Source organism: Cupressus sempervirens, chromosome 3, assembly GCF_028749045.1.
Source record: "Cupressus sempervirens isolate cs-2001-9-10 chromosome 3, ASM2874904v1, whole genome shotgun sequence".
In the NCBI taxonomy this organism is placed as follows: domain Eukaryota; kingdom Viridiplantae; phylum Streptophyta; class Pinopsida; order Cupressales; family Cupressaceae; genus Cupressus; species Cupressus sempervirens.
Genome location: NC_143120.1, coordinates 489,583,968 through 489,728,146, shown reverse-complemented (window position 1 = coordinate 489,728,146; position 144,179 = coordinate 489,583,968). Strand labels below are relative to the sequence as shown.

General features: G+C 35.5%; 1 protein-coding gene across 1 annotated transcript; it reads left to right on the top strand.

Annotated features, from left to right (window-relative positions):
• Window positions 1-28,381: 28,381 nt before the first annotated feature.
• Window positions 28,382-103,448, top strand: LOC149567304 (uncharacterized). The gene is made up of 7 exons (XM_089820485.1): window positions 28,382-28,919; window positions 50,013-50,153; window positions 50,245-50,610; window positions 64,269-64,511; window positions 71,826-71,918; window positions 102,636-102,836; window positions 102,953-103,448. Exons 1-7 carry the CDS (start codon window positions 28,581-28,583, stop codon window positions 103,166-103,168), a joined length of 1,599 nt encoding a protein of 532 aa, XP_089676611.1. The 5' UTR covers window positions 28,382-28,580; the 3' UTR covers window positions 103,169-103,448.
• The last annotated feature ends 40,731 nt before the right edge of the window (window positions 103,449-144,179 follow it).

The following is a 144,179-nucleotide window of genomic DNA, read 5'->3' as shown; positions in this document are numbered from 1 at the left end:
AAAATTACTGAAAAGTAAAATGTCCCCAATGCTCCAAGAATCAACATCATTACAAAGTGTTCACAATTTTGACTCCAACATAACTCGAATGAGCAAAATTGGTGTTAAAGTGTAAAAAGTATGACTGGTCAAAGTTTGGTCAAACTGGGACTAGAGGCCATAAAAGGGTGAAAAAATAATCATCTCAAAAGTATTTGACAATGGATTCCAAATGAAAGAGCTCATCAAAAGCTTTCCAATGGCATTCATTTCATCAAGAACGAAGATCGGATATAAAAGTTATGATGGTTTCAAATTCAAGCAAAAGTATGGATTTTGATGATGTCAGCATGACATCACAAAATCATAAAGAGAGGGAAAACATTCAAATCCAAATTAAAATAGCTATTTAATTTGAATTAAAGGAATGAGATAATGGGAGTTGAACTCCTAGCCATTGGCCTCCTAAAATTAAGGCCAACCAATGGGCTATTTATGGCATATATAACATTAAGGGAAGAGTTGTTATCTATTCATAACAAATCCGCCCAAGCTTATTTAATTAAGGGTATTTGTTGAAAACAAACCCTTAATTTTGGTGTCAAATCATAACAAAATAATGGTAAAAGGGGTAAATTCGAAATATGTAACCAAAATGGGGGATTATGTTGGTTAATTGTTTTAGCCCATTTTTGGCTAAATTCGATGTATAAAATGGGGGTAGTAGGCTTTGGAAAGGCATCCAGGTGGTGAGAAGGAGATTATGATCTTGGAGACTTGATGATTATTCCTGCACATTGGAGAGTAATGCTGCAATTGTGTTTGAAGGGAAGATCTTGAACACTTGTAATTGATTTTGGAGCAAATCGGATTGGTCCCCCTATTGGAGCTGGACCCGAAGACGTAGTCCTTCCCGGACGAACTCCGTTATCAATCGTGTTTTGTCTTATGTCTCTCTACTCTCTTTCTTTCAGTCATTACCTTTTTTATGCTTTGTTCATTTAAGCATTTAAGTTGTGTTAATTTTCTAATTAACGCTTTGAAATTTTACTTTATGAAATAATGTTAAGCATTCCTCTACAATAGTCCTAGATCCTAATCAGATCAAATTTGGTATCAGAGCTTTTGTTGGACTAGTATTGCAGATTTGAATGTTAACAAGATCCAGGTTTAATCAAGGCAAAGGTGATCTTGAAGAATATAATCTTGAGATTGGAAAATGGAGAGCTAATCCACTGTCACAGATGGAAGATAAAGGTGGTGGACACGGTTCGAAAGACTGAGCTATCCAGAAGACTCTTCAAAATTTGCAAACAATGGTAGAAGTTTTGGTACAAGAAAGAGAAGAGAAGATGCAAAGACATGCAACTCGAAAGGACAAAGGGAAAAAGAAAGGAGTTGATCGTGATCCACCAAAGACACCTCCATCTTCTCCTTCTTCTCCCTCTTCTCCTTCTTCCCCCTCTTCTCCTTCTTCTACCCATTCTGAGTCTTCTAATATTTTTAAGGGTGGACATAAGTCTTGAATCAAGTTGGATGTAAAGTTTGACTTGCCAAAATATTGTGGGGAGTTAAATATTGAGAAACTAGATGACTGGATTCAGCAAGTAGAAGTCTACTGTAGAGTTCAAAACCTTGTAGATGATGTTAACAGAATTCAGTTAGCCACTCTTCGTTTAGGTGGTGTAGCTCTAACTTGGTGGAAAAGTAGGTCTCGGGATGAAAATTCACAGCATGGTAAGTTTAATTTGTCTTGGTCAAAATTTGTTACTGCTTTAAAAAAGCAATTCTATCCCCTAGGACATATGCAGCAGTTAATGATGAACTAGCAACATTTTAGGCAAGGGAAAGGTCTGTCTGTCCAGGATTACACCCACGAATTTCGTAAAAAGGCTATTTCATTAAATGTCCCATTATATACCCAGGAAGTTGTTAAAAAGCTTAATTTGACTACAACGCCTCATCCAAAACCATACCCTCTTGGATGGGTTTGCGATGATGCACAGTTACAAGTAACTAAACAATGCAAGTTAAGATTCACTATCACTGTAAACTTTGTGGATGAGGTAGAAGCTGATGTAGTCCCTTTAGATATTTGTGGCCTTGTACTTGGGAGTCCCTATTTGTATGATCGACAGGCTATCTTCTATAGGGGGGAAAATAAGTATCATTTGTTTAAAGACAAGATTGAATACATTGTACGAGCACATAAGGTTAAGACTAATCTGGCATTAGTCAATGCTGGTCAAATGAAAAGGTTAGTCAACTCTAGTAAGAATTTTGTGTTAATGCTTGTAAAAGCCAAAGAAGATGAAACATCTGAGCCATTTAAGGGATGTGATCCAAAACATAAGGTTGAAATGGTCAAATTTGTTTTCGCTTATGATGACTTGTTTCAAGAACCGAAAGGATTGCCTCCTAGGAGAGAGATACAACATGAGATTCAGTTGCAACAAGATGCACCACTTCCTAATATCGACATGTACCGTTTATCAGTCTTGCAGAATGAAGAAATCAAAAAGCAAGTTCAGGAGCTCGTTGAGAAAGGAGTTATTCATCCTAGCACTTCTCCTTGTTGTTCTCCTATTGTGTTGGTTCCAAAGAAAGATGGGACTTGGAGCATGTGTATTAACTACAGGGCTCTAAACAAGATAATGGTAAAGAACATGTACCCTCTTCCTAGAATTGATGATTTACTTGATCAGATGCAATTTATTTCACTAAGCTAGACTTACGTAGTGGATATCATCAAATAAGAATTGCAGAAAGTGATATTTGGAAAACTGCTTTTAAGATAAAATAGGGACTTTATGAGTGGTTGGTTATGCCATTTGGGCTTTGTAATGCACCAGCTACATTTATGAGAGTCATGAATGATGTCTTCCATCCCTTTATTGATGATTTTGGCATAGTCTATTTAGATGATATTCTTGTATTCAGTAAGTCTTGGGATGATCATGCAATTCATGTAAAGAAAGTATTTGATATAATGAGAAAAGAAAAACTCTATGTAAAGATGTCAAAATGTGAATTTGCAAAGACATCCTTAATGTACTTAGGCTATGTCGTAGGGAATGGTCAATTGAAAGTAGACCCTACGAAGGTTGAATGTATTGTAAAATGGCCTAAGCCAAGTACAGTTACAGAAGTTAGGAGTTTCTTAGGTGCAGTTCAGTACTGGAGAAAGTTCATTGCAAACTTCTCTTATATTGCATCATCGTTGCATGCATTAACCAGTGGCAAGGCAACTTTTCAGTGGGGAGGTCTACAACAGAAGGCTTTCAACACTTTAAAGGAAAAGTTGAGCACTGCACTAGTTCTAGCTCTACCTGATTTACATCAACCATTTGAGATTGAGACAGATGCGAGTGGGTTTTCCATGGGAGCTGTACTCATGCAAGGAGGTAAACCAGTCTGCTACAACTCTAAAACTTTTTCAGGAGCAGTAAGTAACTATCCTACGTATGATAAAGAACTTTATGCTTTAGTTCAGAGTGTTAAAAAATGGAAACATTACTTAATGGGAAAAGAAACTGTAATCCACACCGATCACCAGCCACTGCAATATTTGCACTCACAATCTAAGTTGCAACAAAGTAGGCACTTTAGGTGGATGGGTTTTCTACAACAATTTCATTTGGTAATTAAGTATAAGAAGGGTTCCCATAACAAAGTAGCAGATATGTTGTCTAGACCTCCTGTTCAGAATGCTTTGATAATCCTTCAAAATAGTTCTATGGCTCATGAAAGTTTTTAGGAATAATATGCTAATGATGCGAACTTTAAGGATATCTATGCAGCTTTAATCTAGGGTAAACATGTAGAAGAGAAAGATTACTATGTGTAGGATAATTTGTTGTACTACTTGGGAAAACTATGCATTCCTAAAGATGAGTAGGCACATGTAATCCGTGAAGCACACACCTCTTTGATTGCAGGACATTTCGGGGTAAGTAAGACATTAGCTCAATTGCAGAAATATTGTTATTGGCCTCGTATGCAGGAAACTGTCACTAAGTATATAAAAGGATGTGTAATGTGTGCAACCAACAAACCAAGTAATAGGAAATTAGGTTTGTACACACCATTACCTGTACCATCCCATCCCTGGGAAAGTGTGTCTATGGACTTTGTGGGAGGTTTACCTATGTCTAGGAAGGGTCATGATTATTTGTATGTAGTAGTTGATCGATTCAGCAAAATGTGTATTTTAATGCCTTGTAAAAAGAAAGTTACTGCTGAACTAACTACTCATTTGTACTTTCAAAATGTATGGGTTCATTTTGGGTTACCCACTTCTATTGTATCGGATCGAGATTCTCGATTCTTAGGGGAATTTTGGTCATCTTTATGGGGACTCATGGACACCAAGCTGAAGAAGAGTACAACCTTCCATCCACAGATCGATGGACAAATAGAGGTAGTGAACAGAATAGTTGTGCATCTACTTAGAGGTTACTGCAGCAAGCATCCTAAGTTATGGGATGAAAGTATTCACTATGTGCAACATGCTTACAACCATGCAACACACTCTTCTACAAAGAGGTCTCCTTTTGAGACTTGCTTCGGTTACTTGCCTAAGACACCAATGGATTTTGCTTTTGGGAAGGATGACATTTTAGATGGACGCCATGATGCTGAAAAGGCTTTAAAGTTTATCCAAAAGGTCCAAGCAATCCATCAGGCAGTAGAAGCACAGTTGGAGCAGAGCCAAGCAAAATACAAGGCTCGCCATGATAAGCATCGCATTGATCACCAATTCCAAGTTGGTGAGAGAGTTTGGTTACACATCAGCAAGGAAAGAATGCAAGGTGAAGGAAGGAAGCTCAAGCCTATCAGGTATGGTCCTTTTGAGATCTTGGAAAAGATCGGTACCAATGCTTTCCACCTTAATCTTCCTCCATACATGCAAATTTACTCAGTTGTCAATGTTGAGAATCTGACGTTGTATGAGCCTCCAATGATCTTGGATGAAGACATTAGTGTTCAGGTTCCATCAGTTGATGATCTGTCACCAGAGTATATGTCAGAATTGCCAGAAGATGTTATCCTAGACAGGGATGTCAGAACTTCAAGAAGAGGACAAGTTGAATACCTCTGAGTGGGATTGAAGGGGATGCATCCAAGCAAGGCAAGATGGATGGAGATTGGTAAAGTGAGGGAAAAATATCCTCACCTTCTTTTCGAATAATCCAAACTTTCGGAGGTCTGAAAGCTCTTTAGTGGGGAGGCTTGATCCATGGGATAAAAATTACTGAAAAGTAAAATGTCCCCAATGCTCCAAGAATCAACACCATTACAAAGTGTTCACAATTTTGACTCCAACATAACTCGAACGAGCAAAATTGGAGTTCAAGTGTAAAAAGTATGACTGGTCAAAGTTTGGTCAAACTGGGACTAGAGGCCATAAAAGGGTGAAAAATAATCATCTCAAAAGTATTTGACAATGGATTCCAAATGAAAGAGCTCGTCAAAAGCTTTCCAATGGCATTCGTTTCATCAAGAACAGAGATTGGATATAAAAGTTATGATGGTTTCAAATTCAAGCAAAAGTATGGATTTTGATGATGTCAGCATGACATCATGAAATCATAAAGAGAGGGAAAACATTCAAATTCGAATTAAAATAGCTATTTAATTTGAATTAAAGGAATAAGATAATGGGAGTTGAACTCCTAACCATTGGCCTCCTAAAATTAAGGCCAACCAATGGGCTATTTATGGCATATATAACATTAAGGGAAGAGTTGTTATCTATTCATAACAAATCCGCCCAAGCTTATTTAATTAAGGGTATTTGTTGAAAACAAACCCTTAATTTTGGTGTCAAATCATAACAAAATAATGGTAAAAGGGGTAAATTCGAAATATGTAACCAAAATGGGGGATTATGTTGGTTAATTGTTTTAGCCCATTTTTGGCTAAATTCAATGTATAAAATGGGGGTAGTAGGCTTTGGAAAGGCATCCAGGTGGTGAGAAGGAGATTATGATCTTGGAGACTTGATGATTATTCCTGCACATTGGAGAGTAATGCTGCAATTGTGCTTGAAGGGAAGATCTTGAACACTTGTAATTGATTTTGGAGCAAATCGAATCGGTCCCCCTATTGGAGCTGGACCTGGAGACGTAGTCCTTCCCGGACGAACTCCGTTATCAATCGTGTTTTGTCTTATGTCTCTCTACTCTCTTTCTTTCAGTCATTACCTTTTTTATGCTTTGTTCATTTAAGCATTTAAGTTGTGTTAATTTGCTAATTAACGCTTTGAAATTTTACTTTATGAAATAATGTTAAACATTCCTCTGTAATAGTCCTAGATCCTAATCAGATCATCGAGTATAAAAGATTACATCTTAATCCTTACAATTTAACCCATTTTTAATTTTTGAATAAAATGTACAACTACCCCAATTTGATTTCAAGTCAATTATTCAAAAATAATTTAAAGATAATTATTTATTAAATTATTCCAATAATAATTATTGATTATTTAATAAAATAATTACAATCTTATTAACAATCAAAGTTATTAATAGTAATAAATTCAATACTTCATTAAATAATATTTTTTAATAATCAAACTTAATTAAACTAAATTTAATTAAATTAATTAATAATTATAAATTAAATAACTTATATTGATATTCATTAATTACTTATTAAATAAATTAAATATTAATAAATAATAATTTAAATAAAATATTTTTAATTTTAAAAATGGTGAAAAAAGAGAACTGCAGTTCGAAAAGAAAAAAAACAAAATATGCGAACATTTGCTCCACATCGAGATACCAATTTCATCAATCTAAGGCAAATTTAAAACTTTAGAGGCCTGCAAACTTGAGGTCAAGCCCAGGCAATAACTCCAGGGAAACCATTCCTAGAGGCAAGCAGGTATTGGTAGCCAGGGCAAACTTCTATCCAGAATACTCATCCGTTGCGATAAAGATTTCAAATTCATTCGATCTTCTAGAAAACTCCCAAGAAGCAAAGGCAAGAATTAACCGTGATCTTGGCTCGAAATGGGAAGCTTTTGATGGTAATCATCTGTGTTACCCTCCTTTGATACATTCAGCTGACAATCTAGACAAGCTGATCTTTCATTTTAACCTTACCAAATATGCCAAATCCAATCTTAACCCTAACTTCATTAAGCAGACAAATTTCTCTGTTTATCCCCCATTGCATCTTCATCCCATGTTTAGGGAGCCCACCATTCCAGACTCTCAATAGCCTATGTCCCACCTCATCGTAGGCAGGCTTTTACTCCCCCACCTATTTAACCTTCATTTTCATCCCTTCCACCTCTGAGATGTCCCCCTTCATATATGGAAGAGAAGATTATCATCATCAGCAACCAAGATAATGAAGAATGCTGGCAAGAGTGCCAAGAAGTCAAATTATTTGCTTTCTGGAATGGCCCCAAATCTGAGATGTATAATTTAATCAGTTGGCTAGAGGATTTCTGCAGATACCAGGTAGGTATTCTCACTACTTGGATAGACTAATTTACATACATTGTTGTGAGGAAGAGGTCAAAAAAGAATTTCTTAATAATTTAGTGTGTTTTTTTAAGGGGCATGCAGTTAAATTATTTGACTAGTTACCCAATTGTAATGAAGAACATTTATAATTTTCAATTCCTACCTGGTTCTTTATAAACCCTATCCCTATGAAATTTAACCAAATAGGTATCATCTAAAAGATCAGAAATTCAGTGGGAAATTTGATCAGTTTAGATGCCTCTTTTGAATTTTGTAACAAAACAAAACTTCTGATTAGATGTAAAGTTAATAATATGACCCTCAAACCAATCAAAATTATTACCAATAGATCTATATATAAATTAAACTTCCAAAGATTTGAAGGCAGAATAACAGAGATTATCAAATTGGATGAAGAGTGAAATACTTCCTTTAGAATTCAACAAGCTACCTCAGACCTCAATATCTCCTTCCCCAAAATCAGAGCAAGGTATGAAGAATTATTGCAGGAAGAGCTCAAAGACAAGGAAGAGGAACTCAAAGGACACCACTCAGGCAGAGAACCAATAGATAGGCCTCACAAGGCTTCAGAGGAAACTAACCTCAGTCAGATCTAGCATACTAATGAAAATCAAAAGGAAGAATTTGTGAAGTATCAAGAGATTAACAAAGACAAACAACAAGTATGCACAGTCAAAAGTACAGACAAAGTGCTTTTAACAAAAAGGAAGCAACAAGAAGACTACACTAAGGTGGGGGAAAATCCTCCAAAATAGACAAGTAGGCCAGATTTAAGAGTATAATAGTGAGCAACAAAGAAGATAAAAGGAAAGAAAAGAAATTGAAGAAAAGGAAAGGACTCTCAAAACCCATAAATGAACAGAGGAAATCAAAATTTGGAAATGATAAGGTGGGTGTAGAGAACTCAAAAACTTCATCTAGAGCTATTGATGGAAAAGAACTTTCTTCCCTATATGCAAAAGACTTAGTAGTTACTGAGAACAAACACAGTGCAGATGATTTAAAGAAGTTTGAACAAGAAATCAAAGATCAATCATTGGAGGACCCTCACACTGAGAATAAGTCCCCAAAGAGGTTGACCAAATTTTGGCAGACTCCAACCCCAAAGAGAGTGTTCACTAAAGCCTCTCCCAAGGAAAAGAGTATAGAGAGGAAGAGATCCAAGGATATCCTAGTATCAGATTTTCAGGATTTTTTAAACAAAGATGTGGAGGAGAAAGAAAACATCTTAGAAATAGAATTAAAAGATGATGTTAAAGAGAAATTAGAAAAACTATCAGAGGATCTAATCTGGGTATTTGACATGGAAAATGGAGATAAACATAATATCACAGAAAAATAATAATTGCTATAGCAGGTTCTACAACTGGGAGGAGAAAACTACACCTTTGAAGATCTAAGAAGGGACATCCTATCCTTTGATGAGGAATATCAGTCAAACAAAGATAATGAAAATAGAGTAGTCAAGGGGCTAAGCAAGATTGGAGATAGTTCATTTTCTAAGCATCAAATATTAACAGAATAGATCCTACAATAATTAGTTAATGAAGAAGAAGAAAGTTTGGAAAACTTTCAAACAGAAACAGTCAAAGGCGCATATGAGAATTTGGAATAGCTGGGAATAAAAATGTATTAGGAAGGGGTTAAATATCCCAATTTTGGAAGAGAAAAACCAAAAAGAGGAAGAAGATCCCTTAAGGAATTCAGAGAAGCAGATGGATAGGCATGCGAACAACAGAAAATTAGTTAGTTATATAATGCAAGGAAGGGGGAGATCCTTCCCAAAAAACCATGAAGATCACTACATGGAATGCTAGGGGACTAAATGCCCCTAGCAAAAAAAAAAACTATTAAAACAAAATCTTAAACTATTCGAATAAGAAATTATACTATTACAAGAAACAAAGCTAAACCGAAGAAAAGGTTTTAAACTAGACAAACAATTAGGTAACTGGAAAATTGCTTTACAAGAATCTATAGATGCTTCTGGGGGGTTAGGTTTTATTTTGAATCATAGGAGAGTCTCCTTACAAATCTTAAACATGAAGAGTAATTGGATTTGTGGAGCAGTTGCAAGTCTGAAATCTAATCTTCAGTTTATCTTAATTAAAATATATGGCCCAATCAACAATTTAGAGAAAAAAGTAGTATGGGAAAAGATCAGTAATTTTTTGTTGTCCAAGGAAAATAAATTATTACTATTAGGTGGAGATTTCAACACCATTCTAAACTTCAATGAAAAAGCAGGAGGTTCGCTACAAATTTCCCAATCTTCTAAAGACTTTAAAAAGTGGTGTGAGTTTCATAAGTTGATAGACATTTCATGCAAGAACGAGAATTATACCTGGAATAATAAGAGGTTGGATTTTAATTATATTGCAGAAAAATTAGATAGGATTTTTATCAAAGGAGACCTCGATGTAAATAATTTAAATATTCATCCATGATTCTCCCGATTGCCAGCTCAAATGATTTCCCAGTTAGAATAGAATTTTCTAAGCCTCATAAACCTACTAGAAGCTCATTTAAATGTGAAAAAATGTAGTTTTCAGATCCAGGTTTCTTAGATAATATCAATATGTGGTAGGCACAAGGCAATTTTGAAGGATCTAGGATGTTCATCTTCGTATAAAAAATGAAGATGCTTAAAGAAAAGATTCTTAGATGGAATAAAGAACATTTTAACAATATCTTCAAAGAAAAATTGGAAATAGAAGAGAAGCTCAAAGAACTAAACACAGAGATCATCAAAAAACATATGAACAATGATAGTTATCTCTTCGAAAAAGAATTGCTCACAAAACAAGAGGATATCCTCACCAAAGAGGAATTTTTTTGGAGACAAAAGTCGCGAGAAAGGTGGTTAAGCGAGGGAGATCGAAACACTAAATTTTTCCATAGCTCCACTCTCCATAATAGAGCCATGAGTAAAATATTAAGCATTAAAAATAATGAGGGTATATCAACTAACAAACCAAATGAAATATCAAAAATTATGGTGGAACATTTTTAGAAAATCTTAAATAATTTCGAAGGGTCAAATAGAGAGGCTCAATCCCAAATGCTTAAAGTGATCCCGAAATTGGTTTCAGTTGAGGAAAACAAAGCATTAAACAATCCTATTATGCTAGAAGAAGTTAAAGCAGTTGTATTTAACATGAATCTCGATAATTCACCAAGCCCAGACGGTTTTCAGGCCTTTTTTTTATCAAAAATGTTGGGACATTATAGGGATTGAGCTCTAGAAGGCTATAGAAGCCTCTAGAAAGGGATGATCTCTTTTATCTTAGATTAACTACACCTTTCTAACCTTGATTCCCAAGAAATCAGAACCATAATATCCAGGTGACTTTAGGCCTGTAGCACTTTGTAACAGTATTTATAAAATATTTTCAAAGATTCTTGCAAACACATTAAAATTAATTCTTCCAAAGATCATCTCCGAGGAACAAACACATTTCATTCCAAGCAAATCTATTTTGGACGGCATTCTTACAATCCAAGAAACTATTCTTGCAACCCAAAATAGCAAAGAGGCATGTATGATTATGAAACTAAACATCCAAAAAGCCTATGATATGGTAGATTGGCATTTCCTTTGTAAAACCCTAGAAGCATTCAGTTTCTCCCATTAATGGATTAACCTCATCTTCAAATGTATCTCCTCTACAACGATATCAGTTATGGTAAATGGGTCTCTTTAAGGTTTCTTTGACATCTCGAGAGGAATTAGACAAGGAGATCCATTATCCCCATTCCTATTCATAATTATGGCAGAAGTATTCAGGAGATCAATAACAAGGGCCTCCAACGAACAAACAATTAAAGGTATAACAGTGACTAGGAACATCCCTAACATAACGCACCAGCAGTATGCGGATGACACTATTCTACTAGGCAAAAGTTCAATAGAGGAAGCAAAAGCTTTAAAGTCCATCATAGAAATGTATATGAGGGCATTGTGTCAAATAGTGGACAACTTGAAATCAAAAATATATTTTATCAACATGGATTCTGAGATGGAAAAATAAATTTGTCTCATTATGGTTTACAAAAAAGGCTCTTTCCCTTGCAAATATCTAGGCATAGATATATAAAAGGGAGCTAAGTCCAACAAGGTATGGAATAACATAGTGGAGAAATTGGGAGCCAGGATTAGTGGTTGGAAAGACAAGTGGCTCATGAAAGTAGGCAGAAGCACCAAGATAAGAGCGGTGCTAATAGCCATCCCCGCGTATCCATTATCGTGCCTCCCACTTCCCAAACATCTCAATCACAAGTTAGAAGCTAAACTCAGAAATTTCCTATGGAATGATTGTGAGGAATCCAAAAAATTGGCCCTCATTGAATGGGATACTATATGCAAACCTAAAGAATATGGAGGACTAGGAATTAAGAATTTACAATGGCAAAATGAAGCATTAGGAGCAAAATTAGTGTGGCATTTATACTCTGAAAGAGAATACAAATGGGCTAAGATCATGTATAATAAATATTTGAAAGTAGAAGATCCCTCCTCGATATTTCAGATGAAGAATCTACCTAAAGGATTGGAAAGTTGGAACTTCATGGTCAAATGTTGTTATCTTGTGGGCAAATACCTAACTTGGGATACCAGAAAAGGGGATGAAGCCCTTTTTTGAGAAGATTCTTGGGACAGACACCCCCCCTTAGACGGTAATCCAACCTTAGAAAATCTTAGAGAGAAGTTAACTAATCTTTGGGGTAGTAAAGTGAGTGACTAAAAAACCAAGACTATTGTAGATGGATAGCCAAGATGAATTTGGAAACCTCCAAGAGATTTAGGGATTAATTCAGCCACCATAAAGGAATACGAAAATTTGATTGAAAAAAGGAAGGCTAAGCAACTCGATAGGAATGACAAGCTCGTTTGGGCAGCATCAAATAATGGCAAGTATAGCGTAAAAAATGGATACAAAGCACTGATCAATTCCAAGAGATGGGAGGAGGTGGAAATCCCACTCAATCTTTGTTGGGATCTTGCATGTCTGCCAAAGGTAGGATTTTTTCTTTGGACGACATTTCAAAACATGATTCTAACAATTGATAGATTACGTAAATTAGGTATTGAAGGTCCTTCGCTATGTGTCCTATGTAAGGATGAGAATGAAGATATTGATCATCTACTACATAGATGCCTGTATGCTCAAGCATGTTGGGAGTGGCTTAATAAAAGGTTAGGTTGGTCTTCTCCATTTCCTAACTCGTTATCCGACCTACTCAAAGGATGGCCCACTAATATATGCAAGGGCATCTATAGTAAATTATGGAATATCAGTCCATCCATCCTCATGTGGGAAGTATGGAAGGAAAGGAATAGACAATTTTTTTGTGAGGCAAAGATGAAAGTAGAAGACTTACTTTTAAAAATAGAAGTAAGTATAGTCGAAACATCTAATGCTCATCTCAAGAAAGCAAGAATCGAAGAAGGTTCCTTCTCAAACTAGGATGGTGATATTAAGAAAGTTTGGACCAAACTGATCAATCCTCCTTGCATCTACTTGAAGAAAAGCAATGAGGCTAGGGAAAAGTGTAAGTGGTTTCCACCCCCAAAGGATTGGGTTAAGCTAAATTTTGATAGGGAGGTAACCCTGGGGTAGTAGGCATCGGTTGCATTATCAATGACCACACAGGCCGGTGGATTGCTAAAAGAGCCCAATCTATTAGACCTACATCTAACAACTTAGTAGAGTTTGAAGCACTAGAAGAAGGCCTGCAACTCCGTCTTTTGTTAGGTTCATCCAAAGTCTTTATTGAAGGCAACTTATAGATTATATTAAACGCAATCAAGCATAAAGTCACTCCAAATTGGATCCTCAACTTGAAGGTAGAAGAATATTTTAAACCTATTGGACAAGTTTGAAGACATTGGTATTGGACACATCTATTGAGAAGGGAACCAAAAAGAAGACTTCCTGGCTAACAAAGGAGAGATGGTGAAAATATATTGATGTTTAGAAATTTGGTCTAATCCTCAGTTTGGATAAGTGATTCAAATAGGTTGTAAGTCGCAATCATGTCTTCTAGCTATTTTTTTTCATTCAATTAGTATATTTTTTAAGTTCTAACAAAGATTAGGTATATGGCTAGGGGACCCCCTTAGTCATTTGGTCATTGGGTTCAATAATCCCCTAAGGACTTAATAAGAGGAGTATCAAAGGGGATTTATCCCTCTTTAATATTCTAAGGTTTGTTAGGTCTTTAGGTTGATAGTGATACCTTTTAGTATTGTGCAGAACCCAAGGTTAGATGTCCTGTTCATTATTAGTTACAGCCTGTCTTTGACATCATTAGGTGATGAAGATTAGAGCCTTAGATGATAAGGATCATTCAAGGAACTTCTAGAGGTTTCGGCTCTCAAATATTTCAATTTAATTAGGCACTATCAAGCGATTCAGCCAAATTTGATGATGGAAACAAACATCTGTATCTACCATACGTCAAAAGCTCAAACTATGGCCTTTCGGGGCAATGTTAAACCTGAACGATGGAATAGGATACTTAGGGTTGTCGATGATATGACCCGAATTGCAGTAAGTAGAGCAATTAGAGAAGGAATCTTCAAGTATGAGTATACTTGGCGGACTAATGATGATGTTATTGGAACCTTCATCAATTGCATGGCTAAAGCAGGAATCAATAAATGGGCTATGGTAAGGTTATGCCTAAACATTTTTTATTCCACCTGGTGTCTAGGTATCATGTAAGCAATAATGGGCCTAGATGAAAATTTGTGTATGCCTCTCTTCGAAATGTATATGGACCACCCTCTAGGGAGTCCAATTGTGGCAAACATCCCCAGGAGACCGGCCCCAATCATCAGAGATAGGTATGCCTTTAACATGGCCTAGCCTAAAATGGAAGCTCGCTTCCATCGCCTTCTAGGTTGGAGAAAAATCTCAGCCGAGGTTGGTATTGCATGGCTAAGTAACTATCTCAATCTTCACAAGGCCTACATTCATCCTAGTGTAAGGTTCAACAACTTAGACAAGCTAGACTTTGTCACCCCCAATTTAGAAAAGACTGGCAAAGAGAAATCCTCTTTTGAATTTCCACCAAATTTTCAGGCAGATAATCCAAGCGATGTAGTGGAAGTGATTATGATATACTGGAAGAAGTAAAAGGACATGAGGAGGTGCTGGGTTCAATAATTTTGGTGGCTTGGTATGTATGTGACAATTGGGGACATGTAGCTTTGTTTTCTTTAGAAAAATATGGTGTCAAAGGTTGTTTTGTCACAAGTTATTGCCCTAGGTATAGGTTTCTTTTTCAGTATAATAGACTTTGCTAAGGCTCTCTAGGGTTTTAGCATCAATTATAGTTACTATAACTATCAATGTCGAGTCTTTAGTGATGGGCAGTTTTGATTACTAGTAAAGGCAAATGGTATGTATATTGGGATGCAAGTTATATAGATTAAAAAACTCATATATATATATATATATATATATATATATATATATATATATATATATAATAAAATTTGAGTTTCCCAAAAGTACTTTGAAACATTTATTTTCCAGGGCATTTTAGGGTTTTCAGGGAAATTAATAGTTTGTATTTTAGGGTTTGCAGGGAAATTGATAGTTTGTATTTTTCATAGGCTTTATATAGCATCAAGGGTTTTATGTCACAGGGTCTTGAGCAGGAACATTGATATCTCTGGAGTGAATCACGATTTGTAATCTGTAGTAATATTTTATTGGCCTAGTGAATCACTATATGTCATCTCCTTCAATTGGTTTGGAAATGGGTACAACGGCCCAATGGATCAAGATTCAGAAGGTAACTATGGCCAAGGATGTGAATAAACTTATATTGGTTTGTGTGCATAATATGATGGATAATCTACTTCTATATAAATGGAGCTTCGAAACTTTGATTGTTTGTGTGGCACTTTTTGGAGAGCTGAAGATTCAAATTTGATCTCTTTTAGGTAAGAGAGTGCTCAAGAGTGGATATCGGTTTAGTGTCACGTGTAGAAACAAATCATTAAATTTTGACAACAAGATGAGACTATATATTTACTTTATTTGTATTGAGCCATTAAATTTCGACAGCAGGATGAGACTATATATTTCCTTTATTTGTATTGATAGTTATACATTTTGTGGGAAAGGAAGGTTAAGGTTTTTTGGGTTAATAATATAGCGCACATCATAATGGGCATGGATTTGGTGTTCCAGCTATAAAGTAATAATTAGTTGATGTATTTGTCTCAATTTACCAATTTCTCTTTGTTCTCATTAGTGGCCATCTATAGTTTGCAGGCGTATACGAAATTCTTAATGGTGAATTCAATGTCCCTATAACTTTAGAGGAACTAATTTAGTTTTAGTTATTTATTAAACTTGTACGCTATATTTTTTGCAGACTATTTTGTTGTTCTATTGGAGTGTTTGATTGACCAGGTTTGAAATAGAAAGGAATCTGTTTTGCCATCTATGGGTTAGTAGGCAAGTCACTGTGAAGACTCGGTCTACAATGGACATGAATTAGGTGTTTCTAGCTATTAAACACTTCAGGAGGATAAGTAATTCTGAACTTTGTGATTTGATATGTACTGTCTATACATATTTTCTATGTAAATAAGAAATCTATATAGAGAATTAATATTTGGGATAGAGGATAAGATATCTTAATTCTCTAATTTGAATCTGACGTTCTCTCTACAATTGGTTTGAAACAACTGATTTGGTCCTAGATCTATGTTATAATAATGCCTTTGTTTATGATAAATAGTGCACTCTCTATACAAATGGTGAGTAGGCAACATAAGACATTGGTGTGGAAGTTCATTATTAAGTGGTACAATTTTTATTCCCATGCTAGAAGTAATAATTAGGTATGATTTCCATCGTTTAGATTTCCTTTGTACTTACTATAGTTGTCTAAAGTAAACAATACAGAAGTACTTTTGGATATGAATCAAACATTTTGGTATTTTTGTCCTTGGTTTAAGGTTGCTAGAGGAAGGAGGTTGAGTTTTTTTGGATAGGCGTGCTTTTAGAGTTTCCTGCTATTAAACAATCAAGCTTTGTATTGTAGTGGAAGGGTATGAACTTCTTAATTATTTGAATTTTATAATGTCTCCATACAAATGCTGGTAAAAGAAGGTTTGAGGTTCTATCATTGGAGGATAAGAACTTCTCAATTATTTGGAATTTTATAATGTCTCCATACAGATGCTGGTAAAAGAAGGTTTGAGGTTCTGGGTTAATAGATGATATTAACCCAGTTGACATGGATCCAACTATTAATTGATTCAATCTCTATTTTGGGTAGGAGGATAAAAGCTCTTTAACTTCCTAATTTGATTAGACTAGGCTTCAAAAGGACGACTATTTCTGGCTTAATAGGTAGATTTACAAGGAGGAGAGAGTGCCACAGGGGTCATGGATTTGGTGTTTCCAGCTATAAAACAATACTATAAGAAATTCTCTCAACTCCCTGATTTGATTTCAATGCTCTTGTTATGTTAGCTTGAAAGGACAGATTTGACGCCAATTTTCTTTATAGAATTGTTTTTTATAACACAAAACAATGTATATCTATCCATAGAGAGGCTGGTAAGGGACAACTGAGGTTGTGGGTTAATAAATATATTGTGGACATCACAGTTAACGTGGATATGTTGCTCCAGCTATTAAATAATTCAATCTCTACTTTGGGTAGGAGGATAAGAACTCTTATCTCCCTGAATTGATTTTGACGCTGCCTGTATGGTTGACTTTATATCAACTGATTTGGTCCTAGATTTTTGTTGGATTTTTATTCCCTTGCTAAAAGTAATACTTAGGTGCAATTTCTATCTCTTACAACTCCTATTTTGTTTCCTTTGTACTCGATTGGTCTAGGTTCCTAAAGGAGGGTTCAGGTTGTGGCATAATAGGAGATAGCATGCCACAATGGTCATGGATTTGGTGTTCCCAGCTATGAGACAGTACAACTAATTGTGTTAAAGGTTGTTTTGTCACAACAAGTTATTGCCCTAGGTATAAGTTTCTTTTTCAGTATAATAGACTCTGCTAAGGCTCTCTAGGGTTTTAGCATCAATTATAGTCACTGTAACTATCAATGTCGGGTCTTTAGCGACGAGCAATTTTGATTACTAGTAAAGACAAATGGTATGTATATTGGGATGCAAGTTATATAGATTAGAAAACTCATATATATATATATATATATATATATATATATATATATATATATATATATATGTATGTATGTATGTATGTATGTATGTATTTATGTATGTATGGGTATCTTTGTGCACTCTCTCCATTTTAAACAACCAATGTTGGAACTTAATATTGTCATGTGGTATGATTACTATGGATATGTTTAATCAGTTGTTTGAAACCAATGTTAATTTAATCGCTAATAAGATATCCTCTTTTAAAGCTTGAAGGGTTTCATGTATGTTTATGCCTTTAAGAGATTTGTTAGGCTTAAAATTAGAAACTTTGCCTGCCAAATGCCAAATTTTGAGCACTTAGGTTTCTGATGCAGAGCTCAAAAGGGTTGTATATTGATGAGTAGGATTTCATTCAGGTTATGATGCTTGCAATGCTAATTTTTCATCGAATTTGTTTTAAAGTAATGCCTGCATATGGTAGAGCGTAACTAATTTGATATAAATATTATGCATAAGAAGTGTAGGAGAACTTCTATGATAAAGCAATCTGACAGTATGGTTTTGGATGACCAATTGTTAGATTATATTTTGAGAATTTTGATTGGTTCCTTTGATTTCTTTTCTATTAATTCCTGGCTAATAATATTGTTTGAGATTATCAACAAGGTTTGCAATATAAGTTTAACTAGTTTATTAGATATAAACTTTTATCACTTATTTCATGCAAACCATATTCCAATACTGACATGGAATATGCCTCTGGTAATATTAAACGGATAGTGTGAATGTTGCTCGGTTGAGATCTTTGATTACGATATCTCTTTGGGACATCGATTGCTACTTTAAGAAAGCTCTTTGCTTTTAGGCCCCCATGCAGAAATGTTTGGGTTAGAACTTAGGCACTCTGTCAATCCAATGACAGAAGTTGAAGCTTCCTGGCCGTAGTGTTGAGCTCAAAAAAGAGGACTGATGTAAAGCAATTAATTTCAAGATGTTAATTATGCATGTTTGCTTCAGTTTGAGAACATGTAATGGAGCTCTATGTCTTTTGACAGAGTGTGACTTTCCATTCTTATTTTGATTAGCATGTCAATAGTTTAGGTTTCTATTTGAATATTTAGATATTGGAATAAGGTTTAAGAGTTAGTAAAGTAAAGTCTAGTACGTTGAAGATTATGTGATGGAGCTCTGTCTCTTGATAGAGTGTGACTTACTATTTTAATCTTGTTTAGCATGTTAGCCCCTTGGGCTCTTATTAGCATGTACTTTAAGATTAGAATCCTTTTGAAATAATATGTGGTAGCTTTAGTTAAAGTAATATCCAATCTCAATATTGCAGTTTAATCAGTGAGCAGAGGTCAGATGAGTTTCATAAAGTTGGTAGAAATATTTCATCTAATATAAAAAGAACAAAATCTTTTGGTGACCCTCCAAGGCCTTCATTAATTAGAATAGATGTTTATAATTTTCACTAACCATGATGATTGTTAAGCTAAGAAGGAGGGATGAGTGCTTTGTTCAGCTTAGGAGGAATGTCAGCGTAAAGGCAAGACTTGGATCTATTTTAATCGGGCACATCTGCTCCTAACAAGTGTATTGATCAACTTTGTAATCTTTCTGTTGTCTCAATAAATATGATGTAATTTGACTAGGGTATGCTCCTTTTATGATGTAATAATAAAGGATATTTATCCTGGGCTAGACTGGAGGTTTTCTTCTCTGTTCTTTCCTACCAGTGCCTGTTTGAACGGAGAAATGTTGATTGTAATTTATTTATTTGAATTAATAAAAATAATCAAGGCCTTGGTCGTTTACCGAAAAAAAGTAAATTAAATAGATTATAATTTTAATAAAAATTAAATTAAAAAAATTCTTTAAAAAATGGGTACTGTCCACGATAGCCTCGTTGCCGTAATAGTAGGTATTGTTGTTCACAGTAGGGCCTGTCATGACAATAGGTACCTTGTTGTACATGAGAGGGGCCTACCATGCAACAACCCACTGCCATAGTGGGAGGTGGGGGTTTAATGGCCCCGCCTCCGCACCATTATTTTATTATTAAATTTTTTTAATTTTTGTTTTAAATCAATTTCGTTAAAAACAAATCCCTATATAATACAATCACATATGTATATATATAGATGTATATATATGTGTGTGTGTATATATATATATATACATCTGTATATGTATGTATGTGCACACACACACACACACACACACACACACACACACACATATGTATACATATACATATAGATACATATATATATTCAGATGTATATATATATGTGTGTGTGTGTGTGTGTGTGTGTGTGTCTACACACACACACAAAAATATGGATGGTATATATATATATATATATATACACACACACACACACACACACACATACATATGTATGTATGTATATATGTATCTATGTATATACACATACATACATACATACATGTATGTATGTATGTATATATATGTATATAGATGTGTATATATATATGTGTATATACAATGTATAGACACATATATATATACACACACACATGTGTGTGTGTGTGTGTGTATATATATATAGCTATCATTTGATAGTAAAAATACAACCAACCATACAAATTTTCAACATAAAATTTTTCATTCAATTCAAAACCTTTCCCAGTTTAATTTTCAATTTTAAATCTTCATGTATAAAAACCTACATGCATTCCAGTAAATACAAAATGTAATATTGAAAGATTCATCACAAGGAACTTCAGACAAATAATTCACAGACATGAAGAAGACAAAATATTTAAATAACGTAATTGACTAGGTGATCAAAACACAAGAACCTACCTGGCTCTGATGCTAAATTTGCAAACACCCAAAAGATTGTGAGAGAATTTTATTCTCTCAAAACCTTCTCTCTAAAAATTTTCTTTTCCAAAATTTCCGGTCGCTCAAAAATGAACTCCCCATTGTTGATAAGGAGTTCTCTCCTAAATTTGGGGCACTAATTGTGCGATCACTAGAGAGGACTCCTTGCTCACAATTTTTTAACTCTCTATTCTCTTTTTTGAAACTTCATGCACGCTTTATGCAATTTTAAATATCTTTATTTAAATTTACTTACCTTCTCTTTTTAAATTAATTTATTATATTTTAATCTCATACATACTTTATACAATTTTAAAACTCTTTAATAAATTTATATCTTTTCCATTATTTAATTTATTTTTGAAGTGTTAATTGATAAAATGTTTATTAACTTAAGTAATAATAATAATATTTAGCATTTATTTAAAAAGATCTCCTAAATATATTATTATTAAATTAAATAAATATTATTATGCTCTAAAATTAAACTTATAATTTTATCTTTAAATTTAATTCTTTTTATTTAATTAATTTCTCAAGTAATTAAATATAATTAAATATTAAAAAATGTCATTATAATTTTCCATCAAATTAAATCATTAATTAGACTTAACTAATAGAAAAATCACCAAATACCTATAGTACGAAATACGAAAACCCATCATAGAATACCACATACAAGATCACGTTAAAGGGTTATAATCACGAATTTATGTCATACGACACATTCGAAAGGTAAACATCTTAGATACTTGTCCTAATTTTCTAAGACAAATGGGTTTAAAGGTTAGGATTTGGACTCAAGAATTTATCTTCCCTCTCTTACCATTAAGATAATGTGATAGGGTACACTCATCCAGGCAATTCAGGGAAGTCGATACCCGGTACTTGCAATCTGCATAAAATCCATGCATGTACAAACAAAATATACTAAACTAAATAGACAATAATAGGAAGTGGTGCATTGTGTAGATCCCGACTAGCAGGTGACTACGACTCCCTTCCTTAACCACATCAAAAATGTCATACATAAAGAAAATATACACGCACACCATACACATGCAGTATGGGGTATGTATCCATAAGAAAACACATATAATAATCCGTCTAGTTAATCATCATCAAATAACTAAAATCACTATAATAATCATCATCATGCATACATGAAGTAAATAGTACCAAGTAGTCTTGTCATAAAATCAACTAAACATGAAACAATATCTGATAATTTGAAGAAAATGCTACTAATCATCAAGCATAAAACTGGCCTAAAAGAGTTCGACAATAATAACAAAATGTAAACTAGCGGTAGACACTACACCAAGACCACCAAAAGACTAAAGAGAGTCTTCCTCGTCTTCCAATCCCATAGCTCTTCCTTCCTACACCTATTCTGAAGAAGGTAAGAGGCCTTCCAACCACTCTACATTCTGTTTGATTTGCAAGTCTCCCAACTTAATCTATAATGGAAGTCAATTTCTAGGTATTTGTACTCTTCTACAATTTCTAAGGAGATTTCATCAAATATGAATGTATGTTGCTGTTTTTTCTTTCTTCAAACAAAAGATCATGACTTTAGTGTTCAAGGTGTTTACCTCCATCCCTACCTCCAAGCAAAAGGTTTCTAAGTTGTTCAGATGCCCCCTCAAACCTTGGGCAGTTTTAGTAATAAGGATAAGGTCATCCACAGTAAGGAGAAGTCTTATCACATAGCTTGCTGCTTGAATGTCGTCTCCATTAGCTTTTTTCAACCACTCTTCTAACTTAACAATGCAAAACCCAAACAAAGTAGGTGACAAAGGACATCCACGCTCAACTCCAATGTCACTCCCAAAACACTCTAATATGCCTTCTTTAGTTCTAGTTTTTGCTTTTACCTATTCATACAACTTATAAACAACAACTCTGTATTCTTTTGGTACTTCCAATTCTTCCATCTTATGCCATAGCTTATTTCTAGGGACGATGTCAAAGGCTTTCTTAAAGTCCGCAAACCAACAAAAAGCCTTCTCTCTATGTTTCTCCCACACTCTTTCAATAAAATATCTTAGAATGATACAATGGTCAATGATAGAATGTTTTGGTTTGATATGATATGATATGATAGATTTTAATGATGTCCACGAGACTAAAGTAGTCTATGGGACCCATGCAATCGCCCTCTCGAGTCAGGAGCCAAACTAGTCAGTTGCAAAGTTTTGGTTAACTTGTCTCTTCTTCTCTGAATTTTGATAATCAACTCCGCTGTTCTCTTCACTTGATCTTCCTCAAATAAATAGTTGAAGTCCTTGTTCTGCATAATTTTTGTATAATCAGATCTGATGTCATTGTAAGCCAAGAATTCCATGACAAAGTGTTGCTCTGTCTCCACTGTTCCCATATTGCAGAATAAACATGTTCTGTCTGCCCACTCTTCCTTTGGAACTTGCCATCTACCAGTTTCACATCGCAGCTGATGTGAACTAGTTCTAATTTGTGCCATCAACATTTTTGCTTTCCAGTTAATAGGTGCCCTTATATAGGCCTTTTCATCATGACTAGAAGTGGGATTAAATTCTTTAATGTAATAAGATTTTTTCCTCCCTATGTGTCTTGTCCACAGAATATTGCGAAATTTTTCATTGACAAACTTTTTTATTTCTTTAATGTTATCCGGGCAAGCTTGGATGTTGATATCCCATTTTTGCATCCATTTGTCATTTTGTTTCATCCATGTGCTTTTCCGCCTCACAAGTTTTTCTTCTATTACCAACTTGGGCCAACGATGTGTTTCTAGACCTTGGGTTTTCTTTAAATAGCTTAGCATTCGGATCAATGCGACGACTTCTAATGGAAAGGAACCCACCTCCGCCAAAAGGATTTCATACAGAACTGTGGTCTTGACTTTAAGATTGCATGTGATAAAGTGTTTTTGAATTCTTTCTACTTGCCGCCATTTCTGTTTGGACATACTACCGCCCCACACTTCACATCCGTATAGAATAACCGGAGTGACCAGCAAACCAAACAGAGTTTTCATGGTCGTCCAATCCCATAATTCTACGTTCCTGCACTTGTTTTGTAAAGAGTATAACGCCTTCTAGCCCCCTTGGATCCTTTTCGATCTACAAGTATCCCAGTTGAGTTTGTTATGAAAATCAATGCCCAAGTATTTGTACTCTTCCACAATCTCAAGGGGGCTATTTTCAAACAGAAACTTGTCTTGTATGCCCATATTCTTCTTTAGTGAGAAGATCATAATTTTGGTTTTGCTAGTGTTAACTTGCATTCCTACATCATGGCAAAAAAATTCTAGTGCTTTCAAGTGCTCTTTCAAACCTTTAGCTGTTCTAGCAAGAATTATGAGATCATCTGCATATAAGAGCAATCTTATCACGAAGTGGGCCAGCTGTACCCCCTCACCATTGGTCTTGTTTATCCACTCTTCTAACTTGTCAATATAAAGCCCGAATAGTGTTGGAGAAAGCGGACACCCTTGCTTAACCCCGATGTTGCTGTCAAAATCTTCTGATATCCCTTCTGTCGTTCTGATTTTAGCTTTGACCTGCTCATATAATCTGTAAACCGCTGACCTAAGTTCTTTAGGGACATCCAGCTCTACCATTCTATCCCATAGTTTATTACGTGGCACTGTGTCGAAAGCTTTTTTAAAGTCCACGAAACAACAAAAAGCCTCGTTCCCCGGAGTGTCCCAAACTTTCTCTATCAAATGCCTGAGAGTGATGCCGTGATCTATAGTAGAGTGTTTTGGTCTAAAGCCTGCTTGCCCTTTTGCACGTTTGCCTTCTGTTTCAGCCCAGTTGCTGACTTTTTGTTCTACCAAACTACCAAATAACTTGCCAAATAGTGGATTGATCATGATGGTTCGGTAATTAGAAGGATTGTTTATATCTCCACTTTTGTGGAGTGGGATCACCACACTTGTAGTCCATTTTACAGGGAAACCCTCTCTATTGACACTGTTGAAGATCTTAGTGATGTGTGGTGTGAGGATTTCAGCACCCCATTTTAAGTATTCTGCTTGTAGCCCATCTATATCTTGCGCTTTACCAACAGCTAACCTCCTGGTGCCTTGAATAATATCATTTTCACTGAATAACTCCCCTGTAGTCTCTGTTTCCATGGTACTATGCTCTCTTAGATCACATTCGTAGAGAGTCTTGGCATATTCCAGCCATTTGGTTCCTGTTATGTTATTCACTATCTGAGTTTTTCTCTGTTGAAGCTCTTTCCAAAATTTTCTGGGGTTGTTTTTACCAAGATTAATCAACTCTATTCTTCTCTTGTTCACATACTCTTCTTTCTTCTTTTTAATCAGTTGATTATACTCTTTTCTACTTTCTTTGTTCATGTTCTTTTTCCAATTCCTTTTTGCCATTTTGCACTCCTCATCAAACCAAGGATTGGCCAGAAAAGTGTTCTTGGCTTCTTTTATGGCCATAGATCTTTTACACTCCTCCAATGCTTTAATGATAGTAAGAACAAGATTATCCTTGTCCATGAAATGTTGTTTTTCAGACTCTAGATGGTTTCCCAGAACCCTAAACAGCCGCAAAAGAGTCTTGAAAAGTATCATGGTTTTCTTGTGTCATTAAAACTTTGCCAGTCGGAATCATCTTCCTCTTCTGTAAAAGTTTTGGAACAATATGTTGATCTTTAAAGTGAGTAGTCACCCTTATCAAGATGGGGTTATGATCAGATTTTAACTCCATGGGGCAATCTTCTATCTCAAAGTTATTATCTTTGCGACATAGTCTTGCGAGCATATAACATAATCAACAACACTTTGTCCATTGTGTCTTTTGCATGTGATGCCTCCTGATTTACGCCACTTTTCCATACCATTGCATATAACCATGTTGTATAGGCAGCATAAGCCTAGTAATTCAGCACCAAAATGATTAATCTTTCCCATGCTATCCTATGAAGATCTTTCCCATTTTTGTGTCCCTTCTTCTTCGAGCCAAACTGGATCTCTGCTTTCATTGTAACTCTCCTTAAGATTGAGAGTTTGGTTGTTTGCTGTTCTAGCATTGAAATCCCCTATTAACATTATTTCCCCTAAAGAGCTAAAGGCTGTTATGTCTTTTTTTAGCGCAACGAACGGATCTTCTCGATCCAATCTATGTTTTTTATATATTTTTGAGCCTTTTGGAGCGAAGTAACATATAGCCACCCTTGTAGAAATATGATTCTCTGTTATTTTTATCCAAATATACTGCTTGTTTACATCTTCTTTCTCTAAGTTTACAAATCTGCTCCAAGTTTCTTTTATTAGAACGGTGATGCCTCCATGCCCCTTACCATTATCTATCTTTTCATTCCACAGTGATACCTTCTTATACCCTTCAAAATCTGGAACTCTACATCCATCATGTTCATGAGTCTCGGTAAGCATAATGATGTCATTATCTTTAGCTATCGGCCCTAACCCAGGTCCTCTTCTCCAAGGATAACCTCTATAGTTCCAGCTAACTATAGTTAAATGTTCCTGGGTGGGCCCGAGTTCCTATTTATTGCGTGTGATTTTGTCGCTGATTTGGGCTTTGCCATCTTGTAGCCACACCCACTTGCCTTTTCCTCTTGCTGTTTTCACTTTTTCCCATTCCTTCCTCCTTTCTTCTTGTTGAGTTACGGTGAGGTCATCATCAAGATATATGTGTGTGCCTCTAAGAAACTTCCTCTTGCTGAAAATGTTATTTTTATCTCCTATATTCTTCATTGTCACTCTAACATGTCTATCTTTGCCTCCTCTAATCCATTTTCCGATTCTTTGAGCTTGTATGGTTGTTCCATGCCAGTCTAATTGGTCTTTAAAGAAGTCTTTAACTAAATCCGTTGTTTTCTCCTGTTCTCCATAGTCTCGTAGCCCTTTGACAACGATATTTGTTGCTTTCTCATTTCTTTCTTTTTCCTCTCTAATTTGTCTCCGAACTTGTTTTTCTATGTTGTCAATAGGAGTGTTTGCTGGCCCCTTTACTATGTTGGCCCATGATCTAACTTCTTCAATCTGTTCTCTGAGTTGATTCTCTTTTATTTCCATATTGGCCATGGCATCTTGTATATTTTTCATTTGCGAGTTTTTGTCTGCTTCTGTAGCCTCTCCTTCTCCCATAGTACTTGCTGCTGTCCTCTTTTCCCCTACTTCTTTCTTTAACAATATTAATTCATACTCTCCTTTTTCCATATTAAATTGCAATTTTTGAATTTGTTCTCTAAGTGACTTGACCTCCGCTGCCAACTTCCAGTTATCTTCAGTAACTCTTTTCATTGTGATACTTTCTATTTGGTTCCTCTCCTCAAGTGCCCACACCCTTTCCTTCATAGCTACTAAATCATTCACAAAAATGTCTGGATACCACGTCATAGGTGTCCTTGTGGGGCTGTAATTATTCGGTAGCCCATCCTCCACTATGTCTATCACCTGAGAATTATCTGGCTTCCCTTTACCGTTAATATCTCTGATATTATCAAACTGCTTAATTGTTTTAGAGATTTCAGTCGGCCTCAGACTTTGTTCTCCCTCCCTTGTGTTGTCTGGGGTTTGTGGAATCGGTTTCGGAAGTAAAGCTGCTAACTTCCCTCTTTTTGCATTTTTAAACTTTCGTATCTTTCTCCGCCTAATTATTCTTTTATATTGTTTGACATTCACATAGATGTAGTTGCCTCCTGTGAGTGGTCCGCTGGCTTGTGATAAGCTCAAAGTGTTTGTGGATAAATTACCATTTGTCCCTCCAAGATTGAATGAACTCGTGTGTCCGGCTAAGGGGTCTGGAATAATGAGGAAGCTCCCTTGATTCCACTTGATGATGCTTCTGTGCATTAAACTATCTCCGTATGTCAGGACCAAGCCACTATTGCCAGAGATGTCGTGTTTCGTAGCTTCTTTCAAACTAGTTTGTTGTTCTGCTGTTACGGGTGCCCTGACTATCTGATTCTCTGCCACCCTGTTACTATCAGATCCTGTGTTATGTAAGGTGGACCCATCAAGTTCTGACTGTTCCTCTCTTATCTTAGGTTGATTAGTTAATGATACTTTTACAAGTATCATATTTGCAGATGTATCTGTGATTTCCCCGTTTGTTCCGTCCATGAGGACCATATCATTCCCACTGGTGCCTTGTTTATATGTTTTTAATGGTATTTTACTGTTGTAAACTTACCAATGCCAGGAGAAGAAACAAAGGGAGCCTGAACAGGTGCAAAATCATATGCAAGAGAAAAGGAAAAGGCGTACCTGGGATCTGCCTGTCCGCCTATTGGAGGCACATATTGTTGTCTTCAAATGGAACCGAGCTGGAGCCCACTGAAAGAGAGGGACACCATATCAAGCAAAATCATCATCTGGAAGCCCGCCAATATCAAAGCCTTTAGTACTGGATGGTCCCACCGGTTGCTAAGACTACCGACCAAACCCTTAAATCTGCCCCTGCATTGATCCCGTGTCTTGTGGACCCCTCAATCCGAATGCTGAACCCCTCAAATTTGTATGTAGACCTTGTACTACCACTGATCCGCTGTACTACCACTGATTACCTATACGACTTTTAAAAACTTTTCCAGCACAATTCTTGTCTGGACAGCCTGTAGTTACCGAAAACCGTCATGCCCTTCACTCTTTTCTTCTATTTTTCATTCCATAACACATCAAGATAACCCCCACAAAAGAGGAAAACTTTAGTTTAGTTTTCTTCCCAAGAACTAGAATATCATAAAGAAATTGCTAAAAACAGTCAAAGGGACCTCCTATTCCACATATCTCTAGCTAATCCATTTATCCACGTTTCCGGTAACCTGTTTCATGGACCCTGAGTTGTCGTTAAGTACCACGTGTCACCCTCGTACCGGCCGGTCATGTTAATATCACCAACCAGGCAAGGAATATTCAAAGCCGAACTTTTTATACCGATGTGAATAAAATGGAGTATATTTGAACCCTTCCCAAATACGAAACTCTTAAAATCCACGCTGCTACAAATCTCCGCGGGCGCCATCATTCAATCTCCTCCAAGAGCCGTGCACGCAGGACTTGAAGAATTTCAATTGAACCACAAAATAAAAATGTTGGACTTGCAATGACTAATTTATGAATGGTGCCAGAGGTTCTACACTGGGGTCTGAGAAAATGAGCGGAATTTTGCTTGTGTTTGGAATTGTGTATCTGGCGGCTCTGAGTGGATGTGCAGAAGGGCTGAAGGTGCCATTCCGGCCAAAAGATGTATTGCCAGTGCTGCCGCGGCAGGTATCATGGCCGGTGTTGAATACTTTTGATAGCGCCGTGGATTTGCTTCCCAAGTTTGTGGGAGCGGTCGAGTCAGAAGAAGAAGTCGAATGGAAGGGCGCGTGCTTCCATGGCAACGAGGCTCACCTCGAGTTTACTAAGAAAGAAGGGGACGACTTAGGCGGTGCCGTGGTTCATATAAAGGTGCGATGCCAATTAAATTTGGAGTCTTAGGGTAGAAGATTCGCTAAATATTACTTTAAATTATGATTTAGCTCAATTGGCCGATGGTAATGAAATGAACTTAATTTTTGTTACTGAATTTACCTCTGGGTGATCGCTCCTGCTGCGAGGATTTTGTTTTTTGGGCTTAGAGAATTTACTGTACGGAGTCTCTCCGAGAGGAATGCGGTATTGGGACTTGGACCGTGGTCGGAACCTATGATATGCTTGCGAAGCATTCAGGCTGTGGACTACTGACCCACATTCCGGCACGGGAGAACTTTGATCACCTGTCAAGAACCCTAAGTTTGCTGAAAGACTCTTTTGTCTTTTTTTTTTCTTCCTTTTTTTTTGCGTTTAAGGAATGTAAGAATTGCAAAGTATATGCAATTAATTGATAGTGCGCTAAAGGAACACAGATAAATCAAAGGGTTGTGAAAGAGATTTATGCTTGAATAAATGAAGGTATTTTAATAACATCCACGAGACCGAACAGCCTATGAGACCACGAAGTAAAGCTCTATTTCATTTTCATTTTTTTTTCGATATCAGCCCTTCTGTTATGGATCCCCCGATCAGCAAACTAGTAGTTTTGTGTCATCAAAAAGTTGGTATAAGGAGCTCCCCTTCTAATTGTCCTCAAACTGTGCCAGGATGTCCTGATAGGCAGCGGAAAAATAAGGTGCCATTCTGTTTCGACACACCCTCTACTGCAGAAAATGCACTTTCATTCTTCCCATACCTCCTTGGGCACCATCTATCTACCTGTCTCACATCGCAGATGATGGGATTCGGTTGTCAACTGTGCCACTAGGAGCCTAGTTTTACCTTTCATGGCCACCTGGAGGTAATCTTTATCTTTATGACACCACATAGCTTAAACTGATTGTTTTACTCTTTTCATTAGGCTGGGTTAAATATTCGTACAATAATGATGGTGCCTGCCTGCTAGATAAGGCCAATTAAATGCAAAAGCCGGAGTGCATTTTGAACTGTTTAAGAATATGAACTATTGGTGAAATCCCAAAGAGGAAAATAGTAGGAAATAAAACATTACCTGTTTTTGTGGTCGTGTTTATCTCACTTTTGATAAACTTGTAGCATTAATGCAAGTATCGTCTTTGACATGAGCTATTCTAGTGATGAAAATTGTTTTGAAGATCTGAAAAGGAGTAGGTATTCTGGGCTTCTTTCTTGCAAACTGACAGCTATTTATTGGCAACAAAGTCATGTTTTATGAGCTGTCTCAGCATTTGTCAAGTGCTAATTTGATTTTCTTTGGAGAAAACTGAGCCAATTTTTTTTCTTGGTATTGCTTCGAATACTGCAAAAACTGACCATTCCTTGTACAGTACTCATGGAATACACCACACTCCAACATGGCCTGATTTCTCTTTAATCTAAGAAAAAATATAGAAATCCAAAACCAGTGCAAATTATTGGAGCGTGTCACAATGAATAAATACTAAAGCCTCCATTGGTAAATTGAAGCAAATACTATCAGTGATAAATGGTAATTTTCTAGGGCACGGATCTGACAATGTCTGGAAACTTCAGAATAGAAGTTGTGAGATCAAAACTCTCAGCATAGAATCTAAATTATTGCAGCAGCATTTGTGAAGATGGACCTTTTGTCCTTTGATCTGCCACTGTTCGAATGCTATGATGTTTCTCTTGAATGTGGCAACAGCCTAGCTCAGGTTGTGAGACATATCCAACCCTCAGAAGGTCATACAATGTAGAAGCTCCTCCTGCTGTATTTAGAGATCACTCACACAAGAGAGATGCTTTCTTGTAATATTTTACATTTTTTATTATCAATAAAGTAATATTTTGTTGTGTGGCTGGGTTTTCCCCTTCAGGATTGGAAGGGTTTTCTCAGGGTAATTTTATGTTTCCTTGTATCCATTTTGCACTCCCTTTTTACTGTTTTATCATTAATTTCTGGGCAATTATCCAACACTTCTTAGTCTTTAAATGTAACTGCCCTAAGCATACTTAATACCCACAGCCCTTGTGCATATGTTTTGCTGGGACAGTATCTCAAGTTAAAGTCCGTCCCTGCATGGGCTAAGATCCAGCTGAACCTCATTTACTTAGAATTCTGGTGCAACACATATTTGAATAGGATTTATATCTGTTCAATTTAAAAAACAACGAATAGAAGGCAGAACTGAGACCAATCAAAATGCAGTCTTAAAAAACTGCTCTGTGAGTTTTGTCAGGGAACCTTTATTACCATTTGAGGGTATAGTAGTTTTCTTATTTGCATTGGTACAAGTTGATATGTTTAGCAAGTTGTAGTGGTTGTTGAATTTTTTTAATTCTTGCCTAAATGAATGATGAAAGCCCAAATTTGCATGGATACAGATATGGATACGGATACAAATATGAGTAGAGTATCAGATATGGATACAGCCTTTTTTAAGACCGTCAATATGTATGGATACTGTTGGATACAATATTCATAAAAAAAAACAGATACACGCATATATAACACAAATTTCTAAGTTGGTACTGGATATTTTTATTACTTCAAAAGCAATATAGACATAATTCCTATATAAATAATTATAGTTGATTTCAATATTTCCATGTTTAAAGAACGGTAGAGCTGCTTTAGAAGATAAAAAACGGCTAGCTGAATAGAAAAGAGCATTTCCATTGCCTTCCTGCTTTGGTGTAGCTTTGTTTAAAGCAATTAAAAAAAGTTGCATGATTGAAGTTTGTTTTTAATCAAGGAAGAAGATTTTTGTCAATTTCTTTAAAAAATCAAATCATGTTGTAGTCGGCATAGTAAAAAGATTAAGGATTTTGGGGCACACATGGATAGGGATTCCTATGTGTATCCATGATGTATTGTATTTGCATTGGATATAGATACGGACATGGGGATATGCAGTCCTGAGGATGGGGCAGAGGAGTTTCCGGCTACTCTGTGAAAGCCTCTTCGTCAAAGTGAGGTTGTTGCATATTTTGAAGAGGTTTACACTAGCTGAAATGGAAGTTCTAGACCAAAAATAATTTGCTTGATTGTTGGAGAATATGAATCTCCAATTCTTGAAGAATTGTAAATCTATGAAAGGGTCGGATATCCAAGGGAAAAGGGATGGAAGCCTAAGGATACAAGAGTTGTGGCAGATGATGAATTTCTCTTCACTGAAGTGAGATTGCTGCATATTTTGAAGAGATTCACACTAGATGAAATGGAATGTCTAGGCAAAAAGATAATTGGTTTGATTGTTGGAGAATGTTAACTTCCACTTTTGAAGTACTTCAAATTTTAAAATAGGGGGAGATCCAAGGGAAAAAGGACGAGAGCCTAAATATACAAGAGTTATGGCAAATGAAAGTCCAGATCATAGATCTATGAGTTAGACATCAAAAGATCAACAGTAGTGGGTATATCAAGAATAAAAACAGTAGGAATTATTTGTAAACATAAGGTTGGAGAAGGTAAACTATAAATAGGCAGAACTTCTGAAGCTTAGAAAATGTGGCATTGCCAAGGAGTTGATGCTTGACAAATATAGAGGCAACATGCCAATAGTTCCTCCTTGCACCGTGTGGTTAATGTGCTTCTTAACAGTCTTGCTAAAGACTTTCCAACTGATAATTATGGGCTTCGTTGTTGTAGACAATATCTGACATGACATTGTCACTAGGTGGAGAACTTGATCATTCATATGAACCTTAACATCCAAAATGTTTAGTGGCTTCTTGGGGTTTTTTTTGCATCTTGTGATATGCTTGGAGACTTTTGATCCAAATATCTATTTTGTTCCTATCGAAGTACCATGCAAATGTAAAATAAGCATTGTTTTGTCCAATGTGAAAGTGGTCCTAGGAATTGGGATGTAAAAAGGAATACAATTGGACTTTGGTTGCTGACCCACGAGTTTCTCTAGAATGCATGTAATTTGATTCTTGAGTTTAATTAGAAATTATTTTGCTATTGTTTGATTGTATACATCATTTAGAATATTGCTAAGTTGGAAAGTCTAGTTACTCTTGATGAATTACAAGGACATTGAAGAATATCCATGAAGTGCTATAAATAATACCACAAACATGACACCATCTTTTGCAATCACAATAGAAATATTAAAATGAGAATAAAAGCCAACAATGCAACTAAAGGAGGACTGTAGGAGAATCAATACGTATTATTACACAATTAGAAAGGATGGGCAAGAATAGGATAAAAAATCCACTAAGACCTTGTCTTGTATAGCGTTGCATCTCTAAGGGGATATGTGGTTCCTAAAGTATAGGAACAGATGATACCATTGGGAATATCCCCGAATTGCTCCCTTTAATTAGGAAGGCTCCTAACAAGTTCCTTGTTTCATTGCCCGTTGGTGCGTGCATCACATACTTCAACATCAAAAAATGATAAAAAAACACTTCAAAGAAATTAAAAAAAGTGAAAGCTTAAAAATATTAAAAAATAGAACTTGTAGAAAAATAAAAAATAAAAATGTAATTTGCCAATTTCTTGTATTTTAATATCTACTTTTGTACTGCTGTCCCCTTTGTTGCCCCTTTCTATGGATGATTATGATAGAATGTCTTGAGGTTTCTTTTTTGTGCTCCATGTTTCTTGGTCTTGTGTGCAGACTTGAACGTATTTGTATCTACTAATATATGGTTTTCAAAATGTGCAACAAAATGGACAGGAAAGGAACACAAGCAACCACCAAAGAAAGCAAAATGGCTAGAAACCAACCTTGTTTGAAGGATGTTCTTAATTAGGGTGTGTTAGCAAGATAAAACAAGTAAATGTGAAGGCGATTCAAAATGTGCAACAAAATGGACAGGAAAGGAACACAAGCAACCACCAAAGAAAGCAAAATGGCTAGAAACCAACCTTGTTTGAAGGATGTTCTTAATTAGGGTGTGTTAGCAAGATAAAACAAGTAAATGTGAAGGCGAAGAACAAAAGGATCCACTTAATAGCCAAATGTTATATGAGAAAAATATGTTCATATTTAGTCTGAAACATCATTGGAAAAGTGTTTGTTCACAGAGAGCTCTAAAAATTGTTAGAGTTATAGCTTCAGTCAGATAAAAGCACATAGTAAATTATAGTGTATATATATATATGTATGTATGTCTGTATGTATGTATATACATGCATATATATATATATATATATATTATATACATGTATGTATGTATATACATGCATATATGTGTATATAATATAATATATTCATATTTGTGCTCTCTTACATATATAATATATTGAATGATTTAATTCATTTACTATATCTGCCTGTAGCAGATTGTGCTTCATATCAGTGCACATATATATCATGCTTGATCGGGCCTTGCATTTTGTAATTGCTCAAGATCCAAGATAATGTGTATTGATCTCTTAATGCAGGTCAGGCACTTATGTTAATGCTAACAAATAATAATCAAAGGTCATGACCACATAGGGCCATGCCATGTAGGGTCATGACCCTATGTGGGCATGACTGTTTATATTGATATATATGTATTGTGTTCTTTGCAGAAAGGATATCAATAACAACAGCAATATCCTTCTCTGCAGTATCATTCACATTCTCTACAAAGCAGCGATTCCTTCATCCTTGCAAGACTAATATCTATCAGTATCACAGCAGTAACATAAAATAAGTAAATATACAGTGTTGCAACTGACTATTCATCAGTTGCAGTAACAACAGTTCAGTGTGAAGTATAATCAGAGGCCTGCATATTCAAAGTTGAATTAAGCCTAACTGATAGAGTTTAAACAAGATAGTGAAATTACCTCTGAAACTTACATTTTACACAGAATCTATTCAAAAGAGAAATCATGGTGAATGGTGTCAGACTTGAGGACAGACTCAAAGGTGCATCAAACTTTGTATCATGGAGAATATGGATAACAATCATCCTTTGAGAACTTGAATTAGAGTCATATGTAGAAGAAAATGAATTGATGCTTGATAATGAACCAGATTAAACAATATGGAAAAGACATAACAATAAAGCCATGAAAATTATTATTGATTCTGTAAAGGATCATATCCTTCCAACTATATCAAAATTAACAGCTGCTTATGATATGTTCATGACTATTCAAAATACATATGAGATCAATTATACGAGCAGACTACTAACCTTGAATAAAGGAGAAACAATTATATCTTATTTTATGAGAATTTAAGAATTGAAAGATCAACTTTTTAGCTATTGGAAATAATGTAGATGATTTGGAATTATCCTTAATAGTCCTTAAAGGGTTACCAACCACTTGGGAATCCTTTATTCAAGGTATTAGTGCAAGACCTATTCTACCAAAATTTGATAAGCTTAAGAATGATTGCACTTAGGAAGAATCAAGATTCGTTACAAGAGGGATCACTCCAAATAAAGAGAAGGAAATTCAAGCTTAACATACAAACACAAACAATAAAAAGAAAAGACATTTCAAACGAAAAAGGGGAAGAGTAATCAAACTACAAGAAAAGAGATTTGTCTAAAATACAATGCTAAAAGAGATTTGTCTAGAAAGAAAGAAAGCTAATGTCACTATAACTGAAGTCAAGGAAGCTGAAAATTCAATATTCTTCTTAGTGTTATCAAGTGAACTAAACACTAACAAGAATACATGGATAATTGATAGTGGAGCTTCTAGACACATAACTAGATTTAGAGACCAGTTTGAAACCTTTGAAGGACACTCAATTAAGGAAGTCACAATAGGGGATAACTCCGCGTATCCGGTGAAAGGAATTGGGACTTGTTCTATACAATTGAAAATTGGAGTTACCTTGCAATTAAAAGATGTACTACTTGCACCAGGCATCAAGAGGAATTTGGTCTCCATCTTTGGTCCAGCAGACCAAGGATACCGTGTCACTTTTCAAGAAGATAAAGTCCTATCTTGGCCTAAGAATTCTAATATCAAGAATGCAACCACCATAGGATTTAGAGATGAAAGCTTATATAAACTTTCTAACTCTCAAAACCTAGCATTAAATCATGAAGTTTCCAAAACTAATGAAATTTAGCACACAAGGCTAGGTCATCTTCATTTTCGTGCTCTACCCTCCATAGAAAAGATTGTGACAGGATTAACTAATCTAAAATTTGAACAGGATGGAACATGCAAGGGATGTGCAGTAGGGAAGAACTGCAAAGGATCTTTCGTTGTAGTGAACATAAATCAAAGATTGTACTTGCTTATTCACATTGATTTGTGTGGTCCAATGTCAATACCTTCCTTAGTGACATTCTTGTATTATGTCATTTTTGTTGATGATTATCCCAGAAAAAATTGGATTTATTTTCTAAAACTCAAAGAATCAAATGAACTACTATCTAGATTTAAAGAGTTTAAAGCCTTAGTCGAAAACCAAATTGGAAAGAAAATTAAGACCCTGAGATCTGCCAATGGAGGTGAATGCATTTTCAAATTTTTAAAAGAATTCTACACCTCTGTTGGGATTAAGAGGGAGTATACAATACCATATAATCCACAACAGAATGGAGTAGCAGAAAGGAAAAATAGAACCATTGTTGAAGTAGCTAAAGCTATGATGTGCGATCAAAATCTTCACATAATATTTTGGGCTGAAGCCTCAAATACAATAGTGTACTTTTAAAATAGATGCCCTAATTCAATTCTAGAGAATAGAACACCTGAAGTAGTCTTCATAGGAAACAAACTAGATCTAAGTCACTTAAGAATCTTTGGATGCCTGTATGTATTTCATGTTCCTAAAGAGAAGAGGTCTAAATTAGAGCCCTCAGGAAAGAAGGCTATATTTGTTGGTTATAGTGAATCTTCCAAAGCCTTAGGGTATATAGATAAGGACAAGGAACAATTGAAATCATTAGCGATGTTAAATTTGAAGATGTTGCATATAAAACTTCTAAAAATATAGAAGAACCAGATGATGAACCAATATTAGAATTAGATGAAGGTTCAAGTATTGAGATTGAGAGGGAGAATTGTTCAAAAGGTCATGGACCCACATCATCTAATGCTGAGAATGCTCAAAACCCACCCAATAGGAAAATACCACTATAGCTAAGGAAAATGATTGAAGAAAACAATGTAGCCTCTGATGAAATCTTTAGAGAAAGTAAGAAAACAAGAAGTCACTCATGCTTTGTTACACTTATAAATAAGCCCATTAAATCAGAATCATCAAATGTTGAAGAAGCCTTAAAATACTAACCCTGGAAATATGCTATGGTTGAGGAGTACCAATCCATATTAAAAAATGATGTTTGGGATATTGTACTTAGTCCTAAGAACAAATCAGCTGTCTCCTCTTAATGGCTATTTAAAATCAAACAGGTACCATATGGTAGTATTGAAAAACACGAAGCCAAATTTGTTGCCAGAGGGTTCTCTCAGACGGTTGGAATTGATTATGAAGAAATATTCGCCCTTGTTGCTTTGTATACATCCATCATAACTATAGTTGCCGTTGCTGCATCTAAAGGGTGAAAGATACATCAAATGGACGTAAAGACGACTTTTTTGAACAATATCATTGATGAAGAAGTATATCTAGAACAATTAGAAGGTTTTGTCATCCATGACAAGAGCACCCATGTATGTAAACTAAAGAAAACTCTCTACAGTCTTAAACAAGCCCCCAAGGAATGGTATGAAAGGATATACAATTACCATACCAAACTATGGTATTCCAAAAATGAAGCATCTTCAAATATATTCTTCAAAGTATCACACGGTAATATGCTAATATTTGTTCTCTATGTTGATCTTCTAATAACAAGGGAAAATCATCTCATTACAAAATGCAAACAAGACCTTACGTTTGAATTTGAGATGAAAGGCCTAGGTCTCCTGCACTATTTTTTGGGACTAGAAGTATGGCAAAAGGAAAACTATATTTCCTAAATCAAGGCAAATATTCTAATGACATCTTGAACAAATTTGGGATGAAAGACTGTAAACCATCATCTACACCGATGGAGATCAACAGCTACTCAAAGTTCCACTGAAGAGAATACATAGCCGCCTCTATGGGGGCTCGAGAAGTAATATGGTTAAGGAATTTATTGGTTGGACTATTTGGGAAGTTGTTGAATCCCACAGTTATACATTGTGATAATCAAAGCTGCATTAAACTATCAGTAAATCCAATTTTTCATAATAGATCCAAGCACATAGAACTTGCCTACCACTACATCAGAGATATAGTAGATAGGAATGCCATCAAGTTGGTATATATTAGCACTAAAGAGCAAATTGCTGACATATTTACCAAACCTCATGTAAAATTGAAAGTGTACTTTAGAGGTAACTTGGTATGACTAAAATGTAATTGTAATTCTTGAGATTGAGTTGCAGTCATGGTTAAATTTTTCTTATATATTCATTTATATTTTAAATGTTAAAAGAGTTACTATCTTACATATGTGAATTATGTCATGAAAGGTGACGATCTTTCATTGATGTATTTTTAAGGTCGCTATTGTAAGGTAACAATCTTAACAATGGTTGACCTGTTATCATTATAGACTACATTAAGTTGATCTCCCAAAATGTGCTGGAAATCATGATAACAAACGTATCATGATAGACTACACCAAGTTGTTGTCCCAAAATGCGCCAGAGATCATGATACTACATTGAGTGGTTGTTCTTGAGTTCTTGATCTATTATCATGATAGACTACATTAAGTTGTTGTCTAGGAATGTGCCGGAGACCATGATAATGAATGTATCATGATAGACTACATTAAATTGATGTCTCAGAGTGCATTAGAGATCATGATACTTGTCATAATGAAGACTATATTAAGTTATTGTCTCTAAGATCAAGATTGTTATCTGATAGACAACATTAAGTTATTGTCCCAGAATGTGCTAGAAATCAGATAACTCATATCCTTCTATGATACACTTGTTGATAGGCATCTTGATGTTGATACTAGTACTCATAGTACAAGAATATGAGATTGATCGTATTGGTTATATCCTCTTTCGCTAAGAGGAAGTGTAGAGTTATAGCCTCAGTCAGATTGAAGCACGTACACACACACACACATATTCATATGTGTGCTTTCTTACATATAAATATAATATCTTAGATGAATTAATTGATTTACCATATTTGCCTGTAGCAGATTGCACTTCATATGAGTGCACATATATATCATGCCCGATTGGGCCTTGCGTTATGTAATTTCTGAAGATCCAAGATAACATATATTGATTTTTTAATACAGATCGGGCACTTATGTTAGTGCTAACAAATGATAATCATAGGCCATGTAACAGTATGACCCTACGTGGGCATCATGCCGCGTAGCGTTATGACCCTATGTGGGCATGACTCTCCATACTGATATATATGTAGTGCATTATTTACAGAAAAAGTATCAATAACAACAGCAATATCCTCTCTGCAGTATTGTTCACATTCTATACAAAGCAGGGATTCCTTTGTCCCTGCAAGTATAATATTTATCAGTATCACAGCAGTAACATAAAATAAGTAAATATATTTCGAGTGTTCAGAATACTATGTATCAGTTGCAATAACAATAGTTCAGTGTGAAGGATTATCACAGGTCTGCATATTCAAAGTTGAATTCATTATCATCTGAAAATAATTTGAATTGAAATCAGTTTCGTGCTCTGATCTCAAATTCCTTAACAAAATTAACTCATTTTAGATTTTGGGAAAATGTTAAATCTCTAAAAAAATTAAATGTTTCAACAGGTGGTCGAAATTGTATGATATGGTTGGGAGTTATGGGCATTGCTTGTACTATCCCCTATATGTTATAAGTGTTTAAAATAAATAACTAATCAGTTAATTAAAAGAATGTATTGATCAAACATCCATCTTACTATTAATTAATTTAGTAATCAATTAAATATATGAGTAATATATATTGAATAAATAAGTGTTAATTAATTAATAAATAAATATTAAATAAATAATAATTAAATAAATAAAAATAAATTCATGATACCAACAAACATAGAATAAACAAGGGGCGCATAGCCGTTGATGATTCCATTTCTCTCTCTATCAAATGACACTCCAATTTGTAGTATTACTATTAGCAACGATCATCAAATAAAATAAATTAAAGACCACTGTGTAGGAAACTATAAGTGCAATCTACGGTCAACGACAATGAGTCGAAACTCAAACGTGGGCAGATTATTTTCACAATTAATATAACAAACAAATGATAAAATGGGATGCCTGTCAATTCACCTAGGAGACATGATGGAGGGGCACATCCCTTGCATGGTAGGATATATAAAACAACTGTAGTCGAGGGAAGAAAGGTATCGATTGGAGATAGAATCTCAAACATTAATCTAGAATATATTAGAGAGAAGAATTGAAACATATAAGAATCAGACGGTCAGTTTGAAACCAAGTAACACTTAAATCTTTAAATTTCAGTATCCACTCAGTTGATAGGTATGTATTCCTTTCACTATTATGTAAGGTGGAGCTAGCACGCAATACATAAGCTTCTAATTATGTTTAAATCTGTTATATTAGATGAAGAAGATACACACACGCACACATATACCATATAGTAATAAAAGTGATGTTACGATCTTCGTTATTACTTTGGTGACAAAGAAGAAAGGCCAAATTAACTCAAGGAATGACGGTCTAAACCCCAAAAGGATAGCTCCCAATACAGGGTGAAGATCAGCGAACCTCTAATCCTTGAGGGAAAAAAACCCAAGGGAGGGCTTGGATCTATAAACTTTGAGGGAATCTATTAAGTGGTCTCTAAGTGCCTTGAATTGTATTCAGACCTCCACTTTCTTTATAACAAAGTAATAGTAGATCAAGCTTAGCAACAAGAAATGTAGGCTGCAGATAAATTAGATTACTTAATATGTAATGCAAATGGATGATTGTCCCTATTTGTATCATATATTTATGGAAATTAATGTATCTTTTTGTCAATTCAACTTAGGATATAACAATTGAGATTAAAATTAAATAATAGTTCAACTTAAATTACTAGGGGACACTATATTGCTATAAAAAAACAAACAATATAATAATAAAAGGTCGTAGATTTTTTTAGAGGGGAGAGTTTAAGAAGATATCTTGATAAAAATTGCTGCTGTGAAAATAGCTTTATTTGTGACAATCTCTCCCTAGCATGTTGGAAGCCCTTGATTGGGCCCTTACTAGTCTTCATTTTTGACCAAGACAAACTCAACCATTTCCCATTGTTGATTGGTTAATACTTGGTGAATCTTACATAGTCACAATTTATCTATATTATTTATGTAATATATTAATCAGAAATGTAGATCCTAATCTCGTCTATCATCTTCTTGTACCTAGTTATTTTGAAAACCATAGCACCATTGCTTAGAGAACTAAGAATTTTATTGAAGAGGATAGGGTTGTCAAAAATGTTGATGGGAGAATAGTTATGGATATGTCCCATAGTTTGGAAATCTATGGATTAAAATTCCTTGATTGCCAAAACCCATGAGGAATGGATCATTTGGGAGTGTATTACCTTGACCACTTAGATATCTATTTCCTCATTTTTTCCTTTAGTTGCAATTGTTTGGTGGATGCGTTGGGCATTTGTTCAATCAAACTTTATTACTAACCATGGTACTCATGTCGTGCACTTCAGGACCAAGTTTTCAGTCCAAAAGCATTGGCCATATATCTATCTCTTTGGTTTATGTCATGCAAGTGGCAAAATTGTGATTTGGTGTTTAACTTTAGTAACGTGGATTGATTCTGGATGAAGATTTCTTGAACCTCACAATTTAGACAAGTTAGTTTAAATAGTTGCTTGATAAAATTTGTCGACAACATGTACTGTCGAATGTTTATCACCATTTAGATAATTGGTATTTGCAATCAATACTTTTCTCTAGATTCTCAAATCTTGCTCAAAATTCCTTAAATTGAAAGAATTTGCATTAAAAAATATCCCTATCCAAACTACATAAACCATTTAAACCATAACAGGGGGTGGGGCAGGTCTTTTAGCCATGAAGGTGTAAAAGGCAGATTTTTTCTGCTTAGTGTGCTCTGTAGCTTTGGGCTAGGAACCTGATCGCTTAGATTGGGCAGTTCTGACATTCAACCTTCATGTGTCTAAACTTGTGGCAATAGTTGCATTGAATGTTCTTCTTTCAAGAGCTTGTTGAAGCTAGAGTAGATGACCTTTGCTGAGAAGACTGCTGAAACTTGCCTTTATCCTTCTGAAAGGATTTATTTGCAAAGGCTTGCTTTGTGGAGGTGGTGTTGGAGCTGCTACCAAACTGGTGTTTTCACTGATCTTGTTGAAGTAGAAGTGTGCAGAGCTCTGTGAACTTAAGATCAACACCAGAAGACGTGATGTTGAGAGTCTTGATAAAATGCTCGTAGGGCATTGGTAAACTCTGGAGAGTGATAACTGTAATTGCCTCTTCCTCCATCTTACGACAATGGCAAGAAATTGATCACGGATTTCCTGAATCCTATTTAGGTGAGCTTGGAGTGATGTTTGCTCATCCATGATAATAGAAAACAGTGTTGTTCAAGAAGAAAGCTTTGCTTTTGTCAGAAGTCTCATGAAGATTTTTGAGATGTACCCATATCTCGATAGTTGTCTTGCCGGATGAAATTTGAGAGAGCTGATCATCAGCTACAGATAATTTGAGAAGTATCATCACCTCTCGATTATTCAAATCCCATGTACCCTGATCAACATTAGGGCCAGTCGAACGTTGTGTAACACCCAAAACAATCTGATCGGTATTCCAATATTCAAAAATTGCTATTATCCGCTGCTTCCAAGTGCCATAACTCTGAACATTGAATTTTGACTTGCTCTCGAGCAGAATATTTGTAAAAAGATGCCATAGCACGTTTTCCAATGAAAAGTGTGAGTATCTGTGAAGGCACGTTCTTCGAGGCAAAAAATAGAAGACGTTAAAAAATTGAAGGATGGCCCAAAAGAGAGCTCAAAAATCCCAAAAAGAACATGTTGGTTTCTAGATTTGTTGGCTAGAAAATCGAGGCACCCAAAAAAACAGACGACAACCTAGTTGAGATCTTGAAAAACCCATCAAGAATCTATAATTTTTTTTATCCAGTACAAAAAATTAAGTTTTGAACAAAAACGACCCTGCTGCTAAAAAAAGCCACAAAAAATGACGGAAATGTGCAAAAAAATGGCCGTAAGAAGCAAATATCACAAAAAATAATTTCAAAAATAGTGCTCTGATAATTTTGAACAAGAAATTATAATATTTTTTGAAAAAATTCAAAGACTTGGCTCTGATACCATATTATGAAGTAATTGGTAAAATATTTGCTTGTTATTAACAAAGACCGAGAGGTCTATATATACAAAAAAATAAAGCAATGTTTCCTTAAGAAACAATTGTAAAGAATAGAAGCTTATCTATTCTAGCTAAAAGAAAGCTAAAGAAAGCTAATAGATAACTACAACTAACTAAATATTAGAAACATTCTAATATTTACAATAGATAAGAAACATATAACCATTAACTAATAATAGAAGCTTATCTATTATTGTAATAGTGGGGGCATATCTAGTGTTTATTGGATGCACTTACTTGATGAACTCAACCTGCCCAATAGATTCTAAGGCAAGAGGTTAGGGTATTGGTTTTTTAATGAGTGAGCTTGGCGAAATCCCAAAACTAAGGAGGGACTTGAGGTAGAAGAGGAACTAAGGAAGGGTTGGGAGAAGCAAAATGGATTAGAACATGAACTAATCATAGTTGGAGCTCTTCTTCTTGAAGTAAGGATCATGTAGTAGTGTGTTAGTTCTATTTGTTGGTTACATTATCATAAACCTTCTTGCTTACAATTAATAGGCCTTCAAGAGCAAAGGCCTTTTTTCACGTGATTTATAGGTCCCTGAAGAACAACTTTTTTTTCAAAGAAGGTTGATTGAATTGTAGAACATTGAAATTTTGATTTGATCAGCTCTATTGGGTTCCCCTACTATATTTTTGGTATACGGGTTGATTGAATTGGGGGTTGTGATAGAGTGGGGAATATGATGCAAATGTACTTGGAAGATGCCAAAGAACACCAACTTTTAACTAATGACAATGTTTCCACTACCTAGGACACCTAGAGGTATTTAATTTCAATAAACCTACAACTAGGCTTGAGACATCTACTTGTCTTCTTGGCCAAATATTACACAAAATCTTTGCTAAGATGGAAACATGTATCTCAAGGTGTTCTCAACCTCTATTGACTCCAAATCATTCATCAATACTCTTGTTATAAACACAATTCAACAACTAGTATCATTTGTTTATATGAGTCTGTTTCATTAAGCCCTTGCACCTAGAAGGTTAAGAATCATGCACACTACAAAGGACTTGCAGACGAACAATGGAGAGTTTTCCCACATAAGGGTACCAAAACAACATCAAAGCAACCACTAAACCAAACTCATCACTTTTTTTTATACCACTTGCTCTATAAACTCTCTAATCCTTATAGCCCTATTCAATGAGCATTTTGACCATAATTCTTAGAGTGGTGACCATGGACAAAAACAAAGTACCATTCTAGATACCCTTTTGGGAGTCTTAAAACGTATGTCAAAATTAGTGTGGGGTCTTTTGGATAATAGATGAGGTCAAATTAAAGCTAACCATTGTGACCTAATGGGGCAATTAGGCCTCTTTTACATAACAACTACTCTCCAAACTCTTCACCTAACCCAACCACCACATGGAACACATCCAATTCACTTGAAAACCACACAATCCACCATCATTGAGTGACTAAACCTATCAAAGACCCTACTGTCACAACCTTTGCATTTAATTCAAAACCTTTCTAGACTTGTCCCATAGACATGTAAGGCCTAGGGCATCAAATTGTTATCATCCAACAAGTTAGTTTGCTTTGCAATCAAAGGAATATTAAAAAGAACCCTAGAACCTAACATTTTACAAAGAATTATGATTTTCCTATAGTGAAATGTTAGGTTACGTCCATTTTTGTCTTCAAACCCTAGTGGATGAGGGTTTTAAACCAACTTGCACAAAAATGCTTTCAACTTATTCAAATCTTAATGAATCTGCGCCAAACCAAAACCAAATGAAAGTAGACTCAATGCCCAATCCAACAAGGTAAGTCTCACGCCATGATCAATCCATACGTACATCAACAGTTTAACATAAAACTATGAATTCAAGCAGAAAATAGAGCAAATTTTATTGATAGCCTCCAACCTTCAACAACCAACATGCCTCAACCCAAAGAGGCACAACTAGAGAAATTACAACATTCCCAATCGGTTCTAACCGATTTTTGAACCAAATGACAGTTGGGGTGGAAAGTTGCACAATGTTGCAAAAGTCGCTCAAGCAACTTTTGCAATCTGATTACAAAATGGCCTCAACCACTTTGAAAACTTTGCCAACATGCCATTCATTGCTTACAAGAATGGATTTAACCAATTCTACTCTATTTACACATATTTGGAATATTTGATCCTCTTTGACCAATTAGCTCTGAATTTGTACAAATAGTCAACTTGGCGACTATGCCTTACAAAGTGACTCAGATGTGTTTCAAGATGGTCCTTGGGACCTTATTACACTCAAAAGAACATCGAGACATTACTACAAATTACAAAATCTTCAATAGGCCTACCATAAGATAATAATCATGAATAGGTGCTCTTGCTTTTGTTCACTCCTAGAGGTATAAGGCGCCTTAATAAACAACCAAGATAAATCTATAGCTTGAGTGACACCATTTTTGCGTAGATCTATATAGACACCAACCAATTTTACTTGATGCTAGAATGGAGGTCCCTACAATCTATAGGGGTGAGTTAACCAATATTCATCTATAGGTTCAACAAAGGAGGAATAAGCTCAATTTTTTCTGAGCAAAACAAAAATTGAGTTCATGCCTAACTAGGAGGAGGGTACTCTATTGCCCTCTCCATCTCTTGGCCACAAATGTGAGTTAACCAATTTTCATCTATAGGTTTAACAAAGGACAGAGAGGAATAAGCTCAATTTTTTCTTAGCAAAACAAAAATCATGCCTAACTAGATGGAGGGTACTCTATTGCTCTCTCTATCCCTTGGCCAAACCTAAAAGGATACTTGAGGCACACTGAAGTTAGACATACCCTTATCTACTCTTTTCTAGATGTGTGACAAGGGGCATGATCCTAAGGTGGATTTCTCATTTTCCTTTTTCTATTAAACAAGCTAATAAGCTAGTTCTGGCGCTCTTTGTGCCCAACCCCTTATTCAATTAATTTTCAAATTAATTTGTATATGTTTTTCTCATAAAATATGTGCCCATTGAGTCACTCATTTTCCTCATCCAATATGCCGTCAAATTTATTTTCTGGGCTTTAGTTTTGTTTTGTATAATTGATGATGATGTTTTACTCAACATTCAATCACTCTTGTACACTGGTGAATGTTAATTTTCAAGTTACCAGTGGCTTCTATCTTTGTTGGAATTTATGAGAACATTAATTAAACATTTTCATAGTCGACATATTGGCTCTTAATTACATTTTGTATGTTAAATAGAAGTGTTTCAGGCTGACATGAGCAGCCCAAGATAAGGTTGATGTCAAGGTGTTTCCAACAAATATGGACATTTGTGAGGGGTAGAACAATTACATCAACAATAGTGGCAAATTTGACATAAAGAGAGGCTTATAATGATTTTCTTAAGGTGGTGTACACATCTATATATGCTGATGTGATTTGAATTTCTTGAATTTTCAGCAAATTTCTATGCTTGCAAAAATCTAGTTGGAGTGAGTTGGATTTTAGTGCATTTTTGGCTTAAAGGGAGTGGAATTTTCTTCATTTTCTTTGTTCCGTTGTCACCAACCCTACTACGGAATGGATAAATCACATTTTTGTACTTGAGCTATTTCATCGGCAAAGTTATCTGAAGTACCCATGAGTTGTTTATGTTTTTTGATAACGAATCAATCATTCTTAGGAGTATTGCACACCTTCCAGTCAGTCATGGGTGTCAACAAGGATGCTTGCAAATCTATGAGATATATTTAGGCACTAATGTAGGTGATTATTTTATAGTAAAATTAGAAATATCCCAGTGTTGCTTGGTGGTTGTCAGTGGTTATTGTAATGTCCCTGCTATTAGGGTTAGCTTAGGACAAGTAATAATTGCAAACTAAATGTCAGAATTAAACAACAACAAGTCTAACTATTATATTCTACCCTCTATCGGAACCCAAAACCTTAAAGACCTCTCTAGATTAGGATATCTAACCCTCTTGAGGATCTCCAAGGTTTTAAACGGTATAACATCAATTCTAGAACCATCCTCGGTTATTTCACTGTCTTTTCTAGAGTGCACCCCCTAAGGTTCTTCTTGGAAGGGACATTCTCTATCCAAGGCTTTATCACATATACATATCATAAGAATATTTTGGCCATGAATATTGTATTGATCTTAGTAATGTCAATCAGATGGAGACTAATCTTACATACTAGTATTATAGAGATAATGCTAAGTGTATTTTATGTTAGCCAAATGGGAGTTACTCCCATTTTTGATATTGACACTTAAGATTTCTCCCTTCCCTCGCAAGGGTCTCTCTCAATCTTTTATAAAATATTAAACATTTCAATGAGTGTAACATCATTCATATATGTTATCCATTTAGAAAATCCACATTTGCGCATGTATATATATATATATATATATATATATATATAGAGAGAGAGAGAGAGAGAGAGAGAGAGAGAGAGAGAGAGAGACACACACATACATAATACTAACCATCATATACCTAATATATAATAATATTGAAAAAACTTAAATTATATAAATTACTTTATCCTTTTCTGGTTATCACCCGATGCCTTTACCCTTTTAGGGTTGCCTTGATCCTTGAATGGTCTTATATCAATTGTCTTTCCTTACTCCATTTTCTATTTATACCACGTTCCTCTCTCCTTATTCTATCCTACATTATATCTGAAGAGTTCCTGTTGTTTTGGAAATATCTTTGTTTGTACTGTTTCCCCCTTTATCTTTCTTCCCACGTAGGAATCTCTCTTCTATTATGTTTCCGTGCTATTTGGTCAAGGCACTCATCTCCTCCCTGCCATCCATTTGTATTTCCACAATGATCACTATGGTTGCTTTTTGTATCCTCCTTGCTACTTGTGACACCAACAATACTATTGAACTTTGATATGTTATCCTTCAACACCCTATGCAGATCTCATAGAAAGATGACAATAGCAAATTTGGCATGATAGCGATCCACAATACTCACATCCTTTGAAACAGTATCGTAGGTTATCAAAGACAGATACGTCCACTACTGATTGCAGATTGGATTCATTATATCAATCATTTATCTTCTATTTGTTGGTAACTTCCTTGTTTCTCCCTTGAATATATGAACTGTATTGAATATGTTTCCTGTTCCCTTCAATTGATGAATGAATTATCTACTGCCCTCCCTTTCCTATCACTGTTTGACCCATGCTTATATGAGACGAGTCACATGGTGCTTCCCTCTGAAATTTGATGTCACTTAGTTTAATTTAGTTTATTTTAATAGTTATGGTCGATTCATTAATATTTATTATCATGCCTTTCATAAGACATCTATCAGTCTACAATTGGTCATTTATATTGATTTCATCTTTGGCAATATCGATTAGCCTATTCATTAGTGAAAGATCTTTGATAATGAGTGGAGTTGAGAAGACTAACAAATTGATTATCATGCCAGATTGATGTTAATGCAATCATTTGTTGGTGCTACTAGTGTTTAATCTCAATGACCATTGTTAACTTTTTCAAATCAATAATGTCTAGTAATATACAGATTGCTAGCTTTAATTCTCTTCTTTATGTGTTTTCTTTCTACAAGTGGTAATTAGTTTATTTCTTTATTGGTTTTTATTATAATGATCTCAATGCATTGATAAATATGGTATTTTAACAGATTGTTTTTTTAATCCAACGATCTACATCCTTATAAGAGTCTTTAGACTAATCATCGTTCATGACAATGGCTATAATTGTTATTTTGAATTCAATATATATCCCTTGATAGAGTTTATTATCATTGTCGATGTTTGATCATTAGTGGTGTCAATGCTGACCTCTTGTAGAATTTTACCCATTGATTAATATACACATACATACACACACATATATATTTTAGAATAATATATGTTTAGAATATATTTCTATTAATTATATGTCAATATAGGGTTATGGCAGTTGTTAATCAACACATTATTTTTCTATTATTTGCATGTGTATTTTCTATATTATTGATCTTTTTGTACATATTCGTCTGATGAAGTTGTGGATTATGTGTTTCTTCTTATTTAAGTATGATTTAGAAGTGAGGACTAAAGTTTGAACTACAATTGGGTAGGTGGAAGTTAAGGTTCATGAAGTTATGCAGGCTTTCATGAGAAGCTGCCTATGAATGTGCCAGAATCATTTGCATAGAAACTGAATCAAGAGAAGATGAGCTAGAGATTTAGATAATTTTGCCTTAGAAATCTTGATGCTTTATAATGGTTCTTAAACATTTTTGATGCAAAATACGGAAGAGGAATCAGATTCCTTGCCAACTGAGAACTTGAATCTGGATGAAAGCTTCATTTGCACTTAAGCGTTTTTCTATTGCCTAACATATCATATATTTTTCAAGCTTCTAGCAAGCAATAAATATGATAAATTGTTTTTAGTTCACTTTTGTTTATGTTCCAGTTGAATGTGGAAGATTTCTTTTAGTGCAACTAAATGTATTAGATACACTTTTTAATTGGAAGGCTTATTCATAATCAAGTGGATTATTGGTTTCATAGATAAACCTCTGCTGCATGTCCATTTGTTTTTCATTTCTCACCTAACATCTTGTGAATATCTGTGATTATTCACACATTTAGCTTTGGTTGAAGTGGCACATACTTGATGTTCTTTTTGAGGAGTTGTGGTATGCCACTTTTATTTAATCCTTAATAGCTTCATTTAGTTTTTTCTTTTGTTATCTGATTCTTGCTTTCAAATTGATATTATTGATTATTCAGACTAGCAATGCACATAGCTGGACATGCATGGACCTTTATGTCTTTGCTACCCCTTTTCGAGTGACATGGGACTTCTATTTTACTGCTCGGGAGCATACCTTAACTATTGAAGAATGGGAAGGACTGGAAGAACTTGAATATGTAGGTACCTATTGTTTATTTGTAATGTGAATTGACATCTGTGTTTTCTTCCGAAATTAATAGTTTTAATTGTGATTGCTGTGTATGATAGGTAAAGAAGAATGGAATTTCCATATTCCTAATGCCTTCTGGTATGCTGGGGACATTATTAGCTCTGTGGGATGTCTTGCCTTTATTCTCGAACACTGGTTGGGGTCAGACTGCAAATATTGCATTTCTTAAGAAGCACATGGGAGCATCATTTAAGCATCGTCCTCAACCTTGGATTGCAAATATTAGTACAGATGATATTCATTCTGGAGATTTCTTGGCATTGTCAAAGATTCGTGGTCGTTGGGGAGGTTTTGAGACTCTGGAGAAATGGGTAACTGGGGCATATGCAGGGCATACTTCAGTTTGCTTGAAGGATGAGGAAGGAAAGCTTTGGGTTGCAGAATCTGGGCATGAAAATGAAAAGGTACTTCCGTCTCAAACCATTATTTAAGGTATAGCATTCTGTGTGGTAGAAGTGGTAGAGTACCGTAGTAGCTATGTAAAACTACTTGTAGATATGACCTCTAAATAGATATAAGGCTTGGATGATTCATAGGCAGTTTATTTTGTTCAGTATGCTATAATTCTCTAATGTTTGGTACAATTTCAATTAATCAAGGGCAATGCTTGCCTTATCATTGGCTACTGGCTAACAAGGCACATTTTGAGATTTTTCATGGAGCTACTTTCTTTTTTTAATTTTTATATATACTGTCAGCTGTCATGTTTCAATTATTGTACAAATATCTAATTTTCAACATCACAATTTGCTAGCGTTCAAATTTACACCTTTAAGTATGACCCAAAACAAAAATCAGTTTGTTCAGTAATTGTTCAAATTACACCTTAAATCAAGAAAAGAATAAGAGAAAAATTGTTCTTCAAATAATTAGGGGAAGCTCTCTTTTCCAGTATGGAGTACAACAAACAAACGGGAATTCTAACTTTTTTTGTGTTTCTTAGTCTAGGGCATGAGGTGATTCAACTTTATCTATGCTAGACAAGAGATTTTAGATATAAAAGTCTAAGTTACTGGATCTCTTTGATATGATCTGGATCCTGATTCTGGTGTGATCCGGGTTTTGATTTTGCCCTGATTCCTGCATGATTCTGGAAGGAACAGGTTCCAGATTCCCGTTGGGAATTTTGCCGGAATTGAGCAGATTCCAGAGGAATCCATGGGAATCTGAGCATATGGGTGCCCAAAAATGGGCCCAAATGCCAAATTTTTATTTTATTTTAAAACTAAAGGCATCTAAACCCTATTTCAACCAATAAAGCATGCATTTGGTCATTTGATGATCATTCATTCATCTCTTGAGCATTTTTCACCAGTTTTGCTTTGTTTTACAAGTCTAGCATTTTTCTTCGAAGGTGAATGCTATGAAGGACTAATACCTGCATGAAGGGAGTTTAGATAATCCACCTCGTTTCTCTGCAGTTGAAGTAAGGATATTAAAATCACCTCCCAGGATGCAGAATTGGTTAAGGGTCCTGAAGATGGGAACTGTAATGGACACCCCTAGATGTCCCAAAAAACTAAACCAAATTGCTGAAAAGAATTATGCCAAACAGTTTGCATTCAACTTCTTATTTCTCCGTTTATTGTTTTAAACCCTTTATAACTCCGAAAATCAAACATTTATTGTTTGTTGTGTTTCGTGCATGGAATTGGTATCATACAACATAAACAAGAAAGGAACTACAATAATATGCAAAGTGGAAATGAACTGCTGCTAATAAAATGTTATTTTCAGAATTCATAAAACCAAATACATGGCAGATTTATCAACTCACTAATTACTTCAGCAATATTGTCATAATACTTCAGCCCATGCTTACGAACTTGCTGCTGCAATACTTTGTCCTTCAATCAGTCCACTACCTTCGTAATACCATTCCCTCAAAGCGGCATAAGCGTCGGACAAGTAGTGAAGAAGATATGAGCAAAATACCAAATCTGCCTGTAGCCGGAAATGCAACTAAACTGCCTGATAATGAAGCCAAAAACAAAGAATTCCAAAGGCCAAACCCCAAGGGAATGACGTCTAGAATGTTACAAGAGAGGATAGACGTCCTCAAATGCCAAGAACTGAGCTGCAACTCACATACCAATTTCTTCTCATATTCAACCTGTCTAATGAAGCCACAAATGCTTCCTTTTATTCTATTCCCACGGGTCCCCTGAACTCATATGGGCAATGTGGGATAAAAGATGTGTAATATAAAACATATATTAAAATACCCCTTATGTCTCCCTTGGGTACACATCACCATAAAATAAATATTAAAGTAACACTTTAATATTTTACAATTAAATTAGACGTTACTTTAATAAAACTTCAGGCATTAAAATGTATTAGCAATCGGACTCCGAATAATGCGAGTGATAGCTCATCGGAAAGCTCTCACCGAGGAGTATCGAATCCAATCCCCAAAATTGACCTGCACTGTGTCCTGCCGACTTACTAAAAATAGTAAGTATGCCTGAAACTGAGTAAATCAACTTTGTTTTGGCCCAAACTGGAAATGACTAGGCCAAAACACTCCAAGATCCCATTAAACCCTTCGTTAGCCCTCGGGACCATGTAGAACAAGGCTAACGCGCACACACTTGGTCAACTGCTAAAATGGGGACATTACAGGAACTTAATTCAAGCCAAACTCCCCTTTTTTATGAGTCGAGACAGACCATACACATTAAAGAGAGAAAAATTCAGATTAGTATTTAGCTCCTTTATTTGAGCCAACATCCAATTCTTCTCTGTGTGCATAGGGGAGATGTAGATATTGTGAGGATTCTAGATGATATCGAAATCTCTTGAGGCACCCTTAACTGGGATTCTCATATACTTTTGAATCCCAATTTCATTTTAAATTTCGCCACTTATTCTAAATTCATTTTGGTTTCTTGTATAATAGCAATGTTAGGCTTATATTTATTGACACAACACTTGAGTAGGTGTTGTTTGTTAGGGGCATTTAGGCCCCTAACATTCCATGATAGGACTAACATGGCCCCTTGGGAAGGCTCTTCCCCTTCCTTGCTTCAAAGATACCAGTCAATTTTTGTTGCCCTTCAGCTTCTGCTGCCATAGATCTTAATTCAGTCAAGGATTTCCTACCCCTTTTTCTAGATATTCTTTCCAGATTGGGAAATGCTGAAAATACGTCTGTTTGTTCAACGCCTCTTAACTTGCCTAATTCTTCCATTTCAACCAACTCAACATGAAGATCTTCCATAGTATATCCTTCCCCACCCAAGGCGATTGCTTGCTCTATAAGCATCTACTTTTGATGATCTAAGCCCTTTTTAACAACATCTTCTGTAAAGGTATTAATTAGGTCCTCTGTTAATTTCTCACAAAGGGCCTCTATTTCTTTAACTCTTTTGCTTATCCTTATAGGTGGGGGTCCTCTACTATTAGAGCGAGAAGATCCTTCATTAACATGGGAGCTATGGTGACCATCTGCCAGAGTGTTGGGCACTTCTGGATACTGCTCTGCAGTACTAATAGGAGCACAGGCTGGGGTACTATCTTGAATATTATTATCCTCAACCATGGGCAGCATGGATCCACTTTGATATTAGAAGGATTCTTCTCCCTGATAATAGAGAATCCTCCCCCTGAAGGGTTAAGAGAAACATAGCAATCAGACTTGGGACCTTTACAAAGATGAGAATAAGATGGCTTAGATACACTTAGGGTTTCTTCCCCTAATACTTTTCTGTCAGGAGGGGAGATGACTGGAGAGCTGTCCCTTGGAGAAGGGTAGGTGATTTTTAACCAATCTTTACCAGATAGACTAATCCTTTGAAAAGAAACTTTTGAGCTATTGTCCATATGGCTGATTGGAAGCCATAAAAATATGGCCCTCACAGGATCTCAAATAGATTTCTGGTTTCAGATAATAAATCGATTGATTAGCAATGATTCTGAGGGGTTTCAAAGAGGATTCTTTCACTTCTAGGTCAATCAATATTTTGACATTGGCAGTGCAAGTGAAATTTTCCTCAAGCCCTCAACAACCTCCTAGAGAGTTCCCAATATGCCTCAAAACATTCTCATGGAGAAGTTCCATAGGCAAATTATTGAAGGCAACCAATTTCATTATTTTTTGATTTTCAAAATACTGAGGATAAAATTAGGTTTCCATTCAAGAAATTTTACATGTTGACCTTCCAAGAAGAAAGGAGCGTTATTAAGCAATTTATCTCTAGTTTCATTCATTTTACAATGAATAAAAATGGTATTATTAGAGAGGTCTGTGATACTTACCTAGTCTCCCAATACTGAAATCATAACAAAGAATTTTGTGGGGATGTGGTTTGAACCACTCCATTTTGCAAATAAGCCCAGAGATTCACATTGATTCCATTGGTTTTTCGTATTTGTATTGCTAGCGATTAGGGTTTGTAGATACTTATCTTGTGCCTTAGTAATAGTTGCCTCCATAGGATTATCTCTAGTGCGCTTTTGAGACATGGATTTGTCCATTTGGGGTATAGATTTTTCAATAACCCTTTGATGCCATTCTGATTTTTTTGGACAACTCCTTGCCCTAGCGGGATCCAATTTGCTTCTGATGCAACTAAGGGGATTCGTGTCAGAATCACCCATAAATTATTTTTCCTATCAATTCCTAAATCTTGTGCCTTTTCCATACTTAGCGTCGATGTCTGGGCGCCATCAACATTTTCATTTATTCTTCTTCTTTGAGAGGGATAATAGAATTGATTTGGATTCTCTTTGTGCTTAGCCATGAGAGCAACCCTTTGACCCTTGGTTGAAGTAAGACTAACCCTGTCCAATGCAACAAATGAGTTTTTGGTGGGGATAGAATCCTTGATCGAGCCATAAGAAGGCCTTGAAACCCAAGGGGCAGACGGTTTGTCCTGAGGAGCCGAGAGGTCGTAGGAGTAACTGCCCCTGGCTACCAAGCACTGCCCTACCTGACTCTGTGAGGCATGCCTTTTGCCTGTTATATTTCACATTTTCGCAGCTAAGAGGCATTGCTTTTAAAGAATATTGTACAAATGTATGTATTTTATAATCTTCAAACAATTTGTTGGGTTAGTTGAGTTATTGTGTCAAGTCCGAGTTTTCCAACCATGGTAGAAGTCATATTAACACTTAAAGCTCACATTTCTTACATGACACAAGATCAAAAGTTAGACAAATTAATATTAGTTGTCTTATGAATTTTTATTACATTGAATTAGAGACCTCTAAAAATAGCTATATACCAATTTGAGTTTAGTTATGTTATTATAATACACTATTATGGCAGATATTTTTTGAGGGAGTATACATTCTAGGAATGCCCACACTCACACACACATAGATATATATGTGTGTAGGATTAGACTTCAATTTACTATTTTTTTACTTGGCAACAAATTGATCTTTGTTTATCGCTTTTGATTGGAGTTTTGAATGTCATATTTGGAGACCCCAACCTCAAGGTGATTATAACATATAGGTCTGAGGTCTTAACACCTCACATATTTGACTTGCACAGTAGTAACATTACTCCTTATGTTTCCCATTATACTGTTATGTAGTAGTGTCACACCTACCTTGTTACTCCTTGCATGGTAACTACCACGATCAATAACCACCTTATCTCTCCACTTGTAGTTTCACCAACTTATGCCTCCCATTATGACGGGGCAACATTTGGTATTGCCCCCCTTCTATCTCCTATCTAGCAAAATAAAATGCCTTGCCCTAGAATCCTTGGACACAAAAATCAACTATAAACCAACCCCACGAGACTACTTGAACAAACAATTTATCCACCTAGATGTTGGACATGTAAGGTTCTTATGAAATTACTAAGTGTCATACATTCATTTTCATTTTAGTGTCCAAAGTACAATTCCTAGATTATTAACCATACATGTTCATATGAGAGTATGCCTTCTCGTACGTAGGTCGTACAACGAAATGCATGCTTTTACGAATTTTGAAGGCAACATTCGAAAACACTGGGGAGTACCAAAATGTGCATATCGAGGGTGAAGCTACTTGATTGTGTCCAAAATCATAAATACTACAAACATGCATGAATCTAAACCATCTAACATCATAGATCTACAATCGACTCCATCACTAGTAGTCTAGCAACATCAAATATATATCCATGTGCATCATCAATTATTGCCTAATAATAAGGTGAGCAAGTGAATCATCATGATTGAACATACAACAAGAGAACATAAGCAATAACACGAGGACAAGAGGAGAGAGAAGGTCAAAGCAAGGTCTTGCAATTGGAAGAAGACCATCCTTCTTTTTCACTCTAGCAATGGCATAGGTAGCAACACCTCCAACGATGCGAAACTCTTAGGCCCACCTCGCTGTGCTCATGAAGATAGCAACTCGACAACAATCACATAAGACAAAGGCATCAATACACGCCAATCGATGCATGATACAAGAACTCAATAATCATGAATGCAATGCAGTACATTAGGTCACTGGCCAGACACACTATAGGATAACTATGTAGGGACTCTAGTGGATTGTATTTCACTTGGTTCCTACTAGCTCCAAGCTATATAGTGGTATGCTCCCTCGAGAGACTTCATACTGTGTCCTTGCACCAACTTCAACAAAAATCTAGTGACCGTATGGACATTGTACCCTCCAATCAACTCGTGCACTAGATTGGTTTCCCTACAAACACCACACCCTCACAATGACTCCCTTTGGATGCTCGACTACCGTATAGGTGTCTTCTTATCCCATACTAAGTTTTATCATCCCATGGGGTTAATTTGGTTATCACTTGTTTAAAAACTCTTTAGGTTACCTTGTCGATCACTTCTGGGTCGGTGCACCCATGCGAAGCCACTCCACACATCTATCCATGCATAGCCTTTCTCGTTATACAATGAATGCCACAAGGCAATTTGTCGACCACTTCTGGGTCGGTGCACCCATGCGAAGCCACTCCACACATCTATCCATGCATAGCCTTTCTCGTTATACAATGAATGCCACAAGGCAATACAAATTTCTAACCCAACCCCCAAATGAACAATCACTTAATTGTCCTAAATTTAGGAGTTCAGGTCTCGCAAGATCCTGACATATACACACGCATGTGTTCATGGGTGGGCACAACCAACTCCATGTGAAACCATGATACAACAATATGCAAGGGTTGGATGTAGGAAATGTAATCAAATCAACAAGCATAAACACACTCAGGGAAAACATTTGAGTGGAAACCATAATGAACCTCATTGGCACATATCTCAATCAGCCATTTTTTTGAGAGTAGGGATTCCAATGGAATCCTCTAATCATGTTGTTAGAACACAAGGATGGTATTCATTGCCCAAAAATACACCAATATACCAAAATCTGGCAAAATTCGACGAGAACCAAAAGTACACCTCCACAATAAAAAGCACACTTTTGGATCATAATATAAAATATCTTGGAATGCCCTCTAATCATTCTGTCTCCGCGATCTTGCACTTTGTATCAAGGGCTATCAACACATAAACCAAGTTAAGCCAAACAAGGCGACAAACAAATACTGGGTGGTACACAAAATAAAAGTGACACCAAAAACACCCAAAATTCAAACATCCTAATTTTCAATGAAATAAAAAACCCATTTCATTTCATGCCCAAACTCCCCAAAATCACATAAGATTCAAGTTCTAGACACACGCAAATCTAGTAGCATAATTAGGTAAAAACCCTCGTTTTCCATCAAGAATTCACATAAATACTCGTACCTGTCCAACCGGGTCATGAAATTGCATAAAATTAGAGAACTCTAGTTCTCAACCTCCAAACATTTAGGAATCACAAGGAAGAGCTAAAACGAAGAGAAACAATAAAAATGAGGAAGCCCCACCTCAAGCCAAAGCTCCAAACCAAGAAAAAAAGAAGAAAATAAAGGAAGCATTCAACAAGCTGAAAATTGTGGTGGAGATGACGAATTGTGCCATGAATCCAACGAGCTGCTCCTAATAAAGATCTGACAATCCAATCTCTCATAATGAGCAATTTACTCAATTTCTCCGAAGGGGTTTGGAGAGCAAAATTCCATTCTCAAAACCTAAAAATGGGAAGTGAGTGTGAATAACTCACCTTTTGCCTAATAGAAGCACTTTTATTAAAGTGACTTATAAATTAGAATATTAAATCACTTAATAGACTAATTGGCCCCCTTCCTAATTTAAAAAATCAACTCTAGATATTTGGAATTCAACTACAACAAATTAGCTAGTAATTTAAATAAATTAAATCAAATACTTAAAATTCTCCAAATCAATTCAATTAGTGTTTTAATTAATATTTTCTGCAACAACTGTTGAACCCTAAATGCACAGACACGTTCACTGGTTTAATCATAAAATGCATTATGAATTTGGATTTACCAATTACTGGAGGGTTAATAATAACAATATAAAGATACGTTACCTATATAGGAACCGACATTGGCTCAACATGAAAGGTCAAAGTCACTATCTCCTGGTGCCCACTGCTAGGGATATAGGTACGCACTCAGATCCAATAATCAGGGTGAATGTACTTGGTACCTTTCCAGTAAATAAGCAAACATCAAGTTTAGATGCTCAATATTATATAATAGCCAAAGGACAAACAAACACATAGTCACGTGAAGGAGAATGAGACATCGTGTAGATCTTGCAAGCGAGTACGGCTCCATTCCCACTTCGTAGTAGCACCAACAAGCAATCCACACATAGTAGTGGTGCAGTATTGTATATCTGATGGAATTCTAATTTTTAGAGTCTCCATTTAAGAAATGATGGTGGAGAAGATTGTTTATTACATTTCAATAATATACAAAACTGAAGATATCTATATAATAGTGTGCGATGCTATCATGGTGAACACATGGGGACTGCAATCAAAAGATGTTATTAATAAAGCTTTACAAAAATATACAACAAACAAATATAACAGGGTATACCCTATATATCCAAAGGGCAATACACACTTATTCAGATTAAGAAAATACAAGGAGGTATGCATGCACAGTGCGCAGTGAGTTCACAATATTGAAACAAAGACAAATACATATGCTGTCAGATGTATTGTAGAGGTGTTTGCTGCAGGAAGTAAAAAGCTTATTATTTTCTATGTATAGTTTTTGAGAAAAGGTTGCCATTAGAAGAATCTATGTGCATGAAGGCCATTGTTGTCTAACACACATCATCGTTGAGTCTCCTCAGAAAAATCATGCAAGTACAACATAGCAACCATGTATGAGAGCACAGGTCAGCAGTAATAGGAATCAAATTCATTGAAAACTGTTCCATATGATGTGACGCTTTGCTCCATGTGCGACTATACAATACCCCAAAACTTTATAGAGGAAGCTCGACAAAGTAAAGCAAATAATAACATTAGAGATGCGTAGTTTTAATAAAGCATGAGAGAGCACTCATCGGGATGATTGGTCAATTTTTCAAGACAAGTTTTGAAAGCCATGACAGTCAGTCTTAGCCATGTCAACATATTCAAGGAAAAACAGTGATGAAGGTTGTATTTATGATTTGATGCCGAACATGACCCAAACGGAGAGCCGAACAATTTCACAATCCAACATCCGAACATTTTATATTCTCTCAAGAGAAAGTATTTTATATTTATTTATTGTATGGGGGAATAAGGAGTATATTATGACTTTGTTATAAAAACTCTATTATTTTAATTTTAATAATAAAATAAAATGTTCTTTGTTTATTATTAAAGGCGTGGAGATTTAAATTGCAGGCGAATCGTCCTTTGTAATTATTTTCAGGAATTCCGTATACAATTTAAATATCAGATAAGTGGACAAGGTCATTTAGCATTTAAATTTGATCATCGCAGATATTGTAAAATATTAAATCATTTCCGTATTTGTGTCCAGTTTGTCTCCCTGCTAGAGGAGTTAAAGTTCAATTTGGACTAATTTAAGATTGTGTATATATTTGATCTAATGCATCTTGATTTTTTAATTGTTGGCAAAAAGTGTGTAAAACATTATAAAGTTGTATATGTAAAAAATTCATTGAAGTGGACTCTATTGCCCGGATAAGCAGAGGCATTGGTCTTTTTATTATTGAAGTCAGAAAATCTATATATTCCTTCTACAAGCATCAAAATCATTATTAAAAACCTTATACAAAACATTCAACTATTATCCAGCATCCAATTTCATTTTGATCGAGTTCGAGGACTTTGCCAGCCGGAGAACTCCCAAAGCTTAAATTCGCTATAGAAAAGCCTTGAAGCAAATAGTCAGCGTTTGAGGTGAAGGTTTACCCGCCTGGGTGTAGCGGAGCCTGAAGTGCAGGGGAATCGAGAAGTATTTCCGTTCGTTGGCCAGAACTGATTGTGGAGTCCTATTGGAGAAGTGGCAAGCTCTTGGATTTCCAACCTGCGGTTTTGGAACCAACAATATCAACATATAGTTACATGATATTGCATTTAAATTAAAACTTTTATATAATCATTTCTAGTCCTTCGAGCATATATATCAACTGAAATTCAAGGATAGATATACACAACATAGAGGCACAATAATCATGCATCCAAATGAACATCTTCTATATCCAAATATAATCCATAATGCCAAACTTGATTATAGATAAATCATTTCTGGTTTATTCTAAGCATATAACAATGGGAATAACAATTAAATTAGTCATCAACATACACGACCTAATACTTCACCAATCTCAACCAGTCATCTCGAAGCAACATCAATAGTCTTAAATGCAAGGTATACCAAACAACACTAGGCACCATCATACAGATATACTTAAAGTACTAATAAAAGCTTAATCACACATATGTCAACAATACTGTAGGAACCAAAATCACGTGTAGTAGTCCAAAGCATCACATAGTGTAACCACTATTTATATCTCAAGGGTACTCACGAAATAACATTGTGACACCATACCTAGACTTCTTTTGAAATTATATATTCATAGCATGTTCGCCCTAACTAGACTGATTTCGACCACTTCATTTGTTTAACTTCTGCATTAAAAGAAACCTGAATGTATTCAAATTGAAATATTGACATTGACTTTTAGCTAAAAAAGGAAGCACCGGTCATGTCTTTGATGCACTCAACAGTGGCATATCAGGCATCAGCTGTTTGCAAATAGTAAAATGTCAGCTTTTGTTTCGTAGGAAAACTTCAAATTTTTTCACTATTTACGCTTGTCACAGCATCTAAAAGAGGAAAATTGTCAAATTGGTATGTATAATTTGTCAGTTTTCTATGTTTGTAAAAAGTCAACTTATGCTTGGGTTTGGTCTGAAAATGCTCTGTCATTGATAGAATCATACAGGTACAGGAAGCTTTTGTTAGAATCCTTTCAGTGTGAAAAAACCAAACTGTAAATGAATTCATAGACATTTCAGCTTGATTCCAATTTTGGGATGTTCCATACCCAGAATTACTAGGTTAAGCCTGCCGATTTAGCAACATAGAAAAGTAGCTCAGGAAATAAAATTTTGGTTGAAAATAGCAAACCTTAGAATATGCTCTCTCCCTGTAAAGGTATTGGTAAAAATTAGACTTCCACCAGATAGGTAGCTCTAAGTGATGATTTTGATGAAGCTTTTATAACTGTCATTGTGGCTAACTCTTTGATGACATCCAAAACTTCAAAATTTTATTTTGATGTTTAGAATCCAAATTCCTCTTCCTTATTGGCTCTTTCCTTCCAAACTCTTGTTGGAAATTTGCTTGTCTGAAATCTCCTTTAACTCCTTTTGCAAGCTTTGGATTTTTTGAATAACACCCTCCCGAGAACAAAGGTGATTTTGATAGAACTTTGGAAAATGGAGCTTCATCGTGCTAAAAATGACTGTCCAAGTCTTGCAAAAATGAATAAACTCAGCTTCTGTTGGTGTCTGGCTTCGTTCATTTTCTGCACCTTTTGTCATTTTTCTGTAGAATTCTCTGCCATGTGACGTTCTCTGATGCAAATTTCTGCTGTGATAAACAATGGTGACAGAAGACTTTTTAATCACAAATCTCTTTCAAAAATAAATGTCCAAGCATTTTAGACATATCACAGCTGATTCTTTCTTTTTATCTACTATAGGAAGACACATTGTTACACTTCTGCTCTGCTCTTATTAAATGAATTTCCTCTTGAGTTTTGAAAAGTGTAATATGATGCATTGCATATTTGTAGCCACTTTCTCGTAGTTGGAGATGTTGTGATACTTGAAGTGGATGGCAATAATTGCAGCTTTCAGCTAAAATACATTCTTGGCTGCTTACATATAGACACCAATAAATAAGGATCTCAACCCTGTTTCAAGACTTGTCACTGCTGTTTTCTGAAGAGATGTGCCCGTGCCTCACTCTAATCACTTAGATATTTTTCTGTTTAATTGGTAAACATGGGAGCCTTATCAGGGTCCTAGCCAAGCAAGGCCACAAAAGTGGGACCTCAATCCCAGCATGAATGCACAACATTAACAAACCTCCAGCATTGTAGCCCTACAGTGGCACAAAGCTCGTGAGAACACCAGCCATCGAGGCTTTGGAGCAGTAAATCACAGGCATGAATGCCATTAGCATCAGTGCAAAGGTTTAAAGGCTGTGAGCACTCACAATAGCGGGTCTGAACCTTGTCGGTAACATGAACAATGCCATAATTTAATTGTTACACTATGCAATGAATGGTCCAATCACTTAGAAGTTTATTAATGCATATTTTTAAATTTTTCTTAAACATTGTCTTTAATCCCTACTCATTCACCGCACTATATCTTATAAATATTGTTAATCACTTAAAATTTTTATGTTCATACAGGCATCAACATGATACTAATAAAAGCTCTTGCGAGCTCAACCATGAGAAAATGGTGAGAATGCAAGTTTGGTGATGAAATTACTTGAAATGACAAAATGAAGGAAAGGTAGAATGAAATTAGGATATGGGGCTTATTCAATTTTAAATTTGTTCTTTTTTGCTTGTGGGACCCTTTTTTGGGCACCCACAACACCGGGTATGCCCAGGGTTCACTCGGGCCAAACCCCAAACAAACCTAGGGGCGAACCTGCACCCAGGCCTGGTTGATATTCAGCCTCCTATCCAGACCTGGACCCACAAATCAAGTAATGTATTAATCTGCGCATTAAAGAAAATAACAAATTTAAGTTTGAACTTGAATGTACACAATACAAACTTTTTGTGTGTGTAAAACACATTTGCATTATATGATTCATTAGAGAGCAGTTAGTCAGATCATACTTGGATACAAATGATTCATGGCTTTCTATGAACTCTATGGACTTTAGTTCCAGTCCCAAGTCTTATCCTGTCCATGTTGTCTTCGGGTTCATGTATTTTCATCTTGTCAGCTAGAGTTTGTGTAGAGTATATGTTTCTAATCAATTTTGGCAATAAGATCATTTTATTTATCCGTCAAGTTCTATTAAATTGGCATGTTTTGACCTAAAATCTTCTAGCCAACAGATTATAAGCATATTCAGCTTTTTGCTTGTTTCTTGTGCGTTAATATCACCTTGTCAGTAATGAGAAATTGTAAGTGTTTTTAGTTTTTAACTTTTTTTGAGGCAGTTTCATCATATTTTACATTTTTAGTTAGTACTTGCAAATCTAATTTTCAAATGTCAGTAGCATACGTTATCATTTTATAAACTGGTTAACATTGTTTATTGGATATCAATGCAATTTGGTCATTGCTTCTGAATTTGATGTGACCAGATTTTCATCGTGGCTCAGTATGGTCTAAATTTCCTTAATGAATGTAAATATTCTTAAGAGGTTTCTCTCATGGTTTAGGGTATTCGTTATTTATGGAATTAGTTTTTATCAGTTGCAATCATATCAACCTGGGTATTGTAAATATTCTTAAGAGATTTCTCTCATGGTTTAGGTATGCATTATTTATGGAATTATTTTTTATCAGTTGCAAATTTGCAATCATATCAACCTGGGTATAGATTCCAATGTATCAGTTAATTATATCTGTTGAATTTTTAATTCTAGGTGTTTAGTCATGCATTTCCGTGGCTAATGCTATATCATTGGTTTGTCAGGGTGACGAAATTATTGCCGTAGTTCCATGGGAGGAATGGTGGGAACTTCAACTTAAGGATTCTTCTAATCCACATATTTCCCTTCTTCCTCTTCATCCTGATTTACGTGCAAAGTTCAATGCAACTGCAGCATGGGAATATGCTCGGAACATGTCAGGACAGCCCTATGGTTACCATAACATGATCTTCAGCTGGATTGACACCTTAACAGACAACTATCCTCCTCCACTGGATGCCCATTTGGTATGTGTCTAGATGAGTTAACATTCTTAGCCTTGTCAGTGTGCTTTTGGTTTGAAGTTTTATCCAAAGTTTGTTGTGTGTGCATTTGGTATTTTTTGTTTCTTAATTTATAAATTTTGTGACCATGGTCCCCAGGAGGGGGTTCTAGATGCAACATTTTTGAAAAACAAGAGGGTGTGGGGTATTTATAAATACCATCTTCAAAAAAAATTATAATGCGTGAATTTTAAGTTTCAAAGAAGTTCCACAAAGGAACTCAATTTTTTTTCAAATATTTTCCAAGAAAATCAATAATATGTAGACTGTCAACACAGGATATCCAAATTTTTTTTAATCCAAAAATTTAGAATGAAGTGCCAAAGGCAGCATCACCATCACAAATTAAGCTAAACTATGCTTCCTCATCGGAACAGTGATCCTCTAGGTGCTCCATTGAAATTTTTTCTAAGAACTAATTGTTCTTGATTTGGCTCATTCTGTAGGCGGTGAAATTAAAGGTTAATTATCAAGATTTTCAAGTTTACCCTATTTATTATACACATGGAAGACCTTTGACTCAACTGTGTAAATGTATACACACTAATGGAGTTGGTGTGAGCAGATCCAGTTGCAAACCAAATAGTAATTTTGCAACCATGTAACAACTCTAGAATATATGTGATGCATGGGGAACTACCGAGTATTTCCAAACTGAGTAGATTTGCAGTAGTCGAACTCACACATTCAAGCAATCACAAAACACTAACCACAATCAATATCACAATCCTGATAGCAATATCACAATCACTAAACAACAATTAATTTCAACTGCCAACTTGAAGGATTGCAAACTATTTCGTAAAAAAGAGCTTGGATGAGCAATGGCAAATCTATTACAATCAGTTTGTTCCAAAGTAATATCCTCTGTTCTTCTTACCTAAACAATTTTTACCTTCATGCAGCACACTAGTATCTTATCGATGCAACACCTCCTGCTTCATTCACTATCCACACACTCCTTTCTGGTCCTTTTCTTTATCTTATGCAGGTGGTTTTTACTGCTTTCCTATCCTGCACTTAATTAAGAATTCCCTTTCATCGTCTTACACAGCCCCTTTGACTCTTTCAGACAGCTTTTGCTAACTCTAAAAAACAACTCCCTTTCCTTACACTGGGCCTCAAATTGTGGTCTTTTTCTTCCTTTTGGTGAAGGTTTTAGTTTGTTTCTTCACTCTTGCTGCTCCTTGTCTTCTCCATGCAATTCCATCAAAAGATAACAACTATCCTCCTTATGCCTCCGCTGCTAAGAGTTTGTCAATTTTTCAAACTTGTGCAGCCTTTCTGTCACTAGTTTTGTTTAATTTGTCTTGTTCCTTGCGCAGGTTAGTTTCTCCTTTTTGATGTTCCCTGGGCCTTTTGGCATTCTAAAACTTATTTTCTGTTTTTCCTTGCACCCTTTTGTTTTCTTCCTTTTTTGTTGTCTAACTCCTATGTGTGTGATTAGTCTCTTTGCAACCCAAACTTCCACTGAAATATCCCCAATAGATATTTACCCGATTTCTAACTCATGATAGTTTTTCAGAACATAAAGATAGGCAGATACATTATGAAACCAACAATATAAACCAGTAGATTCCCATAAAAATACATTAAAACACGTTATTGCATTATACAACAGCAATACAATAACTAATATTCAAAGTTCAATCTTAAACACAGTTTTACAGTGGGATTGGAATACTAAGAAAAGAATTTGTAAGCACACGCGAGACACCTGATGTGACGTCTCTACGGACAATGGGTTTGTGTCCATTGTCTACCGGCAAGAGGGTTGACCTCATCACGCTGGAAGAAAGCTGAAGCTTTCCAAATAACTCTCACAAGAGAGAAACTGAAATCTGAATCATAAACCAAGCATGCCGAATGAATGAGTCTCTCTCATTTTTAATCCCCAAAGCTGTGACCCTTCGACTCCCTTCCTGTCTTTTTGTCTTATCTCTCCTCGTCACTTTTAGCTCACTTTGTAATACTAAATTGACCTTTTATAATTTTAATCCACGCTTTCATAGTCAATTTTAATATTATATAAATGTCTTTGAATTTTCTAATGTCTCAAAAACGGGACATTACATCCACGCAGCCTGCAAACTGCCCCTTTTCCTGCTTGTCCATTTCTTTGACTTCCCATGGTATTAAACTATACTTTCCATTTGATATTGGTCTCTTATGACAGTCTAAATTTAAAATGTAATTGCATAATACAAAGTTAGCAACTCACAATGTTTGTCATGGCTGGAAAACAAACTGGCAAAGGACTACTAAAGAACCCAAGCACGTTAAACTGAAGACCAAAATTACAAACTCAAGCAACAAAATATTGAGGAATCAACTAAGGCAGTTCAACCCAATTCAACAATTCGAAGAAAAATTCGTCCATCCTCCAACACTCACAATTGAATCAAATGAAGACTTGTAAGGAATGAACCTGACAACACAAGTAACAAAAAAATTGGTTGAAAGCATTTTTTGATAGACCAAATGGACTTGGTGAGGAGTTGGTGCAAATATATGGGACAGTTGTGGCTGTGCATGATAAGATTTCAAGTCATGCTTTAATTGTGTGAAGATTTCAGCCTGTTTAGGAGAGGACCATTCCATGTTTGCATACATTGATGGTTGTTCTCAAGCAAACCTTGGTGGAAGGAGGTGTTCAAGATGAAATCCTCCCTTCAATAACACCTATATCCGGGCAAGAAGTGAACAATAATAGAGATATAAATGTGGACCAGTTGAGAGAAAAGATGAAAGCTAGCTACTTCAAGGCTACAAATTCTATCTTAGAAATCATTTTTGATGATGCTACTACATCTGTCACCTTCATAAATACTTCCCAAGATCGGGAATCCATATGGGAAAGTTTTCACCACTTGTATAGCTGGCTTGGTGCTCATTGAATACAAGGTAGAGGCTGCTCCTAGTGCACCAATGGAAGAGCTCAACATCATCATGCCCAAGTTCATAGAATTTTCCCTCAAAGAAATGGATAAGGGAGACATGGTTCTAGAAGATATTTTGTTATGATCCTAGGAGGCATGGTATTTTTCGTGTTTGGCCATTGATGATACATAATTCTCATTGGATAGCACTTAATGTTTGTATGTACTAGTTATGGAAATTAGGATTACTTTGAATCATCTCGATAGTTGATCTTGAATCAATCCAGGCCCTTGGTTGTAATTGAAAGCCTTATGTAGAGGTTTGCTTGTTTCATTAGCAGAAGAGAAACTTATTGTGAAATTGATGTTGAAAAATTGCTAAAATAATTACAAACTCATTACAGCTTGGTGAATATTTTTGTTATTTGGGTGTTAGCATGGTTTCCCTCTTCTTAAATAATTAATGTTTGTTTATGTTGAATAGTTGAATGGAAGACTTTATTGTTAATTTATGATGAATCCTTTTATGCTTATACCATTTGTAATTTGTTGATTACAAGTTGCAGTGCCTGGATAATCTGAACTCATTTCAAAGTTGAGCTTTAATTACTTCATGCTTATTATTCACGTCTTATGAATTAATATTTGTTTATGTTGAATAGCTGAATGGAAGACATTATCGTTAATTGATGGTGAATCCTTTTATGCTTATACCATTTGTAATTTGTTGATTGCAAGTTGCAGTGCCTGGATAATCTGAACTCATTTCAAAGTTGAGCTTTAATTACTTCATGCTCATTATTCATGTCTTATGCTGTCGATATGTATTAATGATTTGAAAATCATTCACATATCCTTGGGAGATTGCATCAACCTTGCGTAGTTGTTCTAGATGGCGAAGCAAAGATTAATTTGGTTTCACTTAGTCATCGTTAGTCTCTTGGATTGGTAGAAGTAGATTAGATTTCTAAACTTAAAAGCTGTTGTTAGGACTAGTTGAAGAGCCTACATTGCAAAATCATTTGTCATTTGAAGGAAGTTGATAAATCCATCAAAGAATAGCACAAGTCCCTTTGTGAATACCAGCATATCACATCATATAAATTGTGTTCTATCCAATATGCAGTTGCTAGTATGCACGGTAAACCTCAAGGTTGCTTCAATATATCACACCTTTGTTACATTGTCTAACATTTGAAACTTCCTTGTTCAAAAGAGGATAGGATATTATTGCTATTTTATTATCCATGTTGGAATGGTTATAAAACTCACTTTAGGAGTCCCCTGTCCTTGTCTTTCTGCATTCCTCTATCAGGAAACTCCATAAAACTACGCTTTTAGCTAATGATAATTTTTAACTAGTTTCATTATTTATAAATTATAGGTAATGTAGGTTTACATTCTTGCCCTATTTACAAAAGTGGTCTCTCTTTAAAATTTTATCGTCTTGTTGGTTAACAGTTTGTTCTCCTGTTAGGGTTTATAACCCGACTCTTTTTAATGCCCAATGTTTGGAGAAACAAAAGGATGTCACCAACAAATGGGTCAGTGTATGTGTTATATCACTGCCCTCTGAATTACAAGGTACAACTCCCTTTAGTTTGAAATGATATACAATGAATTGATGTCTTTATTTGATCATGATTTTAAAGGATAAGCCCTTGACCTAAGAGCAGAAGAGGCTACTAATCGAATTGCTTGTAGACACAAATAATTCAAGCAAAATTGGATTTGGATAACTCACAACCCCCAATGGAATGTTTGTTATAAGTTATCTTGCAGCTTTAGCATCTAACTTATAATTAGCAACCACTTTAACTTCTACAACTATGACTATTGATTCTAATGATGCAGACACAATAGGGAGATGCAAAAAAAAGAACCACACATGGAAGATAAATGGAATTACCTGTGCTGCAATCACCATAATGGAATGGAATCCAAGAGAAAATCACATTACCAAATGTAATTGTTTTTAGCCCTCAATGAAAACCTAATCTAACCTATGATTGGAACAACAAAAGTGAAAGCCAAATCAGGGTAAATGGAATTACCAACTCTCCATTGTCAAGTTTGCCGACCCTTCCATTATCATAAGAAATTACATTTATAGTTTTGCTGTTAAAGCCATTCGTCACTAGGAATCCAATAGTCACATTATTACAAATATTTAATCTAAGAAATTTAGGAATAAAATCCCAAATTTGTAGGCAGGTTAATTCGTTAATATCTTTCTCGACGTTAAGCCCTGGTTCTCTGATGACCTTGTAAACATTTGGTAGACACTTGGATTTCTGTAATTGAAACAAATCAACGAAAAACCTCAATTCTCGTTGTGTTCCTATGAAAATCTTGTGTTGGCACCAAAACTTGTATTTCATCTCCTAATAGTCATAGCAAGTTTGAATCTCCGCCATCGATCTCCTATCAACAATCATGATTTAAACATGGCAACCCTTTCATCTCTACTTCTCTGCCTTTGTAAATTTCGCTTTATCGAAATAACAAGATATTGCTTCTTTTGATCACCTAACTCTTTATCGCCCTAACCTATAGCAACATAATATTTTCTTATCGCCATTCACTGTAATAGAATGTCATTTCGCCGATCTCTGATGATTCATTTTGCCATAGCATACAACAAAAAACTTCATATTTGACTTTCGTTACCCATCGCCATAACTATTATCGACAACCTCATCGGTCATCGCCACAACCATATCCACGACATCCTGGCTGCCGATGATTGCCATAAGTTATAGCAAAAAACTTCATATCTTGGTTGCTTTACCCATCGCAATAACTCTTATCGACAGCCTCATTGATCATAGCCACAACCAAATCCATGACATCCCAACTGCTAATGATCACCATAAGTTACAGTGAAAAACTTCATATCTGGCTTCCTTTACCCATCGCCATAACTATTATCGACAGCCTCATCAGTCATCGCCGCAGCTAAATCCACGACTTCCCAGTTACCAATGATCGCCATAAGTTACAACGATATACCTTCCTTTATTGCTTGTCGCCATATTGAAAATGAGCCATCTCCACACAACCATTAACCCAATCGCTATATGCTATAGCGATATCATACCCAACTTCAAGCTGACCTTGTTTGCAACCTCACAACTTAATATCTTAACACATGATCATTCTCCGCGATGATAGACCTTCGTTGCTTCGCTTTCTTAACTCAGGGTTAACTTTAATTGCTTGCAATGTCTGAGGATATATTTAAGTCACGACCTTTGATTTGATCCTCATCCGACGGTCAAGAATCCATCTCCAAGAGCAATTGACCTTTCAACCAGTGACGTGGAGATTCCGATGCATTTTGCGCCGTTGATTTGATTTCCATCTTTGTTCTTGCCTCCTTTGACTAGGGTGTTCACCATGGCTGGATATTTGAGCTCTTCCTCTGCATTGGATTCGAATGCTCTTCCTTCTAACTTGTTTCCATGATCTACATCATATCCTATGGCCTTGATTTCAATGTTCTCTGCTGCCTTTCGCTCTGAATATAAGTGTGATCTTTTTTTCAAATGCATCCTGTCTTCACAATGAACACTTGATCAAAGCATTAGGGTTTTAGAACAACTTCCCTCTCATCTAGGAAATGCATAGACATACCCTCCCTTTCCTAATCAACTAATATGAACGAATGCATTAGATTGCTTTTGAATGCCCACCTAGGTACACACAGAGGGATAGATGAGAGGAGAAGTTCTTTAAGGGCAATCTAGACATAGACTCAAAACATTGACACATTTGACTTGACTTCAACCTAAAGCAAAATGAAACAAACTGAAAATTGGGCAACACGTCTATGATCAAATCATGCAAAATATCACTATATTTGCAAACATTGTCGTTACCTTTAATGGTTGAAAATGTTGGGCTCAATTTATTTAACATTTTCTACTGCTGCTGGTCCTTTCAAGTGGATATTGTTGTCATCCATACATGTGATGTTTTCTAATATCATAATCCCCATGAACTACTTGAAGCAGAAAAAATCTTGGATTTGATTGTGCTTATTCCACAATCATCTTTGATGGTTTGAAATTGTTGTATTTTATGCGTTTAACATTATCTATGGTATTATACTCTTGGATTGGATGATTTTGTTGATGATCTAGGCAATGATGTATCCCTAATGAATACTTTCTAGCAGTGCATGCTTTGATACAAAAAAGATTCTTCTTTCAAGATACGTATTCCATAATCATCTTCCTTGCGGAATCTATGTGCATGGTGCATTGTTTTATATCTTTATAACCTTCTTGGGAATATTCTATCTTATGCATTTCTTCAGTAAGGCATTAATAAAGCATTCTTTGATAGATTGCAACATTGAAATTTTTCAACATGGCAAATTCAATTTGTAATTTAGGTGATCTCTGTCATGGCTATGTGGACTCGACTTCAACCAGATTACGCTGCCAATATGTGGAACGAAGCACTAAATAAGAGACTTGGCACCAAGGTATAGTCATTTTAAATGCTTGATTTGTATTCTTGGTTTCTTATAGTTGTATGTTTAGTCAAATTTCTTTTTTATTTTAATGAAAATACAGAAGGCATTGTTGAATCCTGTGAATAATATTTTAAGAAATTGTAATGATAAAGACTGAAATGGTTTATTGCATTTCCAGCTCTGTTACAGGGAATTTGTAGTAAGCATTCAACTTAAGAAAGTGCAATGGCAAATACCATTTTGATGCTTTTGTCATTTTGTTTTGCTATATTCTCTAGGATACTTCGCAAACAAAATGCTTTCCAAGGGTGTTTATATTCAGAAATTCAATTAGCTTTATATTGCTTTTATGCTTGCTAATAATTATTTGCTTAGTGTTGAATGTTGAAACTTGAAACAGTTTACAAATCATGGAAACATCTTATCCACATGTGTAGCGTTTAAGCTTCCATTGTGGATATTTTTAGTATATGAAATTGTTTTCAATAATTTTTTGGGTAATGCTAAAAATGCCTTTCAATGTGGCAATTGAACTTCTTTCTCCTTTTCATGTGGTCGTTCTTTCTGTCTGTATCATTGAAGCTGTTAACAAGAAATTATGTTTCTAGTTTCTAAGTGGTTATTGTGGGCTTCAACAATGGCTTTTCCCTTGACAAACCTTGGATTTACAAGACTATTGAATAATAATATCTCCAACCAATGAAGAACAAATAGACATTGGCAGGTACAGGGTTTCATTATGACTCTGCATAAATTTGGAATCATGCAGAAAGTCTAAGGAAGAAATAGTGCTGCGAGTGGTTATTAGCTGCAGACAAGCTCAATGACTGACACAGATTTGAGTGACAAGACTATTGAATAATGGTGTTCTCCAATCAATAAAGTGCAATCAGCTTCTACCAATGCACTAAGTGTCATGCTGCACATTCTTATTTTTAGAATTCTATCCTTATTTGATTACTCCTAGGGAAGACTAGATTGTGGATAGGGCCGTCATGTTGTGACATTTCAGGGCTTAGATAATCATACAACACTATTAGTGAAGCAATCTGAATATTCTTAACCAAATTTTAAAGAAACAGCCATAACTTTCTCCAAACATATCATTTTTATTGTCTAGTAACAAGCAAAAGAAAGTGCGCAGAGAGATCTTTCAAACCCAAATATAATTTCTTTAGAGGATGCCAACACTGTTAGTGGGCAGTTGCGCAAGTATGCTGTAGTCCTCTAGTTGGGCTAGTGTCCTGATCAAAATTTCAGGAGAACTTTTTTTCCCCTTAATTCTTTATGTGTGTTCTATAGGTTTTTGACTATTCAAATTATGACCAGATGGAAAATAAAGAGGACAAATAAGATCCGAAGGGGTTTGAAAACAACTTTCCCAATTCACTCATGATTCACTTTGGTATTTTACGATCTTCCAATCTCTAGACTGTAGTGAATAATCAAACCTTGAAAACAAGCAAATACTTGGTTTAACTAAAATGCTCTACTAGATCACTAATAGACAACTCATAATCGTTCAGTGAAGATCTCTCATAAGGTTAAATCTTGTTTTCCTATTATAATCCTTAATTAGGTTCTCTTATTCTATTCTTTGCGAATTCAAAACCAAAGAGTTACCAACTCCAAACGATATTTCAATGAAAACCAGTAAATGGGTTCATACATATTTCAAATTTAATTCCTAATTCAAATCAAGATTCAAACCCACCTGTTTTCTTCCGATTCTTAATAGGTTTCTTCTCATACGAGGAACCTTTATTTTCAAGATCTATAATAACTTGTTTTAAATCAAACTGAATTCATTGATTTTTCTCAATCATTCACTAATCTACAAGTGTTTTGAATTCTTCTAGGTCATAATCTAATGAAAATCTTTCCTATCGTTTCCTTTCTGAAGTAACTTATTCAATGTAACACCTTTTCCACAAGCTTTTATCTATATTTTCCATTCACCAAAATTAAAGTGATTCTAAAATCATTTCATGAATAAGCAACCTACCTTGAATCTTTTACAAACTTGATAAGATTAATGGGAAACTTTTAGGGACTAGCAACATAGTTCTTGAATAAACACTTAAAGTAAGGATCCAAAAAATTCAAGTCTTTCTATCAGTAATTCTTTTTCTAATTTTTCCTTCATGTGAATGCAATAATAATGAACCCTTTTATCTGATAAAATTTTTACTTTTTATTCTAAATTACACAATTTCTAAATGTAGGAACGAAACTCATAAAACTATAATTTGTTCACAATTAAATAAAAGCTAAGTTGCCAATTCGGGTTTGGGGACGGGTTCGTGTTTGGGGTTCGGGTTCGTGGGTTCGGGCAATTTTTTTTTACCCATTTGGGTTCGTGGGTGGGTTTGTGAGTGTGTATATATATATATATATATATATATATATATATATATATATATATATATATATATATATATATATAGAAGAGAAACATGCATAGTTGCAAAACAAAGTCATTTCATGATATGAACAATTGTTGCTTGATCATTGATCAATGCTAAATGCCAAAGGGTTTCAGGTCCCTTCAAAACCTGTTTTTACCTTAATCTAAAAACATTAAATACTCGCTCATTAATCTATCTTCATGATTGTAAAGAAAATTATACATTGAATTACTAAATTGCAAAACAAAGACTAGCTCATCAAATTTGAAACATGATGATAGATGACAAATGATTAGTAGTTTATCAATAATCATAGTATCAAATGCCCTTCAAGGGTCAAATGGATTATCATAAAATGAGGGATCAATGGCTTCATCCCCAACTGCAACTATATTTAGATCTTCATCATTGGAACCCAAACTGGTTCCACTAGTCCCATATGCTGCTATATCATTGTCCTCCTCCTTGACATAAGGGATTAGATGAGTGAAATGTTTTTTATTAAGTTCCTTTGAGAGTTACATAAGAAAACAATTAAAAAAACACACTCTTTAAAGTTGTTTTAGCCCCGGGTTCGCTCCAGCAAGGACCCAGACGAATCTACAGTCAGAACTAAGGACCTTGCCCGGACCCACAGCGAACCCAGGGACGAATCCGGACCCGTGCGGACCTGGGACCCGAATCCGGGCAGCAGGGGACGAATCCGGCAACATAGAATAAAAGTTTTTTTAAGAATATTTTCCCATTCCTACGTTCAACTTAGAAGATATCTAATAATAAAATATTACACAATTTCTAATTGGAAATGTTTTGCCTTTTGTAAGCTTTGAAAGATGAACTAAAGATACGGATTCTTTTATCTATTTTTTTCCAAAAATAAATATAACTATTAATTATCCAAATTCTATTTTATAATTTTTAAGCATGCACATCCAAATCAATCTTAATTATAAAAACTTAAAATTGTTAAATATAACTTACTTCCTTTTTCTAAAAGATTATAATGTATTTTGGTAAAGTAATTAAAATAAAATAATTTCCCTGCATAAAATAAATAATTCAGTGACATAGTTATCTATGTATAATTAGCTAATTATCCTAATAAAATAATTAATTATCTCCCCACGATGTGATCATATCAGGATACTTTGGCTCTAGAACATAGCTCACCTTATACAGTACATGTTCCTGTTGCACAACACAGTTTTAACGCAAAATCTTCTGTAACATTGTTAGGCAAGAATAGCAATGATATTGATGTAGCTGCCATTTAACCATTGTAATCAACTAATGACATTGTGGTCACACATTATACTAAATTTAAATTGACAGATTGCAATCAAATATCAAAGTAACAATTTATGTCTAATCACTATGAAGCAGAATAACATACGATCACAAAAGGACCGAAAATGAGAAATGTTACAGATTAACAAAATATAAACTACGCTCAACTGTGTTTGATAAAAGGAGCAGCTTTAATCAATATTTTTTTCAAGAAACTAAATTTAATGGTTTACACAACTTAAAAAGTTAAAAATAATAAAAAACAAGAAGCAAAGTTAATTAGAATGAGAAAATTTAATTTCCTGTTAAATTTCAAAAGCCACTCTTAGCTAATTTTAGAACAAAGCTTTAATTTTAACCACAATAAAGAATTAGATTCATCTAATTATTGTAATTATAAAATTCTATAAATGAAATTTCCACAATGAATTATTTGAAATAGACTGTAGTTTAGCTAATTATATTAATTAAATAATCAGATACTTCCCCTACAATTTGATCATATCAAGATACTTCAGCTCTAGAACATAGTTCACCTTTCGGTTCATGTTCCTGTTACAACATATTTTTTTAAGATTGGTGATCGTTTGACTGAAGTTTTGAACAAGTGTGGTCACAATGGGGGACCCTATCTTTGTGTTAGAACTGTAGTGGCTGCTGAGGCATTAACGCCTCCAAGATTTGTGCTTGCTCTAAGCTTTAACACCTATCCTGACTGCTCGATATATCCTTATGACTCCCTTATCCACCTGCTTCCCATCTCTCCATTCAGAGACGACACCTTATATCTGCCTGCTGCCACAGCGACACCCCTTATATCTCCCTATTGATGTGACAACTCCACCTTATGCCTCTCTGCTGTTGTGTTGAAATCATCTTATGCCTCCCTGCTGTTGCTTACCAGACCACAACTTATCTCTCTGGTTATGGTCACCAAACACCCCTTCAGGCACAGTCACCCATTCTGCTCAGGACTTCTTATAACTCCTTTCTACCACATCAGCCATTGCTGTGAGAGCCATGAAGTCTTGCAGTCAATCAGGTACCATTGTCCATTCAGCTTGCGATTGCAAGCACCGGGTGAGTTTTGAACATTTCACAACCCAATTAACAGGGCCCCTGACTTACTGTCAGGCTGTGGGGTCATCCCTTGTTGCACAACATATTTAATAATAATAATGAGAATGATATAACCACCATTTAACCTTGATGGTCAATTAATGAAATTGTGGTTACACTTTATAGAGTAAATGCATTAAATTGACAATTTGCATTCAAATATCCAGTAATAATTCATGTCTAATCACTATGAAGCATAATAACATAGAATCACAAAGGGGCGAAAATTGAGAGATATTACAAGTTAACTTTAACAAATCAAAATGTAAAATTTGCTTTGTTGGAATTCATAAAAGAAGCAGCTTTAATTAATTTATCTGTCAGGTATATTTGAATGATTATATATTTTATCTAAAATATATTTGAGTTGCCGCAATAATAGTTTTGAGTGCCATTTTTAATTGTGAGGACTCTAAGTATTACAAGGCACTAATAAATTATTAAGTCTGGTGCTGTGAAATACATAAGGGCATTATTTATGAATTTAGGGAGGTGGAGAATGGTTGTTGTGAATTTAATGAGTGGAGAACTATTGATAAATGTGAAATTAATGAGTAGAGTACTATTGTTGCTGTGAGAAAATCATGCGCAAATGATTTTAATTGAATCAAATGTTTGGCATCCTGAACATTTGGCATGTTGGATATTTATGCCTCAGTGCCTCCTCTCTGAAATTGAGAATGAAATATTTGCTTGTGGGAGTGAATATATATTCCTTCCTTTAGTGCAGATTTCAGTTATTCTCGTGGCTGTGCTGTAAAAAATAGTATGATCAATGCTTGTGCATTGTGGATGGTATTATGGTTTTCACATCAATACTGAATAAGAATTACAATATAGGGATATTTAGGATGTGCAGACTCCTCTTTGGCACTGGGAGTTTTCATCTATTTGTGACGTGCAGACTCAAACATATAGTCAATAGTTCATTATTGTACAAAGGGTGTGAATTTGAATGGATAACCATTATGGCTGTTGAGAAATCTACCCCTATTGTCAGAGTCTTAGATATCCCTGTTTGATGAGTGTTGATGTCCTTTGTATTCCTGCCATGGAGAGTGAGATGTCAAGAGGTGCTTCACCTAAGTTTTCTGTAGGTGAGTGTTCTGGAGGCATGATACTAAACTTGGATCTATGGCAAGTTCGTTTAATGGGAATAGTTGTTGAGATTTTCGTTTTTCATAGTATTGAGCCAGTCCATTCAACAGAAGCATCCTTTATTGGCGGTGGCAATGATTTCTCTGAGTGGTAATATTATTGCTTGACAATTCCCTGGATGAAGTCAGATATTGGAAATTGTCTTTGTGCAGATACCAAAGTTAATAGCATAAGAAAAAACTTTCACATAATTGTCGGGTATATCAGGCATAGTCTCAACTTGCTAGTATGGACTCAAGACAAACGGAAGCCATAAGGAGACTGAGTTGTAATGAATAATTAAATCTGGTAACTAACTTTGGTTGGGCATGAAATAGTTGCAGTTTCCATAATTCATGTTTGGGCATGGACCTGCCTTTGGTTTTTGATTTGTGCCTCTTATTTTCAGTAGTGTATTCTTCTTTTGTTGTGAGAATAGTAATTTTGGATGCAGAACTAACTTATGTTTTAATAGAATTTTGACCCTTCTCGACATTGTTTCAATCTTCCTAGGTGACTTTTATTTGACTAGCTGTAAGGTTCGAATGTTGGTGTGGGTCCATTTGGAGGAATAGATTTGATATGCATCAATGGTATTCTCTTACCAAGAAGTAAGTTAACCATCTTCTAATGGAGTTCGCTTTGTGACGGCACTCTTATCCTGTTCATGGAGTTAAATCATCGATGGATGGACTAAAGATAGGTGGTTTTATACTTTTTGTTGATGCATTGTGGGCAATGGTTTGGATGCTGGCAGTCTCTTTGTAGGGTGTAGTACTTGACCTTCTAGTGTAGGTTGCTTATGTTGAAGCAATCCATTGGTGGGGTGGCTGCTTTACACTTCTCTGCTACAGCGGGCTTGAAAAATGGTTGGTTGACAGTTTTTTAAGTAGATGGCAACGAGCTTTTATTATTGCATGTTGTTGGACCTTATTGCAAAAGGTATTTTAAATGGAACAGTAGGGGTTTGTTCTTACAAGTAGTATCAGGTAATCAAGTTTACAATATATACACTAGATTAAGAGAGAATATTCTAGGAAGATCTGAGGTGAATTATATGAAGAGTTTGCAATAAACATTTTAGAAGAGATTGTGGAATGCTTTTTAATAGATTTATGGAAGAGATTAATTTTGAATTCTTTATATGTATTTATTGATTCTTAAGGTTTGCCATGGTAGAGAAATGAGGGATTACAAGTAGGGGAATGTGATGGGGTCATCTACTAGATATGCCACCTCATGGTATATGACCAGGGAGTCTCGTTGGGCCAAAGGGGTATAAAGGGTGCTACCTTTGGGCTTAGAAAGGATGGACTTCCAAGGTACCCTATTGTGAATGCTCCTCACACTCTTTTATCATGGCAAGTGAATGTATTAAAAATATTCAAACATGCGAAGTAGGATAGAAGTGGCAAGATGGATGGGAGCGGTTATAGAACAGCTTACTAGGTACCCCACCTCATATGGATGGCATTGGCCACATGAGGCCATGAGGGATGGCATTTCTGTTATTGGACCTAGGGTAGAGAATCTTTAGGGTACTGTATTGAGGCTCCCTATTTAGACACCCTATATTAGCTTTTGTTACCCCAAGAGATGGATTTGGTCGTGTTTGAATGTTCTTGTCTCGTGTATTGGTTACTCCAAGAGATGATCTAGTGCTCGTTGGACGTTCTTGCTTCTTGTGGATTGGTTACTCTAGGGGGTAGATTTGGTCTTGGTTCGACATTCCTATCTCTTTTGGATTGGTTACTCCAAGAGATGGATCTGGTCTTTGGTTAGATGTTCCTACCTCTTGTGGATTGATTGCTCTAAGAGACGGATCTAGTCCTGGATGGCCATTCTTCCCTCTTTTGGATTGAGTACTCCAAGAAATGGATCTGGTTTTGGTTGAATGTTTCTGCCTCTCATGTACTGGTTACTCCAAGAGGTGGATCTGGTCCTAATTGGATGTTCTTGCTCCTTGTGGGCCAAGTGATCCATGTGTACATATATTCATGTGTATGCTCTGTGTCTTCATGCATTAATGTGCGCACTTTGTGTTTTCAAGTGAATGCTCCATGGTTGGTTGAATTATTGATTGATATAGATTATAGACTATGATAATAATTAGAGTAAACCAACAAATATGAATCATGCTATCATGAAAACATTTCTTTTTGTGAATACAGTTGGTGCCATTATGACATGGCCTTGATCCTTTTTGTGGAAGATGAGAGAACTTAAGTTAAACATTGCAAAGTCTCAACTATCAATCATAATTCACACTCAAAATAAGGGAGAAAACATATATGATGATGTCAGTGTAGTGGAATGAAAGTTGGACTGCTGATGAGTAATCCATGATCATTCAATTATTGCTTGAGGACAAGTAATTTTCGGAGGGAACGGATGTCTTGCCCCTTACATGAAACATTTAGACGACCATCCAAAAATCATCTTACTCGCAAGACTTAATGATTCTGTGCAAATGTTGAACCTAAGAAGTGACTGACTGATGGAAGGAATAACAAAGTGCAGAGGTATCTTAAAGAAGAAGTAATTAAAGATTATGAATAATAAGCACTCCATGATCATTCAGTCATTGCTCGAGGACAAACAATTTGGGAGGGGAGGATTGTCATGTCCCTGACATGAAACATCTAAACAATCATCAAAAAATCATCTTACTCTTAAGATTTAATGATTCTGTGCAAATATCAAACCTAGGAGTAAATGATTGCTAGGAATGAAAACAAAGTGCAGCAGTATTATAACGAAGAAGTAATTAAAGATTATGAATAATATGTTATATGCAGTGATCCATAATGTGTGTGTCATGTCCCCAAATTCAGAATAATAAGTTTACATTTGAAGTAAATCTTAATTGAAGATTGAAATTTACTAATTATGATGACAAACCAGTTATAGTAGGTACCTGACAAAGGCTAACATATTCAATTCTAATATAAGGTTTGAACTTTTACGAGAGAACAAGAAATAGCAATTTGAGGCAGTCAACATAAGGCAGACTTACAGTGAACAATATACTTACCCAAAGTGATTCAAAGAATGAGAGATTAATTACTGATTATCAGCAACGAAGAGTTGCTGGATAACATTTAATGCAATGTAAATAATGCTGAAGGCGAACTCATCCAAATATTTATCACAGTTGCTTCATTGACACCATCATACACGTAGGTGAGTGAAGTCAAATGAAAAAATGGCAGCACATAAAAATATCATCATTGAACTATAACATGGAGACGGGTAATGTTTGATTGGTGGCGGTAGGAAATATGTCATCGCTTCTCTCTCTCTCTCTCTATATATATATATCACAGTTGCTTCATTGACACCATCATACATGTAGGTGAGTGAAGTCAAATGAAAAAATGGCAGCACATAAAAATGGCATCATTGAACTATAACATGGAGACAGGTAATCTATGATTGGCGATGGTAGGAAATATTTCATCGACTATACTTACATATATATATATATATGTTTGGATGGCGACCACTTCACAGAAGCAATACACGAGACTATCACATCAAGATCATGACGTTACTCAGCCATAATTAGGTATTCAAACATTAGGAGGTAATTAAAATGTCTGAAGCAATGGATACATATCGGCACTTGATCATTTTACCATTTCATACTATCAAAAATTAATTGTATTGCATTATTGGTTCATGATAACTGATCCACTAATGCGATGTAAAGGAATCAAGGCTGCAGACATAACAATAAAGTGCAAAGGTTCACTGTGCCCATTCAAATATTGTATATACAGTTATACTCAATGGTGATCAGCTATGAAGGATGTCAATTGAAGAATAACTATTATACTTGTTCCCTGTTGGAACTATCACTCTTATTGAGTAGTAATCTGTTGCTGACACAACCTTTATATTCAAAGTGCAAGCATCATAACAGTTATATCAGAGATGGTACCATATCAAGCATATGCCTATCTCCATATCAGAGACGACTCAGGTAAGAAAGCAGATTGCATATACACTACAGAGATAATCAGAGATGGCATACTGCCTGTGGTCATCCCTACAAACGGCAGCATATAATCTATTGTTCATCAGAGATGGCTGGCAGGGAATGTGCGTGAATCATACTGGCATGTCAGAGACAGCCATAGAATCACATTAAGGATTCACAAACTATTGCAGACAGCTTGCAAGCTTGTATTCCATTGGCATTGGAATTACCATTTTAAGTATATACATACTGTTCAGCTTCATTTACAGTCATTACATTATTTATTATCTGCATCATAATACATTAGTAATTTTCATTGCATAAACATTTCATATTGCTGCATATCGTATCAAATCCGTTAGTTATCTTAATTTATAATAGCATTTGGATCTACCAGCCATATAGATTGCACTAGCATAGCATGTGGAATTACCAGTTTTGTGTCATTTCACATTGCATTTACACATATATTAGTAATTCCTGTAGTTAAATCCTGATATTCATATCACAATTTGACTAGCTGTGGAAATTATCTCCTACTTATCAATTGATGAGCTTAAGGGGCTTTCTAATGAATGGTTCATAAGGCACAACACTTGGTGAAGGTTTTGCAAATGGGGTTGCAAGCTTTGGGTTTAACTAAGGAGGAAACTCCGTAGTTAAGCGCGCTCAGGCTGGAGTAGTACTGGGATGGGTGACCTCCCGGGAAGTCCCGGCGCTTCACCCCTGTGAGCATCACCTAGATCCAATGAGTGCTAAGTGTTCCATTTATTCTCATGAGAGATGGATTCATGTTGAATCACTACTCATGAAATATGGGTCATCGAGTTTGACTCAAAATCACACAGTTAAATCCTGATATTCATATCACAATTTGACTAGCTGTGGAAATTATCTCCTACTTATCAATTCCTGTAGTGTCCTAAATCTATAAAAAGGGGACATTACAAAGAGCAATTGTACACAGCGACCTGCGTATGCAGTTGAAAACACAAGGCAAAGTTGTTGGAGGCAGCAATAGGTTATTTGACACTAAGAAAACAACTTCCTTAGCATAGAACATGCAGTGATTCATATGCATAAGACATTGTCTAATTTGGTTTAGAAAGGAGACAAGATCTTGTTAATAATAAACTATGGCTATATTAGAAGAAGACAACACTTAAAGAGTTGTTAATTGTGGCCAGTGACTCATAATTAAGATTTAAGAATTGTTTACATGAACCAAACAAAGGCTGTGTTCATTGAGAAGGATATCTCTTTTAAGAGATACTACCTCTCATAAAGGGCTATGGGAAAAATATTTATAAGGATTTTAGCAGTTGCCAGGACGGAAATCAGTGCGGTGGCGATAATAAAGAAGACTCCTTGGGAAATGATAATGGTGAATGTGGCCAATTTCTAAGGCATGTATGGACTGGTGAAGGGCTGTACAAAGCACCAATAAATCTCTTCTGTGCGTAGACTGCATTTTGGAGGCTATTGAAGATTAATTTGCTTCTGTTATATATATTCCAGGTTGATAATTGTAATTGCTGCTCATGATTTCAGAGTGGTATGTGTAATAAAATGGAATAAATTAATTATTAAGGTAATACTTAAAAAGAGACATTAGAGGGGGGTGAATCAGTCTTGAGAAAAAACTTTTTCAATCACAAACTCTTATGAATTATGTTTAACCAAGAAAGCATCAAAGAAAGATAAAGCATTGAATGATGTACACATGAACACCTGTTTTTTACTTGGTAAACCCAATGAGGGAAAAATGATGGTGAAGATGGAAACCACTAAATACAATATTCTTTTATTCTTCGACCAAGGTAGCTCATTGCTCTTGATTTGACCTGTAGGTCAAGGTGCACAACCTTAGGACAGGATACGATGGACTTGCAAACTGAGGTGTACAATCCTAGGACAAGATACAAAGGACTTGCAGGCTGAAGCTCATTGCTTTTAGGGTAAGATGCAAGCTATCAGAAGGACTCACTGTCTTCTATCCAGCACACAAATGATATGGATTGTAATCAATGAAGTCTCCAACATGAAACTGTCCTTGAGGGTTGACCGCTGTGTCAACCTACCACCTTAATTACACAAGCAGTCCACACATCCACTGCCTTAAACTCTGATCACAACTCTTGTCAATCTGAATGATTTGATCATTAAAGCACATGACAAACTGATCTTAGCACTTTATCACACTTGAGTTATCACACAATCCACAAAGCTTTCACATATCTACACATTTATATGCATCAACTTATTCATCCAAGTTCTCAACCAGGTTGGCCAACAAATAGAATAAGTGTAATTCAAATAAATTTGGTCCACCATTGTAATGTCCCCTTTTTGGGAGATTAGGAATTGTGAAGTTAAACTCATAAAATGTTAAATTTGACTTATGAGAGTTTGAAGCAAGTTTATAGAATGGGTCAATTTAATATTTTTGAGGGGGCTATAAGGTGACAAAGAAGAAGATGACGAAGCATAGAGTAGTGGAAATTGAAGAGTCTCAGTGTAATGCATTAATAGAAGGAAGGGAGACTCATTTTGTGGGAGGCTTGGAATAAAGACTTATTTTTTGGTTTCTCTTTGGAGAACTTTGGGAAGCTGCTAGCTTTCTCTTGTTGAGGATCCTGAGGATGGAAACCTTCGGGCTCTTCTTGGTTGGATTGTACATAGCCCCGATTCATCTTTGCGGTGAATTCATATCAGAATTCACACTTGGGATTACAGGTGCAATTTATTGTTATTTCCAATTTGACTGTATATTTTGTATTTAAGTTTGTACTTGATATCTGGTTATTGTACTGTTGATGTGTAATGCAATAACATATTATGAGAAATTTTAATGAGAATCTACTGGTTATATTGCTGGTTTACATTGCATCATTTATGTGTTCATGTTATGGAAATTATTTTAAGAAATTTTGGAGATGATATCCTACTATTATAGTACAGTGGTATCAGAGCAATATATCCCGCCATCCTGAAGGGTTGAATCTGCAAAAATGAAATATTCATGGACCTTGTTGATTCAGCAATATCTACTGAAGGGTTTTAATTGCCTACAATATATTTTTGTGAATATTGCACTCAAGGAGAAGCAACACAGATATTGAATTTTATTTTGACGAAGTTTTGAAAAGTATTATAGTGACCGTATTGCCTTGGGAAAGAATTGATATCTGTTGGTGTAAATAAGTATTTACTATTTACACTTCACTTAAGTTTACTTAGGTTAATGCACATTAGTTGTCATGTAGACACCTAGGAGTTTGCATATTCATCTGAGTTGTCATGTAGACAACACAGTTGTTTGCACTCCAATTGAGCACATGTTGTCTACTACATCTCTTTACGAGATACACCTTGGTATTCTTATCCTCTCATTGTTGCATGTACATTCATGCACAATGGAGGATAATCCACTCTTGGTGGACATCAATCATCCAATTATCCAATTATCTGATATCCAATCATCTGATATCCATTCTCATTTCATCATCATTTGTCTCTCTTGTGCTATCTATTGAGCTTCTTGATCTTGGCGTTGAATTATTGCCCTTAGGCAAATTCTTACATGGTATTAGAGAATTGCATTTGTACATGGGTACCTAACATGGCCTAGTGGTCGGGAGCCATCATGCATTTTCCTCTAGCTTTTGTGAGCTTAAGTGCATTTCCCTAAGTTGCACTTAAGGGGGGGTATTAGTGTAAATAATTAATTATTATTACACTTTACTTAAGCTTACTTAGGAATATGCATAGACATATGAGTTGTCTTGTTGACAACACAGGAGTTAGCAACTTTTTTGAGCACATGGTGTCTACAACATCTGTTTTTGAGATACACCTATGTAAACTTATCCTCTCATCATCGCACAAACTCCTGTGCTCAATGGAGGATAATCCACTCTTGGTGGACATGTGCTTAGTTGTGATGTTTATCTCTTTGTTGACTCCTAGTCATTCTAGTTGCCTTTATATATAGGCACTTCTAGTGTGTATTCAATCATCCAATTATCCAATGATCTGATATCCAATTATTTGATATCGAATTATCTGATATCCATTCTCATTTGATTATCATTTGTCTCTCTTGTGCTATCCACTGAGCTTCTTGATCTTGGCATTGAATTATTGCCTCATGGGAAAAACCTCCTCCAAAAAGAGAGATAAGTACAATAAAGAAGAGAAGAGTCATGTGACTCCCCCTGGTGAAAAATCCCGCACCTCCAAGAGATCTCACAAATGAAGATACTTGACCTCAGTGAAGGGCTTGAAGATATCGACAATCCACTGTTTTGTAGGACAATACTGCAATGCAATGACCTGCTCATGAATCAACTCTCTGATGCAGTGCATATGAACCTCAATGTGTTTTGTGTATTGATACTGCATTGGATGTTTTGAGATTTCAATGGCACTCTGATTATCACAATGTATGACAGTGGGTCTAGGTCTGTCAAAACCAAACTCCTTTAGAATATGTTGTAACCAAATAGCTTCTGTAGCTGTAGTGACAGCTCCTCGATACTCAACCTCAGTAGATGAAAGAGCAATAGTGTTATGCTTTTTACTCTGCCAACAAATGGGGCCGGAACCAAGATGAAACATGTATCATAAAGTGCTTTTGCAAGAATCAAGATCCTCTGCATAGTTTGAGTCTGTAGAGCATTGCATTGGTACATGGGTACCTAACATGGCCTAGTAGCTGGGACCTATCATGCATTTTCCTCTAGCTTTTGTGAGCTTAAGTGCATTCCCCTAAGTTGCACTTAAGGGGGGGGGGGGTGTTGGTGTAAATAAGTATTTACTATTTACACTTTACTTAAGTTTACTTAGGTTAATGCAAATTAGTTGTCATGTAGACACCTAGGACTTTTAATATTCATCTGAGTTGTCATGTAGACGACACAGTTGTTTGCACTCCAATTGAGCACATGTTGTCTACTACATCTCTTTACGAGATACACCTTGGTATTCTTATCCTCTCATTGTTGCACGTGCATTCATGCACAATGGAGGATAATCCACTCTTAGTGGACATGTGCTTAGTTGTGATGTTTATCTCTTTGTTGACTCCTAGTCATTCTAGTTGCTTTTATATACAGGCACTTCTAGTGTGTATTCAATCATCCATTTATTCAATTATCTGATATCCATTCTCATTTGATCATCATTTGTCTCTATTGTGCTATCTACTGAGCTTCTTGATCTTGGCATTGAATTATTGGCCTTAGGCAAATTCTTACATGGTATCAGAGCATATCAAATTCTTACAATATCTTTGGAAGCCTGAGTATTTTTTTTTTCTAATAAATTTAGAGTGGGTCAAGAAGTTTTTTTCATGCAAAGTATTGTGTTCTTTTAAATTTTCCAAGGCTATATCATTATTTGTCATGGAGAAATAATGCTGGAATTTAATATTTTGGAACAAAGCCTCTCCACGGGTCTTATATTTTTACTACTATTTGTATGAGGGAGTTTTTGGAAGCTTTGCCATGCAGTTCTGAGAGGTATCATGTGGAATATTGTAGCTTAGAAGAGTGTACGTGTCGACTATAGTCATAAGACCAGGTGGAAATAAGAAAGGCATTATCAGTGACCAAAAGAAGTTAGAAGAGTGCCTACTCTATGGGACCTTGTTGAGTATTTTGTCGGACTGGAAACATTAAAAATTGAAGTAATGTGGTTTCTGTGAAACGATAGGAGATGAATATGAATGCAAGAGTTCCAAGGTCGTTTAACAGCCTTGGGCGATATTGTAATGAATGACTTACATCTTGCCACAATAGATATTTTCGTCAAGAATTAAAATATAAATTCATTTGGGCAAAGATTGTTATTGTATCAAATAATGTTTGTGTGACAAATAATATAAGGCCATGGAATCAATATCTTTGATTGCTCTCATTAGGTGTGATGCTCAGGGATTGTTGTGCGGAGGTTGGTAATTGAAGATTATAGAGGACGTTTCATTGCTTGGAGAAGCTTTTCGGCTGTGTGGACAGGTTTTGTGTGGTTATAACTTATAACAATAGTTCAAATTTCCTCTGAGGTGCAATCTGGAGCAATATTGATATTCAAGGGAAGAAGTTGTAGGAAAGCATCGTTTTTGAGATACTAACGAGTCAGAGGCAAAGTAACGATGGGAGTAGTTCTTTGTGGCGTGTGAAGGGCATTGAGTACCCAACATAACCTGTCATCGACTGATCTACTATTGTTGGAGCCTAAATGGTGATTTTCATCTCCAAGTGGGAAATCTTCGCACAAAATGCTAGTGCGTGTAACGTAGGTGGAATGTTTTTATATGCCCGTCTATTCTAAAGGTATTTACTGCATAATATTCCTCATGACAATAATCACGATCACCATTTTTGTGCAACTTCACTCTTCCAGAAAGGCCCACCACATTTGCCATCAGTGCCGTTGTCAATAAAGTTCGAATATTAGTTCTTGTACGTTAATAAGTTTTTGTGGGAGTTTGTTCTAATTGAATTGTAGTCGTGTGGAGATGTCTTTGAAAAGTGAACATTATTTGACTTTTTATGCTATGTAACTGTTAGCACTAGTAGAAGTGGATTATGCCATTACAAGAACTTTTTCGGGGGTCTTTGTCATGCCCCCTCTTTAGCTTTGTATAGCAGTGACATGAGAGTTAGCCTATCATGGAGTCTCATAGGCTGGTAGTGATGATTAGGGACTTAGTCAGGGTTTTTAGTGTCCAAATTTGGTATTTTAGGCAATAGTAGATCAGTTGAGAGCAGTTCCTTGATTTTAGGAGGAGATTCCTACCTTTTAGGAGGTTGTGACATTTTCTAGAGTTGAAGTTCTATGAGATTGCCCTTGATCTCAATTTCATGAGATTTGGGCGTATTCCCTATTTTTTAGGAGTATCCCTATATTTGAAGGTGAGATTGCTAGTTGGCCTAGGTTGTCCGGTATTTTAGTCATAGGTAGGTGACAAACTCAGTTTCATGTTTTGGAGGTGTTTGGGTTGTTTCTTGGCTACTTGGGAAATATTTTAATATATTTAAATATTCTCCTAAGTTAGCTTTTTAATAATTTAACTAAGGCTAACTATTTAGCCATTTTGGAGTAATAAGGAGTTTTCTGGCTCCATTTGGATCGATTTGCCTATGTGTGATAGCTCGTTGAAAAGAGCTTAGTCTCTACTATTTGATTATCACTTGTCGGAACTTATTTGATTGTTGGAGCTATTTGTCATTAATAAAGTAATGATTTCTCTCTATTTGTATGCCTTTATTTGGGAAATAATGTTATATTATAAAGTTCAAATAAAGTCCACTTTAGGGTTCTTTTAGGGTTCGATTTGCCTTGCAGAGGGGATATAAGGAGATGGTAACCTAAAAATGAGTATCTTCTATCATTTTGTCAACCTATTTTGGACGCCATTGCTGTGGAAGAGCATTAGGTAACCTAAAAATGAGTATTTTCTATCATTTTGTCAACCTATTTTGGACGCCATTGCTGTGGAAGAGCATTCCTCACCTAGGACACAAACCCTAGTGCTGAGAGCAGATCTGTTGGGATGTAGCCCTCAACAAGATCAAATTCGAAGGTTCTTATGCATATAATTTGATCAAGGCAGGGGATTGATTTCTAGTATTATAGTCACACTTTGTAGGCAGTAGATTTTTAGGGAAGGTGGCCACTTTGGTTCATCTTGGTGTTCTCTATAGCAGCTCACCTGGATCCCATTTTCAGTTGGCATCAACCTTGTTTGAAGCACATCTGTATTGGTACGATTCTGAAATAAATCAGATTCTGTTGGTATGGTTTTAGAATCATTTTCAGATTAGTATGTATTGCTGCATATGATTTCTATCATTTCTATTTTATTAGTTATTGTTATTTATTCATTGTAATTCCTATATTTTGAAAAATACAAAAAGAAAAAAATAACATTCTTTTGCAACTTCTGTCTAGCTCTATAAGATCAAAGAAAAATCTATAGGAAAATATAATTTATATAATTAAACATTATAGCAGCAACAGAGCAAATATCCATTTGGGATGTTTTAGTGGTATTAGAGTTAGATCTTGCTAGCCTGTGGATTTGATTACAAATCTATGCATCCAAGAGTTGAGATACACAGATTTTACATGTGCAGGAGAGCTAAACTTGAGCAAGGTTTTAGAATTGAACAAGGAAATACTATGGTAGATGAACAGAGAGGAAACAAATAGAACACCACTCTTACTTATCCATTGGATAAAAGGCCATTCAGAGATTCACGGCCTCCACAGAAGGCCAAAACCTCACAGCTAAGGGATGGTCAGTTAGCTAAACCTCCTAGGATGGACCCATAGACATGGAATGATTTGAGGAGGAAGAAACTATGCTTCTTATGCAAAGATCCTTGGGAGCTCGGGCACCGTTATATAGGGAAGGGCAAGGTTCATTTGATTGAGCTGACATTTGAGTATGGTGATGAGGAGATACCAGACACTGAGACTGAGGACAGTCCCGAGGAGACTCATTAGGAGCAATCACAGTTGGAGTTGGACATGCCGGAGTCATTGGTAGTAGCCAAAGTGACTATGGCTACCTTATCTGATTATCCTAGATTCCACGCCTTTCGGCTAAAAGGTACATTACAGGGCCAATGAATCATGAGCTTGGTCGATACAGGAGTTACACATAACTTTATTGATCAGAAATTGGTTGAGAAACGTGGGTTGCAATTTGAAATATTTGAGGGTTTTGGAGTAAAGGTTGCAGATGGTACAGTTTTGGGCTACACTAGGAGGATCTCACAGCTTAGTATTCAGATGGGGGATTTTACTTTGATAGATGACTTCAATATTCTACCCTTGGAGGATTATGATGTTATTTTAGGTATGTAGTGGCTACATGGTATCAGAAGGTATATTATTGATCACCACCGTACATAGTTAGAGTTTTTGTTTGGTGGGAAGAAGGTGATCTTGAGAGCAGCTTCAGACAGTGGACCTAAGGAGGTGACTTCTTGTAGGATGGAGTCTATTATTAGACAAGATGATATGATTTGGGCTACACGTTTTGTGAAGTCCAAAATACCTACTCCTTAGGATGGCAGATTATTTCATGTTGATATTTAGTTAGTAATGGACCGACATGGCAGAGTTTTTGGTGACATACCTCCTGGTGTACCTCCGGATAGAGGGTTTGAGCATGGGATAGAAATGGAGGATGGAGTTAAACCAATGATCACCACCCCATATCGTCATCCTAGGGCATACAAGGATTTGATTGAGAAGACCATTCATGAGTTGTTGGACATGGGCTTCATACGCCCCAGCTCTAGCCCCTTTGCTTATTCTGTGGTACTTGTCAAGAAGGATGGGACCTTGCGGATGTGTATAGATTACAGAGCACTGAACAAAAAGAAAATCAAGAATAAATATCCGATCCCACGCATTGATGAGCTTCATGGGGCTATTTACTTCTCTAAGATTGAACTTCGTTTAGGTTATCATTAGAGTCGTGTATGATCAGAGGATGTACACAAGATTGCTTTCTGTTGCCACTACGAACATTATGAGTTCTTGGTGATGCCTTTTGACGTTACCAATGCACCGTCCACCTTCCAATCATGCATGAACCACATCTTCAACAAGCAGTTGAGGAAATTAGTGTTGGTATTCTTTGATGATAGCTTGATTTATAGCCGTACTTGGGTGGACCATCTCAGACATGTGGAGGTATTTAGCATCATGGAGAGTCGGCCTCTATTTGCTAAGTTATCCAAATGTGAGTTTGGACTTAGAGAGGTTTTATATTTGGGACATGTGATAAGTGTTGATGGAGTGAAGGTGCATGAGGAGAAAATTTAGGCGATTCGTGACTAACCCTACCCTCAGAACATTATTGAGTTGCGTGGATTCCTTGGTTTGTGTGCTTATTACAGGAGATATGTGAGGGGTTTCTCTCAGTTGGCAGCACCACTGACAGATCTCACAAAGAAAGGAGCTTTCAGATGGATAGAACAGGCACAGGGGGTCTTTGATAGACTTAAGGAGGTTATGAGTACTTGGCTAGTTTTGGCACTTCTCGATTTCTCGCAGCCATTTGTGTTGGAGTGTGATGCTTCAGGTGTGGGCATACAAGCAGTTTTGATGCAGAACTGGCACCCCATCGCCTATGAGAGTAGGAAGTTGCGGGATAATGAGAGGCTGTATTCCGCATATGACAAGGAAATGTTGGCTATCATACATGCATTAGTCAAGTTCAGACAGTATATTGTTGGCAGTAAATTCGTGATAAGAACGGACCACAACAGTCTGAAATACTTCCTTGATCAAACAGAACTCAATGATAGACAACAAAAATGGGTGAGCAAGATCCAGGCCTATGACTTTGACATTGAGTTCATTAAGGGCAAAAACAATACTGTTGCTGATGCACTTTCTAGGAAACCCTTAGTTGCCACCCTATTTTCATTGAGTGAGATTTCAACAGATTGGAAGGCTCAACTTTTAGTTGAGTACTCCAAAAATCAATATGCATGTGAGGTCATGGATGGATTAGTTTCAGATGATAGGTACAATGTAGTAGATGATGTCATCTATCACAAAGGCAATCTTCCTTCTTCCTAGATCTCATTTGAAGGAACAAATTCTGTAGGCCTACCATGAGACTCCTTCATCAGGGCACCCAGGGTATAGTTAGACTTACAGGGCAGTTCGGGAGAGATTCTCTTGGAAGGGTCTTAAGGATGACATTCTACGTCATGTTTGGGAGTGTATGCCCTGTGAACAGAATAAGTCTGAGCATATTCACCCTGCTAGTTTATTGCAGCCCTTACCTATACCGGAACAGAAGTGGACATGAATCTCCATGGATTTCATTACAAGTCTCCCTCGCGTACAAGGAAAAGATTGCATATACGTGGTAGTTGACAGGTTGACTAAATATGCCCACTTCTTTCCTATTGCAGTTGACTTCACAACATCTCAGGTAGTAGAGTTATTTTTCAGAAAGGTGTTTAGGCTACATGGTCTTCCAAAGACCATCGTGAATGACATGAATAGCAGGTTCACGATTTCTTTTTGGCAAGAACTTTTTAGACTCACAGGTACGGAATCGACACCTAGTACCAGCTACCACCCACAGATAGATGGGTAGACCGAGATTGTTAATAAATGGGTTGAAGGGTATTTACGCAATTATGTGTGAGGGCAACAATGGACATGGGTGCATTGGTTGCACTTGGGCGAGTATTGTTATAATACTACGTATCATATGTCGATTGTGATGACTCCATTTAGAGCTCTCTACGGTTACGATGCTCTATCTTTTGTTGATCTGGCGGTTAGTGACAACAGGGTTCTTTTGGCACAAGATTGGGTGCAGGAAAACCAGGACATCATGAGATCTCTCATAGAGAATCTTTAGCAGGCACAAAATCAGCAAAAGGTCTATGCTGATCGACATAGGATTGAAAGGATATTTGAGGTGGGGAATATGGTTTACCTATGACTGCAGCCTTATTGACAGAGCACCCGTAAAGGGGGTGGAGCTGAGAAGCTCAAGCCTCGTTTTTATGGACCATACAAGATTATCAAGCGTGTTGGAGAGGTTGCGTATGAGATTGAGTTACCATCTGGTAGTAGGATTCTTAATGTGTTCCACTTGTCATGTTTGAAAAAGGCACTGGGACACTATATTATACCATCTCCAGTTCTACCTCCATTGGATGAGGAAGGTATGCTAACATTGGTTCCTGAGGAGATTTTGGAAGAGAGGGAATGCCAGCTGAGAAGCAGGGTGATTTGAGAGTATCTGATTTGCTGGAGAGGTTTCCTTATAGAGGATGCCACTTGGGAGGGCGAGACTATTTTACGGCATCCAACTTTGCAGTTGCTTGTGGGCAAGCATCTCCGAGAGGGGAGGATTGTCATGTCCCCTCTTTAGCTTTGTATAGTAGTGACATGAGAGTTAGCCTATCATGGAGTCTCGTAGGCTGGTAGTGATGATTAGGGACTTAGTCAGGGTTTTTAGTGTTCGGATTTGGTATTTCAAGCAGTAGTAGATCAGTTGAGAGCAGTTCCTTGTTTTTAGGATGAGATTTGTACCTTTTAGGAGGTTGTGACGTTTTCCAGAGTTGAGGTTTTATGAGATTACCCTTGATCTCAATTTCATGAGATTTGGGTGTGTTCCCTATTTTTAGGAGTATCCCTAGACTTGAGGGTGAGATTGCTAGTTGGCCTAGGTTGTCTGATATCGGTCATAGGCAAGTGACAAACTTAGTTTCATGTTTTGGAGGTGGTTGGGTTGTTCCTTGGCTACTTGGGAAATATTTTAATATATTTAAATATTCTCTTAAGTTAGCGTTTTAATAATTTAAATAAGGTTAAGTGTTTAGCCATTTTGGAGTAATAAGGAGTTTTGTAGCTCCATTTGGATTGATTTGCCTATGTGTGATAGCTCGTTGGAAAGAGCTCAGTCTCTACTATTTGATTATCATTTGCCAGGACTTATTTGATGCTTGGAGCTAATTGTCATTAATAAAGTAATGATTTTTCTCTATTTGGACATCTCTATTTGGGAAATAATGTTATATTATAAAGTTCAAATGAAATCCACTTTAGGGTTCTTTTAGGGTTCGATTTGCCTTGCAGAGGGGATATAAGGAGATGGTAACCTAAAAATGAGTATCTTTTAACATTTTGTCAACCTATTTTGGACGTCGTTGCTCTGGAAGAGCATTCCTCACCTAGGACGCAAACCCTAGTGCTGAGAGCAGATTTGTTGGGACGTAGCCTTGAACAAGATTAGATTCAAAGGTTCTTATGCATACAGTTTGATCAAGGTAGGGGATTGATTTCTAGTATTGCATTCACACTTTGTAGGTAGTGGATTTTTAGGGAAGGCGGCCACTTTGGTTCAGCCTCGTATTCTTTATTCACCTAGATCCCATTTTCAGCTGGCATCAACCTTATTTGAAGCACATCTTTATTGGTACTATTCTTAAATAAATCAGATTTTGTTGGTATGGTTTTAGAACCATTTTCAGATTAGTATGTATTGCAGCATATGATTTCTATCACTTCTATTTTATTAGTTACTGTTATTTATTCATTGTAATTCCTATATTTTGAAAAATACAAAAAGAAAAATAAAACATTCTTCTACAACTTTTGTCTAGCTCTATAAGATCAAAGAAAAATCTACAGGAAAATGTAATTTATATAATTAAACATTATAGCAGCAGCAGAGCAAATATCCATTTGGGATATTTCAGTCTTTGCTGAGTGCCACATTGCTACGTATGACTGAAGGAGACATAGTAATTATTCTGTGGATGTGTTACCAAGAAATCGTTTCATTCTACTTTTAAAGGTTGTGATCTGTATTTGAATTAAAGATGGATGCTATGTGTTTGAGTTTATCAAATAGGCAATAATCGACAATACTGTACAAGGAGAAATAATTGTTCATTGTAGAATCTCAACACTAGGCATGAGTGTGATGTCTGGAAACCGGAATAGTTTATTGCTGGGTAATTGACATTGTCGTGAGATATTCAAAATCAAATCTTTTTGGAGACCGATACTAATGAAATATTTGTAGGTCCTGAGAGTTCCATAAATTGATATATTACAGATTAAAGAGGGAGTCATTAAAACCTTGTGTCTGTACATATAGAATATTTTCTTGAAGCTGCGAACAAAAGGAATTGTCATAAGGTGAATGCTACTGAATTCCTTGTAGAGTATGGAACACTCGACATCCTAAGAAAGGCCAAAGATTTTATATATTTCTGAAGAAATATGTGTGATTGTCGTTGAAACAGGGGTTGTCGTGTCTAAGCCATTTCATAATTTGCAATCCGTGCATTGTTAAAATGGTCATCTCTATGATCATTATTCACATCTGTTAAGGAGAGTTTTAACAAAAATTGGAGGATGAGCCTCTTGTTGTGTAGCCACGGGATATAGCTTCTTTCATGTTGGAGTGAGTCAGATGAGATTTTAAGCAGAATTATTAGATACCTTCTGGCTGAGAAAGGAATATATTGTTGACAGTTTTTGAAAGCCTGATGGAGGAATGAAGGCGGACAACACTCTAGGTGTGTTAGTTACTGCTAGACCACTGTTGAATAGATATTATCAGGTTTGAGAAGGTGGGTGCTGCCTGGATATAAAGGTAATCATAACAAGCAGATCAGACCACCTTGATTACAGATTTGAAGTGGACATTGGAATCTTCACACCATGACAATAAAAAATTGAGTATTTCAGAATAGCATTAGCACTGTGGAGGTTGCTGTATTTAACCACTTCTTTGAGGGTCTGATTAAGGAACTCTGTGCAAAATTAGAACTGAAATTGATGATTTCTGCATTAAAAGTGACCGAGTTTAGGGGCAATACAGTTGCTACACAATCACTGTTGTGGCGAGGCTTGCTCAGACTATGCGATCTAGAAGCAGAGCAGTAATTTTGAGCACAAACAAGTAAGAATTGTCTCTGCATCCTCAGACAACAGCCACTGCAGTGGTCATTTTAAAGTCAGAATATTAGTTTGGTGGCTACTAAAACAGATCTTGGTAAGGGCAGTGCAAAATATACACCATCTCTTAAAAACTGCTGTGTGCATCACGCATCCAGTGTTGCTATAGTATTGAAGAAAAAGTAGTTTTTGTGACAGAATTAAACTGGTATATAATCTCAGACTGGGCAAGGACTGTATGTTCTTTAAGAGTAATAATAGTTAACCGGATGCAAAGATTCTATTCACGGGCATAGTAGTCACATGACAGACTCAAAAGATCCTGAAAGTCAAAATGGCAACGAATAACACTTTAGCCAAAATGCTTTATGAGACTGGTAGCAAACTTGAGTTGCAATCACTTACAAGGGAGGATGACCTGAACATTCTGATCCAGATAGAAGGATGTTTGTCCATGATATAACAATCACCCCCTGATTTATTGCAGACATCTACTGTTCCTACTGTAATAGGGTTAAGTAAGCACAAGCGGTTGAAGCAATCAAAGGGTGAGGTAAGGCTTTTGGTTGTTTCTTGCCTAATGGAGATCGTAAGAATTTTAGCACCCCACGAACCTTATGAAGAAGACATCATGAAGGAGGTAGTACAAATCTTGTCGAGAGTTTTCAAAATCTTGGGGATAGCAGTAGTCGTCATTCCCATAGAAGAGCTGTTATATTAAAATCATTTGTGGATATCAGATTATGCAATCAGGGATTGTATGATTTGCTACATATCATGTTTCAAAATCTGTTAGGCACAATCAGGGAAGAACACAATGCAGATGTTATTGCAGCCATGGAAGACATTATGGTTGTGACAATTAATGAGAGTGGTGCTCATTTCCAACCACTTCTACAAATGTTGTTAGTGATTTCAAACAGAGAAAAAGGGCTTCCCAAGCTGCTCGTAAGTTGGCCAGCAAGGTGCTCAAACAATGTGAGCCAAAGTTGAGAAGTATAAACAACAACAGTCTAAAGAAGAATTAAGGGGAAGGGAATTACAGATTGTAGGATTCCAAGAAGTGAGCAAGACCAAATGAGGAAAGAGAAGATCTGTTTTACTTGCAGACATTTTTGGTCACATGGTCACACTTGTGAGGGTAACAAGGAGGAAGAGTCAGCTCTAGAAGTGGAGATCAATGTTGAGGAAGTTAAGGACTCGTTAGACTAACTTCAACATGATGAAGTTTATGAGAGGAGTTCCTTTATGGTTAATGATTAGAATTGTTCTAGCATTTTATTTGGTGATTCGGAAGTGGTTATTGACAAGCACTTTCATGAGAAAATCTATCTACGTGATTTGTCAAAAAATGAAAAAGTACCTCTCTATGAGGATGGACTATTTGGAAACAATGGTGTAATAGTTGATGAGATACTATGAACGAAGATAGAAGGGAACTCTGAAAATGGTACAGCTGAAATTAAATCTAGTATTCAAAATATAGAGCAAGATGATGTTACTATAGGGGCTGATTTGAAGGACCAATCTGAAGTCCCATTTCAGGCTGATGAATTTGGAGCGTATAATTTGGAGGATAAGCTGAAAGTATCAAATGAAATGGTCATTGCAGCCTTAGTGCATTTTGACCAAATCCATAAGAGCATTGAAGAGGTGATGTGGGAAATTCAAATGGAGGAAAGAAAAAAAGGGACAGTGAATGGAATTGATAGTGGATATTTGCATACATTCAAACAGGCATTGGAAATGATGAAATCAGATTTGTTGAAGTTGCTGAAAGACAGGGATACAACCTTGAAATACGCTGAGGATAAAGAGAGGGAGATAGATGAGCTATGTCTTCAACTTAGTACGAGACAATACTCGTTACATCAGGCTGAAAATCAGATTTCTAGGACAGCCACTCACCAAGATGGTGACCAAGAACCTAAGAGTAAGGCGATCATACAAATAATAGAAGGAATTCACACCCTTGGTGGGAGTGAAGGGGAGCATAATATATACGCTTCACCTTATCAATATGAGGTTCATTATGATGATGAAGACTTTAAGGACCAGCAAAAAGTAAACCATGAGAACTTTGACTTTTATGACAGGAGTGGTATATCTTCACAATGTCTGTGGATAGATATGAAGCAAGTGAAAATGATTAAGAGATTTCACTTCATGGTGACCATTTCATTAATGGAGATGCTGATGTGAGTGTTGGCTCTTATGGCGATGTTGATAGTTATTACCATTTATCTATCACCAAGTCTTCATGAAATGATGGCTATTTATTTGTTAGCTGGTGAATTTCTCTTTATGCACACTCCAATTATCAGTGGTTGCTACACTTGGTCTGCTGTTATATTTTCAAATTTGGCTCAACCTTTTGAAGATTATGATAGTGATAGGTTGATAGACACCTATATCTACACCCAAGATCATGATGATAGGTGCTTATATGAGTGGGAATTTTTACATATGGGATGCTTTCATTTTTGGTGGGATGATCTCTTTGTTCAGTTGGCTGATTCAGGATAATGATAGGTTGATAGACACCTATATCTACACCCAAGATCATGATGATAGGTTGATTTGGGATCCAAGTGATAACATGATACATGATTTTCATTTTGAGGATTCCATTGAGATACTACACAGTTTGAGATTTGATTCAGTTATGATCAGAGTCATGCAACCTACAGTGGATTGGTACTTCATAGATTGACCTGGGATCCAGGGATCAAAGTGATAGAAGGGTTGCATTCTCACCTTGGGAACTACAACATGACTGATCATGACTTCAGAGTTACCAGTATGGGCCGTAGAGATGTTAGCAGATGGACATGGGACCTTGGTATTGGCTTATGGACTCATGATTGCTTGAGAGCAAGCAATCTTGAGGAGGGAGGACTTGTATTGTCCTCTTTTTGGGACATTAAGAATGCTGAAGTTAAACTCGTAAAATATTAAATTTGACTTATGAGAGTTCAAAGCGAGTTTATAAAATGGGTCAATTTAATATTATTAAGGGGGCTATAAGCTGACAAAGAAGAAGATGACGAAGGATAGAGTAGTGGAAATTTAAGAGTCACAGTCTAATGCATTAAAAGAAGGGAGGGAGACTCATTTTGGGGAGGCTTGGATTTGAGATTTATCTTCTGGTTTCCCTTTAGAGAACGTTGGGAAGCTGCTAGCTTTCTCTTGTTGAGGATCCTGAGGAAGGAAACCTTCGAGCTCTTCTTGGGTGGATTAGACGTAGTCCTGATTCATCTTATCAGAATTCACACGTGGGATTACAGGTGCAATTTATTATTATTTCCAATCTGACTGTATTTTCTGTATTTAAGATTGGACTTGATATTTGGTTATTGTATTGCTGATATATAATACAATAACATATTTTGAGACATTTTAATGAGAATCTACTAGTTTAAATTGCATCATTTCTCTGTTCATGTTCTGGAAATTATTTTGAGAAAATTTGGAGATAATATTGTACTGGGATAGTATAACCAAGCTCATCTACAATTATTGTGGCCCTCTTCAGGAATTAAAGGTGACCCAAACACATCATAACACATCTTCCTAAGCCGTTTTCAACTAAACCACACACAAGATGACATCCTTAAAAGTCGGAATCAAATGTAACATGTAAATAACCAATGTAGCATGTTAACCAGCCCATCCAAAAGCATTATCCAATGCACAAATGCGAACCTTCACATGCCTCGGTAGAGCCCATAACAACATCTAAACTCAACTTCCAATGCAAATCTGGACCAAAAGAATATGCTCCAATCAATAGAACGAACCGAGTCGGCCAGAGATCAACACAAACAATAATGCCAAATTACAGAGTACCACAACTTGTGAGCAAACCAATACTAGAGATCTAAACTGAGACATTGCGCAAACTGTCTGAACATGTTCTCCCAGCTACAACGCCAGAGACAACAATGTGGAACATTCTACTAAGCAGTCTTGATGAACAGCCACACAGTCGGCAAACTACCACCACCATCATAACTGAATTGTGATGACATGAAAACATAGCTGTACACCGTCCATAGAAAATAGACATTATATCCAAAATTACAAGCTGTAATCACCAAATGTGGAGTAATCCAGAGCATTCTCTCATAAGGACATCAAATACTTTTTCTCGCATATTCTAACTTCCAATACTATCACCTTCTGAAATCTACACATGCTCAATATCATCACCAGAACTCACATAAACATTTGGAGGCTCATTTCGAGTCCTCTATTAATCACCACACATTAGGTTGACATCAATGGACCACATATGTGGTTGACATCAATGACAGAACACAACTCATATATTGCTAAGTACTTTCTTTCTTCAAGCTATCTTAAGGTTAAAATCAAAATTTCATTTTGAAGACAACAATCAACACTCCAATACACATATTTGAGGCGAAAATGTAGGCAAGTAATCATTTTCATAAATGCAAACCCACTAATGAATGTTGTAAAGTGTGCATATTTATATTGTCAATGGCTTTTAACTTTTTAGTTGAGGTTGGATTAGCTTAGTCTTGGGTTAATTGAGGTCTCATGGCGCTTGCCCTCTAAATTTGGACATAGGCTTTACATCACACACTGTTATGTTTTGTGTTGTCTTGCAAAAAGTAAATTTTATTTCTCACATTCAAAGGCAATTTGAACCACACTGACCACTGATTCTAAAAATCAAACAGTTTTTGGGCTCATTCAATCATCTCCCCTTGTTTTTCATCGGTCCCCATAAGCTGCTGATTCCAAAGTGTCAACGGACTATGAGATGTTTCAAATCAGATACCTTGTGAATCTCTACAAATCTGCCACCTATAATGTGCCATAGTTTACTGATTGATGGCGAGAAACATTTTTTTGAAGTGTGCATACTGCACACTAACCATAAACATCGAAGGGGCCATCATCCCGCCAACTGGTCAATAATGGTGGTGTATGCCGACCATGCTCTTTTTCTTTGGGACCTCCTCCAGGCCATTGGATCAAGACTCTGGGTAAACAGGATTAAAATTATGTAGTGTCCTCCCCATTCTTACCTCATTGTAGACCAATAAAATCAAATAGTTGGTGGAACCTCATGAACTGAAATGTCTTCATCAGCCAAAGCCATAGATTCAGGAAGCCTAGAGTTGTTGAGCTTCCAAGTAACGTATTCCACATAACCAAAAAATTTCATGGGTCCTCAAATGAAAGGAATTGATGGCTTGTGGGTACTCATCCTTCACAAATAACATTTGCCTGCAATAACTTGAATCTTTGGGGAACAAGTTGAGTTTGTGTGTCATGAGGCTGCAAAATTATAGAGTTAAAAGTCATTGTAAATACATGAACTTGGATCCAAAGGATCTGAGAAGACATTTGCATTCAAGTTCAAAGTTACCCCTCAGAAAAAGTGTAGTTAAACTGTAGAGCTTCTCTGCATTCCATTTGGAGAGTTTGAACCTTTATTGCCCATTTAATGTTTGCATTATTAATCCTGTGATGTATTTTGAATTTGATCCTTGGATCTGTATGCCTAAATATTGAATTGAAATTGTATGCTTATGATTGTTTTCCATTCTAAAGCCAAGCAGTTGTGTCCATCTTGAAACAAAACTGTGGTATTTTATTTCTTTTGCAATGTTTGATAATTTGAGGATACTGTGGATCGTAATGCAATCTAAGGTTTTGATGTCAAGGGAGCTGTGATAGCATTATGTATTTCTAATGTCAAATATTGGTCGACTACTTGAAGCCTGGTGTTTACCATTGGTACATATGCATTTTAAGCTACAAAATGATTAACTCGACTACCATGTATTTGAATTTTCAGTTTTCCACAAATAATAAATATAGATGTATAAGGCATTCTAATTTGTTGATTGATGTTCTATATGCCTGTAGTTAGGGTTTAGAATTTTGTTGATTCATTGTTGCTGTAATTTCGTTATGTGCCATAAATTGTAATGTCTCCAGTGGCTTAGCAGTTTCAGTTGGTCATAGAGACCGACTTTATTGCATAAGTTGTCATTTGCTTACTGTTTTTCCTTCTATAGTTGATTTCTAGAATTGACTGGCTGAAAGTTTGTGACTTTTAAATTCAATTCTTTATAATCTTATGAAATCAACTGGCTACAAGTCTGCATTTCTAAAATTTACTTCTATATTAATAAATCTTTGCCGTTTTTTTTTTCCTTTTTTTGAAATTTAATTAGCTACTGGCCTGAAATTCTAAAAGTGACTACAATGTTTTTGCTGATAAAAAAAGGTTCGTACTTGGATTTTATCTCTCTGCTTTTCACTTATTTTCTTATGCATATGCAGGACCTGGATCTGAATGATGTTGTGATTGAAAGTGAAAGGCGTGGCATATCTTTTGATCAATTGCTGACAATCCCTGAGCAGGATGATTGGGTTTATAGTGATGGGAAATCAGCTACATGTGTTGTATTTATTCTTGAAATGTATAAAGAGGCAGGGCTGTTTGATGCTATTGCTAGTTCCATTCAAGTCACAGAGTTCACAGTAAGTTTCAAATCAGCTGGATGCCTTTTGTTTAATCTTTACAAAACTCATGAGCATTTTTATTCTAATTTAAAAGCCCGTGTTTATCTTTTCTGAGCAATTTATCACTTCTGCAGATACGTGATGCCTACATGCTCAAGTTCTTTGAAAACAACATAACCCATCTTCCCAGTTGGTGCAATGAAAATGACGATGTGAAACTACCTTTCTGCCAGGTCCTAGGAGAGTATCGCATGGAATTGCCAGGATATAATACCGTTGATCCATATGCATTCATGAATGAGCACTGCCCATCTTTACCGCCAACTTATGAGAGGCCCAAAGGCTGTTAATTTAGACATTGTAGATAATTTGTCCAAGACGCTGAAGTATACGAGTATTGGTTCTGGGTCATGTAATATAATCATTCATGTGGTATGTATTGGTTAAGGAAGCAATATTTCTTTCTGCATTTTATAGGGTTTACTATGTCCTGTAGAATCGGTGTTGATGACTTATCTACACATGAATCTGTTATGACGGTTCTCTGTTTTTACTTAAAGGGAATGTAACAATGGAAGATGGGAACTGATGTATCATCTGTCAACGATATATATGCACGACTTTCAAAAATACACGGCTCATCATATTCGCACAATAGCTTTTTTAGCATGTGCATCTGTCCACATTAAAACTGGTTGGAAAATAAACCTCAACAACTGGTTGGGAAATAACCCTCAAGTAATGATGTAGCCTTTAGATAAGGAAATTTAATGCTTTTGCGTAAAAGCTGTGTTACGTTACCGATGAGATTCTATAGAATTACAATCACTTGAATATAGAAGAGCATGTTGCCAGTGCCTCCTTCCAATGAATGAGAACTTGATACCTACAAGATTTGTTTTGTTGGAATTACCATTCGAAGCCACTCTCCAAGGGGCATACCATAATTGGACTACTTGGACATGTTGAAAACAAGACAATTTTCCAAAAGTATTACTCGGCATACCATAATTGGACCTACTTGGACATGTTGAAAACACGACAATTTTCCAAAAGTATTACTCGGCAAAACTTGGCTACTTAAGAAGTCATTAATAATGCATTTTTTCATGTCATTTATAATGCATTCTTTCAAAAAAATTCAATGAAGAGACACATTTATTGAGATAGATAGATAGATAGATAGATAAAATTTTAACGTCCACGAGGCCAAAAAATAGCCTATGGGACAGCAAGACAACTCAAGCAGACTTAAGTAGCGCTGTTCGCCTCTTGTGTAGACTAATGATGAGCCCCCCCAATTGCTCAATGTACTCTTCGTTGAACAGGTTATGCCAAGAACTGTCACATATAGTATCCGCAAACTTATCCCTGCTATCCTTGTAGGCCTCACATTCTAGAATAAAGTGCTGTTCAGTTTCCACTTTCCCAGAATTGCAAAATCTGCAAATTCTCTCTTCCCAAGCCTCCTTTGGCCTCTTCCAACGCCCGGTCTCACAACGAAGTTGGTGAGAGTTGGTTCTCAGCTGAGCAATAAGAATTTTAGCTCTCCAAGAAATGTTGGCTCCTATGTACACTTTTTCGAGTTGATCACAAGTGGGGTTGAACTCATTTATATAATATAGTTTCTTCCTCCCAATCTCGCTTCCCCAATTTCTCTTGTAGAATTTCTCCATAACAAAGACCTTTATTTCTTTATTACTTGTGGGGCACATATTGAAATGAATATTCCATTTACTCATCCACTTGATGTTTTGTTGCATCCATGTCCTTTTTCGCTTACATAGTGTGTCACTAAAGACAACTTTCGGCCATCTATCCTCTTCCATTTTTTCGATTCTTTTTAGATAGCTTAAAAGGCGAACCATAGCAAGTGCCTCAATAGGCGCAGCCCCCATTTCACTTAGCATGATGTCATATGGAACAGTGCTTTTAATTTTAAACTTGCTTGTAATCAAGCGCTTTTGGATTCCTTCGATTTGTTTCCATTGTGCTATAGTAGTGCTGCTGGCCCATAATTCACACCCATAAAGAACAACTGGCAGCACAAGAAGACCAAACAAGGTTTGAATAGTTTTCCAATCCCACAACTCCGCTTCACGGCACCTATTCTGAAGAGCGTAGAAAGCCTTCCATCCACCTAATGTCCTTTTATACCTGCAGCTAGACCAGCTTAGTTTATTGTTGAAATCGATGCCAAGGTATTTATATTCCGCAACTTCTTCGAGAACACCTCCATTGTAATAAAATTCATGTTGATGCTGTTTTTTATTATTAGAGAAAATCATAACCTTGGTTTTGCTGATATTGACTTGCATCCCCACCATTCTACAAAAGCGCTCAAGAGAAGATAGATGGTCTTGCAAACCACAAGCAGATTTGGCAATTAAAATGAGGTCGTCCGCATATAGGAGTAGCTTTATAACAAATTCCCCTAGCTGAATGCCTTCACGCTCTTGCGTGTTTAACCACTCTTCCAGTTTGTCAATATATAAACCAAATAAAGTAGGGGATAAAGGGCAGCCCTGCTTGACCTCGATGTCGCTCCTAAAACATTCTGAAATGCCATCTGAAGTTCTGATTTTGACTTTCACCTCTTCGTACATTCTATGAACAGCAGCTCTGAGATGCCTAGGAATCCCCAAGTCTTCCATCCTCAACCAAAGCTTGTCTCTCGGAACGGTATCAAAAGCCTTTTTGAAGTCAACAAAGCAACAAAAAACCTCTTCTTTTTTCTCCCACTCTTTTTCAATAATGTGTCTCAGAGTGACACAGTGATCCACTGTCGAGTGCTTTGGCCTAAAACCAGCTTGCCCTTTAGCACGTTTATGATTTTCTTCTGCCCATTTGCTGATCCTAGTTTCTATCATACTGCCAAAAAGTTTAGCAAAGAGGGGATTGATCATTATAGTCCTGTAGTTGGAGGGATTGTTAACATCACCACTCTTAAAAAGTGGTATTGCAAGGCTGATTGTCCAATCTTTTGGAAACCCTTCCTGGCAGATTTTGTTGAAGATTTCAGTGATGTGCGGTGCAAGAGTTTTCATACCCCACTTCAAATATTCAGCTTGAAGCGCAACAAGGTCTTTTGCTTTGCCTCCACCCAACTTCTTAATCCCTGTCTCTATCTCTTGCACAGTAAAAATATTTGTGGTATCATTGACCAAAGGTGGCTGTCCCACTCCACCCTCTTGTTCATAAAGTTTCTTAGCATAATCAAACCATTGGGTGGCAGTAATATTATTTTCAGTTTGCTTCCTCCTTGGTTGGAGTTCTTTCCAAAAACGTTTGGGGTTATTTCTGCCCAAGAAAATTAGCTCCTCTCTCCTTGTGGACATAAAATCGATTTTTTTCTTCTTTAGGATCTGTTTGTAGGTCTTAATGTCAAGGTTAGTTTTATTTGACTCCCTTAGATTTCTCCTAGCCCTCTTGCATTTTTTATCAAACCATGCATTGGCTGGAAAACAATTAGTTTCAGATTTTCTATTTTTTGCTCTCTTGCATTTTGAAAGAGCCTTGTGAATCAGATTTGATAAATCATGACTATTAACACCATGCTTATACATAGGGTGTCCCATACAAAGTTCCTCAAGAGCAGCCCTGAAAGTGTTACTATTTTCTGAAGTTAACAAAATTCTGCCCTGAGAAGGTGGGTGTTGAGGGCCTTGGATTTTTGCCCCAATCCGTCTATCCTTTGCCCAATACAAATTTACGTACAGTGGTCTATGATCTGATTTGAGATCCCAAATGTGCTCTCCAATTTCAACTTCTTCAATATTGTTATACAAATGCTGCGAACAAATTACATAGTCTACCACACTTGCCCCGTTGTATGTGTTGCAAGTGAAATTGCCCGACTTAGCCCATCTAGCCAAACCATTACAGATTATTAGATCAAATGTGCCACACAAAGTGATCAATTCTTCCCCAAAATGATTGCAGCCTTTAGCATCTTCGGATATTCTATCCCATGGATGATTTCTCTCTTCTGTGAGCCAAATAGGGTTATCATTTACTTCGGAGCTGAAAATACTTGCTTGCCAATTTGCTGTCCTAGCATTGAAATCTCCAACGAGAAGGACATCCCCACGTTGTGAAAAAACAGCAACATCTTTCTTTAACGTAGCATAAGGGTCATTGTGATCTAAACCACACTTTTTATAAATTTTAGATACTTGTGGAGCAAAGTAACAAGCTGCAATCCTGAGAAGAGTGTTATTTTCCACGATTTTGAGCCATATAAATTGTTTATTAGAATCAGTCTTTTCCAGCTGAATGACACGACCTTCTTTTTCTTTTACTAGAACCATTATACCTCCATAACCTTTACCATTTCCCGCTGCCTCATTCCACACTGCCATCTTCCAGTAGCCTTCAAACAATGGGGTCTTACATCCCTCATGCTCATGTGTCTCTATGAGACAAATAATGTCTTTGCCTTCCGCAATAGGCCCTAACCCAGGCCCACGTCTCCACGGATAACCTCTGCAATTCCAACAAACTAAACTTAAGGACGCCTGGGTTAAGCTTGATTGCTATTTATTTTGATGCGAAAGACTCAAAGTTGAGTTATTATCGCTAGGTGTGATTATGGATCTTGTTGTATCGCTGCCTGTTAAGGTGTTTGTTGTTGCACCTTTGTTGCCTTCTTGCTGCCCTTCATTGTAGCGGTGGCCAAAATGAGCAATAACTGCTTTTCCCTTGAACATCCAAGCTCTTTTGCCTTCATTTCTAGCTGATCTGATTTTTTCCATTTCCATCCTTCTTTCTACTTGCTGTCTCATAGTTAAATCCTCCTCTAAAACGAAGCGAGAACCCCACAAAAGCTGTTTTTTGTTAAGTAGATTTTGTTTGTCGCTAATGCTGAGCATGACTACCTTGATTGGCCTATTTCTCTCAGCGTGTGGTTTGCCAACCCTCCAAGCTTGGCAGATTTGTCCTTGCCACAACAGCACATCTTGTAGGAAATCCCTCGTTAGGTCAAGGGTATGTTCGCCTTCCCCATAGTCTTTTATCCCCTTGATAATTATATTGGATGCCCTAAGCTGCCTTTCCTTGACCTCTTTGTCTTGCGTGTTCACACGAATCTTTGCCTCTTCTCTTGCCATATCAGGGTGTTTGCTGTTTTTGTCCCAAGTTTTGGTGACTTCTGCAAAACTCCTTCTCTTCTCTTCACCATCTGCCTTTCCTGGCAAACTAGTGTGAAGAATCGTTTTCTCCTTATTATGAGATGACTCGGTATTTGCTGTGACCTTGTTTGTTTCCAATGTCACATTCAGGTTTTTCCATTCATCCTTCATATTCTGCCATTCAAGCTTTCCGGCTAAAAGTGTTTCTTGCAACATTGAGATTTGAGCTTTTAAAGTGTTGTTATCATCTGCAAGAGTTTTATTTGTTGCAATTAGCACCTGTATATTGCGGTAACTTTCTTGCTCCTTAGCCTCTAGGAGCTCCAACCTCCTCTTGGCCCTCAAAAGTTCTTGCACATAAAGATCTGGGCACCAAGCGAGAGGTGTGGAGGTAGGGCTGTAACTGACAGACTCATCGAAGTTATTACTACCATACAGATGACTGTCACCACTTAAGTGTGGAGGAGGGCACATTTTGACTTGTTTATGCAATCTCTGCCCGTGTTTTTGCTTGTCCTGTGACCCTTTCATACGAGCAAGTCTACGTTTTAAAATGCCCTTGAACTGTTTAACATTGACCCAGATATATTTTCCTGTCTTGCCAAGTGATGCCATTTTGACTTGCCCTAAATGGTTAGTTTCAAAGTGTACCATAATTTCTTGACCGTTTTTTACCAATGAGATGGTTTGTTTTTCCATGGTTTGCATATCCACCGTTTGTTTTCTCATTTGTGTATCCTCAATTTGTTTTTCCATTGATCAAAAGAAAGAAGGGCGAAACAAAAGCTAACAAGAGCAAATATATAAAACAAAACCAAAAAGTGCACCTTGAAACCCCTGGCTTAAGGCCTGCCACTATCTTGCTGTGAGCTGGGCCCCAGTCTTCGTTTTATCCTTGGAAACGGGCCTACCTAGGATCTGAACCCTGTCTGGTATTGTGTCTGCTGCCCTGGTCCCACTGTTTCTTACAGAAGCGCCCACGCTGATCAAAATGAAAGTTTAATAAAAAAAAACCCTCAAACACCTGTCCCCGCTTAAAATGCCCGCAAAATCGATGACAACGCAGCGAAAAGCGTTCACTGGTGAAAATGACAACCGTGCCTTTAGCTTAAAGTGTTAGCATACATTTTCCACCAAAATAAATCCTTTCACGACCGCATTGACCGTTCTTTCAACCATTTTTCAACCATTTTTCATATATGGATAAACGATATCAAACTGCTGAATTATCACTTTTACAAGATACATGTATAAAGATGTGTGTACCAATACCACGAATTGTGGAGAAACCGGATAATTCGAATCAAATACGACGTATACGCGAATTACAACCCGATTTAGCTATCACGGGAATGGCTCATGCTAACCCGCTAGAAGCAAGAGGAATTAGTACTAAATGGTCAGTGGAATTTACTTTTGCCCAGATTCATGGGTTTGCCAATGCAAGAGATGTACTTGAATTGGTTACCCGACCTCTACGTCGTCAGAAAAATTTAGAAGACTTGGGTCGAACCACTTTGGTCAGAAAAGAAGAAGTTGAAATTTAAGATAATTTAATCCATCTAATTTGATTTTAATTCTTATTATTATAATAACGGGAGATTTGAAATGATTTCTATAATCATTTCAAATCTCCCGTTATTATATGACTTTTGTATTAAAGTCATTTCTATAACATTCTTTATTTTCTTTTTTGAGATAAACTTAGGCAAATGTAGTGTAGAGGTACGTATAAAGCACGAGATTAGAAAAATTGATATCAAAACTCTATTTTTCTATTATGTAATAGAATGGAATTGAAATTGATAAATTTTATTGTTTTAGAATCTATAATCTATATATAAATAGATTGTTTTAAAATATATATTCAATAGAATTCTATAGAATATTGCTATTTATTTTGAATGTTTTAATCTATTTAGATGGGATATACATAGATCAATACATATAGATCTATGTTTACGTGGATAAACTCTTTTAAAAAAATTTATCTTTTTTTTTTGCACTGCACTCAATGAGAATCTTGTATTTCATAAAAATCAGGTGCAATATAGTCTTTGCGCAAAGGCCACCCAATCCAACTTTCTGGCATCAATATACGTTTTAGACATGGATGACTTTCATAAAATATTCCCAACATATCATAAGATTCCCGTTCCTAGAAATTAGCACCTTTCCAAATACATAGAACAGACGGGATTCTGGGATCTTCCCTTGGGACAAATACTTTTATACACACCTCTTCGGGTTCATCTGCATTATCGTTTATTCTCGTAAGATGATATACACTAGCTAAGGAACCTCCTGGTGCTACATCATAAGCGCATTGAGAACGGAGATAATTAAAACCATAAACATATAAAGCAACGGCTACAGAGACCCAATCTTCAGATTTGATTTGTAATGTTTCTGTGCCTTGGTAATCAAAACCCAAAGGTCTATGAGCTAACCTATGCTTGGCTAGCCAAGCAGATAATCGACCTTGCATTTGATTACTATTTATTGTCAAAGTATCTGCATAAGGATTTGACATTTTTCATGGAATTTTCAAAATTTATTTCCTGCTCGTTACTTTTTACTAACGATTATTCATTCGCCAGCAAACTCTCGTATTTTAAAATGTTTCAAAGGGTATGATATCTCTGAAATCGATTCAGATGTTTTGGGAGTGATCTCTAAAGTTGATTTACGAGATTCATAAGATTGATGAAAAAACTTATCCTCCTTATTTTCAATAATAATACTGGATCCAATATGAAATCTATGCTTTCTACTGAAATACCTCTTTGTTTGTTGAAACTCATATCTATCTTCAGATATTTCTTGAGCTATTTTTTCACGAAGTTTTATTATAGCATCTATAATAGCTTCTGGTTTAGGAGGACAACCCGGCAAATAGATATCCACAGGAATTAACTTATCTACTCCGCGAACGGTACTATAAGAATCTGTACTAAACATTCCTCCTGTAATAGTACAGGCTCCCATAGCAATTACATATTTTGGTTCCGGCATTTGTTCATATAATCTCACTAAAGAAGGAGCCATTTTCATTGTAACAGTTCCGGCTGTTATAAGTAGATCGGCTTGCCTAGGACTGGATCTTGGCACCAAACCGTAACGATCAAAGTCGAATCGCGAACCTATTAATGAAGCAAATTCGATAAAACAACAACTAGTACCATAAAGGAGCGGCCATAGACTAGAAAGTCTCGCCCAATTGGACAGATCGTTTAGAGTAGTGGAAATCACTGAATTTGGAGTTGCTTGATGAAGTAAAGATGATTCTATAGGATTTATCGCCGGCTTTAGATTTAGATAATTTTCTACTCGTCTTTTATCATTCCAAAATTTGGGGGTTAAGACCATTCCAATGCTCCTTTTCTCCATGCATAAACTAAACCAACAATTAAGATGATCACGAAAATAAAAGCTTCTATAAATGTAAATAGACCCAAAATATCAAAACTCATAGCCCACAGATAGAGAAAGACTGTTTCCACATCAAAAACAACGAAAACTAAAGCAAACATATAATAGCGAATTCTAAATAATATAAATTTTTAAGAATTTTATTTTTTTATAAAATTCTTATATTTTACCAATGTTATACAATTCCCTCTAACCTATATAAATTATTAAGTTTTAAATATATAAAAACAACTCACTTTCTTCAAAAAAAAAATTACTATTAAAATAAAACCATCTAAATATTACTAAATATGTATATAAACTATAATTTAACAATTTTATATTACTTAACAAAAGCCTTCAAATTTATAACTTTTGCATCATCTCTTATCTAAACATTTTTCTCGAAAAAGCAATACCGAAGCATAAATTAAATCACAAGTTTTAAAAGAGTTGAACAAGAGTCTCGTATCAGAAGACAATAAATGCAGAGATATTTTTAGTGCACGTCTAACATTTTTTTTCCCTATTTTTCCATTCTCAAAAATTGGATATATCCCCAGGATATTGGCTTTGGGCCAATCAGATTTCAGAAATAAAATGTTGCAAATGATGTTTAAATACTTTGTTTAAAACCTTACTTCGAACATTGCGTTTTGCTGTTGAAAAATTAATACTTTGTTTGAAACCTTCTTCAAACATTACGTTTTGCTATTGAAAAATTTAGTTAGAGAAAGACTGTTTCCACATCAAAAACAACGAAAACTAAAGCAAACATATAATAGCGAATTCTAAATTGGATCCAAAATAATTCAGAAATAATCCAAAATAATAGCGAATTCTAAATTGGATCCAAGATAATATGAAAAAAAAAAAGAAAACAAGTTGAATTAAGTTGAATTTAGTTACTAGTCCCTCCCTTTATATAAGGCAGGGAACTAATGTTCCCGATTGACCCCTAGCCAACTTACTAAATTTTTCAATAGCAAAACGTAATGTTTGAAGAAGGTTTCAAACAAAGTATTAATTTTTCAACAGCAAAACGCAATGTTCGAAGTAAGGTTTTAAACAAAGTATTTAAACATCATTTGCAACATTTTATTTCTGAAATCTGATTGGCCCAAAGCCAATATCCTGGGGATATATCCAATTTTTGAGAATGGAAAAATAGGGAAAAAAAATGTTAGACGTGCACTAAAAATATCTCTACATTTATTGTCTTCTGATACGAGACTCTTGTTCAACTCTTTTAAAACTTGTGATTTAATTTATGCTTTGGTATTGCTTTTTCGAGAAAAATGTTTAGATAAGAGATGATGCAAAAGTTATAAATTTGAAGGCTTTTGTTAAGTAATATAAAATTGTTAAATTATAGTTTATATACATATTTAGTAATATTTAGATGGTTTTATTTTAATAGTAATTTTTTTTTTGAAGAAAGTGAGTTGTTTTTATATATTTAAAACTTAATAATTTATATAGGTTAGAGGGAATTGTATAACATTGGTAAAATATAAGAATTTTATAAAAAAATAAAATTCTTAAAAATTTATATTATTTAATGGACATTTTCTTATAAATTTTTTTAACTTAGGGTCTATCTCTAGTAGATTGATGTGGCTCCTTCGACTTTCTCAACATGATAGGTTGTGGCTCAACCTCCATCGTGGTTGTAGATGTTGGTGGCAATAACTTTGATGCCATAAGGACTTTTAAATTGTAAGGATACATCTCTTTCAAATCAATTGGATCACTTGATATTTCCTCTACCTTGTGAATGACCAAAAATTATAGTGCGTGAAGAATCATTGAGGTGTATTTTGAGCTAATTTGTTCCCCTTCTCTAAGGGAACTCAAACAAGATGTGCAATTGTGTTCATAGTTGAGTGCACTATAGTGTTGGCATGCAAGATTTAAATTAAAAAAAAAAAAATTTCAAAGACTCCTCAATTTTTCTACAAATGCTGGACATTTTCTATATGGAAGTCCCAGTGCTTCACCCCGGTGAGCATCACCTAGATCCAATGAGAGAGATGGATTCATGGTGAATCACTACTCATGAAACATGGGTCAATGAGTTTGACTCAAAAAATTGCACAGTTAGATCCTAATAGCAATATCACAATTTGACTAGCTATGGAAATTATCTCCTACTTATCAGTATTCTTACCTTTTAGTTTACTGTTCTCTCGTTTTTTCCTAACATGTAGGACGCGGTTATCTTTCCTACAAATTCTATAGTTGACAATTTTCAAAATATTGAAAACATCATAGATTTTTCTGAAAATTTTAACATTTGATCTTCATGATTTGCGTAGTTTGTAGTTGAAAACAACAAAAAAGTTGAAATTTTTTTACTGCATTTCGAAAAAAGAAAATTTGACTTTGTTTTGTCTTGCCCTACATCATGTAGACAACGATTTATTACATTATTATCACCATTTTTAGAAACTCAAAAAATCAAATTTTACCCAGAAAATTGCTCCAAGCCCAATCAGAATTAAGAAATTAAAATGTTATAAATGATTTAAAAAATACCATGTTCAAAACCTTAGCTTTGAACAATATATTCCTGCCATGAAATAATTAATACAAATGTCCACTGCCTTATATAAAGGTAGGGGCTAATAATCAATGGTGGTAAACTTGTTTTGCAACTTGCATGATGAATGTGAATAACTCCAGATTTTATACTTGTTTTTTCAGTGGTTCTTACTTTGTAATATCCTGACTAAAATTTATGCTTCAAACAAAGTGCTAAATAGAATGGTTTCAATGTCTGTTTTTGTGATACAATCTGTCATCCAAAATTGAGACTAGCTTCCTGAGAACTTAATAATGAATATAGTATTTGCAAGATCCAACCTTATAACAGAATATAAGGAAACTTGTTTCATGTCCAAATGAGCATACTCGGTAAACAATAGATTTATTAATAAGATGCCAATACCAAAAGAAATACTACAGGTGCTCCTTCAGAAATCATGAGTTCGAGCAACAGTAAGAATCTGTGAATGACCATCGCTATAGATCTCACACTCATATATATCGATCATTCATTGAACAATGTTTGGAAAAATCAATGGCTTCTCCCGACAAGACTCTTTCTTGTGATGAACTTGGTCTTGGTTTTGGAGATAATCACAGACCACATCTTTCATGCAATTTCCAACCTGTAACAAATTCCCATAAATGCACATACTCAGGAAACTGGAAAGAGCAATAAAACAATGCATAGGGGCTAGGTCCTATTCAGAGAACAAAGGGGTTTTGTCCCTTGCAGAACACGATAATTACCTTGCAGAGCAGAAAAGGTTTCAATGTATAATGTCTCCCTCCAACGATGCCCGTATCGAAGAAGCTCTCCGACCATGCTCGTAATGGAAGGAGGCGTTATGATTGTACAACCATGCAGAGTCAGGTGTTATAACAACAATGCTTATGGAGAATGCATGGTGGCTGCCAGGAGGGCGATGGATATCAATCCAGGTTTCCAAGTAGGAAAGTGAACCACCACCACCAAGTGCGATGAAGAACAAGAATGCCGGGAGTGGGGATAAATAAAACATTTGTTATTAACTCAGTTTTCCCACCCTCACAACACCCCTAGATACATAACTTGAGCCTATCGAGGTGTACAAGATAGGCTAAAAGAAAAACTTTGTTAATTAGAAGGAAGAGGACATGACAGTCCTCCCTTTTTGGGCTTGCTTGTCCCCAAGCAATCAAAGCGTGCTGGAGAACCTGTTCACTCTCCCATGTCGCATCTTTGATCGGTAAATTATCCTATTTAAACAGATACTCTCTAATCGTTTTGTTCCTTAATTGCCTCTCTCTCGTGTTCAATATCTTTGCAGGTACAAGCTCCAATCTTCCTTCTTCATCCACCAGGGTAACCCTAATGAAACAATGACATGCTGCCCAAGTGCCTTTTTAAGGCACGAAACATGAAAGACATTATGGATCTGGCTCTTTGCTGGTAGTTCTAGTTTGTAAGCTGCTTCTCCAATTATCCTTGTCACCTTGTAGGGTCCATAGTGTAACAAAAAAAAAAAAAAAAGATCTAATATCTGATTTCAAGTAGAAATGAAAGTAATTCTTCAACTAACTTCCAAAACATAACATCTTATAATGCATTTCATGAGATATTAATTGAAATAATGATTAACTGAATTAACGATTCGCTAACATTCTTTCTATACAAGTAATGTGAATTACTGTTATTTTTTACTATGATACAAAACGAAATGATTGCTTAACAAGGATACAAAAGGAACATACAAAAGGTAACTGATGAGTCTTTAACTGGTTGGGCAAGCCTCGACTTTTAGGTAATAGGAGAAGCATTGATTTAGGCTTAACCTCCCAACTATGGACCATATCCATCCCCACACAATCTTTTGAAAAGAAAGACCCTCCCTACCCCAAGGCTGGGCGTGGGGTACAACTAGTCCAACCATCCGAGCAATGCTGGTGTTTAGAATGTCCGCACAATTATGAGTGAACATGTCTGAATAATTGGCACTATCGACATCATGTGATATTAAGAAAACAAGCACACCTTTAACGACCTTGGCCAAGGTTTTTGGATGGGTTTCTAATACTCGATCACTATCGCTTGACCTGACAACAAGAAAACAATGGGCATGCTTGAGCTATTAAATGATTCTTTTAAAATAATAAACTTATTGTATCACATCTGATTCTGTTTCATGTTCTTGCAGATTTTTCTCTCACCTCTTCACCCTCTTCCTTGGCCATACAACTGAGTGAGTCCTAGATGTTCAAATCCTAGAGTAATCCAACTCTTTTGCTGGACCTTAGCTTGTGTAAAGAATATTGTATAATTTCAGTATGTCATATCACAATCTTTATGACCCGAGAATTGATCTTAATGGACTTGCAAGGAATATAGTTTTATTCTATAATCCATCAGTAAACAGAGACATCTGAACATATCATGTACATTTGATCTTGACTCAATATGGGAAGAATGGATTCACTGAGTATCTAATCGATATGGCAATGCTATATTAATGTATAAAATTCATGGATACATTTCTTACTATTGCAAATTCGAATGCAATTACATATAACAATTTGTGATTGGAAATGACGACCACATAACTTGGTTTGAAAAACATGAGCTTGGCTAGACTCTATGCAACCAACTCCTCTTGACACGAGCAATCCAAAATGCAATGCTTAGAGTACAATGAATACAACTTGTCCTTAATCATTTGCAGTAGAACATAAATAGGAAAAACATAGGAGTGCAAAGGTATAACATGTCGAGGATATATGTCTTTGGCTCTCCCAACTTGTATAAATAAAAGAGGCATTCGAAATAATAAGGGATTCCAAGAAGTCATGACTCTATGATCGGTTATAAGAAAAGAAAAATTATCTTCTTGAATCACCGATAAAAATGCCAAGTGTACATTCTTGCTTTATATGAGGAAGAAAAATAGAAGAGAGTTTGAAGGTTATGTAATCGAAAGGATAATTTATAAAGTTAAATACACATATATTTACTTGTACACATGCGCGCACACACACACACATTATTATGATGGCATCATATTTAATGTTTATCCAAGGTTGTACCTACTAAGGTATGTGTATCTAAACATGTGTTTCACTTGGAAGATTATTTTATCTCCTTATCTTCTTATGGTGTACACACATTTAAATATATGTAATTTAATAGATATAATCTTGTATTAATTAATACTATGGTGTCACCTTATTTTTATATCTATGTGCACATACATAAATATGTATTAAATTGAAGTGACGAGAAAGTCAACCATAAGCCATTAAAGGTATGTACTTTAATTAAGTTAAAATGTTTAATGTTTTAATGTTTATCCGATAGCTCATACATGTCTGGGACAATGATTGTATTCTGTCGTTCAAGTTGCCAGGTCCTTACCGAGGTAGTTAAAGGTCATACCTCAAAAATCACACAGTTAAATCCTGATATTCACATCACAAGGCCATACCTGTCTATCAGATAAATGGACTAAGGTTGTATCCCATTTTGTAGATCCCGTTAAAAAATGCTTCTCCTCTTCGTCTGCTCCAGAAATCACACATGCAAATTTTTTCACAATAATAACAAGTTCCATGGTAAATCCAAAATAACAATTAACATATATATTAGTAAGGAAGTTAGTTAATAACCATAATTCTGAAACCAAGCAATTGCTAACTACTATCATCATCATATGACAAATAATGGATAACGACCATCATCATTAATAGTTATGCAAAATAATTGATGACAACCAATTCGATAAGATACAATAGTTATATTTAACTACCCTTTTCACATGAATAGGAAAGAAAAATCCATTCAACTCAATGACTATACTAATTTAAATTAAGGTCAAAATTTGGGATGTAACACATAGAATCTAGACTGAAGCTTCTTGGACCCACTCCACTTTAGTGAAATTTGCATGTAGGTTTGGAGGCACATAAATACAACCATCTCCCCTACCTCAAAAGCCCTCTTAGTTCTATATCTATCAACGTAGATCTTTTGCTGATTTTGGGTTCGTTGTATGTTCTCCTTGAGTGTCGATAAGATATCCTATTGCTCATGTAAATAGTCCTTGGCTAATGGTGTCCAACTATCTGTTAATGCTAAATCCAAAAAAGATAAACACACATGCCCATAAAGTGCCTTGAAAGGGACATCCCAATGGTCATATGATAAGTATAATTATTTTAGTTTTTACCCATATACAACCACTTAACCCATGCTCGTTGTTGCTTGGAGCTATTATTACAAAGGTACCCCTCTATCCAGTTATTCACTATCTCTATTTGGTCATCTGTTTAGGGATGATAACTGGTGTTGGGTGTAAACGGAGTCCCTGCAAGCCTGAAAAGTTCATGCGAAAACATGTTAAGGAACTTATTGTCCCTATTAGTGATAATGGTCTAGGGTAGAAAATGTAATTGAAAAACCTCCCTGAAGAATAGTGCTACTACCTAGGAAGTTGACCAATAAGTTGCTACTACAAAGAAATGTGCATATTTGGTTAACCTACCTACTAATACAAATACCATCCTTATCATGTACCTTTATAAGACTTGTGATAAAGTCCATGGACACACTCTCCTAGTTGTGTTATGGAATTGATAAGTGCTGAAATAAATCAATGGGGTGTACATGTTCAAATTTGTTCTGTTGGAAAGGTAAGCACTCCCTAACATGACAAAGAAAATTTTCCTTAAGACCCTCCCATGTAAATCTCTCATGTTTCTTCTTGTAGGCCTTAAAGTACTTAGGATGGCCTACTGTAGGGTGACCATGAATTTCACGCATAATCTACTCTTTCAATTTGGATTTAGGGACCAAGTAAATCCTATTTGTGTAATAAATAATATCATCTATTACCCTATACCTGTCATCCAGAATCTTCCTTTCCATAGTAAAGGTATTTTTGGAGTACTCAACTAATAGTTGAGATTTCCAATCAGCTGAAATCTCTGACATAGAACAACATGTGGCATTGGTTGGTCTCCTGGGTAAGACATCCACAACTATGTTGTTCTTCCCTTTTATGTACTCAATGTCAAAGTCATAAGCTTGGATCCTGCTGATCTAGTTTTGTTGCCTCTCATTTTGTTCCCTTTGGGCCAAGAAAAAATGTAAACTATTATGATATGTCCTCACAAAAAATGTCCACTCACTATGTACTATCTAAATTTGGCTAGGGCATGCATGATAACTAACATCTCCTTGTCATAGGTGTAGTGCAATTTCTTATGGTTTTTTAGTAATCTTGCTCTCATAAGCAATAGAATGTCTATCTTGTATGAGTACTGCCTTGATCCCATCACCTAACGTACACTCCAAGATGAAAGGTCTAGTGAAATGACTAGTGCTAATATTGATCACATCCTCACTACCCTCTTGATTTTATCAAATATCACTTCCAAATCCATAGACAACTTGAAAGCCCCTGGCTTCATAAGATTAGTAAGAGGTGTTGCAAGTTGTAAGAATCCCTTCATGAACCTCCTTTAGTAATAAAATAGCCCAAGGAACCCTCTCAAATCTGACACATTCTTCAATGACAACCAATCTAGAATAGGATGAATCTTTTCCAAGTGAACCATGATTACATTAGCACCAATCAAGTGCCCCAAATACAAGATATCTGTCAATCCAAAATTGTATTTGGGTTCTATAGAAAATAATGAATGTTGCTCCATAATCCCTAGAACCTCATCCAAATAGTGCAAGTGTTCCTCCCATGTCTTACTAAAAATCAAAATATCATCAAAGAACTTGAGAACAAACTTAATCAACTGCTTATTGAATATGTGATTCATGTATGAATAGAATGTAGAAGGAGAATTTGTGAGCCCAAAAGGCATCACCGAAAACTCATAGTGACCATAGTGACATCTGAATGCCATCTTATGCACATCGTTCTCATGAACCTTAATCTGATGATAGCAAGAATGGAGGTCAATCTTCAAAAAACAGACAACTTCATGTAGCTCATCCAAAATCTCATCAATACAGGGTATAGGGTACATGTTCTTAATGGTCCTCTTATTCAATGCCATGTAATCTATGCACATACATAGATTCTCATCCTTCTTCTTGACCAAATCCACAGATGAGGGAAACAAACTAGAACTTGACCTTATGTGTCCCATGTCAAGTAATTCTTAGGTAGTTTGGTCTATCTCCTCCTTATAGTGCCTAGGATGACAATAAGGTGTCGTAATCACCGGCTTGGCACCTTTCCTTCAACTCTATCACATTCTCAAACCCATAGTCAAGGGGTATGCCAAGGGGTATATCACCAAAGACCACCTTGTGCTTGTCCAATATTGATTGAACATCAATGTGATGTTGCTATCCCAAGACAAAAAAAATACTTAGTGGAGATAAAAAAATGTGTTTCCCACTTTGGATCTTCATGTCTCTAGATGATTTCCATTCAATGAGTTGAAACAATCCTGGGACCTCTATCAATCATAGCTCTGAGAATGACCTGTTTCTCCCCCTTAGTGAATTCAATTTGTTGTTGATCATGGTCAATAGTATATCTACCAAGAGTATGGAGCCACTGTAGGCCTAAAATGACATCTATCCCACCTAAATCACATAAAAGTCTACTATGAGAGTGTAAGTATCTAGTTGAGAGACCATCCCTAAACAATTAAAAAGATTCTCACCAACAAACTTAACATCAAAGTTTAGAATGGGCTCTATTTGTAATTTTGTTCTAGTTGCTATAGATGTACTAATGAAATTATGTGTGGCCCATGTGTCCACCAGACACACCATTTGCTACCCCTTAACCACTCTCTTAAGATAGATGAGGTTACTTGCAGGAACTCCTAAGAGAGTAGCAACTATAGGTGGCTAATCTAGAACGTATTCATCTAACATTCCTGACTGGGGCTACTCATGAACATCCTCCTCCTCGCTTTCATTAGATTTGTTACCTCCATTTTCATCATCTAAAACCACTTCAATATAATGAACCTTGCCTTTCTCTCTCCATCTATCATTCAGTGACCAAGGTTCCTTGTATGTAAAACATAAATGTCTCCTTCTTAGCTCATTTCTCCACCCAAAGTCAATTTTGGGTGGGTCATCCTTTTTTCGATTTGAGGATTTTAGATTGGTTTTGGGTCCCTTAAAGGGATTTTTGGAAGGCTAAACCGTTGAAGATGAGCTATCCAAGTCAAGTTCCATCTTGATTGCATCTTGTAAGGTTTTTGGTTTCAAAATTTTGATAGATCCCTTGAACCTCTCACTCAATCCCTCCATGAAAAACATTACCTTTTTATTTTCAGTCTTGTCTAGGACCATGATAGAAATCCTCTGAAATTCATCAATGCAAGTATCCAAGGATCCAGTGTGTTTGAGTTGGGCTAATTCCCTATAGTAAACCTCTATGTCCTTCTTGTCAAATCTTCTTATTAGTTTATTACTAAAATCTTCATACGAACTAATCATGCCATGATCTTGAGTCACTAACCCATGGTGCCACCAATCATAAGCTGGCCCATCCAAATGCATTGTAGTGAACTTAATTGCATCTGCTTCAAGCATGGGTTATAGTGTGAGGAAGGTATCCAATTTTTGTATCCAAGCCCTCACTGTAGTTTTTCCACTCCCATCAAATATGAGAAAAGTGAGCTTGTTCATAACATGTTTAAGATCCCTATTTGGAGTCCTTGGCCTCATGTCTTGTCTAGTTCTCATTAGTTCCCTTTGTTCGTTCATATACTAAATGAAGCCTAAAACTTCCTTAACATTGTCTGGGAAAAAATCCCATTCAACATATGTAGCCATGACATCATCAAGTATGTCTCAAACATTAACAACATCATCCCGATGTTCGACAAATACTGGCATTAAAGGCTTGTCTGTGGTTTGAGTAGGTGCTCCCCTAGCACATGGTGATCAAACTACATTACCATAGACATTGTGAAGGGTTTTTGGTCTTGTAGGCCCAATATTCATCTATTATATAACTTGTGCAAGTCGCTACAAAATAGTAGTAACATGATTTAGGCCATCTCTAGGAGGCCTCAAAGTTTCTCTGGCTTCCCTATCTACTTCCTCTGCTGTATTTGGCCCCCTTTCATCCATTGAATGCACTCCTATAACTTATGAAGTTTTTTTACCTTCCAAAATTTTTGGGGGTTTCCAGATTTTGCTGGTTTCCTTGTTGTATTAACACATTCAAAGGTGAAAATCCAAAGGTAGTAGGTTTGTTCTATGAAACCATTGTAATATCTTGATTGAAAATTATGCTTCAAACAAAATGTGAAATAGAATAGTTTTAATGCATGTTTCTATAGTACTAGGACAAATACATTCAATCATCCAAAACTGAGACTAGCTTACTGAGAACTTAATAATAAACAGAGTGTTTGCAAGATCCAACTACCCTATAATAGAATATAAGGAAATTGTTTTCATGTCCAAATGAGCATACTTGGTAAACACCAAATTTATTAATAGGATGACAATACCAAAATAAATATTACACGTGCTCTTTCAAGAATCGAAGACATGCATTCATTTGCAAATAATTAAGGATAATGCATAAAAGCACAAACCTGTGTCACCCTTTTGTAAAGGAAAAGGCTAACAAAATTATAACTGTGCACTTTCAATGACACAAAATTGGTATTATTATTTTGAATTTGAAAATGAAGTAAACTAATAAAATGTGTAGAAATGGAAAAGTTTAGGATTATAATTTTTAATAATTATTTGGAATAATAATTGATATAATTTCCTAATTTTTATAGATAATTTTTTAGTTGCTGAAAAATGCAAAAAATTAGGGGTCTAGTTCCCACCACAAAACTATATGGAAACAAGCTTATTTCCCTTTAATCTTAGAATATGTTATAGATAATATATGTAGCTACAACAATCAAAATTTTCTTTTGGCTTTAGACCTATATATATTTTCTTTTATAATGATTCAAATATCATTTATCTCCCACCACATTTTTGAAAACAAATCTACTCTAACTAGAAAAAAATTTTACATTCTAGAAGAGGACTCTCTCCTCTAGAGTTTCATATAATTTTAAATTTTTTTCATATGATTTAATATTTTTTTTCTTTCTCAAAATCAACATCTTTTCAAGTGTTAAAATACGTGCTTGTAGAATTTTTTAATGACAAGATAGTATATCTAATTAAAACACTATAAAATCTATATGAGAATATTCCTAACTTTGAGCTCTATAAAATGGTGTTTATATGTTATTAAAAAAATATCATAAAAAATAGTATGAGCTATTGAAATGCCACTTTTTTGAAATAATTTTATTTCTTTAGTAATTGGATACAAACTAGTATAAAACATGCATTTAATAGACATTTTCAATTGGAAAAGTGTGAGACCATATATAACTTAGCTACAATGAATTTATCTTGATCATATGTTTGGACAAAATTGTTTTTTAGATAGAAATATTCAAATTCAATCATTCTGATAAGTTAGTCTAAGGTGACACAGCTATGTACTTTTACCCTAATATCCACATTAGTATTGCTTGTAGGAGTAGCTAACAAATTTCCAATTTACATATTAGAAACAATAAAAAATAAGGTGTGTTACTTACACTGACCACTACCAGGATAGAATAGACCTTCCCTAGCAACAAGAGAGTGTGATTCCACCATGGCCCATGCTGTTAGCAAGTATCAAGTAGATATTCATGAGTTCAAGCAATGGTAAGACTTTATGAATGACCCTTGCTATATACTTCACACTCATATGGATCAACCATGCATTGAGCAATGATTGGAATAATCAATGGATTCTCCTGACAAGACTCTTTCTTGTGATGAACTTGGTCTTGTTTTTGGAAATAATCGTAGACCACTTCTATCATGCAATTCTTGACCTGTAAAAAAAATCCCGTGAACACACACTCTTAGGAAAGTGGAAAGAGCAATAAAATAATGAATAGGGGCTACATCCTATTTAGAGAGGAAAGGGGGTTTTGTCCCTTGCAAAGTGTGATAATTACCTTGTAGAGAAGAAAATGTTTCAACATAGAATGTCTCCCTCCAAGGATGCCCGTATAGAAGAAGCTCTCCAATCATGCTTGTAACGGAAGGAGGCATTATGATTGTCCAAGCATGTAGAGTTGAACTTTATAAAAATAACGCTAATGGAGAATGCATGGTGGCTTCGAGGAGGGCACTAGATGTTAGTCGAGGTTGCCAAGTAGGAAAGTGACTCACCACCACCAAGAGCGATGAAGGAAAAAATACTGGGAGGGGGTAAATAATTTTTTTGTTATTAACTCACTTTACCCACCCCCATGACACCCCTAGATATATGAATTTAGCCTATCAGGTTGTAAAAGCTAGGCTAAGTGAAAAACTTATTTAATTAAAGGGAAGGGGACATGACATACTTTTAAAACCAACTTTGAAGAGATGCGATTACTTATTGAATCTTTATAACTTTGTCATTCATCGACAATGAGGTTAGTCACTTCAAGTTGGGGTGTTATAATCTAAATGCATGCAATGATACCTTTCACAACTTTGTCATGAACATTGGAAAGGACTTCAAGAAGAAAATGAGGGTTGAGAAATTAGCTTCCTACATGGATGGGTTAGCGTGGTGGATTGTTCCACTTCTTAAAAATAATTTCTCATATGAGATCAAATTTGAGGTGACACACATTATAACTTATTTATAGTAGACTCTTTAATGTGTCCATAGTCTCACAGAGATAACCCATTAAAGTTTGATCCCCATCTTGATGGAGTGGTCTAACAAAGGGGCCCAACAACATTGATTTAAAATATACATAAAATTTGAAGTTTCATATTTGTAATACAAGGCTTTTGAATAAACATATATTTAAATTGAATTTAAATATAATGTTTTGAAGTTACCTTTCCAATTTTTGTAATTCTTTGTGCAAATAGGTTGTTGAAGACTATACTTGCAACTCTCTCTTAAACTTCTTCAACTAAGTTAGCTTCGTCATATGCTTGACTCAAACATTTGTTTCAACCCAATTAATGGGTCGAGAATGATTTGCAACATTAATAATATTATTGCAAACTTTGTGAGTCCTTATATTACCAATTATTTCTCTAGGGTGTCACTTCTCATCATGTGGAGAACCCAAGGGTGGTTGTAGATGAAAATCCCAAGGTAACATTCTTTCCAGTTGGCCACCATTAAAATTTTTTCCTATTCTTGAAAAGGTAAAAAATATGAGGTTGTACAAAGTAACCAAACAAATGTCTTATGTTTCTCATGGAGGATTCTCCCAACCATTGCATATGTTGTTTTCTTGTCAATAATTATTTACATGAAATTTTCTTTCACACCTTGATGACAACTTTCTTAAACATTAGTGTGAAATTGTCAATCTATAGGAGACATTCATTGAATCTAATAAAAATCACATCAATTTTGCAAGCTACCAAAAAACTAACGATGGTGTGGTTTTCTCCATCTTTCCACTTGTTAGAAAGAATAATGCAACCATTTTTTTCTTGTTTTTGATGTTCTGCCATTGCCTTTGATAGTTTCACTCATGAACAATCTAAGGTAAAATTTAAATAAAATTAGTTTAAATTCAACATAAATTATTATCACTTAAAGAAAACTCAACATAAATTATAGAAAAAAAAAACAAACAAAACCAACTTACCTATCAAGTCTTTATGAGAGGTCTCTTTATAGAATTTTCCTCTTAAATTCCAATATGATAACCAAACTCTCCTTATAAAAAAAATTATATATTGAATGGGTCTTAAAGTACTAAATATCAACACATACAATGTCTCCAAGCTCATGCAACTCCCGCTTTACTCATTTTACTATGATGATGGTTCAACTTGAGGTATGTTTCTAGGCACAAAAAATTTATGTAGCATTCTATGAGAAGTAGATGAAGTGGTTCCTATGGTGGCAGGGGATTTCAAATGCATGGTCCATGATAAGAGTTCACTATGCTTTGAAGAGCATCTTTATCTTATTCAAGATTGATTAAAGCACCTGGAAAAATAATTATGAATGCTACTATAATTGCCTTTGTCTTGCCACTTAGCAATTTTTTCTCTTTTGTAACTACAAGTATGAAATCCAATTATCTTTTTATTTCTTTAGTGGTCCAAGAGTAACCCTTGACAGTATGCCAAGTGATGTTTCCAAGGTGGTATTTGATGTGATTTACACCCCACGAAATACTTTTTCACAATTAATGCAAAAAAATTATCCAAATTTTTGTCCTTCATAGGCATAATGGTGAGTTGTTGATTAAAGGAAAATGAAAAAAAATTGCATTTAATTTAATTGTGAGCATCTTTCTTTACTTTCAAGATGTATGATTTCTTTCATTAGTAATTTGAGGATGCAATCACTGGTGTAGCTCATGATGTGTCTAGTTGTGAAGTGGTGGATGTAACAAATGAGATCTTAAAATCCATTCCTCCACCATGCTTCTCTACATATTTCCAAGCCAACCTTTATGACATATTTTTATCATGGCTTCCTTTACGTGAGATTGTTTTTAATGTTGAACCCATTAAACTAGTTCTATTTTAAAACCTCTTATAACTCTCAAAGGATGCCTTGAACAATCACTCATCACTCTTAAGGGTTGTCCTCAAAATAATGAGCCTCTTATATTTCTTTAGGAAAAAATCAACTACTTTGTGATAGCTCATATCTATTAGACATAGAATAATCCTCAACCTAATATTTTGGTTATTCCTACTTCTTTACACCCTTGTTAATCAATGCTTCCCCAAGCACCTCATTTTCCTAGTTCCTTAGGAAATGAATATGATATTATTAGCAGTTGCATGCTACTCCCACTAAGATCTCGTTGTTTCAAACTTCCCCTACTTATCACGAGGCTTTTTACAAGACTTTCTACTCTTCATATTTTTCCATCTAATAAGGGTAACATAAATTCCTTTTTGGAATGTATACATGCCGTATCAAATCTTACTCAAGAAGATTTTGTTGGACTTACAAGTCTCATTGGAATGAAGTGTGTAAATTCATGTTGTCATTGATTGGAAACTGGTCAAGGAAGATGAGGATGTTATAAGATAACACTACTACCTGTAAAAGAATGAATCGATACACATGTGTATGGTAATACAATTTGAGCCACCAACGACATGTAGACACGGAGGACAATTGATCACCAATCATCTATGAGGTGAGTCAATATGGATGTGACAAGACACAAGGTTAGTTAGAGTTGATGTGACAAGAGTATAGGTCAAAATGATAGAAGAATGAAAGAAAAAATGCTACACATAGGCTCACATATGGAATGCCAATGCTACTAGTCTAGATCCTAGGAGTAGGGTTCACAATTTTTTTGTGAACAACTTGGAAATTAATTTCAAATTTGAAAATGAGAGGGAGTTTTTTTTTGGGAAACTATGCCCTAACATTGTAGAGTGCATAAAGGAACTCAAACTTCATTTTGTGAAGTTGTAAAAAGTTGAGAAACATAGTATTACTGTAGAAGAATATTGAGATTTTTGTTCAAAGTGTAAGCTAGTGATTAACACAGTTGCAGAGGGAAGTGCTATAGTAGAAAAAACTATTTTGAGAAATCAAGAAGAAGTTGAGAATAAATGGATCACAAGGTAAGCAAATGAAAGAGGAAGATCAAAGCATTTCCAAGGATACACAATGAAGATCTACAAGGCAAGACGATGCTAGCATTAGACCACTTTCATTTAGATTTCTCTCTGACCATTGCATCTATTTGTAGCTTTTAATAGGGCAAGCTTCAATAGTAAGCTTTTGTAAATCCTCTAACAAGGCATCTCTCATAAACAAATTTGTGAATCCTCTAACTAGGTAGCTTCCATAGGCTCTTGTAACACTAACATGTTATATACATTCATAAGAGGATGTGTTCCTAGAAGGAAAATTTGTAGCTCTTAACTAAGAAACCCTTTACATGTATTATAAGGGCTAGTAGGTATATTACTCCCACCATGGGTATACCACTCAACATCATCCTCTCATCAAGGGTTTTCATGTATGAATCACTTGTTATTTATTGTATGCTTTGGGGTGTGTGTGTATGCTTTTATTTAACAACTTTCATTATTGCATTGGTGATAAGCCAACTATTGTTAGGAATATATTCAATGTTAGCATAATTAACTAGTAGAAACCTTCATACTAACTTACCCCCCCTCTCGGTACCAGTTGGGACCAAAAATTAGTATTAGAGCTCAAAACCTAGTAGTAAAAATACTAACAGTTTGAGGAAATATTTGAAGCAACTCGATGAAAAACTTGACACCATTGAAGGTCTAAAGGGAAAAACTTGGAAAGTCCCTGATCAAAAGGAAGAAGCTAATGAAAAGGATAAGTGAGAGCCAAGAACCCATAGAATAGATGGAAGCCCATGGTGGATCTGAAGAGTCTAAAGAAGCCATATTTGATCTAATGGATGAGAATGATAAGCTAAAGGAAAACATCATGCTAATAAGGAGAGAAAAAGAAAAGCTAACAAGAGAGGTGATAAAAGCTCTAGATGAACGATATGGTGCCATTTTATCTAGAGATGACGCTGAAGTAGTAGGAAGAAGAAATGACACACTCCTAGTGCAGAAGAGAGAGAGGAGAACCATCATCTTCACATAGAATAGTTCATACAACTATCCAAGAAAGTACTCAAGATAACTGAAGAGATGATGAGTAAAAGTGAAAGGAATGAGAAGAGAAAGTTCAATGAAAGCTCAGAGAAAATAGATGAACAAGTGAGAGCCCAGAGAAAAAACAAGAGTACCACTAGTCTTGGTTACATAGGTGACAAAAATACTAAAGAAGTTGAAATGTTAGGAGAAGAGAACTTGGAGAGAAGAAATTCAGGAAGAACATCTCCAAAAGGTAAGAAAATTGCTAAACCTACCTACTATTATCATGGAAAGAAATGACATACTTATAGCATGTGTTGGTTTAAGTAGATAAAAATTGTTGAGTAGTGTACGTTTGATGGGTACTGTAATAATTTCCATCTCTATGGTCATATGAAACAATGACACATATCTCATTTTAACGAGGAAGGAATAGATGGTAATTTCTACTATTGTAATAAGTATGGGCATAGAGATGAAGAATGTAAGTCGAGGACAAGATCTAACTAATCATCTCTAAAGGAAATGAGTCCCACTAGGAGGGACAAGTTCCCTACATTGGTCTACATGACCTATGGGAACAATTGTCATTTGAAAACTCACTGTATGTTGAGTATGAACTAGAGGAACAATACTATACCATGGAAATGTACCAGAGTGATGTGTGACAATATTGGTCATCTGAAAAGAGATTATAGAAGCAATAGAAGACCAAGAAACAAATCCCTTTTAGGTAAAGGAAAGAGAAAGAGTGTGAAAAAAGAACAATATGAGGACTCCACCAAATTGTGGATGACAAAGAGTGAAGTGATAGAGATAGTTAAGCTTGATGAGGTTATAATCTCATTGGGGTGAGACCTCACATAAAAGTTTTTGTTACTAAAGCTTAAGAAAAATTAAGGTTTCCAAATCTTAAGAGGACTAGAAATGAAATGAAAAATCCTTGAACTAGTCCCCTATTCTAAACTGGTTGGTCATGTTGTGATGATTGATGATGTCGAGTGATTGTTCCACAAAAAAGTAAAGCCTGTAGCTCATAGGATGAAGAGTAAAAAGAGACTATTTCTTGATGGATTGAAGGAATTAATGACTCATGTCTAGTGGTAGGTGAAGCTTTTGATAACTATTGTAACCCTAACATTACAATTCCAAGATGTAAATAGATTCATTTAGAGTCATTTTTCACATTACAATAGCAAAATCATTTGTGCTTTCAAGATTGCAAAACCCCAGCCTTCTAAGTAAGTTTGTGGAGTACTGAGAGTGAGAAAACAATGAAGTGGAAGAGAAAATTCATGTAACATAATCCAATGGTAGATCAAGTAAAACTCAAGAATCCAATGGTCGAGGAGATTAACAAGGTTACATTGATCAACAATAGAGAAATGGCCCATCTTGGATATGAGGTCACATCACTGAAGAGAAAGGGTGTAGAAAAAAAAACATGACTTTCATCCTTACCTGATAAAGTTATAGATGTAATTGCATATCTAGATGTTGAGATTCAAGAAGTGGGCCATAAGTCAGTTTGAGAGTTATACAACTCATTCTTCTCAAAAGGTGTTCTGAAAGCCGAACAAAAGCAACTGGAGAAATCTATCCTAAGCAGAGCATTATATATACTTGATTTCTTCTATGAAAAATGGGTAATATTTTCTTGGATCCAAATCCATGAGTAATAGATATGGCTAGATAATCCCTACAAAACCATGTGACCTTTGATAGAAAAGGTAATGGTTAGTGCCAATGGAATTGACTTGTCCATGAATGTAATATCACCAATCAACAAAAAGCACAAAAGATCATGTTACCTAAGATAAAAGGGCATGCATAGTTAAGAAGATCCTAGATCTAAATATAATGTTTGCAACAATGGTTATAAGGTACAAAATGTACTACTCAATTAAGGAATATTGTATCCCTAGCAGCACAACCTATGAAGAGCATCAAGGCATTCATGACAAATTGATAATTGACCTATGTAAATGTCTTCATAGTCAAATGATGGAGAGCCTAGGTAAGATAAAGAAGGATTATAAAGGTCAAATTATGAAGTTTGGTTCAATGTATACTATTCTACCTCAGAGGATAATTCCTAGGGTTCCCACTCTATAAGTGGAGATAAGATCAACCTGTCACTACGCATGTCAATGAGTTGTATAGGAAGTTAGAAGGAAAAATTAATGCCATGATGTTGGAATATTTTAGAAATTCCTAGAAGGAAATGAACCAAATGGAAATAATTTCTATCTATTTGGTCAAAAATTACAAAGATGATAAATGCTTTCTAGCTAGTACAAACATGTACATCATTCATGCTATGCAACCAAGAACCCATTGGTTTTCTCCCTTTTCTTTCTGGGTGAGTGAATAGGAAATAAAGCCATATATAGAATGATTACTTGCAATAGAAAAATGATTAATTTTTCCAAGATTGGCCCTTGTGCATAAATAAGAAATATAATTCTTAGTGAGAAGAAGAAAGAAGAGGATACTACGCCAAGGATGGTATCCAAAAAAAAAATAGTGAAACCATTACAAGATATACAGGTCAAAGTGATGGGTGAAGAATAAGTAGAAGAAAAACTTGCAAGTGGCTCCCCACTCAAGTCTTAAGCACATATAGAGAAGATAGAGACAACATCAACACAATGGGAAAATGATTCATCGAAGACAAAGATTGACATAGATGTGACAAAGATTGCAAAGAAAGGTAAGTGGAAATCTACCTCACTCTTAGTTGATGACATTGTAGATACAATTGTCAAGAAATATAATAATTCTATATTGAAGAATAGGTTTTCCTAGTTTTCTAAGGATAACAAAACAAAGTCATAAGGGTAGTTCTTAAAAGTAAAAAATAAATTGGTGAGAAACTAGAATATATCAAAGCACGGATACCCAAGGAATTAATAAAAATACTTTATGAAAGGTAAAGCATGGGTACACAAAACTTTGGAAAAATGTTCTATGAATCCTTATCCAAAATGAGGTAAAATATGGCAAAAATGCACAAAAGGATGTGTATAGAAATATACAAGAGAAATTTTAGTATGCACAAGAATATGATCAATATTCTAGCCTATCATATCAATGAATTTGAAGTAAATGGAGCAAAAAATTGTCAAGAAGTAGCTCATGAAATAGATGAGTAAGTCCAGAAGAAACAACCACATGAAGACATAAAATATTTATCAAGTTCAAGAAGCAAGGGAGTAGATAAAGAAGGAGAAGGAAGGATAGAGGAACAAATTGAAAAACTAGAGACAATCAAATGTGAAATAGGAGAAACGGAAAAAACACCTAATCCTCAAAGAGAGATGGAGCTAGAAGTGGAAAACATGAAGAAGGAAACTTAAGAAACTAAAGTGAAGTCTCCATAACCTCAAATGAAATAGAGAATGCCTAAAGTAAAAATAATCAACACTGAAAAACATGATATTGCTTGACCAGTCACACCGAATAGTGCACAATATTTTGAAGGTAGATTCAAGTCACCATAAATTATGACTCAACAAAAAATTAATGAGACCATCAGGGTTACAATTATTGCAATTGAATCATCACTAGAGAAGGATAAAAAGAGAAAGAGAAAATACCTGAGTTTATATAGGTATATGAAGAGGAAACCCAAGAGGAAAGGTCTCTAGAGAGGGACCAAGTGAAACAAAAGTCACTAAAGAAGGAAAAATTTGATAGTGATGTTAGGGACAACGTCCTCAAGATCCAAGGTGTTAAAGAGTAAGACAACTAGATACAAAAGTAACATAAGTGCAAGAGGCATCTCCAGAACTAAAGGACACAAACAAGCAAAAAAGAGAAGACACAAAAGAAGATATATGACAACATCTTCATTGTCATACTCAAGATTTCTATATGAACGAGCATTCTTTGAAAAAGATGTAGATACATGAGAAGAGAAAATTATTTATGCCATGATTGCTGAAAAGAAATCACTAATAAAAGACACAGACCTAGATGAACTCAATGAGTACACAAAACTCTTGAAGAGATGGATGAAGCTTTATGAAGGAAGAAAATGACAATATAGGGAAAGGACACTATTTATCACCAGAGACATAATCATTAAATTATCCTTAAATGCAATATATGATCCAAATACAAGTATGATCACTTAAATTACTATTTTAGTTGATAATATCAAGGAAGAACTAGGAGACATTGAAGATCTAGTTGAGAAGTGTTAGAATGTTTAGAATAATTGAGAGGGGGGGGGGGAGATGGTGAATCAATTATCGAAGGTCCAAATGTAGCAATTGAATATTTAAACACTTCAACTAATCTATATCTAAGCATTCGATAGCTTAGCCTCTATAGTAAATAATGAACAACACAAACTTGCATTGCACTGTCCTAATACTTATCAAACTTGTAGAATGTAAAAAATTATTAGTAAAGCATCTCAAATGACATCTACACAAGTTGACAGTAGGATTTAACATGGAAACCCAATCTGGGAAAAACCACTAGTAACATGTCACCAAATTTTCACTCTTCTGAACTAAGCTCTATTAGGAGCCAACCCTATTATAGGTTACAAAACACACTGTTAAATGTGACCTTTTAAAAAGATTTAATCACCTTGTTAGGACTGACCTTGTTAGAGGACTTAAGAATATACCATTAGAATTCCACCTTGATTAAAGGATTTACATATGACTATTAGGTGAAACTAATTAAAGGATTTCAATACTAATACAATGGTTATGAAGTAATATTTGGATTGATCCGAAAAACACAACTCACTTTGCAAATATAGATTGCAATTTGGTTCACATGCTGATCCACTGAGTCACCTTCATTGTCATCTCTATCTCTAATCTTCTTGGTACTCCTTCAAGAAATCACAGTTCAACTCTTCACAACTCTTCTCAGCCTTTAGCATAAGTTCGCCAATAAATAACATCAATAACTACTCCAATAAATTTAGGTCATCCTTTGTACTCCTTAAATAGGTAATTATAGTCTTTTGCCACTTAATAATTACCGTCTAGGGATAATTATGATCTTTTTCCACTTAAACATCTCTGTCATATGTCGTTATGACTGATACAACATTCTATTCTTCTCACTTCACTACTTTAGGTAGCTCCTAAAGTATGAATTTTTGCATCAACTTGTAATATATACTGATCAACTAATTTGATGTAGAGATCCATCTCAGTTTAAGTATCCTTGTCTATGGGAATCACCCCTAATTTACCTCTTAGATACTTATGAGCATCCTTAGGTAAAGCCTTAGTGAAAATATCAACTATTTGTTCCTTAGTGTTCACATACTCCAATCTCACTTCTTTTTCTTAAACTAACTCTCTCAAGTAATGATACTTGATAGAAATATGCTTAGTCTTTGTGTGCATCACAAGATTCTTTGATATGTTTATAGCACTTGTATTGTCATACTAGATAATCAAGTTGGATCAGTGATATCTTCCTTCATCCCTTTCAATAATTGCTTGATCCATATAATATTTGAACAATTCATTGTTGTTGCCAAATATTCAGCTTTAACTATTGATTGTGAAATACAATATTCTATTTCTTGCTTGTCCATGAGATTAGTCTCTTTCCTAGAAAGAAATCTCCACCACTTGTACTCTTCTTGTCATCAACATTGCTTGCCAATCAAAATTAGTGAGCACTTTTAGTTCAAACTTGTCATTCTTCTTGTAATATAAGCCATAGTCTTCTGTTCCTTTTAGATATCTCAATATTCTTTTCACTTCCATCATGTGATTCTCCTTAGGGTTTGTAAAAAATATTGCAATAATCCCAACTGCTAGGGCAATATCATGTCTGCTATGAACAACATATTGTAACTTCTCAATCATTGATCTATCCAATGTCTGATTCACATCTGTAGAAACATCATTCTATGTCCTGTAGCCATAGGTGTACTAATTGGTCTTGAATCTTCCATTCCAAAAGTTTTCAATATCTCCTTGATGTATTTTGATTGAGTAATGTAGATACCTATCTTCATTTGATATACTTGTAAACCAAAAAAGAATTTGATCTCACCAAACATAGACATTTCAATTTTTTTCTTCATCTCATCTATAAATGACTTGCATAATCCATCCTTTCCTCCAAATATGATATCATCAACAAAGATTTCAAATAAAAACATCTCATTGTTACCTCTAGTCTTCAAGTACATATTGTTGTTTTCAATAGTTCTTGTAAATCCAATCTTTACCAAATAACTATGCAACATTTCATACCATGCTCTAGGGGATTGTTTCAAACCATATAGGGCTTTGTGAAGTTTACATACCATGCTCTTCTTGCTGGGATCTAAAAACCCTTCTGGTTGTGCTATGTTAACCTCTTCTTCAAGTATTCCATTCATAAATGCAGATTTGACATCCATTTGGTACACTTTAAATCATTTGTAAGTAGAATAGGCAAGTAGTGTTCTAAATGCTTATAATCTTGCAACTTGGGAAAATGTTTCCCCACAATCAATTCCTTCTTCTTGTGCATATCCTCTGCATACTAGTCTAGCCTTGTTCCTTGTGACTTCTCCTTTTTCATTTAGTTTGTTTTTGAATACCCATTTTGTCCCAATAACATTCTCATCCTTTGGTCTAGGTACTAGTATCTAGGTTTTGTTCTTTTCTATATGTTCAATTTCTTCATTCATTGCTTGAAACCAATTCTCATTCTCTAAAGCATCTTTTACTAATTTAGTCTCAAACTCACAAAGTAAACATGTATCACTTCTAAGTCTTTTTGTTGTCATAAATCCACAATCTTTGTCTCCAATGATTTGCTCAAGTGCATGGTGTCTTCTCGCATACTTTTCTATTGTAGGTTCTTTCCTTCTTCTTCTTGCACAAGTTTATCTTGAAAAATGATTTAAAGGCGATTTTTTCTCTCTGGTTCAAGTTATGCTTTCTTGACATTATCTTCTTGATGTTATACATCTACTACATGTCTCTCAACATCATTTTGATAATGCTCAATGCCTGCAGTTTGTTGCTCAACAACTTTCTCCTACAACTTGAGATTCACTATTCATTGATGGTCAATAGCTTTATTCTCTTGCTTAGGTAAGGTGCAAGGAACATGTTCATCCACATAAATTTTTTGAGATCAGATTGAAAAAGATCATTGTTGAAGGAGATTGTTGAAGAAGATTGCATGTTTCAATCATTGTTTTGTCATTGATGTCAAACTTGCTATTTGCTAGTATGACAACTTCTTATATGATTTAAGTACTATCACTTAGTTGATTGATGAAGAGGATTTGATCAAAAGGTGTAACAATAGCACCTAGAGGAAAGGTTGAGTTTGGATTATGTAAAGAAGTGCAAGAATCAGTTAAGACAATGATAACATGATGCATTGATAATCTATGTAAGGTTACAAAGGCTGGTTACGCTAAGAAAGTTTAGAAGAACAAGTTACACAAAGGTTGTTTACCAAGCTTGACCGAGTGGAGAGTGGGTGCCGAGAAAAGTCAATGCAAGCCAAGCCAAAAATTATTTGGAGCCGAGTAAAAGTTCATTCTAGTGTATGCCAAGCATAACAATGAATGCCAAGTAAAGTTTAGTTGATGTTGAGCACCAGTAAACTTTAGTTCGTGCCAAGTAAATTCACAGAAGATGTTGAGCAATGTAGTGTGTGCTGAGCATTAGAAGCTAGATAATGCTAAGTGGTTGCATTATTTAAAATATTATGAATTTGATGGATCTAAGCTAACAAGCTTGTTTTACTAGAATTTGTGAACTAGGTGTAAGATAAGATTGATGGATTGGTGGCACAAAATTCAAGGTAAACCATTTTTTAGGCAAATTCAAAGAGGATTCAAGTAGGAGTTGCTAGAAGAGATATGGAATGTGGGATAGATTCATTGTATCCTACCTAATCCATCCTAACCCTAATTTGGATGGTGGAGAATAAGCAACAAAAAAATTTAATTTTCTATTTATAGGAATGGCTGGATAGAAGCCAAGATGGTTAAGTGCAAGAACTTAAGGAAGAAAAGGAGTCAAGGTTTTTTACTTCATCAAGTGACCTGATAGAGGAGACTACATTGGCATGTTAATAAAGAAGGCTTAAGGATATAAATGCTTGAAGGGTGAAAAAGCTTTCAAAGCTGAATAGTAACAAGGCCAAGTAGAGTTAAGGATTGAAACAATGATCTGTAATATGCAAATGAAGTTTTTAAGTTGTTATCAGATCAAGCCTTACTGTTACTCTCTAACAATTATACCAATTTAGGGAAAATCCTTTGAATTAAGGTTGACTTAACTGCCATTTGTAAATCCTTTAACCGGGTGACATTCTAAGTGAATGGTATAAAGTCCTCTAACAAGGCTCACTCCTAATAAGGTGATTGAAATCCTTAAATAGGGTCACATTTAACAGTGTATATTATAACCTTTAACAAGGTTGGCCTTTCACAGGGCATTAGTTTAGAAGAGTGAAAGAGTAACATGTTATTGATGGTTTTTCCCAAATTGAGTTTCCACATAAATCATTGTATCAAGTGTATTGATGAATCTGTTATGTTTCATGTTTACATTTTTGCAAGTAGATTTGACAGTAACCTACAAGTTTTAAGTGACTTCATAATCTTATGTCTGCATGCACGAGGCAGGTAAATGTTTTATAGGTTCACTAAGCCGTGGAAAGTTTTTTTAATACATCTGGAAGTTGGATAACTGATTCACCCCCCTAGTTATTCTAAAATATTCCAACAATTTATATTAGAGCCAATTGCTTAAGGAAAACTAGTTTGAGGGTACTAGAAGCACAAAGATCAAGATGTCAAAAAGAGAAGTACCAAAGCTCAACATAAATAACTTTCCTGCATGGAAAAGTTTGATGAAGCTACACCTTGGAGGACTTGGAGATCATGCACAATCTACCATTACCATTGAGCATGTTGACCTTGCTGGAGCCCCAACTGCTAAGGATATGAGAAAGAAGAAAGAACATAAGTAGGCAATGTTGGAATTGCCTTTGCCCTAAGTTATGCTAAATGTGATGATATCAAAGGTCTTGATAGTGCAAAGAAAATATGGGATGCCCTTGCCGCCATCTATGGAGGAGACACCAATGTTCTTAGAGCCAAAGCTGAAAGTCTTAGAGGTAAGTTTGATGATATGAGAATGCAAGAAGGTGAAAATATTGCTCAATATGTTGCAAGGATAAAATAAGCAGTTAATGCAATAAGAGGAGCTAATGGAAAATTAGATGATGATACTATGTTAAGAAAATTTTTAAGAACACTACTACCTATATATGCTATTAGAGTCTCGACAATTCAAGAATTAAGTTACATACTAGGGAATGATCTTTCACTTGAAGGACTAGTAGTTAGACTTATTACCTTTGAGCTATCTAACTTTGATAATTACAAACTTGAGAGTATTGAATCTGCTTTCAAAACTAAAGCATCATTGAAAGAACTTGATGAGAAGAAGAAGAAGAAAAAGATAAAATATGTATCCAGTGACAGTGATACAAATAAGGAGGATGTTGAACAACTTGAAGCACTATTGGCCAAAAGATTCTACAAAGGTAAAGGTAAGTTCAAAGGTAAACTACATATCATTTGTTTCAATTTTAATGAGGTTGGTCATATTGCTACTATATGTCTAGAGAAGAAAAACTACAGAGGTGGTGACAAGTACAAGAGTAGAAGAGATGGAGACAAGGACTACAAAGAAAAAGGAAAAAGGTCATGCTACATTGCTAGAAGAAATATCTAATGAACATGATGATCTAGCGGTATATGTTGCAATGAAGGATGAATCTGATGAAGATGAGGCAACTGCACTTGTGACCTATGCAAACAAGAATGACAGGTGGATCATTGACAGTGGGTGTTTACATCACATGATTGGAGACAAAAGTAAGTTCATTACCTTAAATTGTTATGATGGAAATAGTGTAAGATTTGGTAATGATGCACCATGTTTAATAAAAGGAAAAGGTCCCATCAAGCTCACATATAAGGTTTTATGTGACAATGTTTACAATGTTGAAAGAATTAACTATAATCTCTTGAGTGTGTCACAATTGAATAATTTGAGATGTAAGGTTGAATTTAAAAACAAGGTTGCTAAGATATATGACACATATGGAAGATTGATTGGAAAATGTGATCAAGCTAGAAGTAATTCTATTCTATCTTGATATAGATGATGCTACTTGTCTAATTGTAAAATTTGATGATGTATGGCTGTGGCACAAAAGGTTATGTCATGTCAATTTTGTTAACCTGGTCAGTATTAGTAACATGAGAAAGGTTAGAGGATTGCCTAAGTTGAAGAAGCTTGATAATATAATGTGCAAACAATGCCAGCTAGGCAAGATGACAAAGTCACGTTTTAAGAGTAAAACTTATACCTCTAAAGGAATACTAGAGATTGTTTGTACTGATTTGTGTGGACCAATTGAAATGAAAATTTAAAAAGGAGATAAGTATATTATGCTGTTTGTTGATGATTATTCTAGAATGATGACACCTATGTTTTTGAAAAATAAATCTGATGCCTTCCAAATGTTTAAGTGGTATCTAGCAAGAGTTGAGAAGGAAATAGGTAAAAATCCAAAATGTTTAAGATTAGACAGAGGAGGAGAATTCACATCAAATGAATTTGAGATGTTCTGTGATGACAGAGGAATCAAAAGACAAACATTTTCCCCTAGAACCCCTCCACAAAATGGAATTGCTGAAAGGAGAAACAAATTTGTAATGGACTATGCTAGAACACTCATGATGGAGAAGAATGTTGCATTAAAATATTAGAGAGAAGCTGTAAGTGCAACTGTCTATACCTTGAATTGTGTACAAGTCAAGAAAGGTACTCATTCAACAACTTTTTAATTGTGGTATGGATACTCACCCAATGTAAAATACTTTAAGGTATTTGGAAGCAAGTGTTACATTCTTAAAGATTTTAGGAATGGTAAACTTGATGCAAAAAGTGAAGACGATATATTATTAGGACATTCCACAAGAAGTAAAGCTTACAAGTGTTTAAATGCTAATTGTAACTAAATTTTGGAAAGTGCAAATATAAATTTTGATGAATATACACTCTTATGAGGTTGAAACTATGAAAGAACTAGAAGAATAAAAATCATTTGAATACTCTTATGAAGGTATGCATGTTGAAGAAGATGCTGCAAATCAAGCTACAAACCAACAACAAGTGTCAATAACTATAAAGTCATAGACTATGAATGTCAAGTTACTTTCAAGAACTAAGCTACATTCAGAAGCTGAGTTACAGAATGAAGAAGAATCTCTTTCCAATTCCAAAATTAGTAGAGATGCTAAGTTACCTGACAAAGATGTACAAAATGATTCTAAAACTAAAAGACCAAATTGAAGAAACAAGAGCTAAACCAAGATTGTCTAAATATGTCACAAGACATCATCCTACTGCACAAATGATTAGAAATAAAGATGCTAGAACAATGAAAAGAAATAGATTGAAAGACAATACAAGTTTGTTGAGCATGAAGGAACCCGAATCAGGAAAAGATGCATTAGAAGATAAAGAATGGAGTAAGGCTATGGAAGAAGAGATAGAACAAATTGAAAAAAATAAGACATGGACTCTAGTTCCTGGACCAGAAGACAAGAATGTAATTGGCACCAAGTGGGTATTCAGAAACAAGCTAGATGAAAATGGTGAAGTAACAAGGAACAAGGCAAGACTAGTCTACAAAGGATATGCACAAGAAGAAGGAATCAACTATGTAGAGACATTTGCCTCTATTGCTAGATTGGAAGGAGTAAGAACTTTACTTGTTTATTGTGCATACAAAGGTTCCAAAGTTTATCAAATGATGCTAAATCTACATTTTTGAATGGCATATTAGAGGAAGAAGTTTACATAGAACAACCATAAGGTTTTATTGATATTAACAATAAGAAAATGGTATGCAAATTACACAAAGCACTATATGGGTTGAAACAAGCACCAAGAGCATGGTATGCGAGACTTCATAAGTATCTTGTGAAGATTGGATTTGAAAGGACTAATGATAACAACAATCTATACATAAAGATAAAGGCAAAGGTATTTTTTTTATCTGAAATTTTTGTTGATGATATCATATTTGGAGGTCAGGATGCATTATGTAAAGCTTTTGCAAAGGAAATGAAGCAAGAATTTGAAAGGTCTATGTTTGGAGAGATCAAATTCTTGGTGGGTTTGCAAGTATATTAGATGAAATATGTTATATACACCACTCAATCAAAATATGTCAAAGAAATACTAAAAACTTTTGGATTGGAGGATTCAAAACTAGTTAGCACACCTATGGTGATAGGACTCAAGTTGTCAAAGAATGATGATTTAGCTGAAGTGAATCCAACACTGTATAGGTCTATGATTGATATATTTCAATATGTGGTACATAGTAGACCTGGCATTGCATTATTTGTAGGGATAGTTGCAAGATTCTTTGCTAATCATAGGGAGAATCATTTGATAGCTATGAAGAGAATAATGAGATATCTAAAAGGAACAGAGGAGTATGGTCTATACTATAAGAAAAATGAGAAATTTGAATTAAGCGCCTACACTGATGTTTATTGGGTTGGAAAAATTGATGATAGGAAAAGCACTAGTGGAGGAGCATTTTTCTTGGGCAAGAGACTAGTTACATGGACTAGCAAGAACAAAATTGCACCTCAAAATCTACTGCTAAAGCTAGATATGTTGTTGCTGCTATAAATTGTACAAACATTGTATGGATCAAATAGACTCTCAAAGCTATGAAGGAAGAGATCAAAGAACCAATGATACTTTATTCTGATAATATAAGTGTTATCAATATATCAAAGAATCATATGATGCACACAAAGACTAAGTACATTGCAATCAAGTATCATTACTTGAAAGAATTAGTTTAAGATAAAGAAGTGAAGATGGAATATGTTAATAGAAAAGAAAAAATTGCTGACATCTTCACAAAAGCATTACCTAAGGATGCTCATGAGTATCTAAGAGGTAAACTAGGGGTCATACCCCTATCAAAAGCTATCTAAGTAAGAAAGAGGAGTGCCTTGCATCAAACAGACTAATTTTCATATGTTACAAATTGATGCAAAGCATTTTACTTTAGGAGTTGCCTAAAGTAAATAAAGAGCTGAAACTTCAAATCAATCACAAGCAAGGTGATAGAGGGAGAGATTGAAGAAACCGAAAAGCTTATATCTGCATGTTAAGATGACAAGTTTTTGGCATTGTTGTCAAAGAGGGAGAGATTTACTGATCAAGAGGAAGATATCAAGAGATAATTGCCAAAAAGAGGGAGATATTGCTGATCAAAGGGAGAAATATTAAATGGATCTTAGAGAGAGATAATTACCAATCAAAGGAATGATAATTTCAGAGACTTACTAATCAGAGGAAGGAATATAATAGAAAAGTTATCAAAGAGGGAGAAAACCTAATCTACCTAGTAAGAGGGAGATATAAGAAGAAACTTAGAGGGAGTTATAAGAAAGAGTTTTGTAACCTATTTAGAAGATGGAAGTTGCTGATAGAGGGAGAGATTTCAATACAAGGAATTATTTTATTTTTGGTATTGTCTTACTGTTTTAACCTAGTCATTTTAGTTGAACAAGGTGTTTTGCCATTAGGTTGATTAGTTCGATTTTCCATCAATGACAAAGAGGGAGATTGTTGAGATCAGATTGAAAAAAGATAATTGTTGAAGGAGATTCTTGTGATTAGATTACAAGAAGGAGATTGCTAAAGAAGATTGCATGTTTCAATCATTGTTTTGTCACTGATGTCAGACTTGCTATTTGCTGGTAAGACAACTACTTATATGATTTAAGTATTATCACTTAGTTGATTGATGAAGAGTATTTGATCAAAAGATGTAACACTAGCACCTAGAGGAAAGGTTGAGTTATGATTATGTAAAGGAGTAAAAGAATTAGTTAAAACAATGATAACATGATGTATTGATAATCTGCTTAAGGTTACAAAGGCTAGTTAAACTAAGAAAGTTTAGAAGAACAAGTTATGCAAAGGTTTTCTGCCAAGCTTGACTGAGTGGAGAGAAGGTGCTGAGAAAAGTTAGTACAAGCCAAGCAAAAAATTAGTTGGAGCCAAGTAAAAGTTCATTCTAGTGTATGTCGAGTAGAATAGTGAATGCCACGTAAAGTTTATTGATGTAGAGTACCAGTAAAATTTAGTTCATGTCGAGTAAATTTATAGAGGATACTAAGCAACGTAGTGTGTGCCAAGCATCAGAAGCCAGATAATACTGCATTATTTAAAAGATCTTGAATTCGATGGATCTAAGCTGACAAGCTTATTTTCTTGGAATTTGTAAACTAGGTGGAAGATAAAATTGATGAACTGGTGGTACATAATTCAAGGTAAACCATTTTTTAGGAAAATTCAAAAAGGATTCTAGCAGAAGTTTCTAAAAGAGATATGGAATGTGGGATAGATTCATTATATCCTACCTAATTTGTCCTAACCCTAATTTGGATGATGGAGAATGAACAAAAAAAGATCTTAATTTCCTATTTATATGGCTGGACATAAGCAAATATGGTTAAGTGCGAGAACTTAAGAAAGATGAGAAGTCAAGGTTTTTTTCTTTATCAAGTGATCTAATAGAAGAGATTGCATTGACATGTTAAGCAAGAAGGCTTAAGGATATGAATGCTTGAAGGGTGAACAAGTTGTCAGAGCTAAATAGTAAGAAGGCCAAGTAGAATTGAGGACTGAAATAGTGATCTGTAATCTACAAATGAAGTTGTAAGTTGTTATTAGATCAAGCCTTATTGTTACTCTCTAACAGTTATATCAGTTTAGGGTAAATCCTTTGGATGAAGGTTGACTTAACTATCATTTGTAAATCCTTTAACTAGGTGACATTCCAAGTGAATGGTCTAAAGTCCTCTAACAAGGCTCACTCCTAACAAAGTAATTGAAATCCTTTAATAGTGTCACATTTAATAGTGTGTATTGTAACCTTTAACAGGGTTAGCCTTTTCACAGGGAATCACTTTAGAAGAGTGAAAAAGAGTAACATGTTACTGGTGGTTTTTCCCAAATTGGGTTTCCACGTAAATCATTGTGTCAAGTGTATTGATGGATATGTTACGTTTCATGTTTACATTTCTGCAAGTAACCTACAAGTTTTAAGTGATTACATAATCTTAAGTGACCGCATAATCTTATGGATGCATGCATGATGAAGATAAATGTTTTATGGGTTCACTAAGTTGTGGAAATTTTTGTTTACACATTTGGACCTTGGATAATTGATTCATCCTCCTCCCCTTAGTTATTCTAAAATATTCCAACAAAATGAATGTTCTGTAATCTTTAGGTTTTGTCTTGCATTCAAATTCATTCTTTTATGCATATTCATCAACTTTTACATTTTTTCTTTCCAAGACTTTGTTAGTATTAGAGTTCAAACACTTATAAGCTTTGCTCTTAGTGGAATATCCTAGGAATATTCCTTCATCACTTTTAGCATTAATTTTTTCCTTTATATTATCCCTTAGTATATAGCATTTTTTTCCAAAAACTTCAAAATACTTCACATTAGGTGCATGCCCATACCATAATTCAAAGGGTGTAACATTTGTACCTTTCTTGACTTGTACTCCATTCAAAGTAT

What these genes read in the sequence shown, in the direction of transcription:
- LOC149567304 (XM_089820485.1), top strand. Translation starts at nt 28,581, where the DNA reads ATGAATGGTGCCAGAGGTTCTACACTGGGGTCTGAGAAAATGAGCGGA. An exon ending in GACTGGAAGAACTTGAATAT is followed by an intron (nt 50,154 to 50,244) that starts GTAGGTACCTAT and finishes TGTGTATGATAG; the next exon opens with GTAAAGAAGAATGGAATTTC. An exon ending in CTGGGCATGAAAATGAAAAG is followed by an intron (nt 50,611 to 64,268) that starts GTACTTCCGTCT and finishes TTGGTTTGTCAG; the next exon opens with GGTGACGAAATTATTGCCGT.